The 144,179-nt window shown below is 38.5% G+C and overlaps 4 long non-coding RNA genes across 7 annotated transcripts; 2 read left to right on the plus strand and 2 right to left on the minus strand.

Annotated features, from left to right (window-relative positions):
* Positions 1–22,694: 22,694 nt before the first annotated feature.
* On the plus strand, positions 22,695–31,504 carry LOC131919530 (uncharacterized). Of its 2 annotated transcripts, XR_009381277.1 has the most exons (5): positions 22,695–23,363; positions 24,176–24,266; positions 29,112–29,242; positions 29,897–29,931; positions 31,468–31,504. It is a non-coding gene; the product is annotated as an uncharacterized LOC131919530 (long non-coding RNA). The 2 variants fall into 2 exon arrangements; XR_009381278.1 differs by lacking the exon at positions 29,897–29,931.
* LOC131919523 (uncharacterized) lies at positions 26,244–114,713 on the minus strand. The gene is made up of 6 exons (XR_009381275.1): positions 114,507–114,713; positions 88,895–89,047; positions 45,341–45,431; positions 39,278–39,666; positions 38,789–38,892; positions 26,244–26,433 (listed from the first exon to the last, which is right to left on the minus strand). It is a non-coding gene; the product is annotated as an uncharacterized LOC131919523 (long non-coding RNA).
* LOC131919551 (uncharacterized) lies at positions 103,904–110,951 on the minus strand. Its single transcript, XR_009381286.1, has 3 exons — positions 110,575–110,951; positions 110,328–110,384; positions 103,904–104,550 (listed from the first exon to the last, which is right to left on the minus strand). It is a non-coding gene; the product is annotated as an uncharacterized LOC131919551 (long non-coding RNA).
* Positions 114,692–119,379, plus strand: LOC131919543 (uncharacterized). 3 transcript variants are annotated; one of them, XR_009381284.1, is made up of 4 exons: positions 114,692–114,785; positions 114,982–115,057; positions 115,375–115,442; positions 119,075–119,379. It is a non-coding gene; the product is annotated as an uncharacterized LOC131919543 (long non-coding RNA). The 3 variants fall into 3 exon arrangements; XR_009381285.1 differs by lacking the exon at positions 114,982–115,057 and having other exon boundaries at positions 114,704–114,785; XR_009381283.1 differs by having other exon boundaries at positions 114,750–115,057.
* The last annotated feature ends 24,800 nt before the right edge of the window (positions 119,380–144,179 follow it).

The raw sequence follows: 144,179 nt of genomic DNA on the forward strand, positions 1-144,179 counted from the left end.
TACATTGGAAGAAAATTGGGCTTTGTTTGCAATTTTAGACAGTCTGACAATGGAACAGCTATATGAGAAGATTAATGTTGATTGAATTATGCATTTTATTACTATGTTTATCCTCATTTTACTATTTAAAAAGATAGTCAATTTAAGTGCCAGGGTGACAGCTTTAGAAAAACCTATTAAACATGTAAAAACTCAGACAGAAGAAACTAACAGTGAAGTTGCTTCAAGATTGGATCATAGGGTTACAGAAAGAAAGCCTGTTTTCACACAGTCACCCTTAGTTTGTCCAGTAACTGTACAGCAGTTGCCTGATCAAATGACTACACAAAATATTTGGGCTCCAATTGAAATGTTAGATTTACGAAGGTTTAAGGAGGCAATAGTATCTTATGGCATGCATTCCCCATATGTAAAGCAAATGTTAAACTCTTGGTCAACATATAATAGGATTGTACCACAGGACTGGCAGGAGCTGGCACAAGCTGTTCTTGAACACAGTCAAAGGCTTCAGTGGCTAACTTGGTTCAAGGATGAAGCTAAAAACATAGAAAAGCAGTGAAGGGATAAAGGAATACAAGTCTGCCAGGATCAGCTTATTGGAGAAGGTCAATATGCTTCAGCACAAACACAATGTTTATATGATGTCCAAACCCTAATTTTATGTCGAACAGCAGCCTTGAATGCATGGGACAGAGTTGAGGAACCAGGAAAAAAAACTGAGTCATTTACAAAGGTTGTACAAGGCCCAAAAGAATCTTTCACAGATTTTTTACAAAGACTGGCTTCAGCAGTAAAGAGAATGGTCCCGGATTCAGAAGCTAGTAAGATAATAATTGAATCTTTGGCCTTTGAGAATGCGAATGCAGCATGCAAAACAATAATCAGGCCGTTAAAGGCAAGATCTGCACCTTTGGAAGATTGGATTAGAGACACGATTAATGTTGAAGCTCATGAGCATGATGATACGTGGGTAGGAGAAGCAATTTCAAAAGGTTTGAGGAATGTTAGATGTTTTGGATGTGGAAAGCAAGGACATTTGAAAAGGGACTGTAAACAGGTCATTCCTAGAAACAATGTTTCTTCAAGGAACAATGGCAACAGAATGCCCCTTCCTTCTGGAGTATGCAGAAGGTGTGGTAAGGGAAAACACTGGACCAACGAATGTAGATCAACAAGGGACAGACAGGGTAATCCTTTGCCTCAGTCTTCAGGAAACTCCTAGAGGGGCCTCATGCAGGCCCCAATAGCAAATCCAGTTCAAACCTTTCCTGCAGTCGTAGAGGAAACCCCTACCCAGAGCAATTAAATAACCAAATGCCTATTAGAATAAGTCATGCTGGTCAGGATGATGAAACAGAGAGAATAGAAAATTCAGGAGCAAATATAAAGAAAATTTTTTTGCAAACTTCTATTAATGAACAAAGACCAAAATTATCGATAAAAATAAATGGTGTTTTGTTGTCTGGTCTGGTAGACACAGGTGCGGACATTACCATAATTGCACCAGAATTTTGGCATCCAACTTGGCCTCTTCAGGAGGTAAACGTTCAACTGTTAGGAATTGGGACATTATCTCAGGTGAAACAGAGTGCAAGATGGCTTGAATGTATAGGTCCAGAAGAACAGAGAGGAAAATTGAAACCATATGTAGGTAACATAGCTATGAACTTGTGGGGTCGAGACTTGTTGCAACAATGGAATACTCAGATTAACATCCCTCCAATCTCAGAAACAAATCATAAATTAGCACATGTTTCTGAGAGAAATATTAGAAGGCATTATTCTGAGTGGTCACCAGCCATCCATATTATACAAGAACAGGGCACAACAACTGATGATCTTCCAAAGACACCAACAGCTCTACCTTTAAAATAGTTAACAGACAAGCCTGTATGGGTCCAGCAATGGCCTTTAACAACAGAGAAACTCCAGGCTTTAGAAGAGCTGGTAGAAGAACAGTTAAATGCTCAGCATATTGAGGAATCAACCAGCCCTTGGAATTCTCCTGTATTTGTTATTAAAAAGAAATCTGGTAAATGGAGAATGGTAACAGACCTTAGAGCAATTAACAAAGTAATTCAGCCAATGGGCTCTCTACAATCTGGAATTCCTTTGCCTACTCTGTTACCAAAAGGATGGCCTCTCATAGTTACTGATTTAAAAGACTGTTTCTTTTCAATACCATTACAAGAAAAAGACAGAGAAAGATTTGCTTTCACAGTGCCTACTTATAATAATTCTCAACCAGTTAAAAGATTTCAATGGAGGGTCCTCCCACAAGGAATGTTGAATAGCCCAACTCTGTGCCAATATTTTGTACAACAGCCATTGGAAGTGATACGTAAAAAATTTCCTAAATCTATAATTTATCATTATATGGATGATATTTTACTAGCTGATTCAAATGCAGATACTTTAGAAAGAATGTTTGAAAAAGTAAAGAAAATTTTGCCTTGCTGGGGATTACAAATTGCTCCTGAAAAGATACAAAGAGGAGATTCTATTAATTATTTAGGATATAAAATAGAGCTACAAAAAATTAGACCCCAAAAGGTGCAAATTAGGAGAGATAGACTACAGACTCTTAATGACTTTCAAAGATTATTTGGAGATATTTCTCATCTATGAACTATTGTTGGGGTAAAAAATGATGAACTGCATAATTTGTTCAAAACCTTAGAAGGTGACAAGGACTTAAATAGTCCAAGAGAATTATCACCTGAAGCTGAGAAAGAATTGGCCTTGGTAGAAAAGAAAGTACATGAAGGGCACATGGATCGTATTGATCCAAAGCTGGATTGCATTTTGGTTATTTTACCTTCTAGGCATTCTCCTACAGGAATATTAATGCAGAGGGAAGATATTATATTAGAATGGATATTTTTACCAAATAAACCAAATAAAAAATTAAAAACTTATGTGGAAAAAATCTCTGACTTGATTTGGAAAGGAAAATTGAGACTTCGTCAATTAGCAGGAATAGACCCAGCAGAAATTGTCGTACCTTTAACTAAGGAGGACATTGAAAAATTATGGACAGAAAGTGAACCTTGGCAAAGAGCTTGCAGTAATTTTTTGGGAGAAATTAACAGCAAATATCCCAAAAGCGATAGAATTGATCTTATAAAGAGAGCTGATTGGATCTTGCCTCGAATTGTACGGGAAAAGCCCATATCTGGAGTTCGTACAGTTTATACAGATGCCAAAAACAAGGAAAGGCAGGTTACAAATCAGAAAATTTAAGTAAAGTGGTTCAAAGTCCTTATAATTCAGTTCAAAAATCAGAATTATATGCTATTCTGTTGGTATTAATGGATTTTTCAGAACCTCTCAACATAGTAACTGACTCTCAGTATGCTGAAAGAGTAGTATTACATATTGAGACTGCAGAATTTATCCCTGATGCTTCAGAATTAACTTCACTATTTATTCAATTACAAGATACAATCAGGAAAAGGAGTCATCCTTCATATATAACTCACATTCGATCCCATACTGGTCTGCCAGGCCCTCTAGCACAAGGCAATGATGAGATTGATGTTATTAATAGGAAATGTGCTGGAGGCCTCAGAATGTCATAAAAAACATCATGTCAATAGTAAAGGTTTAAAAAAGGATTTTTCCATAACCTGGCAACAAGCCAAAGAAATAGTAAAGAAATGTCCTACTTGTTCCTTCTACAATCAAACGCCATTACCAGCAGGATGTAACCCAAAGGGTACTCAAAGGAATGAAATCTGGCAGATGGACGTGTTTCCCTTTGCAGAATTTGAAAAACTGAAATATGTACACCACACTATCGATACTTATTCAGGATTTCAGTGGGCAACTGCTTTGAGTTCTGAAAAAGCTGATTCTGTAATCACTCATTTGCTAGAAGTTATGGCCATCATGGGTATACCTGCCCAAATCAAAACTGACAATGCTCCGTCATATGTCTCTGTTAAAATGAAACAGTTTTTTGCTTATTACAATATAAAGCATTTTACAGGCATACCACATAATCCTACAGGTCAAGCAGTTATAGAAAGATCAAACAGAACTCTAAAGGATATGCTAAATAAACAGAAAGGGGTAACAAAAACCCCCAGAAATAGACTGCATAATGCTCTATTAACTTTGAATTTTCTTAATGCCAATGAGAAAGGAACAACAGCTGCAGAGAGACATTGGATAATAGAAAAAACTACAGAATTAAATCAGCCTATATACTTTAAGGATGTGCTGACCTCAGAATGGAAACCAGGGTATGTGTTACATTGGGGACGAGGTTTTGCTTTTGTTTCTACAGGAGAAGATAAGTTGTGGGTACCATCAAAATTGATAAAGGTTTGATTTGAACAAGAGAAACCTCTTAATTAGAGGAGGTGATAGCTCATCAACCAACATGGACATCCAATTTAAACTAACTTATACCAGTAACACATGTCTTTTCATTTAATCAGATAATAACTTGCCAAAAAGGAACATCCCCAAAATTAGTCTTGGGGAAAGGTTTTTGTTTTTGTCTTTTAGGAGAATGAAGGTTAAGGAATCTGAAGAACACTGGACAAATAAGACAACTGAAGAAAAGGGACAAATCATCTATCCCAGGAAGCAGAGTGAAATGGCGTATGGGTATATATTATCTGAAAAAAATTTATGTCTTCCTAAATGTTTGTTTCTGCTTTTCTCTAAAGATTTAACACTATTGGTCTTCTAATAGTCCCAGTTCAATTAAAATTTAAAGCTGACTTTGGAGTTGGAGAATGGCTCTCTCCTTCTTTAAACTCAAGCATGTTGTTAAAAGGAAAATGCAAACTCCCTGTATCATGCCAGAATAAAAGAGCCATCTTCTGCTATGAGACAGGAGAAAAGCCAAATTAATTAAGGGACTATTCTATTACTAATCTCAACTCTTTGATTCTATTCTGATTCTTTAAACTTTTCTTAAAGTATAAATTTTATATCAAAACCTACAAGATTAATATATATAGATATACAGATATATATATACATTTTAAACTTTGCTAAGATATGAATGGTCATATAGAGTACTAATTAATTCTAGAAAAAAGGCTTCAATTAGCTGCATATATATGTCTTTGTGTTCGAGTCTCTTATCAGTTTTCTGCAGGAATTCACGGCCAGGCCTAAAATCAACTGAAGTCTCCAGGAAGAAGTTGGGGCCCCACAACAACAACAATTCCACGTGGACAATAATAACATCACTAAGCTGACAAACATCATCTACAGATCAGCTTTGAACTACAAGGTGCTCAGAGCAATTTTGAGATGACTAGATGAGATGATCCAGTCTCAAAGACTACTTGAATAAGGACTTGAGATAAACCCTGAACTTTGGCATTATACACAGAATGGATAATGAAGGATATAGTTACCTTTCCTAGAATTTGACAACTAACCTAAAATTTTTCTTTCAGGATAAAGATAACTTCGCCCATACCCAGCAGGAAGCAATTTTAAGAATACGACGCCCACATTCCCAAAGAGGTGGTGTGGGGTGGGTGGTTTTTTGGTCTTTTTAATGGGTTTTGGGTCTGGGATAATTTTCATTGTTTAGGGGGGTTGGTTACAAGTTGTTGTCAAGGGTTAAGAAAAAGACTAAGCAGATTAGATTTAAGGTTCTTATTTTTTTTAAAAAAAAAAAGAAGAGAGAAAGAAGAAGAAAAAGACAATTACTAGTTTTAAATACTTTACATTGGATTGGATTGTCTTATATTGTATACAAATTATATATATTGAAATTGATTTTGTTAGAAAATGCTATATGTATATTTCTAATTGTACTTATATCGTTCATTTAACAATGCAATTTTCTGATCCTTGAATGTTATTATTACCAACTATTAGGATATAAAGAAATGATAGTTAGTAGTTAGACATTACAATAGAACTTGTAGTCATATTAGATATGTTTTAAAAATTGAGCAGATATATTTTAGATAGGTCATATTCAAACCCTTCAGAGAACTACAGAATATGGCATTTAAAATGTTTTAATAACTTAGAAAATTTTTCTTTTTTGTTATGACTATGAGACATGTCGGCGCCTGGCAGTACCAATCTACTACAGAGAAAATATGGGCATTGAAGAAACTGCGTATGGAGTTAGCTTTCATTGTGGCAAAAGTTAGCCACTGGACAACAAAGTATCCTCAAATCAACTGCTGACAAAATGGACAGACAGGACATGAAACAAAGGACTACTGATTCTTGCCTAAACAAGCGTGGTTATGGCTTTATCAAAAGGCATCTTCTGAAGCCAGGACAATATGGCACCATCCCTGACATGGCCTTCACAACTCGGAAAAGGTACAGTGCCCTTTTCTTCAAAGGCAGCTGAACAGGCAATGGGCCGATGGCTTCTGATGTGCAATGGAACAGCAGCTGAAACAGTTATTCTTGAAGAGTAACTAAGCTCACGCCTCTCAATAGTAAACTGGCATTTGATAGAGGGATGTAGAGAAGATCGGGATGCTGGGATGAAGCCATATGTACACAGCCAAGAAGAATGGACAGCTGAATTAAAAAACCATCAACAATTTCCAGAATTTAAAATCCTGAATCATGACATGACACTAGTGGAATTCAGGTGTTTCTGGTACATGGACTGCTCTCACTCAATGTGAGGTTGAACTGTTGACCTTGTGTACATCCTACTTCACAAATGAGTCTGTCAGATATGCTAAGCCTATAGACTGAAGATGATGCCCCAGCATTGCGGAGAAACCTCAGGTGACTGTCCAGGCAGCTGGCTGTTTCTGTCAACTCACAATTTTTTTGGAAGTTGCTTGCATGCACTTTCTGTTTTTATTTTTGTTAGCTAATATTATTTCCTTCTTGGGTCTCTGAGGGAGTTGAAGATTAGTTAGTTATAGTTGAAGGTTAGTTAGTTATAGTTGAAGATTAATTAGGATAGAAAGTGAATTAGATACATTTTGGACTTAACAAAATAGGATAATGAAATTATTATCTCTGAATTTGTCAAATACAAATGGACTAGACATTGTTTAGACATTTATTATTTGTATATAATGTATATAGTTATTGTACTTTTGTATATAGTTTTTCTTTTGTTAGTTATAACCTTTTTCTTTTTTTTCCTTTTTATTAAAATAGAAAAGGGGAAATGTGTTGGTATTTTACTTGTACTGAAATGTGATTTTAATTGTATGTTAATAAATAAAGTTGCCTGGGGGTCAGAGCTATTAGAGCCATAGCAAGTGCATGGCGGTGGTGGCGCACGCCTTTAAGGACCTGGAGGGTGGTACATACAGGCAGTGACAAGGCAGTCACGTGTTTAAGTTTACAACCAATGAGAAGGCAGAACAGCTAGACTATAAAAAGACATACACACAGGAAGTAGGCCCCTTTTTTTTGGAGAGCTCTCTTGGCTGAAGCAGGATAGCTGAAGCAGGAAGGGTAAGGCTCTTAGTTCTGACCTCTTGGCTTTCTTCTCTGAATCGGCTCTGTGTTTCTTATTTAATAAGACGGTTGGTTACATCTACACCAGACTATGATGTCAAACATCTCAAATTGTATCATTCATCTTTAAACTAATCTGTCCCAAACCACCAAGGTTCAGGATGTCAAATGACCTCCAAGCTGTTTGGATTCCCACCTGCATTCTGAACCCCCAGCAAGGTGTGTGCTTTGCAGGTCTGAGTCACCATGTTCAGTTTACTTAGCCTGTGGAGAATAGCCAAGCATGTATGTTCATTAAATCACATCACACCTAAAGGACATTTCAAGGGCGTATTTTCTTTGTTGTAGAAAAAATAGTAATTCTTGTGTCATTACAGAAATTTGTGGTACTATCTTCTCACAAAACAATGAGCTTCAGTTAAAAAAATAACCAATACTTTCAAATCAGTTTCTGTGTCATTAAAAATGAAATTGAGATGTCAGCAATTTCAAAACCTAATGAATTCACGTGTCATTATTTAACTTGTTTTGCATTAGAATCTCCTAAATTAACCAATGCTATGTAACTCCATTTCTCCCTGAGTGCACTTTGATGAGTTTAATATGAGCTTGGGCTCCTTCACTCTTCTGACATTACTTCCACTCCCTGCAGATAACTACCTAAGACTTTCAGCACTTCTCTGATGATGCATGCATTTATTTAGGTACCTAGAAACATTTTTCTCTTGTTGTATAAGAACTACATTGTACAAAAAGGTAATAGCCAAATTCATGATATTTAATGCAAATTCGGCTCTACAAAAATTTTCTTCAACTATGTCAAGTGTGCAAATCATTTATGTTTCTTTTGGAAAGACACCTTCTACAACCAATCATCTTTACCTATCTGTATTTTAAACAGTTTCCTTGTCCATATAGTCCACCTCCTCCCTGAAGCATAAAGCTCTGTGTGCCTAATTTTCTGCTATGTGTCTTGAACCTAAAAAGGGATTTTTTTTCAGAGCAGGTACTCAATAAAAATTTTAGTAAATGTGATAAGGAAAGTGCATTCTTGGTTTCTTTTCTTTAAATTTTCAGGGTGTGTGTTTTTGTGTGTGTGTGTGTGTGTGTGTGTGTGTGTGTGTGTGTGTGTGTGTGTTTTAATGTGTATGTACAGGTACTTGAGGAGGCCACAGGAACAGGATTCCCTGGGAGCTGAAGTTATAAACAGTTAGGAGCTGACACACATTGATCAAGGGTAGGATTTGTTTTTAAATACAGTCACCTCTCTGGCCTACTATTGTTTAGCTTTCTCAGAGAGTTGAAAGAAACAGGAGTTTGTTACCATGTTTTGTCAATAAAATGCAATATTTAAAACATCATATGATTATTTGAAAAAAATTTAAATTTTATCCTGTAAAGTAGGACAATATAATTGATTATATTATTAAACTCACATGAAATAATGTTTATCAATATCATCATCTTCAAAATGTATATAAACATACATTTTAAGTACAGCTATTATCAGGACAAGATACTAAAATGCTTCAGTGCTCAAGGCTCCTAATAAATCAGGTCCCTGCAGCTGACACAGACTGACACTAGCTCCAACCTTAAGCTTGTACAGGACTGACAGTATTCTAATGTGTGGGGAAGCTCTAAAGCAGTAGAAGAGAGCCTAAAAGAAAATTGTTTTGAGCCATACAAAGGAAGTCAAGGAGACAGGGCCGGCCAGGGTGATGAGTGACCAAAGGGACAGTTTTGAGCACTTTTGAGACCAACACATCTTAAGGATGTGCTGTGCAGTAGATCACTCTTCTCAGTTTGATGAAGCCTAATGATTCTTCTCAGAGAAAAAAGCAACATAAAATACAAAATCAAAACTTTTAAGATGAGCTCATCATTAAACAGTTTAAATAAGATATAAACCAGGTATATTAACTATTGTTATTTCAAGTTGCTAACATGTAAAATATCTTTAGAGAAATCTTCAAAAACATCACATTTTAAGTGAAAATTTCTCTGATTTATATTGAGGACTTGTAGTGGGTAGCCCGTCCAGATCTCAGGTCTCCAGGTGCCTCCCTTGGCCCCGCCTTGTAGGCGTGACAGTTGCCGAAGTCTCAATGGGGGTTGGAACATCCAGATCAAAGCTGGAATGGCTACCCACTACAAGGACTAAATCCCAAGAACTGCATTTGCTATATGCATCTTGGTGGAAAAAAACTAAATATTTAGGTTACTGAAATAAAGAATTTATATACAAATTTACAGGTCTCCTGATATTTACACAGGACTCTGACTTAGGAATCCCTGATGTGGAGCATTCCTGTATGCTGAAGATCACTTATTAACATTCTGTTCAGACTTCCTAAATTTAATTGAAATAATTCTCACTGTAACCTCAGTTATCTGGGAATCATTCACTTAGCCAAGAGGCTATTTTAGGCAGTACTTGTTTCACACTCTCCAGTGAAACATCTAGAACCTTCAGGGTATGTTAATAACCTTCACTTTTCTACAGAATAAATATTATTTATGGTTTTCTAAAGAGACAAGAAATTGTATCTTTTAAGTATAGATCTGAATTGAAAATCATATGTCTAAGAAAAACCTACAGCTCGTCCATCAGAGATATAAATACGGTTCTAGCTGGTTTATATTCCTTATTGTTATATTAGAATGTTCAATATTCTTCTATAGGATTATAAATAGGGAATTATTTATCTTAGATAACACTCACATCATTTAAAAATACACTATATATTTCTGTCATTCACTAAAACAAGGAATTCATAGCCTCATAAGAGGAAATATATGAGCTCTATGACAGCACACATTTTAATAATGAACCCATGTTTGGATATATTATAAAAATAAAATTGACTTCAGTCTTCTTAAATTTTTTGAATGGCATGTCAGGAAAAAGTTGATACTGGAAAATACTAAAAATACAACATTCTTTGTCATCTTAATCCTTCTGGACCAGTACTGAATATTAAATCTTCGAAATTTTCCACTTGAATGATTTGGCCTCATTGTCAAGTGACTGTCAATTTGGAGAGAAATCTTCTAAATGCTGAGGTGTGAAGATAGGTGAAACTTCACTGAGATGCTGTAACACCAGCTGTGGTTTTGACATGATCTTGTCTTTGATCTGTGGGATGCCTTCAACTGTCTGCAGACAGATGCTAGTGTGGGATATAGCCCAATATAGCTGAGCTGCATAGTCACATGCAGGTAACTTTGTGCCCTGTCCCTGTTACATGTCCTTGTCAGTACAGCAGGAGGTTATGATTCAGTTTCTTTTTTCCTGAAGCATCATCACATGTACACAGACCACTGAACTCTGTGGCAGATGGCCAGACTTGGTCCATGGACCCTAAGGATTGTATGCTTACATATCTCAACAGTGCTTCCACAAGGAGACATAACATAAATTAATTTAGACAAAAGAAAGACTTCCATGATGTCTTAGTGCAGGGATTCCAAATTTCTGTATGTTTTGAAGCATTTGAAGTGAGAAGCTTACAAAATCCTTTTAAACGACATTAAAATTTACCTTTCTTTTGTTGTGTGAGGAAATGATTTACACAAAATTATAAAGCAAAGATGCAAAGTATGAACTAGAAGTTTCAGAAAAAGAAGCCACACCCACACTAAACTTTCCACAATGCTGATCAGCTCAATGATTGTGGAGAGTTGGACTACTTCAGGTCCAGAACCAAATTATCATGGACTGTTTTAGTCCCCCCTAAATAGTTATTAATGGACTACCTCTGTGAATGACCTAAAATCCTTGCACTTCAAAGACACTCTTCCAGAGTTACAAACTCTCTGCTACCTCCCTGCAACCCAAAAGCTAAGAATATAATCAGATACCAGCTAAGACTGATAGCAGAAATTTTCCCTTTGCTGTAAACTGGTTACCTGATGGTTCCACCAATATATCTGGAATGTGTCTTGGTTTATGATTGCCTTTGCCCTGTTTTTATAAAAAGCTTCATGAGGCTTTTACCATATCACAGCATGGTATTGGAGTGACATGAATCTGTGTTGTCAGGCCACAGTCACGTATGTCCTATCTACTATTCTCTCTGACATGGAAGCTGTATTTCTAGTGTCAATAATAGCATGGGACCAGGCTTTGATTCTCCATCCACCCAGCAAGAAAAAAAATAAATCACTAATAACCAGGACACTCGTAAAATGACATATTTTCCCTTTTTTGTACTCTACACAGAAATTATGACTTTAGTGTATTTTCCACAACTGAAATATAGACTATGACAACTGAGACAATATGAAGAAACAAACACAAAGAAGTTCTCAAAGAAAAACATAGAATTAATAACCAGTCAAAGCTTGTATAGAACACAAATTAAGAATCATAAAAAATAAGAAAACCCCAAATAATTACAAAATAAAAGGAAAATGCAACCCTGTATGGTATTACTGTTGACAGCTTGAATGAGACAAAATGCCATCCTGCCTGTGAGAAAAAATAGTTTTACTTAATGGGGTAATTTGAGACAATACAAATTACTAATGAAATTTGTTTTAAAAATACCTAAGCTGAATAACGAAATCAGCTCAGTTACCAAAAAAATAAATAAGGTAGATGATTCAATCTGAAGTACCAGAGAAAGAAGTTATATATTATGAAGAGGAGAACTGAAGTAAAAAAAAAATTTTAATATGTACAATTTTAATATGTACACATTTTAATATGTACAATTCTGTATAGTTTTAGTAAAGATTACTCACAGATGATTTAATGAAATTGTGGATCTCTATGTGCATAAAACATTAGCTGTAAAAGTGCCATCCACCTCAAATTAGATATCCTTTTCACTCTGGTTGTTGGTTGAACTACTATATATATATATATATATATATATATATATATATATATAAAGTTTTTCGTATTGTAGCAGTTGAATGTTCAACTGCATTTGATCATTTTTAGTGCTGTTTGTTCCTGTTGGTTCTCTGAGAACAGTCCCGGTGTCTAGTCTCATTTGTCACCTTTGGCTTCACTATCACCCAGGGTTGCTCAGGGGAAATAGTCAACTCCCACAAGACACTGACTTACTAAATTTAGCAGTACATAGAATCTTTTCTTGTGTATCCCAGATTCCCTGTGTAAGTTTGGAATTCACTCTGATTGAACCTTATTACAGTGTAGTTGTACTGAAGACATCAGAGCAGAGTGAAATGGATAGATGGAGGACTGACTGCCAAACTCATATCAAATGCAAAGGAGGAGCTGGATAAATAGTAAAGAAACAAGAGGATTGGACTTTGGAGACAGAAAAGAAGCATGTTGTTCCTCTGTGTGTTTCATTACCTTAGACACTTTGTGGATGATCTTTTTTCTTTTTTCTTTAATTAATTAATTAATTAATTAATTTTCCCCAGCCTGATTACAGATTCCCCCCCTCCTTCCTTTCCTCTTTCAGTTCCTTTCTTCTTTGGAGAAATAATACAGACAATAATAGCAAAGTAAAAGAAGACTCACGGTAAGCCATTGTGTACCAGGGAGTATGTAGATTCCATATTGTCACTGGACCATTAAGTTAACTTCACTTCTAAACATTTTCAAAAATGTTGTCCAGACACTTGATATAGGAATTAGTGTTAAAAGTCCGAGTCCTAGTGCTAAGGACAATGAACCTCTCTTACGGGGATGCCACAATCATCAGGGTGCACACCCAGAGCTCGGGACCCAAGCTCTTTGCACATCCCAGTGATCACATTGTAACCTCTAACAACAGAACCTAAGATTTCTGCCTTTAAATTGTGGAGCTATTTGCTACTTCAGAAAGGGTAGAAAGAGAATATTTTAAAAAGTAAAATGAATGTTTCTTATAATGGATGAACTAGAAAAGATCATCCTGAGTGAGGTAACTCAGATCGAGAAAGACAAACATGGTATGTACTTAGTCATAAGTGGATATTAGCTGTAAAATAAAGGATAAATATGCCACAATCTACAGACACAGAGACTAGGTAACAAGGAGGGTTCAAGGGGCGACACCTGCATCTCTCTGGGATTTTGTAAGCAGACTGCAGGTGGGTGGAAATGAGAATATGAGTGATCAGGTGGTGGGCAGAGAGGAAGGGGAAGAGTACTGAAAGAGACTACTGGAAATGGGGGGCATTTCAGGGTCAGGATAAAAACCTGACACAGAGGAATCTCCCAGGAATCTACAAGGATGGCCCCAACCATGACTCCTAGAAATAGCAGATAGCCTGAACTGGCCATCTCCTGTGACCAGGCAAGACTACAAGTGAAGGAAGTGGGAAACCAACCCAGTCACATAACCTTCAACCTACAGTCTATCCTGCCTGTGGATGTGCTGAGGTAAGGGTGGCCTAGAAATTGATGGAGTGGCCAACCAATGTCTGGTCTATCCTTAAACCCATGCCTGGAGAGTAGGCCCACCCTGAGACCACCTGGAACATCGGAACTCAGAGGCTGGATGACCCAGAGACCTAGAATAGAAGCAAACATGATTGAAGGGAAAAAATGTCAATGTAATGATGCCTAATGATATTCCACTATACTCATAGATTGGTGCCTAGCACAATTGTCATCAGAGAGGCTTCATTGAACAGCTGACGGAAACAGATACAGACCCACAGCTAAACATTAGCTAAAGCTCAGGGAATGCTGCATAAGAGGGGAAGAAAGGACTGTAGGAGCCAAAAGGTTCAAGGACACCATAAGAAAACTCACAGAATCAACTAACCTGGGCTCATAGGGGCTCACAGAGACTGAACTGACAACCAGGTAGCCTGCACAGGTCTGACCTAGGCACATCGCACATATTAACATTATATACATTGGTCCTCTTATGGGACTCCTAACAATGGAAGCAGCGGCTATCACTGACTCTTTTACTGGCTTTTGAGACCTTACTACTCATACTGCTCAGTCTTAATACAAGGGGAGGTGTTTAGTCTTACTGCAACTTGATATGCCATATATTATTGATACTCATGGGAGGCCTACCCTTCCCTAAACAGAAATGGAGGAGAGGTGGATTGGGGATGGGAGCAGAGAGGCTGGGGGAGGGACTAGGAGGAGAGGAGGGAGGAGAAACTGCAGCCAGAATGTAAAATAAATAAATAAATTCATAAATAAATAAAAAGTAAAATGTGTTTATTTTCCTTTCCTTGACCATAGACTCTCTGATATGAAAATATTAGTGTCTACTTAGTATTACTTAAGCACACTTTTCTGTAACTTTCAATCGTATCTGAGAAAAAGAGATTGTGCCTGGAACTTCTTTTTTCCTTTTCTTTCCTTCCTTCCTTCCTTCCTCCTTTCCTGCCTTCTTGCCTTCCTTCCTTCCTTCCTTCCTTCCTGCCTGCCTTCCTTCCTTCTTTCCTGCCTTCCTTCATTCTTCCTTCCTTCTCTCATTCTTCCTTTCTTTCTTTTTCTTTCTTTCTTTCTTTCTTTCTTTCTTTCTTTCTTTCTTTCTTTCTTTCTTTTTCTTTTTTGTCTGTTAGTTTTGAGACAAGTTCTCACAGTATACCAAGGTTGACACCCCATACACTATGGTGGCCAGGAATGTTCAATGAAGTACTTCCTCTGCCTCCATATGCTGGGAGTGGAGGAGCTTGTCACTACAACTACCCAACAATAAGCTTACATCCTCAGACAATAATCTCATAGTCACTGTCTATTAAATCTCAGCCTTGGTGCATAAATGTAGGGTTCTGTGCCAACTTGTTTTTCTTCTATGATAATATTGTACACTTTGTATAAAAGCTTTCTCTCCCAATCCCTATTATATTCTAGGAACTATCCCACTGGCTGTAGATGCTTGTCAGATGTGTCTCATTGCTAACTGATGATTTGTATGCATCCTAAATGAATATAGCAAGATACAAGCTTTATATCCAAGAGCACCAACATAACTCATAAGTCAATGTAACTAAGTTACATGGGAAACGGTGCTTTCTTTAAACCATATGGTGTATAATAATGTTTTAGAATGTTTTACATTAGTATATATGTTTTTCAGACACAGTAGGTTTTGTATAAAAGTAGGTATGAAAAATTCCATTAATAAAGATGTGAAGACTGGGAGGTAGGGGAGTAGCTCAGTAAATAAAGCTCTTATATCATGCAAGGACTGGAGCCTGGATGCTAGAATCAACTTAAAGTCAAAGGACAAAAAGCCCTCTTAAAATTCCAGTGTGAAGGTCACGTGACACAGGAGACCAACAGAGCGGGATGGCTACGTTAAGGAGCCCATTTCTGTGAGCTCTGGCTTCAGGGAGACCATGCCTCAGTGAATGAGGTGGAAAATGACTGAGGAAGACTGCTGACATCAAACCTAGGCTTCCATAAGCATTTGCACCCATACACTTGCACAGACACATATGTGCCACACACATGCCAACAAACATACACATCTGCACACTCACACACAAACACATGCAGAAAATGTATGTATAGAAATAGAAAATAGTTCTATTTAATTGACCACCACATAGGTGAGCAAACATCATAGCCTCTAATATAATAATTATCAGAATTATAATATAAAATATTGCATTGACTGTGTGCAAGCAATGTGTTAGGCATCTGAAAGGCAAAACACTATGATTCTTAACTTCATAAAGCTTACTTTGTAGACTCTCTTTTGCTTAATTTAATTTTTTAATCGTTCTTTCACAACAAACATATTTTGTTTTTAGGATTTTAAAACCTGGTATTTTGTTTTCCCTTGCTATCTCCTTCGGCTGTCGAGGATGCAGTGACATTCAATATTGCCCACTGCAGAATGAGCTGTGTCCATGGAGCAAATACCCTTCCATATTTCCCAAAGCTCCAAGGCATGTAACAGTGGAAGATTATATTACTGACAGCAATCGTTTTAGTGTATGGCTGCATCGTTTTAGTGCCCAGCTGTGTCTTCTTAATGAGTGGATATGCTCTACCTTTCCTTTTGTTTCAGGGTTCATCATATAACACATAACAAACTTTTCTTACAGATTGAGTGAAAAGTAAAAATCCCTCTAATAGTTTAAATTGGCCATTAGATATGCACTCTTCATTTTGAAACCTTGATGTACCAGGGTAATTGTGGCATAGAACTAGTGGGAGTGACCAACCAATGACTGCTCCAGCTTGAGGACCATGCCATGAGAGAGAGCCCATGCCTCTCTCACATCACCTGGGTGGTCAGGAACCAGAACCAAACACAACTGCCTGCCCACCTCACCCCCCAGAAAAAAGAAAAGTCAATGAGGTGATTGACTGCTATGCTCACAGATCCAGTGCCTAGCCCAATCATCATCAGAGAGGCTTCATTCAGCAACTGATGGGAGCAGATGCAGAGACCCACAGCCAAACATTAGGCAGAGCTTGAGGAGCCCCTCAGAAGAGGGGGAAGACGGATTATAGGAGCCAGAGGGGTCAAGGACAGCAGATCATGGCAGGCAGAATCAACTAGCAGGGCTTCTAGGTGTTCACAGAGACTAAAGTGGTAATCACTGAGCCTGTATAGGTCTGAGCTAGGTCCTCTGCATATATGTTACAGTTGTATAGCTTGGTGTTCTTGTGGGACTCCTAACAATGGGAGTGGGAGTGTCTGTGACTCATTTACCTGCTCTTGGAACCCTTTTCCTCCTACTGGGTTGCCTTTTCCAGCCTTGATATGAGGGTTTGTGCTTAATCTTATTGTAACTTGTTATGCTGTGTTCAGTTGATATCCCTGAGTAGCCTGCTCTTTTCTGAAGGGAAACAGAGGAGGGGTGGGTATGGGGGAGAAGGGAAGTGGGTGGGAGAAACTGCATTCAAGATGTAATGTGTGAGAGAAGAATAAATTTTTAAAAATATTTTATAAGGAAAAAAAGAAGGGGTCTTGAAAGTTCTCAAATCAAGCTTGATGGCATTGTAAACTACTTGCACTAAATTTGAGCAGAAGGAATTATGGGGCATTAAAGAGAGGTAGCTCCAATAGTTGTTGCATAGGTTGTTATTTTGGTTAATTTTAATGTCAATTTAACAGAACTAAGAGTCACTTAGAATCTCACTTTTAGATGAAATCATATAGATAGTAAATGGCTACTGAGAGAATAATTAGTCTGTCTACCTCAGGCATGAGCACCCTAATTGATTATCTAACACAAATATATATATATAATATATATATATATATATATATATTGTATCTGTGTCTGTATCTGTGTACACACATATTCATGACAGAAACATAAAGTATATATATATATATATATATATATATATATATATATATATATATATTTTGTATCTGTGTCTGTATCTGTGTACATACATATTCATGACAGAAACATTAAGTGGACCCAGCAGGGTATATTTATATACTCATTTGTGTGTGTGTGTGTGTGTGTGTGTGTGTGTGTGTGTGTGTGTGTGTGTGTAGGAAAAAGAGGCAGTGCATTTGAGATTGAGCACAGGATTGGGGTAGAAGATGACATGAGAGTGTTAGAAGAAAGAGATGAAGGTGTAAATTATGTAAATGCAGTACACATTTACAAAATTAAAAATAAATTTAATTTAAAAGACCGGTACAAGACCATGAATATAACCTGGTGTGATGATGGAGCTGTGACTAAATATATTCACACATTGTACCTCTATCTGGGCCCTACAACTACTTCTTCCTAAGATGTGCAGGCCAACTGAGAAGATAGCATTATTCTGTCTTTAACTCTCCTGTGTGCCAAGCCTGCTCAAACAAACTGACATTCGTTCAGGTGGAGGTAGGAGGACCAGGAGTTCAAACTCAGCTTTGGCTGCATAGATAGTGAGTTGGAGGCCAGCCTGGACTACAGGAAAGCTGGTCGGTCTCTAAAACAGAAAAAGAGGTGGGGGAGAGGGGAAAAGAGAGAGGAGAGGGGAGAAGGGAGGGAAGGAGGAGGGGAGGGAGGGAAGGGAAGAGAAGAGATGGGGGAGTGGAGTGGAAGGGAGGGGAGTAGAGTGGAAGAGAGGGGAGTAGAGGGGAAGGGAGGAGAGGGGAGGAGAGGGGAGGGAGGGGAGTAGAAGGGAGGGGAGAGGGGTGGAGGGGAGGGGAGGGAAATAGAGTAAAGGGGAGTGGAGGGGAGTAGAGTGGAGGGGAGGAGAGAGGAGTGGAGGGGAAAGAAGTGGAGTAGAGGGGAGGGGAATGTCAATAACAAACAAAGACAAATAAGAAAAGAACATAGTGCTTAGAAAAGATCAACAACAGATAAAATTTATTCTTGGTTTTACTGTAAATCCTTACAATTTTTAGGCACAGCAGATAATGATGACTTTAAATAAGTGATATAGAATCTGCAAGTGTGAGTTTGAGGGAGGGATGGGGGGCACAGAGAGAAGTAGACAGATAGATGATAGATAGATGGAAGGACAGATAGAAAGGCAGAGAGACTGAGTCCATAGGTGGATTGCCTCAGAATCAACCTGATGAAGGGAGACATCAAAGCTCTATTTTTACTTAGATGTTCTGCATTTGAACTGAAAATAGCTACTATTAAATTTTGATGTATTATCATTTAAATTATTCAAATTATTGTAAGAAGTCTTTTTTTAATTTTTATTTTGCAATACAATTCAGTTCTACATATCAGCCACAGATTCCCTTGTTCTCCCCCCTCCCGCCCCCCTCACCTTCCCCCCAGCCCGCCCCCCATTCCAATCTCCTCCAGGGCAAAGCCTTCCCCACAGACTGAGATCAACCTGGTGGACTCAGTCCAGGTAGGTCCAGTCCCCTCCTGTCAGAATGGCTAAGATCAAAAACACTGAAGACACCTTATGCTGGAGAGGATGTGGAGCTAGGGGAACTCTCCTCCACTGCTGGTGGGAATGCAAGCTTGTACAACCACTTTGGAAATGTAAGAAGTCTTTTTTAAATCCATTTTCAAGGGCTACAATTTGTTATGTGGAGCAAACTAATACAGCTTTTGCATAAATGCACAGAAGAGAGTTTATTGGTTTTGTGGCATTTATCTATCTATTAAGAATATTATGTGCATGCTGACAAAGATTGGTCAGGCTAATGGCTCTGACTGTAGAGAAGGTGGTTCACTGCTGCTGACTAAGACAAGTCACAAGGTTGTTTTTAAAAGCCAAACAACACATTTGAGTAATAACTCATGTCACACAATAAATCACCCTGAAATATAACGGTTTAAGGAACCATCATGCATTTCTCTGAGCGTGTAACCCTGCTCTCAGTGTTTCACATCCAGCTGCAGCTGTAGTTTCTAAGAGTATGGTGATGGAACACCCAGAGTGGTCTCACTCTCATGTAGGTGCTGTCTAACAGAGATTCCTTGTCTCAGCAAGTCAATCCTGCATGGATTTCTTATATTCCAGACACTTTCCAAGGGAATAAACCCCAAACTGAAAGCACTATGCAAGCTCTGTTTCAATTTTGTTGCTGGGGTTCCACAGGGCACAGTCATGTGATTAAACATCACACCATGCTATAGACAGAGGTGGAATGTGTAATGGGAGACCATCACTGCAGCTTGTCAACCCAACAGTACACATATATACATATACATACACACACATATGCTCTCAGCATCATTTATCACCTGCAGTTTATAAAACCAATAGTACGTGTATACATATGTTCTCACCACCATTTATGAACATGGAATATAGAAAAGTCAGAATTCTTTACCCTCTAATTAAAAAAAAAACATTTTTTCAGAGTGCAGACCCATAGCCACCTCTTTAACATTTCAAAAAATAGAATAATTTCCTGTATGAATGAGTGCATCTGAAAGCTTCTGATTACATTATTTTAGAAGAGTATATAATTACATGTGCTTGGAGTGTTGAAGTGGGTTCTTACTGTCTAAGGCACAAGTTTTACTTCTCAACAGTGGGATACATGTGGGAGCACGCACATGAGTTTCAGTCTAGAGGATGGAGTTGTGGGATACATGTGGGGAGCATACGAACTTCAGTCAGGTGGACAGAGTTGACACTAATAGTCTCCTAACTCTAATTTCTGTTTTTGTTGGGGGATGATATGAGTTAATATATATGTACATTGTGAATGTGCTGTGCAGGTTTTGTGGCCCTCAGTCATTTTTTTCCTTTTCTAAACAGATGCTCATAATCAATGCCCTTGAAAGAGGACTTTTCTGTTAATATCCACCAAGCACGGTTGGAGACTCTGACCCCAGGAATGCCGCAGGCAAAACAGCAATGGGCTGCAAACTGCTTCCACCACGGGCATTCCCTGTCCAGCTTCAAACACTGGTGTTGCATTGGCCGTTTATTTCTTCTTTTATGGAGCTCTGAAGACAGCAGTTGGATGTGAGTCAGGTTCGCAAGGCATAAGTCAAGTGTTTTATATCTTGCTTGGTGAAAGGGAAGCCTGGGGTGATGGTTTTTAAAAAGATTTTTAAAGCATCTGACATCTTTGCCTCCTTACCAAGTGTAGCACAGCTGCACGGGAAGCTAGGACAGCTTTAGAGTGTGAGTTTAATGAGGCAAGTTCCTTCTCCGACATGGGCTTTCAATGACTCTTCACCCTGTGCACGCCCAGGGCGTGATTATCTCGTCCCTCTTCTTTGTCTGCCCCCTTTTTTTCCTTTATGTCTGTTTCCTTGCTTCGAGTTAACTAAGCACAAAGATTACCTACTTTTGGTGATGCTCAATGGGACCCGGACACAGAAGTCATGACACTAGAGTGGACCCTGCCTTAGCTCTGTCGGGTCCATCTGTATGTCTTTTTGAAGCACCACTGATTTTTTTTTCTAAAATAAGAGTAAAAAATCATCTGTAATATTCAATTTCTGATCTTGTTTTCTTTCACTTCATATTACTTCAATTTGGTTAATTCAAATGTCACTTCACATCTCATTCTCATTCTCTGTCTTAACTCTGCCTGCTTCCTTCTCTTTCTCTCTCTCTCTCTCTCTCTCTCTCTCTCTCTCTCTCTCTCTCTCTCTCTCTCTCTCTCTCTCTGTCTCTGTCTCTCTGTGTGTGTCTCTGTCTCTCTCTTTCTTTCACCTATGAGAAAAATAGCTAAAAATATTTCAAAACCTTTATCTTAACCTTAACCACTGTTCCCCCCAATTTTTAGACTATTATTCTAATCTAATATTTTTTAGGATCAATAGCCATAGAGATAACTGTTGTCTTCTGTGGGTTTTATTATTTAGTTTAATCTTTTATGGAGCAGACTTTAAAAGTGCTGGATCCTTGGAATAAAAAAAAATATTTTTATAAAAGTTAGGGAAATTTACAATAGCGCTATAATTTATCTGACATTGTACAGTTTTGTAGGATGTCTCTGTCTTACTGAAAGTTATCAGGTGGAGCATAAAGTGTTATGTGACTGGTCTCCAGCATTTGTCATGGTTACTCACTCAACTGCTTAGTGCTGTCTGTGGGCCTTGTCCTTGAAAATGAAGCAAAGCCTCACTTTTACATCAGCATTCTGTTAATTACACAGCACATGTCACGTGCACACACACACACACACACACACACACACACACACACAGGGACACACAAAATAATAGAAAAGGAAGAGGAGAAAAAAGGAAAAAAGAAAATCATGATGCGTACACCTCACTCTCAGGGAACTTTATAAGGTATTTTTTGATATGGAGACATTATTTCACTTTTTATTTTACAGTACATAATTCTTATTTAACATGGGAAATAGTAAAATATTGTTCTGATATATGACAAATAATAAGTATTTTCTCATAAAAATAAAATTAAATAATATCATTGTAGTGAGCATAGTAAAAAAAAATGCCTTTTAGACAAGTAAAAATAGCTTAGTCAGGAACTCTAGTATACCCAAGTCTGCACCTGATAACCAGAACCCAGTAACATCACTCATTCAAGACAACCAGACACAGGCCCAGAACACCATGATGCCCTGGAAAATGTATAAGCAACATACAATGCTCTGCTCTGCACATCTGGAGAAATCCCACCTTGATCTGCCCTGCAGCTGTAGAGTCTCCCCCAGGATCCTGACCCTCAAAGACACTGTTAGAGGCTGGACCTGACCTTCAACTAAGATACGTCACACAGGGGAGGCAGGCTCAGGACACTAGTTAGGAATTTATGTGATGACCTTCAGCATAATAAAATATACCTTTTGTTATACTAACTGCAAATATCTACCCTCTTGTTCACAAGAATCACATACTTAAGTCTAAAAATTCTCTTCAATTAAATTAAGTGAATTTCCATCTGTTTATTCTTTATAAAATGAGTATTTTTCACCCCCCAAAACTTTTTAAGATATTTTGACATCAGAAATGCTCCTTTGTGGCCACTGATGGTTACTGTTACTGTGTTTTACAGATACATTGTTTTAAAACTATCAATTATAATTCAAAATTCAGAAAGTATGATTGAGAAAGGTATCAAATTTAAATAATATTTTATTTATTACTGTTCTGTGTGGATGATGTGCGTGGGGGTGGCACATGTGTGGAAACTGGTGGACAACTTGGTGGGGTCTCTTCTTCCACCTTGAGTTCTGAGGATCAAGCAAAGATCATCAGGCTTGTGTGTCAAGAAGCTCTTCCTGCTGAGCTTTGTCACTCGGCCAATGTCAGATTTTAAAAGAGAAGGCTAGCCACAGCAGGAGTTAGCACACATCCACCAGTGTGCGTTTTTTAATTTTTTTTGAGAATTTTTATACATGAGGCCAATGAATTTTCTCATCTCTTCCTTGCAACTCTTCCTGTGTCCCCACAATGTCCCCTTCTCAAAACATTCCATTTTCAAATTCACTTCTTCTTCCTCGATAAGTAATTTTACACCATATATTCTACAGAGTCCAAGATATACCTGGGCTCTCAGAGCCTCAGTGTGTGTTGTGTTACAGATACCCCATTTGAAGACAGACACCCACAGTCACGTGTTCTCTGAACTCTGACAACAATCTTGTGTTGCAGAAGAAACCCCTTGATGACAGGTGAGACTTGCAATTACAAAAGGACTCAGGGGCAACTCTTGGCTCCACACTGTGATCTTTTCAGCTCTAATTCTCACAAGTTATCACTGTTCATTCATGCAGGAAACATTAGGTTCTGTATATTTTTCTGGGTTTAGAGAAGGAGTCAATAATTCTAAAATTGTGTATCTGTTCTAAAGTGCCCTCTTATCTCTTAACCTGTGAGATGAGTATCTCATAGGATGCAACAAATGAAACAGGAAACATAAGCTGAAGACCAACAGAAAAAGAAATTATTTCTTTCACTTTATCATCAATAACAGATCTCCAAATGTGTCTCTTTGGGATTAAGATTTGTTTTATTTGTTAAAACAATTTTAAAATTTGAATTTTAAAATTAATAAAGGCATTTGCAGGACATATGAATTCTAGAATGAGGTAGAGTTCTGACTCTTTTACTGGCTTTTGGAACCCTACTCCTCATACTGGGTAGTCTCTCCCAGCCTTAATACATGTTTAGTCTTACTGCAACTTGATGTGCCATATTTTGTTGATATTCGTGAGAGACCTGCCCTTTTCTGAACAGAAACAGGGGAGAAGTGAATTGGGGGGCGGGAGTAGAGGGCTAGGGGGAAGGACTGGAAGGAGAGGAGAGAGGGTAAACTGCAGCCAGGATGTAAAGTAAGTAATTTATTTTTAATGGGGAGAATTCTCAATAGCTAAATCTCAATTGGCTGAGAAACACCAACTGTTTCTAATGAAATGTTCTACATTCTTAGCCACCAGTGAAATGGTAATCAAAACTACTTTGTGATTTCATCTTAACCTGTCAGATTAACCTGTCAGAATGGCTAAGATCAACAGAAGAAGTGACAGCTCATGCTGGGGAGGATATGAAGCAAGAGGAGCACTCCTCATTTGCTGGTAAGAGTATACAAGCCTTACAGCCACAATGGATATCAATGTGGCTGTTCAAGTTAATTGCTGCTCTAGTCATAATAGCCAGAAATTGGAAACAACGTAGATTTCCCTCAACAGAAGAATAGATAAAGAAAATGTGGTGCATTTAGAGGATGGAATATTACTCAGCTGTTTAAAAAATGAAATAATGAAATTCATAGGTAAGCAGGTGGAACTAGAAAAAGAAATGATTGTAAGTGAGGTAATTCAGACTTGGAAATACAAGTATGGTTTTATTCACTTCTATGTAGATATTTTCTGTTAAGTCACTGATAACCAAGCTACAATCTGAGATTAAGTGTAGAGTAAGGGACTGTGTGCATGTGTGGTTTTTTTTAGGGGGGGGGGGGGTTTACAGAGAGATCATGTTGGGAAATGAAAATAGAATATATAGATATAGATGGATGGGATGCTAGAACAGGAAGATAAAGTCTGGAGCGGGAGGAGAGAGAGTAACTGAGGAGGGAATACAGGGAGACACAGCTAAAATTAAGGACAAGTTGAGGGGTGGTATGGAAACCTAATACAGTATAAGCTTATATATAAACACACACACAACACACACACACATATACATACATACATATATATATATACATATATATGTATATGAAGGTTAGATAAATGAAATCACTAAATAATGGGGAGTATAGAAACCCTACAGCCTTTTCTTCTTACCAAATAAATCTTCCAGTACCAAAATTGAGTTGCATCTAATTGAGTTGTTGGCCCAAGGTGTCCCATGGAAGGCCTCAAACAACCCAAGCTGTTGCCAAGACAATAGGTTTCGCTCCACAAACTACAGCAAAGCCTTATTGCTGAAGACAACACATATATCTCTCATTGAATATAGAGAAATCAAGCTGATGTATGGTGATGTATTGTGTCCCCCAATATACTGTGTCTCCCAATAAAATAAAACTTGCCTGGAGATCAGAGGAAAAAGTCAGCCACTATATAGCTGTCAGGCAATGGTAGCACACACCTTTAATCCTATCACTTGGCAGGCAGGAATCTATCTGTCTGGATCTCTGTGAGTTCAAGGCCACACTAGGGAACAGAGCCAGGTGTAGTGGTACACAACTTAAATTCCAACACTAGTTAACCATTGGGGTATGGAGGTCTATACAGACAGACAGGAAGTGACAAAGCTGGGCAGGAAGAGGAAGTGATGTAGTTGGACAGAGAGAGCAAATCAGACGGCAGAATAGCAAGAGATATAGGCGTGGATAGACAGGAAGTCTCACCTTTGGAAGCTGCAGAGTTGGTGAGGTGAGGTTAGCATGTGGCTGTTCCTATTCCTCTGATCTCTATCTCAGGTTTTCACTCCTATATCTGTCTCCATGTTTTTTTTTATTAATAAGACCATTTAGAAATTTGTCTAAGTCCCCTTATGTTTAAGGACTTCATAGGAGACAACTGGGATTGAAGACTTTAAAGCCAAAAGGTATAGTTCCTAATACGCTTTTGCTGACTCTCAGTTTTCTTTGCTTCTATCAAACAATGATTTGGCTTGATCCCCCAAGTTACCTAGTGGGTTGCTGTGGTCTGTAAGACTTGGCTAATGCTGGATGCCCTAGCAAAGCCTTCAGCATTTGATCATTGTATTAAAACAGTTGTCTTTACTTTAAGTATATTTCAAATACTTGAGAAACCTATGTTATGGCATGTATTTATAGTTGCCAATAATATTGGCTTGAAGACATCACTAGTTCAGGAGCCAAACATCACTATCAGGTGCAATTATCAGAGAAGCTTTATAGAGGACAGTATGATCCTACAGAGACTTCCAGACTTCCACAGCTTCCTTTAGTCAAGAAGACTATTTTAAAAACCTAAAGATATATAATTAGTTCAATTCTTCCAATCTGTGCAGTGTTTTTTTCTGTCTGCAAAGACATCAGAAATTATTGCACCAGTGGTAACTATGGCAACATTGCAAGTGACTTACCCAAAGCTGTCACACTCTGCATGGGACTCTCTTGATAAATACTAACTGGAAACACAGGAAATAACCAGCACTTCAGTCCACTGTTTACCAATCTTCCATCTGCATTATATGTTTTCTGGTGTTTATGTTTTGCTCAAGGTCTCCTGTGTATTCTCTTTCCGTGGTATGTTTTGTCTGTAGCTACAAAAGTAAATGAAACTATTTTAAGTACACATGAAGAACATCTCACAGATCACAGATCCAATAACTTGGGTTTACAGCAGTTGGATTCGTTGAACCTGCCTCACATTGTTTCCCAAACTAGTCTTGAGCCCCTGTGTTTAAGTTATCTCACTGCCTCAGCTTCTCCAGAGTTTCTAAGAATAAAGCTTCACACTGCTGTGCCTGGCAGAGTCAATTAATTTTAATAAAAAAAGTATGGAAATGCATGATATGATTCTGGTAGAATTTTATTTATTATGAGAACTCCCTTCCTGGCTGGAATGCAATTACCTACTTCTAATTTTGCCTTTAAGTAGTGGAGGCAAAGAAAAACTCGATATTAGCCTCATGAGAACAAGGCTCCACGCTTCTGGCCTCAGTTTACCCTAACTAATTCCTGATTATCTTCTTACCAATGCAATTTCACTGGAGTCAGAGATCCATGGATTTGGGAAAGACACACTTCAATCTATGCAACTCATTTCTCTCTCCTTATGAGAAAAACCTGAAAACTCATTAAAAATGTATTTTAAAGTTTATCTGGGAGTACATTTAGCTCTGTGTGTACATGTGTTTCGTATCCATGAGACATGCCAATAATGAATTGAAAATATCTGAAATAAGAGAGTCTAAACATTTGCAGATTCTTTTTCTTGTTTTTATGCCCTAAGCAATACTGCATTTGCAAACGGGTTCATTGATTAGGTATCAATATCAACAGAAATGAATGAAAGCCTACAGGATGAAGTACATAAGACATATGCAAATTCTACATCATAAACAACTTTAGGTTGTGGTATTTGTAGGGGTTCAAATAAACACCAGATAAACAGAGAGTCAATCATATATTATATTGTTTATATTGTATTATTTATGAGAATAAAAATCAGCTCTGTGCAGTTTATTTTAGTTCATATGAAATATGACACTTTAAGTTCAAAATTGACAAAGATTTTCAGTAGGGCTTGGTGGGATGAGACATGTGGATCCTAAACAAAATGTCCCTGATGTGCAGCTGTGTGTCCTATCCAGTGTCCCTGGATAGCTCACAACTTTGTTGCTTTCACAAATACATGAAGGAAACAATTTAGATGGAGAAAGATTTATTTGGTGCACAGCTGCCTGGATCATTGTCCTTAGGCCTGCGGTGAAAGAGAATATCTCTCCTCATGGCAGCAGGAAGAAGATATGAGGTAATGGGCTCCTCCTCCTCCTCTTTTGGTCCATCTGAGCCCGAGGTGTTGAATGGCACTGACCACAGTCAGAGTACATCTGAATTTACCATTCATACTGAGAGCCCTCCCAAAAACACCCAGTGTACTTACCAATTTCTCAAGTGTTTCTCAACACAATCAAGTTGACAGGCAAATGGCCACTGTATTCTTCCCTTCTTAGTTTCATGGTCCTATACAAGCATACATTTCACTAGCATCACATACAGCCATGGCCTACTTATCACTCTAGGGTTCATGTATAAGTCTCTGTTTCAGGTGTTGACATAGATTTCCTGAGATGTTTTGTGGTTTCAAATTGCTACTGTACACATTATAGTAAGGTAGGAAAAGACAATGCTATGGGAAAAGACAATACTGTAGAGTTTTGCAAGGCCTACAGGATCGTTCTGTGAGCACAGATGGAAATCCAAATGGGAACCTTGCAGTGTTAGAATTACTGACTTTCATTTATACAAATCTTCTCATTTTACAAGCTTACTGTGGCTCAGAAATGCCACCCCATCAATCCTCATGGCTGCTCACGGGGACACTGATGGGCTATTAAAATGGTAAGTGGGTTGAGTTCTAGAAAATAGTTATCTCTGTTAACTTAGGGGCAAACAAAAATGATCTCAACGGAGAAACGGATTTGTATTACTTCCCAAGGTGGGAAGATTTGACAAGAGGATTTGACTCTGACATGCTTATTGCCTAGTAACGATGTAATTAAACCAGGCTGGACAAAGGCCAGGAAGGTACAGCAGCTAGTTAATCTAATGGTTCCTTCAAGGAGCTTGATTTGTTTGGAGAAGAAATGTTAACAAACTTTCCACAGTAATTCTGTCTTTTCCATCTCTGTGTTTTCTGCCAGCAGACATAAATATGTCTAAATCTGTACACAACAAACAGAAGTATGTAGGAGCTGTGTCTCTATGTTCCTGTCTCAGTACAGCTGTTACATGAACCTCTCTTCAAGAATGAAAGTGATTCAGATTAGGGGTGAACCTACTTGAGTGTTTAATTAGGATACAGGGATCCACAGACACACTGAGCCTTTGGAGACCACTTTGTTTGAATTTGTGTGGGTGCATTTTACCTTTGAGTAGACTACTCAAAAATGATATCATGCCCTATTTGATTTAAGGCCCACTTAATGAGATGGTACCCATACAGGATACGATTTGGATGACCAAAACCATAGACTCAGGAACCTAGGGTAAAACCAAGTAATACTGGTCTAAAAAAATAAACATAACAATAAAATGACTTATAATGATATTTTGCTATATGCATAGATATGTGGCTTATTCTGTCCTTATCAGAAAGCTTCCTTCTATGGCAGATGGAAACAAATACAGAAACCCATAGCCAGACATTACAGAGAGAGAGTCCTTGGAACCCATATGTCTAAATTGGATGTCTCCATGAAATCCTTCCCCTCAGAGCTCAGGGAACCCTGCAGAAGAGGAGGCAATGTATGCAAGAGCCAGAGGGGATGAAGGACACCAGGACAGCAAAACCAACTAAATCAACAGAGCAAGGCTCATATGAACTCACAGAGACTGAAGCAGCAGGTACAAGGCTGACACTGTACCAGGTCCTCTCTCTATATATTATGGGTTTTGTTTAGTATTTCTGTGGGACTCCTGGGTGTGTGAACTAGTTGGTTTCTGATTCTTGTGTCTTCTCTTGGGGCTCTTTTCCTTCTCTTGGTTTGCCTCTTCTAAACAAAGTGTGATGGCTTTTGTTTTATCTTGTTATATTTTATTTTGTTATGTTTGGTTGCTATCTCTTAGAATCCTGTTCTTTTCTAATGAGAAACAGAAAGAGAGTGGATCCAGAGAGGAGGGGAGGTAGAGAGGAAGTGGGAACAGTAGAAAGAGGGGGGACTGTAATCAGGAAATATTGTATGATAAAAGAATCTATTTTTAACAAAAGGGGAGGGGGAAAGGAACATGTAAAAGATGAGCTCTAGATGGAAGGAGCTGGCCTGGCCCCAGTTCCTATTCTTACCCTTTACTTCCTGTTTATGGATGAAATGTGATCACTCTGCTTCCTGATCACCAGACAGCCTCACATTCCTGCCACCATTCCTTCCCTGCCATGATCAACTGTATCCCTTCTAGAAATATAAGCTAAAATAAACCCTACTGTCCTTTTCTTTCTTTCTTTCTTTCTTTTCTTTCTTTCTTTCTTTCTTTCTTTCTTTCTTCCTTTCTTTCTTTCAGGCTTCAGATTTGAAAGATGTTGGAAAGTGGCAGAGGTAAGAAACCCTTGTTGGTAAGCAATAAAGCATGCAGGTAACACCGCTCTACACAAATTCATCTGATGCAATCTTGGCTCATCTCTACTTTTTTATAAGCATGCCATCTTCACTGCACCCTAATATATTTTAAAGCATGAATCAAAGTGTGACACATGTCAGTTCAAGTTCAATTCCTCTGTGTTTTGTGTCCGGAGTGTGTGATGTCTTCAGCAATAGGGTCTTAATGTCAAGTTCTGGGAGGTAATAAAAAACTGCAGTAATGGTTGGTGTTTTGTGAGTCTCTTTGACACCATTAGTTCACAACTCAAAGGTAGATTTCCAGTGCTTAGCCCTGGGATTTAGGGCAGAACTACTCTCTGTGTAGGCCCCTGAATACATTCCAGAGGGAAATGCAGCCCTGTGCAGCTCAGCTCATTGTTCCATGCTTCCTTTTGTCCTGGAATGTGACTTGAACTTGACCCTAGTGCAATCACATGGCTTGTGAGGATGATTAGTTTGTTAATGTGATAAAGATTCCATTCAGCACATAGTATGTGCTTGGTAAATGGTACTCATCATTATGACAAATTACAATCACTTAAAATAACACTGGAAACATGTTATTGTCACATCATTTGGAAGCCATAAACTGGCATGGATGGAAATCATGAAGCTACATCCCTTCCTGCATCATGTGACATTGCTGTTGACTTGAGAAAACCCTGAAGCATCAATAACTCTGATTATGGGCTGACTGCTGCTAGGCAGTGTAAGTGTCTGTCAGGAAGGGTGAACCAGCCAGCTTTTCTCAAATGAGGCAGGTGTGAGCCTCCTAGAGACTGACACATGATTTCTAAAGGTGAGAATGAGGAATTATAACAGAAGCTCATTATAGATAAGTTGGAAGGCATTTGTTAATCAGGACTGCTGCTGATGGAAGATGCAGCATGTTAATGCTAGGAAAAAAATGACTTCCACACAGAAACATCTCTTTTATTACATGGCTGAAATGTGCTCTGAGGCTTACAAAGGCTTATTATAAAACAAGATATGTTTTGTACACCTGACTTAGTTTAGAACATCAGAATAATGATTAAAAAGCATTATGGAATAAAGTATGATTTATGCTGAAAAAAGTAATCATTAACTTTTATGACAGACATTTTTTTAAATGGTAAGTTTCACATGAAAAACAAATCAAAACTAATCTCGAAGGAAAAAAAATAAACCTGTAAGGTTGTCAAAGCTTTTCCCTTCTGTAAAACATTGAAGATGTGGGCACATCCTGGAGAAGTGCCTGAGGATGTCTGCCATCCTCCTTCATGTCCCCACCTTGCTGTTCATGAGACATGGGGGACGAGCTTAGCCTAAAGAAGCTTTCCTGTGATGACGGTCACTGGGAGATATCCTCAATTTGAACTAACATGTAAGGGATGTTCAATTCTCTTATAGTTGAAATAATCCTGAAAGCCTGTGTAAAAAAATTGTATGTTTTATAAAAGACAACTATTCCAGATTTTCTTCATATACTTATTACGGATTTCTTCTTAAAAGGCATGAAAGTAGAAAAGGCCATTTCTGGAAAGAGAAAGAAGATGAGGAAGATGAAGAAGAGGAAGAGGACAGACAGAAGTGTCTGGGGGATCAAGAGGTCAATAGGGGTCAATGTGAACATTCCGTAGATAGGTACACATCATAGTGAAAACATTGCTTTGTATAGTCAATATAATATATGCTAATAAAAAGAACAAAAGAAAAATGTACCAATAAATTTTGTTATAAGAGGAGAGAAAAAATAGTGAAATCCTTCCAGGAAGCAAGCTGTACCGGGACCTGGTGTTCTGCATACAGTCTTTGCATCTGATCACTTTAGAGTCCAATTACTCTAAATTCCCCTGAACCCAGTTCTTCATCTCCAAAATAGACTGAAGATTTTCACTTTTGCCCTCTTAGAAGGATTAAAGGGAACAACATCTGTGTGCATCCCTTAGTGCACACAGTAGGCTCTCATTAATAGTGTCATTTCTGCACCTAGTAGGAGCATTTTCCTCCATTGTTTGAACAACTAATTTTAGATGAATGAACCAGACTGAGTGTGTGGCGAGGTCAGAAAATGTCTCTGGACCACTGTGTCTCAGGAGACACATGTGATACAAACGGAGTGGCCAAGTCATACTGATGAGTAGAGAAAACACTGAACCAACCAAGGCACAGCTCAGGTTTTTATTAAGTCTCCCCGGAGCTGGAGGTGCACAGTCATGTGGGAGTTCATACTTCCTCCTTTTCTGAGAACTATTGGCACTGCCATTGGGAGAAATGAAAGTTGTCAACCAATACATGGATGACTCATGGAAGCCAGCATCCTGAAAATGTCAGAAATAAACCCACTAACTCAATAAAAAACAGAGCTGAAAAATGGCCATAAGATATTGCAGTTCACCAGGGATACAGATGGTGGCACATGCCTTTAATTCCAGCACTTGGGAGGCAGATGAAGGCAGAGCTCTGTGAGTTTGAGGCCAAGCTGGGCTACAAAGTGAGTTCCAGGAAAGGCACCAAAGCTATACAGAGAAACCCTGTCTCAAAAAAAAAAAAAAAAAAGATATTGCAACATTCTGACTATGAGTCTTAATTAGAATTCCATCCCCTCCCACAGGTACATGTGCCATTAGATTCTGACTGGACACAGTATATTGGGGATAAAACTATCTTCAGAAAGGAGAAACAGGAAATGAATTATAGACTATGGAGGACATTATGGTGCCAAGTGATATTCAAGTGACTGGAGCTAACTCATTGGACATCTACAGCAGGCAGTGAGATATGCACCTCAGAATATGCAGAACTTAGAAAAGATCCCCAGGGACAGAATCTGGAGTAAGGATTCATGACAGTCTAGAGGCAGGAACAGAGCAAGCCTTGGCAGATGGAGGTGGGCTTGATAGCAAAAATAAAATAAGAAGCAGAAGTTTGAAGTAACACTGAAGCCTTAAAAATCTTCATCAGTGATTACATGAGTGACCTCACTCTGGGTCCTTAAGCGTCATCAGTGTGTGACTGTCACAGAAAGGATAATGAGTGATGTCAACAGAATAAGATAAAGAGGACCAAGTGCTTAGAGGGAAAATGCATACCAGAAAGTTTGCTACATTTAAAAATGTGCTATTGTCAAGTCAGGGGTAACACTGAAAGTTTATTTTTCTATCTAGTTTTCTCCACTTTACTCCTTTTAAAAAATGTGGGATTTAGTTTTAATAATATGTAAGAGTTAAATTTTCTTAGAAGACTACTCAAAAGATCTGTGTGGAAATGTTATCAAAAAAGATGAAACAGCACAATATTTTAAAACTTTTAGTAAATTTGTTTTTTTTTTCTCTAGGAAACAAACAAAAAAAAATGTGAGTTGTTCTCTTTCCAGAACTATCTAAATGCACAGATGAGCCTAGGAGGGCGTGGTGAGAGGTCCATGAGCCAGGTTCTCAGCCTGCATCTGCCAGGCATGGCTTGTCACCGAGGTTTTGGTTAACTGGAAGACAGGATAAACCCACTTTTGATTTTAATTTCATAATTAGGTAACTATACTCTGAAATATCAGGCATTCACATATGGAAAAAGTCAGCACACAAGAAGTCACAAAATAATGTTTTTATCCATGAAATATTTTCTAGACAGTTGTCCATTTTTCTTCCTGTATTTACTTTTATACTGAGGTTAAACCAAAGTTTTCATACTTCAAAGTGAATCAATTATAGATAGCTTCACATAGTTTAGCTTATGGATGAAATACATGAAAGTCTTTCTATGAGCTTATAAGATGATGGGAGTTTTCCATGAAGATAAGTTGCTAAATTCTGATTTAAATTGAAATTGAAATTTTTGATAATTCTACTAATCATAAAAGCAGTTTACCTTCACTCACTTAATGATCCCTCAACCTATATTGAATACTCTTTCTGATGAATAGAGCAGTACAAAGGGACATGATACAGGGAGGAGATAGACAAAGAATGAAGCAAATTAAATTTATGTACATTGTGTCAAATAGTAATAATTTCACAGAAGATGAATAAAGCCAAGGAGGAAGGTAGGTTTGTAGGAATGTGAAAAACAGATTGAAAAGGCACTTTCCAAAGACAGGAAAATACACATGTGCTGAGGAAATAACTATTGTGACTGTCTCTTGAAAACCATGGAAGACAGAACAGAAAGCAGATGTCAAAACAGCCTTTGCCTGATGGGGGAAGGGAGCTAGTGTAGACAAAAGAGAGTGTGCCCAGGAGAGTCAGTAGGGAGTAAGGAGCTCACCTAGGACACTGGGTGATCATGGGGAACTGAGGACAAGTTGGAATGGCATCTGTACTCTGAGAAGTATAGGTCAACAATTAACCATCAAAATATAACAAAATCAGATGACTAGATTCTAAAGACAAGGTATAAACTATTCTTTGATGAGGCTTTGGGATATATTAGCACTCAAAGGTTCTTGTTGCCAAACCTGATGACTTCCATTGATCCCTGGATCCCCCACTGTGGAAGGAGAAAGCTAACTCTCGTCATTTTCCTTCTGCCACCACACTCGTGCCATGATATGTATATGGAAACATGCACACACATCAACATACAAAAACGCATAGACTTACAAGCAAACTAATAAATACAGGGGAAAATAATTAGAATACTTTGGGAAAAGATGAAGTTATCTTTTGACAAAGATGAAGTGATCTCCCCACGAAGGATTCCTTCACTTGGAATAAATTTTTTGGTTTTTATGCACAACTCACAGAAGCAGGATCAAAGACTCAAAAGTCAATTCCTTTTGAACAAAGCAGACACTGCTGGGCTTTATGAAACCATCACAAATTACCTCTAACTTGTTCACTCCATTTTCACAGACTGGCCTGTTATAGCATGTATAATGCCTATTATAAATCATGCTAAACACAAGAAACACTTCTATACATGCCTGTGTGGATAATCCCCTGAAACTGAAAGTTGAAAGTCAGTTTTAGTTTCTTGTTACAGAATCATGTCTCAAAGGAAAGCACATGTTGTACACCTTGCATAAACTATCTTCAGTGCCCTTCATCTCTGAATTCTTAGTTTACAATAAATGATGTCTCTGAAAATTCATGTCTGGCAAAATTTCAATATCCTTTAGCTCACTGTCTTTCTGGAAGACATTTGGCTGATGCTCTTATACACAGAACCTGTTGTGGATGCTGAACCTCTGCTTTTAGTTCCATAAATATGTCATTTAACCTCCTTACCTTTTAAAGATAGAAATAAATTGTTCCCTGGACTTTTTCACCTACTGAAACATCTATTGGTGAGATAATGTCTACAAAACAGAGTGACTGTCTCACCAAAAAGCAGTTTGCTCCATTTTGACCCTGAAGCTGAAAATGAAACAGATAAAAACAGAGATGGGGGATGAAGGCAAGTGTCTGTGATTTCCCAGAGATGAGGAATGGGTGCAGAGGGCTATGACTTCACACAGATGAGGATGGGAACAGAGGTCTATGATTTAACAGAGATGGGGAATGGAAGCAGATGTCTGTGATTTCATAGAGGTGGTAATGGAAGAAGTCTATGACTTCACAGAGATGTGATTTGGAAGCAAAAGTCAATGATTTCACAGAGATAGGGGACTGTAGCAGAAATCTATGACTTCAGAGAAATATGGGAATGGAAGCAGAAGTTTATGATATCACAGAGATGGGAGAATCAAAGCTGAGATCTATATCTTCATAGAGATGGGGATAGAAGAAAAGTCTATGACTTCACAGAGATGACAATAGGGAGTAGATGTCTGTAACTTTGCAGAGGTAGGGATGGAAGAAGTCTCTGACTTCACAGAGATGGGGGATTGCATGCAGATGTTTGTGACTTCACTGAGATGGAGATGAAGTTTGATTTCACAGAGGTAGGGAATGTAAGCATGTTGGAGATTTGCTTCAGCAGGGGTTTTCAGGCTTATTCTTTTCTCATTATACTGTACCATTCTGTATTTATAAACTGAACTTTTGCCTTTAATGGCCTCAGGCTCTGGATCTGAACTCTAGGCATTTCATCCTTGGGATCATGTGTGTCTAGTAAATCTCTAACATTCCTGTTCTTGGTGTAATTAGGAAGGCACAACGGAATTCTTAGTTTTGCTGTGGCAAGAATTTTTTCTGAAGAATTATTTAATTTAGAGAAGCTAACATTGTACACATTTTTATCCTTTACAAAAGTCCCCACAAAATTTCTTAAAAGGAAAGGCATTAATAGTGAAAATCATTAAAAATACAAGTAAAAAGATGCTGGAAAAGTGTGGTCTGCAATATCGAAATGGTAACTTTGTTAATCAACAATGTTCGCCATGCTGTCCACGCCATCTCCCCCTTTTTACTCTTTAATTTAGATGTCTGGGAATCCCATTGAAGAGATCTAATAGAGCTTGTCAGTCTTTGGAGGATGACTGGGGGGAGGAAGAGAAAAATGAGCACAAGGGCTAGGATAATGCCCAGATTGATAATGACCAGAAGGTTTCTCCTGTCATAAAGGAATTTAAGGAATTTATAAATCTTTCTACCACAGGAGAAGCTGAGAGAGACTGTAATTTAGCCTGGCTAATTGCAGTCATTTGACAACATGCGGGCTGTAAATCCATGGAGAAATCAGAATTATTCCGTACACCCCAAAGACGAGTCTGGACTTGAAGCCATGTAATTCCTGAGGAGTTACAGGGGAGAGGAGTGACACAAGTCTATTTAAAATATAAATGGCAAGAGGTGGGATGTCTAACCTTGATGTTTTGAATTTGATTTCCTGTGAACAAGACTGCTTCCTTTAGAGAATTAACCCTATCTTCAAGCTTTTTATCTATCTGTCCCTGTGTAACTAAGTCCAAAGTGTTAGAATTCCAAGCCATTCCCCCAGCTACATGACCGCACATGTTCTGTCCAGTAACCAAGCAAGATGCTTAGTCATCCTAGGACATTCTAACCTATGCAATCCATGCACTGCGTGATCATGTAATCTATGCACATGCATGGCATAGCTATGTAAGCCCATATGTACACGTGCAGGGGTGGGGGAACCTACAAAATCGGCTTCCAGCTATTCCTTCCCTCTCTTCCTGCATGGTCATTCCATAGGCCTATGCATACCCTTTCTATTCCCTTCCCTTAATAAGCTCTTATAGTGGTTTTTTGTTTTGTTTTGTTTTGTTTTGTTTTGTTTTTGTTTTTGTTTTTTTGTGCCTCATGGCTTCTCTTGCACAGTAAACAGCACCACTTAATAAATAACACAAAGATATTTTTAGATAGTTGATTAACATGGTCAGTGCTATGTACCTATTGTATTAAAGCAGTTGTAGATGCAGTAACAGTTCCTGTAATACTAATGACTGCAGTGATGCCCAAAATTAAAGCAGCAATAAATCATTTAGGCCTACTAAGAGCATTAGTGAGTTCTTCTATGCCATGAACACCAAGATCATTATTAGCTAAGATTAACTGGCAAAAGTACATATGAAGGCTGTCTGACTACAATACAAGTATTGGGATCATAAGAAGAATTTATACTGGGAGGATGACAGGGTTGCAGCCATCTTAGAGAAGGGTCAGACAGGGGGCAGCAGGCCTTTGGACAAATTATTCTAAAAAACCCACCAGAGGATGTGCTGACCCTCTGCCCCTAGACCCAGACAATTAGGAGCTACACAAAAATGAGTTCCAGACATTTCCTGCCATAACCTAAAGGATATGATATAGCATAACTGCCATACTAAACAAAACACCAGGTATGTCCCATGGGATGTTTTCTGCTCTTATAGATTGTATACCATAACTGTCAGAGGGAATGAGTTTCCTGCAGATAAAAATGGGATGTGTAACTATCAGAGGAAATGGGTCTACTGGTGATATAGATGCAAGGACATAAACTACTAGAGGATATAGCAATTTTCTTGCAGCTGCAACTCTCCAATCAGTTCAAACCAAGCGTCTCTAACCTGAAGTAAGCACCAGTCCTGAGCTTGTAACTATATAGAGTTGGAATTCTCCTAGACCCCAGACCCTAACCACTGTAAAAATCCTATCCTGTTACTGCTCGGGGTCCCTCTCACTCCACTGCTCTGATGGATGGACAAGGGGCCTGAGTTTAAACTCTCGAATTAAAGACTCTACTTTCGCATTCGGATCGGTCTCTTAGTGGTCTTTGGGGACATCAGACTTTTGGATGCAACAATGCAATTTGTAATAATGCATTTTTCACAAGAAACAATAGGAACACCCTCAGGTGCAAAAGTGATATTAATCCTACCAAAGGGCCCACTTTCAGAAGAGCAAAAGGAATAAGAACACAGGCATGTATACCATAAACCTCTGGATCTTTATAAGTAGGACTCTTTAAGCAAACAAAGTTAGTTGCTGCCAGTAATCAATGAAGATCAGGCTGTAGAACGTTAGTTCCTGCAGTGAGGAATACAGGAGCAGGCCAGCCAGATGAATATCATTTATCAATGACTGTAGATTTAGGTATAAAAGAATCATTTCAACCAGGCAGCCGTGGCGCACTCCTTTAATCCCAGCACTCAGGAGGCTGAGGCAGGCAGATCTCTGCGAGTTCGAGACCAGCCTGGTGTACAGAGTGATATCCAGGAAAGGCACAAAAACTACACAGAGAAACCCTGTCTCAAAAAACCAAAGAGAGAGAGAGAGAGAGAGAGAAAGAGAGAGAGAGAGAGAGAGAGAGAGAGAGAGAGAATCATTCCAATTAAAAATACTTTTGTTATGCTTCAAATAGGATCTATAATTATAATTATAAACTGGACTGGAAATCGACTATTCAAATATTTTTAAATTTGTATTTTGTGGTGAGAAATAAATACCCTTTTTTGGAAATCCACAGAAGAACCGGGGAGGAACCCAGAGGTCCTGCTTACATGATCCCACGTGGTTTCTAATATTTTTTAATCTTTACAGGGTGGTGAATCTGTAGGAGGTGAAGAGATCGTGGTTACTAGATCTGAACTATTTCCCACAGAGTTAAAGTTTAGAATCCAAAGATCACGCCCCTTAGGGGGAAGTAGGGAGTCAGCCACCAGAGCTCGTGGTGACAGTGAAAGGCAACCTGGGGTGGGGGGTAATCATTCTTTGTTGAAAAGCATAAAGGGACTATATCAGCATATCTGTAATAAGAAATACTATGAAAGGTTTTTTGCCAAATAAAGATGCTGCCTTCTCCTCTCATAAGCTTAATATCATTAGTAACAACTTTTATCTTTTGAAAGTCCCATGTAGTTGGATGAAAAAAAGGAGGGTCAGGAGCATAATGCTCAATAAGGATCGGCAGCCGGACGTTAGAGGAAAAACAGTACCTGAGCAGCGATGATTGCAAGCACAGCAACGAAAAGGCTGTCTGCTGAGGAAGTACTTGTTGTCGTACCATACCCCGAGCACGGTCAGCGACATTTTTTGGTTGGCCCCAGGTTGGAGGGGGCTGATTCTTGTTGACCACGCGAGTGACGGTTCCTAGGAATTCGACCTCTCAGACTGAGACGTTGGAGCTATGGAGCAAGCTGTGATACAGAGGGATCATGCTGGCTGGGCAGCTGAGTAGCTGTGAGCAGTGGACTATTTTGTAGAGAGGCTTCTTCATAAGTGAGCCTCAGAAGCCGGAACCGGGAAGGTTGAAATGTTGGCTAGGGGAAGTTTATACCATGAGGTCGAATTAGGTGGTCTGTATCCAAATGGGTGAATCAGCATCCTGTGGGAAAACACAAGCATATCCTCTTCCCGTCAATAGATCTTCCCACTTAACCTATGTTTTTGTTGTTGTCGTTTGTTTCATTTTCCAAGCCCCAGTGACAAAGCATCAGAGTTTGACCTTTAACATCAATATTTAAGTGATTAATCACGAACATGGCATGTTGCAAAAGATGATGGGAAGAGCTGTATTTGAATTTCCCTTCTTGTAATTTTATAATTTGAATTTGTAATGTTTGATGGGACCTTTCTACAATGGCCTGACCCTGGGGGTTATAAGGAATGCCTGTGGTGTGGGAGATGTGAGAAGTATTGCAAAAAGATTTGAAGGTTTTTGATGGATAAGCAGGAGCATTTTCTGTCTTTAATGCTCTTGGCATGGCAGGGTATGAAAAGCTAAAAAACAAATGTTGTATAATGTCTTTAGAGGCCTCTCTCCCATACGGGCAGAAGCAACAATGATATGAGAAAAGTGTCAACACACACGTACAGAAGACAACTTTTCAAATGAAGGAGAATGGGTGACATCCATTTGCCAAAAGTCATTGTGGCATAGCCCCCTAGGATTTACCCCCAGAGGGAGGCTATTAAGATGAGCAGGACAAGTACCACAATCTCTAATTGCAGATAAATTAAATTGACCAAGTCATTTTGATGGTATAGATTATGGCTTGCCTTAGCAGTTTCTACAGCCCTAAGAACAAGTTACTTGGTGTGAAGATCAGCGAGATGATTGCCATCATGAATAGGTCCTGGCAAGGTGGGATGGACTCTGACATAACTCACAAAGAAAGGGGGATTTCTTTTACAAATTTGGTTCTGTAATTTATGTAGTAAAGTAAAAATAGTAGTACCTCTAGCTGGTAAGGGTGCAGTTTCAATATGAAAGAACAACCTAACCACATGTTGAGAGTCTGTGTAAAGATTAAAAGAGGATTCCTTTTAACTGAGTAAAAACAAAAATAATAGCTATAAGTTTAACCTTTTGTGCAGAGGACTCAGTGGGCCATTGTCCATTTTGCACTAACCATAAAACTTCCCCATATGGAGAAAAATATTTTAGGCAAACCTGGAGTATGGTGTCCTGTCATGCATAAAACTTTTGAGGTGTGCAGCATTAAAAATGGAGGCTACTGACAGAAGCCCTAGAATTGCAGAGAGAATTATCCTCTGAATTCTTTATTTTTAAAGCACAAAGCGTTCATCTTCTTGTATCATATTGTTGATCAATAATGGCACCTATACACTTATTTATGTATCAAGAGTTTGTGGTTATTCCTGTTACTTTTAATGAATCCATAAGTGATTGCACATGATTTTAAAGAAGGGACTACTCTAACACACGTTCTGCAAGATCTTCTGCCCATGAATCTGGCAATGTTCAAGAATGGCTCTAAACTGTTAGACCCTTTCATATTACACAAGGTACCCAGGAATGAACCCATGACCTTGCACATGGTAGGTGAACTTTTTTATATTGCTCCCTAACCCACCCTCATCTTCCTTCTTAAAGTCAAAGCATCCATAGTATTACTAATGTACCTCTTCACAAATGACTTCATCATTCTTTTCTGGTCATTGACAGAGTTCATAGAGTTTTGATATTTTATGACTGTATAATATTTGAGCATTTAAAAACCATCATATACATCAGTAAACAAGAACATGAGACCTACAATTTCTCTCTGGGTTATTTCTAGTGTACAACACAGTATAATATTATATAACTGATTTCCTTTTTTGTGAAAGGATAAAAGTATATGCATAATAATTTCTTTAGATTGTATTGGCCTCTTTTGGTTTCGTAGCCCTAAGGCCATAAAAGTTCTTATAGCTGTTAGTATGTGTTATAAAATTGTTCCCCAAAGGGACCATAACTATTTCCTATTCCTAACAGTAATTATAGTCTGTGCCTCTCTAATTCCCAAAGTCCTGTCAATTGCTAATCTTTAGGGCTGTTAAATAGCCCCTGCTAACTAATTTAATACACAGTGATACTTCACAAGTAATGTTGTGTAAATATTTTATATTGTGCATGTTGAGTTGCTAAGGGTACCTATAAAACGAGAAAGCCTGTGATAGTGTGGAAATCTGTATGCAAATATTTTCAAATGCTTCCCGGGGGTACAGCAGATACCTCAAAACAGTGGTAAAGCATGTAATGCAGTGCTTTTGTGACATAAACAAGTTCACTCCAATATTAATAATGTTGGCCAAATGAAAGATGAGTTGTGAAAGAGGTTACCAAATTATTATTCTTCTAATTTCAAATCCATCATAGTTTTTGTTGTGGTTTTTTTTTTTTTTTTTTTGGATAAGGGAATAGAGCTTTTTTATTATTGGAATAACAAGAACCATAAAAATAAAGAATGGATAAAACTATAGTTGATCATGAAAGTATGAAAGTATGAATCCCTAAGTGAAGCTCCATGACTTCAGAGTGGCCATTCCAACCCTAAGGAATTTGACTGATATGTGTAGAGTTTGGAAGTGGGTAAGTGTTTGACTGGCTTCCTTAAAACGTGTTATGGTTTTTGTATGTGTGAATTCATTATAATTAAGTGATTTTATTAGAATAAATATATAGCTTCACTTAGATATGTATGTTATCTAGATTATTTCAGTTTTATACTAAGAGAGACAATGTTAAATGTGTAAGGAAAACAATTTATTTCTTCAAAATTAATGCATGCAATGGGATAAACTGAAAAAAAGATGTATAACAATTTTCATGAAATTGGGGGAACACTTTCTATTTTCAGTTATAAATTTCATAGAAGCTATTAGCATTTTTTGTTTGTTTAAAGATATTAATTATATATTGAGAAAAATATGTTTTTTCTTATTTTCTGGATTTTTTTATTATAGATGTGTGATCAATTTGTTAATCTTCTGAATGTATTTCAATGATTGTTTTGTTTTCTACTGTGTTCTTATAGCTGATACAATACCCAGAATAGTCACGTGTCTTAACACAACAAAATTTTATTTTCCTATAGATCTGGAAGCCAGAGATCTGAAGTCAATGTGTTATCAGAGCACTTTCCTGGAGTCCGGAGTTCTGGAGTCAGTGTATTTAGGGGGATATATCCTTCTAGTCATTTGGGGGGAGACTCTTTCTAGCTCCTGGTGTCACCAGACTTATAGAAGCCATCCTGTCTGCACCCCTTTTTCAAGTGCAGAACACTTCTGTGTGAACTGTTTTGTAAAGTGTATGAAGTGTGGACACAACTGATACTGTTCCACGTACATCTCTGTGTTTAAGTCGCTTTTGTCTTCTCTTCTCTTCTCTTCTCTTCTCTTCTCTTCTCTTCATTTCTCTTCTCTTCTCTTCTCTAGTAACACCAGTCACTGAACACAGGCTCATCCTAAATCCAGGAAAGCTACATTTTTAGATCCTTTGCTCATTTAATAGTCAGTCATTGTTCCTAAATTATGTACAATACTGGTGTCTAGATGAGCATGCATACATGAGGAAGAGCTTGTTTACACTCGTAGTGAAATGCTGATTTTTAGCAGTTAAATCAACCTTGGGTTTTTTGTTTGTTTTTTTGTGTTTTTTTTTCTTGGTTTTTTGAGACAGGGTTTCTCTGTGTAGCTTTGTGCCTTTCCTGGAACTCACTCTGTAGTCCAGGCTGGCCTTGAACTCACAGAGATCCACCTGCCTCTGCCTCCCGAGTGCTGGGATTAAAGGCGTGCACCACCACCGCCCAGCTCTCAACCTTGTTTTCTCTGAATAAAATGTCCCTAGTCATGATGTACTATTATGAGTCTCCTTCCTTGGGATCATTGGCCATGGATCCATGAGGGTAGAGGGAGAAGCAGGAAACAAGATTTAGACAGTTGTGATAGCTTTCCTGAAGATGACTTCAGTGAGACAACATAACTTTATTCCAGAGTATAAGAAATATATAATATTGAGAAGCCTGGGAACAAACGTCAATTTGCATTAAGTGGCATGATCCTATCTATCATAATGCTGGGTTAGTGGCTGCACAACCCTGTAAAAGTAGTTAGAGCATGTTACTTAATTACCATGTGGTCAGCAGGGGGAAAATGTTTGCAGAGAACTATGTCAAGGGTCATCCATGAGATTAATCAGGCATCCGGGTCTACAGATATCCTCCAGATAAGGGTAGGTAAAGAGCAGGCAGCCTTTGCTGGAGAGGTAGTCAGTCCTTCATGTGGCTGATCTTGGAGAAAACTGCCAGGCCATGGTAGACTGCAACCTCTGACCAGCAGGAACTCCCAACACACCATTGAATTTAAATATAACTGGATTCCCTTAGAAAGAGTATTTGCATCTAAGTTTATATAGAATATTGGTTGACAGCCTTGTGTTAGAGTGATATCTTTCTCTGGTTTGGGCATCAAGGGAAACCTGATATCATAATAAATCAGGATAGGTTCTGTCACCTGTGATTTCTAAATTGGTTTAGAGACTGCCCCAGTCCTTTCTATATTTCCCTCAATACTTCTGTTTCTTTAAAAGCTTGAAGCTGAGCAGTGCATGCCATCACTAGAGATGCCTTTATAAACTAGTCTTACCACTAAAATCCAAAGCTGTCTTTCTGTTCTTAATTTTCTACATTTTGTGGGTCTGTTGTTGATGTTGGTTTTTAATAAAGTTTCTGAGAGCTAAGCACTGCCTGGCACATGGCACAGTCAGGTCATAGGCATTGCTTTCCTAGATGGGGGATTTCCAGGCTGTGAATTCACACCTCCATGGGCCTGTTATCACTTGGCAGCTCAGGATGGCCATGCTTAGTTATCTGAAGCTCCTTCTCTGTGAAGTCTCCTACCATGTGCTCTGCTGTGGAAACTCCACCCTATACCAGCTACCAGGGACTCTCATTGGTCTCCTCATCAGAGGAAAGGTACTGCTCAAAACTTGATTGGTCAGATGAGGATCTACTAAATAATTTAAGAACACAATCCAGTGATGACTTGGCTTTCATCTACCAGACCTCAGGAATCTGAGACTTCTTACAGTGCCTAGGAAATAAATGATTTTTAGAACATGAATGTGGACTTATGAAGCAAATGTTGGCTTTGGGCCAGAAAACTTGTCTCCTCTGTACATGTAGCAGAAGGGCAATTTGTGTTCTCTTGTCTGGAATCTGGGCATCTTGAACACAGCCCACTGGCTTCCCCTCTGTTTCCAAAGCACCTACTGTTTTTATTATATTTATTTTACCTATCACATTCTGTAATTTTTGGATGCTAGTTTTACTCCCTGAATAATTTGCTGCTTGAGATATTTTATTTGCTTTGACACTTAGCTCAGTGATTCACAGCGTAAATAATAATAAAATAAATAATGAACAAACAAATCATTCTTTGTTGCCAAGACGTAGACTCTGCCCATCAAGGAAAAGCAAAGAGAAAACAAACAAACAAGCAAACCAAGAAAACATCTACAGAAACACTGGAGAATCCCTCAGTGATAGACACTGGTGTCCTTCAGCACAAGTGTAGATAAATTCCATCTCAATTGAATGATAATCCCTACAAACCACATGATAAAGTAATAGCACACTAGAGTCAGTATTGGGAAGCTGATGCCCTGTAAACCTGCACTTTAAAATATAAATCTAAATGATTTTGGTTGATGTGTGGTGATTTTATCTCCTAGAGATCATCTAAGATGAGATATATGAAAGGAACAGCGTTACCTTCAACAGCATGTGGTTCAGGACCTCAGTTCTCACAACTTTGTCTGTTCATACATTGTAGCAGGACAGGTAGATTCAGGCAGCAGCTTAACTGACACAGAAAATAAAACTAAATAAATAAATGTATTAGCACTATTAACTTTATTTTTCTCCTAAAATTACTGGCTTATGGCTGAAATACAGATGATATGTTTATGGGAATTTCAACTTATGTATGTTTTCAGTGTAAACACAACATAGAAAAATGAATCCTCCTGAATAATGACTGTTCTTATGTATCTAAGAAAAATGGAAATTAATGTATTCTAAATGTTAAAAAAAACATGGGATAAATGAATCAGATAAACATAAATTAGAATGATAGCTGTTGTGATTAAATCATTGGAACTTAATTGAACAGGATGATACACATATCTTTAATCCTAGCACTCGGGAGACAGAGACAGGCTTGTAATTTCCAGCAAGCTCATTGGTTTACCACAGTGTAGTTCAAGCCAGTTCTTGGTTCTGTTGTTTTCCTTTTCTTGTTAGAGTGCACAGAAACAAAGGACAAGCAGGGAAGAATAGGATCATGTTTCTTTGGTCTAGAGGATGCTATTAAAAGTAAGGTCTATAAGAAATTTCAAAACTCTGCCATAAAACATCTAGGACTGATCCTCACTTTCAGCTAAGTGGCTGAATATAAAATCAACATACAAAAATCAGTAGCTCTTCAATATACCAAAAACAAACATGGGATAAATGAAATCAGAGTAATATTCCCATTCACAATAGTCTTAAACCAACCAAAACACTAGAACAAACTAAATAAAGTAAATGTAGACTTCTACAATGAAAACTTTAATTCTCTGAAGAAAGAAATGGAGGAATACTGAAAATTGAAAGAATTCCCCATGCTAATAGATTGGTAGAGTGAAATACTGTGAAATTGGCCACCCGATCAAAAGAAACTTATAGGTGTAGTGCAATCCATGTCAATATCCTTAGACATTAGGAATGAAAATATTTTGGGATTTCATTTACACTCATCAGAATAGCTAAGATTAAGAAAACAAATGATAACAAATCCTGACAAGGATGTGGGAAATAAAACCTTCATGTACTGTTTGTGGGACTCTATTCTACTGCAGAGATACCTACTCATCTGTGGTAATATATTGTGTACCCTAATAAATTTGCCTAAAAATCAGAGAACAGAACAAGCCACTAGATAAAAAACAGAGGCTAGGCAGTGATGGCACATGCCTTTAATCCTAGCACTCAGGAGGCAGAGATCTGTCTGGATCTCTGTGAATTCAAATCCACCCTGGACTACATGAGATTGACTCAGCCTAAGAGGGAAACAGAGCCAGGCAGTGGTGGCACACACTGCTAATCCCAATATTTGAGGAGCATACCCACCATTAATCCCAGCACTAGAAAAAGTGATGGCTTAGCAGGGAAAGGTATATAAGGGGTGAGAGACAGGAACTGAAGGCTTTTCAGGCTGAGGAGTCCTAGAGGTAAGATGTTACAGTGGCCTGTTTCTTTGTCTCTCTGATCTTTCAGCCTTTACCCCAATATCTTGTTTGGGGTTCTTTATTAAAAGACCATTTTAAAATTCATGCAACACTCATCCATGTTCATTGCTGCCCTATAAACAATATGTAGGAAATGGAGGTAGCCTAAATGCCCATTATCTGGTGAATGCGTAATAAAACCATAATTCATATACACAACAGAATTTTATTTAGCTATAAGGGAAAATTAAAATGAAAAATTTGCAGGTAAATGGATGGAGCTGCAAACAATCATTGAGTGAGGTAACACAAACATAGAAAGACAAATACTACATCTTCCTTTCTCTCATCTGTAGATCCAACGTTTGCATTTAAACGTCAAGTTTTGCCCACGTACTGTTGGTAGTGCTTTGGACTTAGCTAAGTAAGATGTTCCCAAAGGTAGAATTTTGTATTTAATGAGAGACCTCAAATCATTGAACACTAATGAAATAATGTGCTGGAAAGTATGTTGTTTCCTAATATCAAGTCAATTGTGACCAGAGTGCTGTGTTGAGTCAAATTTTTAAGTGATACATATGCCAATTTCTCTCCCTGGTATAGCTCTTAGCAACGTTCATGGGTAAAAGTTTTAAATGCAAAATCATAGTAATTTTACAAGTGTTTCTAGTTTAAAACTTTTTATAATTGCTTGTGCTGGATGACCTAGAATAGGGTGTAAGTGGACTCTGTTCACTGTATGAAGCACCAGGTTTTAATAGCACCAGGGTCTCTTGACTAAAGAAATTATTTTTATTCTATAAAAGGGGTTAAAGAATCTAGGGTGATAGAGAAGAACATTTCTGGTAAGTATGAGGCCCTGAGTTCAGTCAACCAAAGCCTACATTAAAAAAGCTATAGCCAGGCATGGAGGTAAAGGATTTTAAACTCAGCACTGGGTAGACGGAGACAGACAGATCACAGTGTCTCATTCAGGAGACCATTCTAGCCAATTTAGTGAACTCCAGCTATTTAGAGACCCTCACTGAAATACTATTTGCTTTTGCAGTTCCTGAAGAACAATAGCTGAGGTTGGTCTCCTGCCTCTGGTCAAGCATGTCCACAGTACACTCATGGGCACAGAAACACGCACATACACCCATAAAGTAGATGAGAATTAATGTGTCAGTGACTGAACTCTGTCCCCAAAGGTACAAGTTCTTCCTGTATTTATTCCCTAGATCTTCAATATGCCATTTTTAATCAACCCAATGGTTGCAGGATGACAGCTGACCTCCCACAGCTCAGGAGAATTTGCATCAGTATGCTTTCTGTAACATGTGAGGGCCATTTTGTATGCCAAATGATGAACAGTTAAACAAAAATGTGCATGTTTCTGTGAAGGTGTTTTCTTGATGTTATTAATGTCTACAATCAATTAACTTTATTGAGTATAAATTGGATTGTCTGAGTGGCTGCACCATTACTGAAGGGTCTCAAGAACAGTTAGGGGATGCCCTGAAGAGAAGTAAATTATACCTGTGGAGAGTGGATTCATCTCCTGACACAGGGGCTCCAATTGCCTGTCCTGAGTATCTTTCCCATAGACATTTAACTTTCCTAGAAAACTCAAATTGTATAATCCAAACATTTGCAACACATCTTTACTTGTGTGTTTTTATGGTTCTGCCATCTTTCTTTTGTTAAACTTGATTTGATCCATTGTATTTATCTTCCCATCAGGAATAAAAACTTTACCAAATGCATCCACACAAAATGTCTTTTCTTTCTAGCCTGGGTAGAATTAACCATGTGTTTCTTCCCGTGGTAACTTTTATTAAAAATAAAGGAGTTTCCATTTATTGACAGGATTACACAGAGTGGAGGAGAACAGAAAAAGAATAAATGTAGAGTTTTAAATAGTTAATTAAAAAGGAAAGAATGCCACAAACATAAACATTCCTCCCTCACACTCAGGGGTGTAAAATTATGCAATGCAAAGTTTATTAATCCATGAACAGGATTGGATAGGGATCCACAATCTCTCTCAGCATACTAATAAGATTTTGGATGAGGTTCATAGCTCATTGGACCTTCAGCTGCATCAGCATTAAAAATAAAGAATCTGAAAAAAGTGATCTCAGCTTGATCTAGCCTGTTCTGGGATATAAGCTTAATTGTGTCCTCTGTAAACTCATTGAAATTAAACCCTTTCTTATACCCAGCTCATAGTCTTCCCTCTATATTACAGACCCTTTCCTGCTCTAGAGATTAAACCACACTTCAACATTTCTAAGCCCACAGCATCATACTTACATTGTTACCATTTTTGTCTTTAAATGACATATCTTCTTATCCCTACTAGACCATCCTTTTGAGTAGATAACAATATCATAGTCAATGGGATATGTGCAAGACTCAAGTTAGTGTCTATAATAGAGTGAGCTTCTAGTGAGCTTTTTTTAAAGATTTATTTATTTATTATGTATACAGTATTCTACCTGCATGTATGCTTCCACACTAAAAGAGGACACAAGATACCATTGTAGATGGTTGTGAGCCATCATGTGGTTGCTGGAGATCGAACTTAGGATCTCTGGAAGAGCAGCCAGTGCTCTTAACCTCGGAGCCTTCTCTCCAGCCCACCTGGTAGCTTCTTAATCTTAGTTAAATTTCTTCAACTATATTCTCATTTTATTGTTTGTGAGTTGTTTATTGAAAAATTGGTAATAAATCAATCTTTTCATTCTGGGATAGAACTTCAGTAAAATACTGAAAAGGTTCAGGAACTAATTGGCATGCTCAGCTCAATGGGAGTGCTTGTTAAGCACCACTGAATAACAATCTCTAAAAACTGACCTGGTGTTAAAATTGGAAAACTGCTTGCATGATATAGTGTTTTCCCATTCTGGAATCTAGTATATTCATGGAGCAACATTACTCAGAATTGATGTGATGTTGAAATAGATATGAACTTGAGGATAAATGTTGTGTTGAAGATTATACTAAAAAGAGGCATGTCAAATTCACACCAGGTTTCTAACATCATCCATATCCAGGTTTCCTAACATTTCTTCTGGTCCTTTAGGAGCTAGTTACCATACACAGCATTGTTTCAGTAATGGGGATGCAGACAGCCTGTTCATATCCATCAAGGAAGACCTCCCACTGTAAGAATTGTACACTGCATTAATCTTAGTTCCATTTACATCTTTTTTTCTTAAACTGAATCCCTGTTGTGTCTCAGATATTTCCATCGCATATCATATGTGATAAAATGCAAAACTTTTATAGTCGTTTATTATACATGAAGTCTAATCACCATTTCAGGACAAATGTAGATTCCACGGATCTCCCCTTTCCACACCTGTTATACTAACAATTCCATCCTACAGAAAATGATACGCAGACCATGTGAAGCCAACTGCCAGGGTTTTGTTATTGTGGTTAAGAATCCTCTTTTAAAATAATCTATTTTTATTTGTGTGTATGTGTATGCAATGTGTATGCAGATGCCCATGGATGACAGAAGAGGGTGTTGGATTCCCTGGAACTGGTGCTCATGAGCTGCCTTACATGGGTACTGGGCCCTGAACTTGAGTCCTCTAGAAGAACAACTAGTGGTGATCATGAAATCTGTGTGGTTTATTTTACTGGTGGAGAGGAATGTTAAACATCCCTGCAACTAATAAAAAATGGGTTAGATGCCACATTTAGATAACTCTTCATATTTTTTTCTATAGGAGATCCATATTGTGGAATGCAAGCTTTATGAAAGCAGGGCTCAAATTGTCCTTAACAAGAGATATACATGAATAACCTTGCATGCTACTGCAACTGTCCTTCAGAAGGATTAAAGAATGATAATTAAAATAGAAGAAAATCACATGTACCCAGTGTTCAAGTGAAGGAATTTGCTGTAGATGGTAGCATTTTATTTTCACCTTTATATGGTTAGGTAGGTGCACAGGCAGAACTTTCTGTGGGAAGTGACAATTTATCTAAATAGTTCAGAAAAAAATAATCTCATATTCTACATGTTGGCCTTACATTTATGTGCACATTCTTCAAGGATCAGGTCAAGTACCATTTCTTCCTTTCTATTCTCAGGGTGTTCAGCACAAAGCTCCTCAGTTGAAAGCAATGGTTATAACCTGTTTACTTTGTTCTGTTTTGAACTTGGCTTTTGTTTGCATTTATCCCATTATAAATTCATATGTACATTTGGAGAAAAGCCTTCTCTGGATCCAGCCATGTTCAGCAACAGCATCTATGTGATCTGTTACTTTATTTACATCGAGTAGTCATCTCCCACAGTATTGAAGTAAAATACAGTGGCATTCCCTTGTCCTGTAGGTTGTGGGTAGGCCTTTGGCTGAAGGCACTGGAAACAACATGAGACTCAAAGTCCACCTCTGAAGGACAAGTGATGGTGGGCTGGGAGACTACACCTCCCTATAAATAGCACAGCTTGTGTACTTCCATGATGTCCTTCCCACTGTGACCATTTCTGGAGTGTCCCAGTTCACTAGACTCAGATGGTGGATGAATAAAGCCTGGAATGCAGATAGTCATGGCCACCACATCAGACTACAAGATCCAGAATCCTCCACTGTGGATAACAGGCTTACTTCCCACCACCTGCAGCTGACCTCCAGGCCCTCCTTATGGGAGGTGAACTTCATGCCTGCCAATCAGACATGGACTGGCCCTGAGTCACATTGACCCTGACAGGAGGTCGGTGATGAGAGAAGGAAACAAGTGGCTCCTCTGGAGATGATGTAGCCTGTTTACTTCTGTGTTTACAACTCTTTATTGCACTTAAAATATAGCTAGGGCATTTCTTGTACTGTATGGTGGGTTTTCTGTATAAAAAATGATGAAAATGGCAAGATTATCATTTTATTTTATGCTCTTGCTTTATCTTTTCTGTTGTTTTGCTTTGTTTGTTTGTTTATTCAAGACAGGGTTTCTCTGTGTAGTCCTACCTGTCCTGTAACTCTCTCTATAGTCCAGACTGGCCTCAAATTCACAGAGATATGCCTGTCTTTACCTCCCTAGCACTGAGATTAAAGGTATGTGTCACTATTGTATATCTAATTTGTATATTTGTGTGGGTTTAGATTTTTGTTAATATATGGTTCATGCAAGAATAGAGTACAAGAGCTAAAGAAATTAGAAAAAAATCAACCACTCATTGTCAAACTTATAGCAACTTTATGAAGACATCCATATCAAGGTCAACGAGCATCAGAACACCTTTGCTCTACAGCACTGTTTTATGAGTAAAGGCAATGGATCATTTTCTTCATAGTTTGCAGAATTACCAGCATGAAAGTGTGCATGGTACCAAAACTTAAAGGAAAACATTTCCTCCGCTGTCAAACCATGATAGTTTTTCACTGTGAGAAAATTTAGACAAAGACAGCACTCATGAATCCCTAGTACCCTGTTACTGCTTAGATTTAAAATTCTGCTCTTCAAATTTGACAAAAACTGGTGCTGTTTACTGGCAGCAGGTCGCTTCTTGGTGACAGAACAATTTAGGAGGAGATGGAATCTGACATGAGAGAGACAGATAATAAGACTGTATTTAATAATTATGTTGGTAGTAAGTATATTGAACTTGTTAGTTTACTATTAATTAATTAAATGACCCCAATAAATATCCAAATAATTCTAGTATTAATTTTATTTGTACCTAGAATGAGGAGTTTGGACTTGATGTCCTTTGAAGACAGCATGTTCAAGGGTTTATTCACTGATTTCAAAAACTAAACACAGACTCACAAGGGTGAGCTTTTCATGCCTGGGTGAAGCTATTATCTGATTTCAAAGCTGAGACCCTAAGCTTTGAATGAATGGTGAAATAAATGAATATTCAGTATCCTTGGTCTTTCAAACATGGGTGCAGAATGACTCCATATGAGGCCTATTGCAGTTGTATTGTCTATTTCAGAAGTACAGACAGCAAAGCTAAATTGAACATGAAGACCAAGGTATGGGGTCATCATACCCAACATCAATATAGTTTTCCAGACTCTTCCAAATCTTTTCCGTCATGAAACCATGAGGTTTATTGTAAATTTAGTGACAATGGTTGGCACGAAATTCATTTCAAGGCAGTTAGAATAGATAATATATGCCACAATTCCAATTCTACTTTCAGTCTAATCCTCTGTAACTGTGAGCAGTTTGAGAAAGCAATTGTAGAGGGAATATTTGAAAATTGTAAAACTATATAATAAGACATTGATTAATATATCTTACCCTGAATTTATTTCATCTTTTATCTACAGCATTGTAAAACTATCTAGCTGAATACCTATAGCTACTTGACTGAATGTAAGTCCATATAAGTATATACTCGGAGACCTGCCCTATTGAGATGAATCCTGTTTGATCAGCCATGCACTGTCATCTTTCATGATTTTCAGAAGTAATTAGATTTTCCAGAAAATGCTGAGTTTAAAACTTTATGAAAAATAGTGAAAACCTGATTGTCAAGTCACATTTTCTTCAGTAAGTCTCATCACTCATATTTCAGCATTTTATGCAAGGTTCTAGCATTCATCCTTTAGCAAATCTTAACTGCATGGGAACTAGCAGGCTATGAGTTTTACCTCTGAAAAACCTTTGAACATGAACTGATTTCCAGAAAATAACTCCAAGACTGTGAATAGAAACTCAGCAGAATAAGGGCATAGCTTCATTAGTAAGTTTTAAATACTTAGAAGTAGATAGATATGTAGATATATAGATGTGTAGATAGATAGATAGATAGATAGATAGATAGATAGATAGATAGATAGATAGATAGATAGATAGATGATAGATAGAAGACAGACAGACAAATATGTACGTAAACACATACATACATACAAACATACATACATACATACATACACACACACACATATACATATATACATAGATAATTTCCCCCTTGGACTACAAATATTCATGACTGGCCTCTTGGTATTGTTTGGCCTATAAAAATACAGAATTATGACAAGACAAAAAAGTAAATGAAAATTGTTAATTATTTTCTTTCCCACTGGTAGTACTATTTTCAGAGAGCTCTAAAGGAATTATTTGAGCTCTAAAGGAATAATCATCTAATGGAGATGTAATGACTGAGCCATCATGAGAAGTCAGTAGAAAATGTTATGAACATGACTAACATAATCATTCTGCCATATGAAGATTCTGAAATTCAATTTTAGAATTGAATTACGAGATTGGAATGAATTCAAGAATTACAAATTGGAATGTCAGTTCTCTTGCTCACCTAAGAAGGACACATTCTTGTGGTGTGAATGTGAAATCCCCCTACAGGCTGAATTGTTTGAATACTTTAGTCCCAAGCTGGTGGTGCTGTTTGGAAAGATTCTGTAACTACTGGAAAATAGAGCCTTGATGAAGGACATCACTGGGTTGTGCTTTGTGGTTTTATAACCTGTCACTTCTTATTCTGTCTCTTGGTTCCTATGTATGGATTAAATGTGATCAGTGTGTTTTCTGATTGCTAGGCATGCTCAGAACTCCAGCTGCCAGGCCTTCCCTACTTGGTGGACAGTGTCCCCCTTGAAATTGTAAGCCAGAATACACTGTTTCTTCCCTAAGCTGCTTTTTTCATGGTATTTTATTACAAGAAAGAAAAGTAATTAATATAGGCACTAAAACCTAACACAGATTTTTCAGTGTGTAGAGTGTTAACCAGTGTTTCAGGCCATTCGTACACAGTTTGTGTCAAACACTGGGTCATGGCCTGACACGAAACAATAAACAGAGACATATTGGGAGCTACTTCAGATGCTGTAACTGTTAGATAAGCTTTTTAAATAATTATGGTTAGTTTTTGAAAATATCAAGTGAAAAGTGTTTTTCTGAAAAAGAAGGATGAGATTGAAGAAGGAAAGAAAATTAGAGAGCAGTGGATTTTCAAAATTATTAAATTGATTGAAGGGATGAGAAAGTAATAGAAATTGCAGAACTAAAGAAGTGGAAAAAAAGAAAATACTGAAAAACTACCAGTAAATGCAGTGCACAAACATCAGAACAAAACTCTAGAGCGATATCCAGTCCCCTGATGGGCATGGAACTGCAGCAGTTCTGTGAGAAAAGAGAGGAGAACCTGTTTAAGGTGTCCCTAGAGAAAACTTCCAAATGTCAAATGTGACCAAAGCAAAGATGGAAAGTTTCAAACAATACATGCAACATAAACGCTCTTGCCACTCTGAATCTGGGGGTGTTTGTCTCCAGAACAGCAAACCCTGTGCACACTCAAATCTCCGTACAGGATGACACTGCCCTTACATGTGCATGTCCCCTTGTGTGCCTCAGTCACATGTAGATCACCCTTTCACAACACAGATGCTTTTACTGTACTGCATTCTGCAGTTAAGAGTGGTGAGAAAAACTCCTTGCTCTCATTCAGTGCAAATTAACATTTCACATACGTTGAATCCAGGTAGTTGAATCTGAGGATGCCAAACCAGTGGATGCAGAGCCCAAAATACTCCACACAGTAATCTGATATTCTCTTCAGTGCTTGGATTAGTTTTTCTTTCTTCTTGTTTAATCTGTGCTTTTTTCTTTGTATTTGATTACTTTCTGTCTCCCAGGGATTCTTTTCATAGCTGTTTCAACTCTACGCTAATATAGTTAACATATTCTGTACAGAGATCCCTGCATAAAGACAAACTTAGACATAGATAAAGCTATTCAGATAAAACAGTGAATGATGAAAGAGATATAGGAAGTTAAAGCTACTGAGAGTGGGAGAATCAGTTTTCTTCAGGGACTGTCTCCTTACTAAATTATCCAATCCTATGTGTCTGCTTTAATCTCATATACATGGGCACAACAGTCAATGAACTCAGGAGATTGTATATACATACATACATAGATGTGTGTGCATGGCTGTATGTGTTATTATGTGTGTATAGGGGTGTGTGTGTGTGTGTGTGTGTGTGTGTGTATGTGTGTGTGAGTGTGTATGTGTGAAAAAAGGAGTCATGAATTTGTAAGGGAGAGGAGAGGCCCAAAGGAGGAGTTGGGGACAAGTGCAGATGGGATTGATTAAGATTCAGTGTTCATAATGAAGTGCTCAAAAAGAGAGAAAGAACAGAAAATGAAAGTGTGTATTTGTCTATTTTACCATAAAATAGTTAACTAGAAAGTATTGAAATGATGAGGTATATAACAGAAATTAATGTCAATTAAAAATATCATATCAAGAAGAGATATATTGTACAAATGAAAGAAAGATAAGAACTTTCATAAAAAAAAAAGACCAAATAAATCAAGATGAAAGTTCAAGGTGTCCATATACATCCTGGAAATTCCAGCACTGTATAGAGGCAGGAAGATAGGGAGTTCTAGGCTGGTTTCAGCCATGGGATTTTGAGGCCATCCTGGGCTTGAGCTATGTGAGATTCTGCTTCAAAGGGTAAATTAATTAATTTATTGAGTAACTAAATATAAGCAAAGATCATGGATTCTTAGAATGCATAGTATAAAAGAGATTCCAGGAAAAGGACTGATGATATGAGATAATTAGATACACACAAATAAGTGTATTTTTCAGGAATGACCAACTTTAACATGTGTGCAGAGGTGCCTGATTATAAAACTGTCCTTCGGGCCGGGCGGTGGTGGAGCACGCCAGGCGGATCTCTGTGAGTTCGAGGCCAGCCTGGGCTACCAAGTGAGTTCCAGGAAAGGCACAAAGCTACACAAAGAAACCCTGTCTCGAAAAACCAAAAAAATAAATAAATAAATAAAAATAAAATAAAATAAATAAAAAATAAAACTGTCCTTCAGTATTTTTTGGTATTATACTCTAAAAGCAAGTTGCATTCAGTAAAAAGAGCCTTCAGATTAAATTTTGATTATTTTCTTTCCAAGTGCTATGGAAATAAGAAATACATGTGAGGAAACAGTGAGGTGTATATTCAGAGTCTGGAGTTGAGGCAGTGAAAAATACTTGGATGTGTGTGTGGAGCAGTGAGTGTCACTCTGGGATTCTGGGTGGACAATGAGGAGCAGTCAGGTTTGGAGAAGGAAGTGGGGATTACTTCTGGATTCTGGCCAGGGCAGTCTGGATATTCTGCTCTGTGTTCTGGATCCCAGCATGTCCCCAAATGCCAGTGTCTGTGTATCTGTGAACTATTTTTCTGTGTTCCACTTGGACCCATTTTTGGATGCTGTAAATGCTACTACATATAGCAAATATGAGTAAGGTTAGGCTCAGCTCTGACTTGATAGGAAAGAAAAGCATTTTCAGTTTGGGATGCTTTTCATTTTACAATATATAATTAGCACATAACTCCACTATAATTTGAGCAGCATCTGTGTAATATATTTTACACTTTCAATTATTTTAAAAAAGATAATTGACTCCCAAGAGCCAAATGAATAATGAAAACCATAAAACAAAACAATGCAAAAGTAAGAGGCTACATTCTCAGGTACTTCATTAGAAGTTTTCAGACTTACATAAAGTGAAATAGTTGTTCCTGATCAGAGATTATTGCAAACTGAAAAACATGTTTTAATACAATAGCAGAAACTAAAGCTAAAACTCATAGAATTAATAAGCATTTGTGTAAATACGGTGAAACCATACTTATTTGTTTTTAAGAATTTACAGCAGCATTTTTATATTATAAGAAGGGTTAAATGAGGCTGGTTGAATATAGTGGAAATTAGTCAACATGGAAACATAAAACTTTGATATATCATTATTAAAATAAGAAAGCAATCCAATTACGAAATACTAAACTGAGTGGTTTATATACATATTTAGTAAAAGAAGTTTCATGGATAGCAAAAAAGAAAAGCATGTTGAAATGGTGTTGAAACTATCAGTCATCAACTTAATGTAAATTCAAGCCATGACAATATATTTCTACACAATTATTACAATGGATAAAGATAAAATATGTCATCACATCTGGCTTTGTCAAGGGCATGCAACTATGATAATTCCAAGATTCATGAGGGTACACAAAATCTTAGGAACACTTTGAGAAACAATTAGTCGGGTCCATGAAAGTCATGTTCTATCGTATGGCAGAGACAATGCACTTTGAAGCATATTTAAACAAATGAAATATAGTGTGCACATTTCTATGCATGCACACAATATTCTCAACATCATTGTTGTGTGAAACTGTCAAAATGAACTAACTGTGTGTTTTAGAGGAAGTCGATGGACAAATTGTACGACTATCATGTGATACAATACTAAGGATTGTTGCAATGAAAACACTGATGTTGAATACATATGCCAGACACACATATGCATATATACATACATATATAACAACATGGACAATTAAAAAGTAATTCCTTTGAAAGGAAGATGCTGGACTTCCAACAATAATAATAGTGATAATAATAATAGGATAATTTTATTATGCAAATTCTTAATATAAATCTTCTTTGTAAAGACAGAATGCAGATGGGTATTGCTTCCAGATGCCATGAGACAGAAGGAAGCAGGAAAATATTTAAAGTTCCATTCAGATTCTTACTCTCAACTGTGCAATGCATTAATGCATATATACACATTTCAAGCATAATTATTTCTAAATTGTATGAAATTTGTTAAATGTCAAAAGTTTAATACATTATATATCAATGTTTTTATAACTCTGGTAATCAAGTATATATATTGAGGCATTCCCTTTTAACAGAACTACTACTCAGTGAAATGGGCTACACACAATAATATACAAAGTACACCTAAAGAGTTATTTATTGTTTTAGTGAAAGAAAGAAGATCCAAGAGCTACACAATGTGATATCATGTGCAGCACATTCTAGAAAATGCTGAGGCACTGAAATTAAAAAAAAAAAAAAAAAGAACAGACCAATGACTTTTAGGAAAAAAAGAGGGATTACCTTGATTTAAAATGAACAAAAGTTAACTCTTTATGGTATGTGAGGGGAGATAATTTTACATCTTTTGTGTGGGAGGATTTATCTAGCTGCATGTGACAAAAACCATAGACCTGTCCCTAGAAGATTCTGTCTGTGTAAATTTTACCACAGTAAAACCTGCCTTGGAGAATTATTCTAAGCCTGTGTTAATACTGGCCTTTGGGATGGAGTAATGGCTCAGTGTTTAAGAGCACTGGCTGCTCTTGTAGAAACAGCACCCACATGGCCACCCATAACTGCCTACAACTCCAGTTCCAGATGAACTGACACCCTCTTCTTACATGCTCCAGCTTCTATGTGCACCTGGTGTAAATACATAAACCCATAAACTCAGGAAAACACACACACACACACACACACACACACACACACACACACACCACACACATATGTATATATATAATTTTAAACACACAACAACAGCAACAATGACTTTTCATATCCTTTCCAATGCTACCAAGTTCACGTTGCATGTTGTGTAGCTTCAGTAAACAAGAATTTTAAAAATACTTTATCTTCTTTCTTCATAGCATTATACTGCACTGAACTTGTCTAAGAGGCTCTGTGGAGACTTCTGATGAATTTAAAGTGTTCCAGGGTAAGTTTCCCTCATGTATGAAGAGAGGAAAAATGAAATCAACTGAGGAAAATTTCCATGAAATGACTTATTTATTATTTGATGAAGCACTCATATTCTGTAAAGAAATAATTCTAATTTTTAACCCTTAATTTTTAATGCATAAAGCTGTGTACTCATATTTTTATTTTAATAAAAAGGGTCCATTTTAAGTAGACAAGATATAAAATAACATCCTAAAATCACAATACCTAATGTTAGCAACAATTTAGAGGTAAAGTCAGAAGTGTCAGAAGTTCAAATCATCTTTAGCTTCCTAGAGAGTTTGAGGCTAGCCTGGAGAAAAAGGCCCAACATCTCTAGTGTAATGCCAGGTCATTAGGTCATTACTTCAAGCAGCCACCCTGGCCCTGGTTTCATGTCCATGATACCCTGCTTCATCCCAGCTTTGCACACATGCTCCTTTAGTAATAAATCTCATAGTCACTTTGAAAGGACAAATGAAGGATGAACTTTCAGCATTCTATGCTACCCCCATTGGCATTTCTTGATATAATCATTACAGTCATTACAGTAGAACTCTAAACTATGGAGACCCCACAAACTCAGGCATCAAACATCATTCTCCCTTCTCTCCTTCCTTCAAGAACAGTAGCACTATGCCAGTTGCTTTAACCTGATCCACTGAGCCTTGATAGAATCTACTCTCAAAATGCATCCTGGGAAAACTGTCCAGCCTATTTCCATTTGCAAAAAATAGCTCTCTAAAACTGTAATTGTGCAATCCTGCCTTGAGTAAATGAGCATTATCAATCATGGAGGGCTGACTCTAAATCTCCCAAAAATATCCAGTTCTTTCAGAAATTGACACGTTACTAATATGGAGAAATAACTCTGCAGCTGTTTCTAAGATTTTAAAATCTGCTGTTAACTACATACTTAATTGAGGACAATCGGGCAATATAATTGTCTTCATGTATAATTAATCTTTATTATTGTCTAAGTCACTGTTCTATTCCTGTGATGAGACTCCATGACCAAGGCACCTCTTACCGTGGAAAGCATTTAATTGGGGACTTGCTTACAATTTCAGAGGGTGAGTCCAGAAAGCATGGTGGCAGTCAGTCAGGTGCTGGAGCAGTAGCTGAAAGATGCATACTGATACTCAGGTGGAGAGAGAGAGAGAGAGATATCCTGGGCCTGCATGGGTTTTTGAAACCTCAAAGCCCACCTCCAGGGATATGCTTCCTCCTACAGGGCTACATCTCCTAATCCTTCTAATCCTTTCAAATAATGCCACTCTTTGGTGACTAAATATTCAAATATATCAGCCTATAGGGTCATTGCTATTCAAACCATTGCAATCATTTTAATGTAGTTCTTTTGTGGTTTCAGGAACTTCATAAATAGTTCTCCCTTTTTTTTTTCTTTTCCATTTTCTTTTTTTTTAATTTTTATTTTGCAATACAATTAAGTTCTACATATCAGCCACAGATTCCCTTGTTCTCCCCCCTCCCGCCCCCCTCACCTTCCCCCCAGCCCGCCCCCCATTCCAATCTCCTCCAGGGCAAAGCCTTCCCCACAGACTGAGATCAACCTGGTGGACTCAGTCCAGGTAGGTCCAGTCCCCTCCTCCCAGGCCGAGCCAAGGGACCCTGCATAGGCCCCAGGTTTCAAACAGCCAACTCATGCAATGAGCACAGGACCCGGTGCCACTGCCTGGATGCCTCCCAAACAGATCAGGCCAATCAACTGTCTCATCCACTCAGAGGGCCTGATCCAGTTGGTGACCCCTCAGCCATTGGTTCATATTTCATGTGTTTTCGTTTGTTTGGCTACTTGTCTCTGTGCTTTATCCGACCTTGGTCTCAACAATTCTCTCTCATATAAACCCTCCTCATTCTTAGAAAATTGGGAATCCATCTCCCCCAAGATCCAGCTATACCACTCTTGGGTATATACCCAAGGAATGCTCAACCACACCACAAGAGCACTTGTTCAGCTATGTTCATATCAGCATTGTTTGTAATAGCCAGAACATGGAAACAACCTAGATGCCCTTCAACTGAAGAATGGATAAACAAAATGTGGTACATATACACAATGGAATACTACTCAGCAGAGAAAAACAATGACATCATGAGGTTTGCAGACAAATGGATGGATCTAGAAAAAAATCATCCTGAGTGAGGTATCCCAGACTCAGAAAGACAAACATGGTATGTACTCACTCATAACAGGATACTAGATGTGGAACAAGGATGACTGGACTGCTACTCACAACACCAGGCAGGCTACCTGGAAAACAGGACCCCAAGAAAGACACAGGGATCGCCCAATGACAGAGAAATGGAATGAGATCTACATGAACAGCCTGGACATGAGTGGGGGTAGTGAAGGGCGAGGGTCTAGGGAAAGAGAGCTTGGGTGAGTGGGAGATCCCAGCTGGATCAACAACAGAGAGGGAGAACAAGGAATAGGACCCAATGGTAAATGAAGACCACATGAGAATAGGAAGAAACAAAGTTCTAGAGAGGCCCACAGAAATCCACAAAGATACCCCCACAACAGACTGCTGGCAATGGTCGAGAGACAGTCCGAACTGACCTACTCTGGTGATGGGATGGCCAAACACCCTAATTGTCGTGCTAGAAACCTCATCCAACTACTGAGGGATCTGGATGTAGTTCTCCCTTTTAAGACTTGTATTGACCATCTTCTCTGCACACTGCTCTTATAAACAGCAATGAGAATACTTGTAGAATACATTGTGTAGCTGTTTCTTCCCACTTGACACATTCCATCATGGAAAGTGGTAAGAGGCTCATAAGACTCCAGATGCTATTGATACTTAAAGTCTCAGAAAGTACATAAAATTACAAGATTCTCAAAGCCCATCTATGGTTGTAAAGGAGTAAGATCCAGAGATGTAGTTTTCTGAGTGGCCACCAATGCTGGGTGGACTTTCTAGGGACACAGCTGCTTTGGGGTCATGCAGAAAGCCACCTATAAGCAATCTCTCACCCACATAAATGGTTCACTGCATATTTGTGATATTGCTTACTAAGTTGGAGTTCTGTCAAATTATTTCTCTGGTCTGTGACTGGTGCTGTATCTTGGGTGGATAGGCATTTGTTCATGTCTCCCAAGATAAAGTCACACAATATCATACAGAAATTTTGATGTAAGACCTTGGAATGGCTTTAGTACTAGCTTTCAATTCCCTTTGTCTTTGCAGTTAAGATATTTGGCAAGGTTTCAGTCATCTAAAGGCCTGGATTGGTCTTGCATATCATATCAAGATGGACATTCACAGGATATAGATGGTGGGACACAGATGGTCACAGCATCGCCTCTTCCTAGGGATCATTGATGTGTCTGATGACAGCTGGCTTATCTCAGAGAGTGAATCAGAGTGAGCAAAGACCAGAAAGACCTTGATGACCCTTAAAACCTGCTTTCAAGTGTCATGTGTCACTTGGATTTCTGATTTACCAGAAGAATCCAACATTGGTCCATACTAAAGAGCACACCAAAGACACATTTCATGACATGTGTGGGGATTATTATAAGCTTTAACTCTTCTGTATTATGGAATTTCTCTTATTATGGGAATATCATTTATGAAATCTATTCATACTTGAAATTTTACACAGATCTACATTGACAATGAACCCTCTTGCCTTCTGTTGAGGCAGAACATGAGTATACACTGAAGCACCTCTGAGGATAAGGTTGAGTCCAAGAATCTACTTGTCTATTTATTTATTTATTTATAAATTTGTACCTGAGTACTATATTTACATAGTTTCTACCCAACTCCACCTTCAATTTCTACCACATGTCACCACTTTCAAATTCATGACTTTTTCTTCTTTAATAATTATTGTTGCATATACGTGTGAGTGTATACATATATGTGTATATGTAACACAAATTGCTACATGGTCTTATTAATAAAAAACCCAGAGCCAGATATTGGGGTTAAAACTGAGAGATCAGAGGAATAAGACAAGCCATAGCCAACCTCACCTCACCAACTCCTCAGCTTCCAAAGAGAGCTACTTCCTGTATACCCATGTCTATTTGCCTTTCTGTTCTGCCATTTCACTTCATCTCTCCGCCCAGCTACACCACTTCCTGTCTGTCAGTACAGACTTCTAGACCTCTGTGGTTAGTGCTGGGATTAAAGGCGTATGTCATCATGCCTGGGTCTGTTCCCCGGTGTGGCCTTGAACTCACAGAGATCCAGATGGATCTCTGCTTCCTGAATGCTAGAATTATAGGTGTATGCTACCATTGCCTGACTTCTATGTTTAATGTAGCAGCTGACTTTTTCCTCTGATCCTTAGATAAGCTTTATTAGGGTGTACAATATATTAGGGGACACAATATATTACCACATACACACACACACACACATACACACACACACATACACACACACACACATATATGTGTATATATATATACATGTATATGTCCAAAATCCTTTGAGTTCATTTAATTTTTCTCATGTGTATCTGTGTCTAGGGATGACCATCTGAAATTGATGACCTATTAGGGAGCTCAGCATTGGAGAAAACTGATTCTACCTCTTTCAGAAGCAATCAATTGCTTCATTTAAAAGTGAACCTTGTGAAATTTCCCACATCCACATTGGTGTAACAACTGGTGTTGTCATTAGTTAGGTCTTGTTTATGAGTCAGGTTACTGACATTTTATGTGTATAGCTATGTTTAGAAGACACTATGTAGCATCACATCCTGGTCCTCTGGCTCTTAAAATCTTTCTGTCCTGTCCTCTGGGATTTTTTTTCCTGCTCTTTGGCTGCAGGGGTTGTATTGCAGATGCATCAATTGGAGCTATGCAGATTGGAAAATGGGGACAAGACTTTAACAAAGGACAGGAGAGGAAGAGTAATACAGAATTAGAGAGAGAAGAGGTAAATATTATTAAGGCTGTTAGAAAAAGACACAGGAAATTACACTGTTTTATGAACTTACTTAAAACACAAATAAAACAGTATTTTATTACATATAATATATTATATATATGAAATATATACATTCTTTTTTTTAGATAAACCACACAGCATGCTGATAATGTATCCCCCAAGAGGCATAGACTATCTAACAAATATCCACAATGTCAAGCCTGGGAAACTCCTTTGATTTGTGGGTCAGAGGAGTTTATGAACCTCCCAAAGCAATACAGGTTATTGCCATTGTACTTTGCTGTCTACTAGAAATTGAAGGTAAGACCCTATTCCAAAGACACCACACTCAGAACTTGATGAAATTGAGATGGAACTGACCTAGAATCTTCCTAACTGAGTACTATCTTTCATAGTATCAAAGCATGCTATGCAAACTTCCAAGAGAGAAAAGCAATCAATAGTCCTACATAGCTAGAATGTCTATGTAGCAAAACAATGTCCAGTCCAGCAAGATATGACCAAGGATAAAATAGTGGTACTCATAGTTTGTGAGAAGCAAATGGTTGTCTAATTGTATTTAATACCCATTTAATTGAAGGGGAATCATTCCTGTTATTGTAAACCCAACCAACTCTACATAACTACAGAGATCTTAAAACTAAGATGAAGAACATGCTACTTCCACTTCCCTAATACAATATAATTCCTAATTGCCTTCTAAATACTTTTCCTTATACACACAGAAAACTGTAGCTTCTATCCTTCATCAAAGAAACTTCATTTTGCAATAGATGGAGACTAGCAAAGAGATCCACAACTGTTCAAAATGAAGAAAATTTTACCTTGACGTTTTATCTATTCTAGCCTGTGAGTATTTTTTTCTCAATATACCTTATCAATCACATTAAAATTAATTTTCACTTCAGTAATTTTCACAGAGCAAAAATTAAAATAACCTCCCTACTTCTGCCTACACATACAAAGGCTCTCCAATATTTCTATTTTCCATAAGACTTAGGACCTTCCACTATACAATAAATTTCACTCACTCACTTACTAATTATTGTTTATTTCCAAGGTAGATCAACTTGACAACTATATTCACTATGGCCTTGGATAGACTCCAATCCTTGACTGATGTTAGAGCTTTAGACCTTAAACATTTAGCAACTTATTGTAGTGGGTAGCCATTCCAACCTTGATCTGGAAGTTCCAACCCCCATTGAGGCTTTGGTAACTGTCACGCCTACAACGTGAGGCCAAGAGAGGACCCTGAAGACCTGAGATCCAGATGCACCATCTCTCTTGGTTCCCAGACCTTGGACACTGGAGGTAGACCGAGCAGAGTTCTCCAGAGAACAACGCTGGTCTGCACTACGTCTTTCCCAGACCCTGCGACCTACCTATCCCTTCATTTGTAAGTTATGCCACTAAATAAACCTCCCTTTTAACTATGTGGAGTGGCATTAATAATTTCACCAATAACTTACGAACAAGTAGAGTATTAAAAAGAAGGAAAAGAATAAATAACTTTGACCTGACTTTTATGTTTCCATTTTCACTCACTGTAATGGCTACTATAACTAATATTGTATTACGCTTAACATGTGTTTCAAATATAACTATAATTTACACTAAAATAGCAAGGTGTCCTTTGCCTTACAGAAGCATTTCAGTTTCATGAGGTCCCATTTATTAATTGTTCATCTTAGCACCTGTACTGTTGGTGTTCTGTTCAGGAAGTTGTCTCCTGTAACAGGGCATTCAAGGCTATTCCCACTTTCTGTTCTGTTGAGTTCAGCATATCTGGTTTTATGTTGAAGTGAAGTGGTTGTTCAACTTGGACTTCACTTTTGTGCAGGGTGATAATTATGGATATATTTGCATTCTTCTACATGCTGACGTTCAGTTTGACCAGGATCATTTGTTGTTGATGGTGTCTTTCTTCCAGTGTGTATTTCTGGCTTCTTTATCAAAGTTCAGGTGTCCATAGATGTATTGATTTGTCTTGGTTTTCAATTCTATTCCCTTGATGAGTGTGTCTATTTTATGCCAATGTCATGTGGTTAGTACTTCTATGGCTCAGTAGTACAACTTGAAATCAGGGATGGTGATACCTCAGGAAGTTCTTTTATAATATAGTATTGTGTTCACTATCATGGATTTCTTCTTTTTTCCATATAAAGTTGAGAATTGTCCTTTCAAGGTATGTAAAAAATCATATTGGAATTTTTATAGGAATTGTATTGAATCTGTAGATTGCTTGTGGTGGGATGGCCGTATTTACTGTGCTAATCCTACTGATCCATGAGCATCAGAGATTTTTCCATCTTCTGATATCTTCACCAGTTTCTTTTTTCAAATGCTTGAAGTTTTTTATCATACAAGTCTTTCACTTGAGTGGTTAGATTTACCCCAAGATATTTTATTTTATTGACTATTGTGAACAATGTCATTTCCCTGATTTATTTCTCAACCAAACTGTCATTCCTATATAGGAGGGATATTGAGTTTTTGAGGTAATCTTATATCCAGATACTTTATAGAAGGTGTTTATCAGGTGTAGGAATTCCCTGGTAGAATTTTTGGGATTGCTTATATATAATATTATATCATCTACAAATAATGATACTTTGACATCTTCCTTTCCAATTTATATCCCTTTATTTCTTTCGGTTGTCTTATTGTTCAAGCTAAAATTTCAAGTACTATATTGAATAGATATGAAAAGAGTAGAGAGCCTGTCTTGTTCCTGATTTTAGTGGAATTGCTTTGAACTTCTTTCCATTTAATTTGATGTTGGCTATGGGTTTGCCACAAATTGCTTTTATTATTTTTAAGTATGTCCATTATATCCCTAATCTCTCCAAGTCTTTTATCATGAAGGGATATTGGATTTTTGTCAAAGACATTTTTCAGCACCTAAGTAGATGATCATGTGTCTCTTTTTCTGTTTGTATATATGGTGGATTATAGTAACTGATTTATGTATGTTGAACCATCCCTAAATATCTGGGATGAAGCTTACTTGATCATGGTGGGTGATCTTTTTGATATATTCTTGAATTCAGCTTGCCAGTATTTTATTGAGTATTTTTGCATCCATGTTCACAAGGGAAATTAGCACTTCCCAGATTTATGAAGATTCTTTTCCCAAAACCATTACTTTGGTTAGTTCTTGTTTTAAAAATGTATATATTTAGGTGTACTTCTCTGTGTGTATATTTGCCTATAAGTGTAGGTGCCTATTGAGGTCAAAAGAAGACATCAGATCCCACAGAGCTGAAGTTACAGGCTTTTGAGAGTTATATGACATGGGTCTAGGAAATGAACTCAGGTCCTCTACAAGATCAACAAGTGCTTAACTATGGAGCCATATCTACAACCCTCAGATTTAATGAGTTCTTAGAAAAAGTGTTCTCTTTTGTCCTCTGCAGCTCACATCTTCTTCCCACTTCAACTTGCTAAGCTGGGCTATATTTTCCTCTCTTCTAATATCATTCTCATTGGCTTAATGTGTATCAAAGATACATCAATAGTTTGGAGCTCCTGTAGACAATCTATGCAATAGTCAATAACTGAAGACTTAATTAATTAGCTGTCCCTAATTCTAAGATAGCACAGACTTGTTCTCTAGAGAGAGATGTTATACTTGGGATCCTGTAATTTAACTTTTCATTTTTTGCCTTTTTTCTATCTTCTAACTCTACATTTTATAATTTCTTATCTAAAATATGTTAACCATCATTCTTTCTTACCCTTAGATTATTAGATATACCTGCCCAGCTTTCATTCATAAACTGCACATTCAAAAAGAAGCTTTGAAACATGTAGAGCTATTATGGAGTGAATATCAGAACACAGACAGTCTGGAGATGGGAAGGAGTTATTCTACTGTGATTGATATGGCATATAAATTAATGACTGGATTTTATGGGTTCAATTCTTAGAAAGAATCAAAATTCACCAAACTGAACACTCAAGTTTTAAACATTTTTAGCTGAAGAGAGTACGTGCTGATTTTCCAGAGGAGCAATGTTAGGGTTCCAAGTCTTCTGACCTCAACAGGTGTGCACACACTCACACACACCCATACATACACACATATACATACAAACATACACAAATACATATACACACATATACACATGTGTAGATGTAACCAACCATCTTATTAAATAAGAAACACAGAGCCGATTCAGAGATGAAAGCCAAGAGATCAGAGCGATAGCTAAGAGCTGAGATTAAAAACCTTACCCTTCCTGAGGCTGCTGTCTTACCTCTCCTCAAGAGACCTCTCCGAAAAGAGAGCTACTTCCTGTCTGTTTGTCTTTATATAGACTTCCTGTTCTGCATTCTTATTGGTTGTAAACCCAACCACATGACTGCCTCGTCACTGCCTGTCTGTACAGACCTCCAGGTCTTCTATGGTTGGTATTGAGATTAAAGGCATGTGTCTCCAATGCTGGCTGTATCCTTGAACACACAGAGATCTACCTAGTTCTGTCTACCAAGTGCTGGGATTAAAGTTTTGTGCCACGAATGCCCAGCTCTGCTATGGCTTGCTATTAGCTCTGACCCCCAGGCAACTTTATTTATTAACATACAAATAAAATCACATTTCAGTACAAATAAAATATCACCATACACATGTATAAACACATGCACAGAAACACAGAAACTCAAACACACACACACACACACACACACACACACACACACACAGCTGCAGCTACTAGGAGATCAGTACAATATGTAATGTGTCACTGTCAGATAATCTAGGCAAGAAACTCTTTCAGGATCAGGACTGTATGTTCAGACCAGCTACATACATCTACCTAGCACTACCTTGGAGCATGAGAATCCCCAGCTTTTGCAAGTGCTGTTGTCCAAGCAGCTTCAAACATGCACAAGCATAAGACTTTCTTGCAATTATCTAGATTCTTGGGCTCCCCCAACACTTCACCAATGTGCTCAAACTGCTCTGATGCAAAACACTTCCTTCTGTATTCAACAGCATTCCTTCAGAGACAATGAGGAATATTTTAATGTATTTATTGTATTTTCAAAAGTAGGAAGATAATTCTGTGTGTTTTTAAGTCTGGTTCACGTTTTCATTGTCAGACTACCATGTTGGCACCTGAATTACCATGTCAATGAATCATTCTCAAGTGAATTGATTTTTGATAATGTGGATTCATTAACTTGAAGTTCACATTTCTGTAAACATAGTACATTATTATCAGAACTTAATCCTTTCATCTCACTTCACCCTGGGGACTCTTGTTCCCACAGTTACTGTTGGGTTCCTCATGAGCTTGCAAGAGGTGCTCCCATCTGTTACACTTTCCCTGTGGCTGCTCTCCACCCCTCCCATGGTCCCAGCTCCTCCTGTCCACCCCCCTGCTGAAGGCCTGGAACATGAGTCTTTACTCTGACTTGATATCTTGTTACCCTTTGTTGCTCTGTCCCAAATGTCATCACCGAATTTGGCTCTGTTCCAATGTCCCTAGTAGAGACTGTTTATTTCTTAGAGACCAAGACTAAATAGGGAAGGGGGTTTAATCTTGTCAGGAAAAAACACACTAAGAATCTCAAGAATATGGTCTTGTCTGTGTCCTCCTTACAAAGAAGAGTATTTTCAAACAAACCAACAGACATAAAGACTGACTGAAACATCCACCATGCCCTGCTGAGGACACCCAGCAATCCAGATTCTCAAACATTATCAGAAGAATGGTACAGCAACATGGAGAACAAGCCTCAGTTTTCAACCTGCAGCACAACCTCACCTTAATGTGCAGTGCTGCTATGTAATTGTCACAGTCCTAGTGGATTAAAACAATTCCAAAGTATTACACATGATACCAGGATTATTCGGTTTTCTAAGATCAAAGTCAAAGTGGTAGCTGGGGTGAAACCCTTCACTGTCTCTGAAATAGAACATGCTTCCAGCCTCATTCAGTGTGTATTGGGGAGCTGAGAGAACAACTGAGTTTCATAAAGTTTATGTAACTAAGGCACTGATTATGATTCAAGGTAGTCTCCATTATTCTACAATGGCTCCTTTCTTTTAATCAACTATTTATAATGAAGTCTCATTCACAATTCAAATGCCTCTTCTTTTCATACTCACCAGAGAAAATGTTATTATTTTTAAAGGTTTTATAAAACAAAGCATGGAGCTACATGCTTTAAGTTCCCCAAGCCCCCATGGCGCAGGAATCCTGTTAGTACTGGGCATGGTCTAGCCCATCTGTGGTAGGCACATTGCAATGATGAAGAGGATGGATGGAAAACACAGCAATGGTGATGAGTACAGGGTCAAATGTGGGTGGAAGTAAATGAGTGGGAAGGAAGACATGAGAATGACATCCTGTGCCCAAGGTTCTGTTCTGTCTAACGTACAACTGACCGTTTTATCCTGAGCTTTAGGGTTTTAGCTCATTTCACGAATTTCAGCTGAGCCTTTATGCCACACTTTACCATCTGGTCCCTTCCTGCCTGGCTATATTGTGTCCCTGCCAATATGACAGCTGATACATCTCCCCAAAAGATTGATTCCCTCCCCTATATTTGTCACTTTTCTTTTCTTTTCTTTCTTTCTTTTCTTTCTTTTTTTTTTGTTTGTTTTTTTTCAAGATAGGGTTTCTCTGTGTAGTTTTGATGCCTGTTCTGGATCTCGCTCTGTAGACCAGGCTAGCCTCCAATGCACAGAGATCTGCCTGGCTCTGCCTCCCGAGTGCTGGGATTAAAGGCAAGCCCGGCATCACTTTTCTTTTATGTGGGAAAATACCACAAAAATAAACAATGTATAAAAGAAAGCATTTATTTTGACTTAAGGTTCCAGAGGGCAAGTCCACCTTTGCCAGGAGGTATGGCAGCAAGCAGCAGGCATTGTAGCAAGAACAGGAAGCTGAAATCTCACATCTTGGACTGCAAACATATAGTGAACTGGGAGGGATGCTAGGTTTCTAATCTCAAAGACCATTTCCACTGACATTCTTCCTCCAGCAACCCTACACCACCTAAACCTCCAACAGCTGTGCCACCAACTGAGGACTAAGTGTCCATGTGTCTGAGGCTACAGATGATGTTTCTTATTCAAACTACCACACATTCCCCATAACAGCAGTACTTAGAAACTTTCCTTACAAGTGAGTCAGGCTTTCAGCTTACTTTTAGACATTGTGCTCTGACATATTTACTTAGCAGATGCTCTTCACAGCTGCCCTGATGAATGCACATCTGTAAGCCTTAAGCAATGAATAACACAAGTCTGAGGCAAAATGAAACAAATGTGGCTTTGTCTAATTAATCAATCCTAATAACTTTTATCTCTGTATACACTTCCTGATATTTATAATCAATTAATTTTTCTATGACCTTCTTTGAATTATGCATTGATTAACGTGGTCTTTACTAAAGAGAAAATCATTACTAAACCTTTGTATTCCAGGGACTCAAGATAAAATGTAACTCCACCAGTGTTTAACTTTGGCCTAATTTCTCTCCTGAAAATAGGTGTTAGAACCCTTTTGATTATTATGGTAGGTAGAGCACCATGGGAGCATGATGACAGGGTCTTTGAAATCATTCTGGGAGTACTTTTACCAGAATGGATGGGAGTTTCACCCTGCCATTTCCAGGTCTCTCTAATGTTGGCTAAAGAGCTGCTAATATGGAACAAGCCATGCAAACAACAAAGGAGGAAGAATATTAAAAACTCATTACAGCTGTGAAGGCCTCTTAGCTGCTCAGACAGCCAGAGCTCTTATTGTGCACACATTGCTACTTCAATTTCTTCAAATTTCCTGTGAACACATAGGGGAAAGTTTCCTGCTTCATTTTAAGTGGGCCATTTGCATGAGTGTCCTTGGTCTAGAGAGATGCAGAGCCCTTGAGTCCCTCGAGGCAAGAGTTCTCAATAATGGCAAAAATTCAAAGTCTTGACATTTGTCACCTGCAGAATTAAGGCTGCCTGTTCATTTTCCAGGGTTAATGTGCCATCTCTTCAGTTCAATTACCCAAATGCACTTTAGGAGTCTTCAGATTCCTGCAGCATGGTTTTATATTGCCAGACCTGGACTTTGTCCTCTGCTCTGCTATCTACCACCCTTGTGGACAAGTGGGCTACTTTACCCCTTTATGTCTGTCTCCTTTAAAGCCACTTAACAGCCATACTTCCTAACATTTTGGTTTGTTATAAAATGCTACAAAGACAGGATCATTTCAAAGTGAATGTTAGACATATAAAGACAAGTAACTATGAGGAATTTTGTGATTCTTGGAAGAATTCAGTGGGAAATTTGATGGATGACAATGTGAGAGGGGTGGAGGCAGATAGAGATCAAAATGTTTGCTGCTGTAATCGCACTACAGAAACGGCAGGACTGAGGGACAAAATAAACTTTTGACAGCTTGCCCAGTCACACCCAAGGCAGGGGAGATTTCTGGATTTCCTGTACAGAATCCTGGTTGTACTATTCACACACCACAGGAGAGTGACTAGCAGGATGAAGGCAAAAGATGGATCCTAAGAGGCTCTAGAACCATGTCCCCTGAGCCAGCAAATACCAGCTCAGCTGAGGGGAAGAGGTAAAGACAGACATTCTCTCTCAGTACCTCCAAGACAAGAGATGCTTCCATCTTCTTGATCAAGGCACAGGCACATGAGAGGATGAAATTCCAAGCCCCAACTAGGATTGAAATTTTATGATTTTTAACTATAAGTGTAGCGACACTGGAATACACGAATGTTACTACAGAAAAAAATCAAATTAGTGCATCTATTACTAATATGAATAAATTTCTTTAAGGAAAAAAATTCCAAGCCTGAGTGAAAACATGAAAATGGAAGCTACAAAAGAAAATTTAAAATTGGAAGAGATAATTTCTCTCTGAGCTTAGATTGTCTCATGAATTCAAACATGTCTAAATGTGTTTTAATTTTAATATAAAAAGGAACTATAAATCATTGAAACACCCTGGAAGAACAGGAGGTGTGGTCATTGATTTACTTGGTAATCCACTGTGCATTTCTTCTTTTTTCTTTTTAAAAATATATATTTTATTAATTCTCTGTATATTTCATATATATACATAATATATTTTGGTCATATTCATATATTTCTCCTCTAACGTCTTCCACATCTACTTGCTACATTCTTACACTTCCCTCTACACCCAATTTTAGGGTCTCTTTTCTTTGTTTTAAATCCACAGAGTCCAGTCAGTGCTGCTCATATACTAGATGGAGTATCTCTCCAAAAGTAGCACGTATTATGATGATTTCCAATTGGTTCCACCAGTTTGCAGCAATAAGTTGAAAGATGAATGGTAAGTGGGAATGGAAGGGTGGTAGGAGTCAGAGGTCAGGGATGTCCAAGGTAAAACAGTATTTTCTGGACATGACAAGATCACTTCTTACCTGGACATAGGGCAGCTGCTGTTCTTCTCATAATTCCTGTGCAAGATCAAGCCAGTCAACATGGCAGCATGGAAGAGGAAAAGGCTCACAAGTCTAAACCCCTTCCTGAGAAACCACTGACAGCTGATGACTGCTGAGAAAGGACCATTCACTTTTTCGTATGGTATGGCCCTTGCTAAGTATATGGGCATTTCTTCTTAAATGAATCTTATTTTAATTGACACACAGTACAAATATTTATGAAATGCAGTATGAGGCTCACATATATGTATAAGCCGTATAAAGAGAAAAATCAGATTATTTATTATATCTTTCACCTCAATTTATCATTTCTTTGTTCTCAAATGTTCACAACCCACTGTGTAGAGCTTGAGGATGGATCAATGGCGCTCTTCCAGGTGACCTGGTTCCCCAAATCCACATTGGGTAGCTCAGGGCTGCCTGAAACTCCAGTTCCACAGGATTTAATATCCTCTTCTGAACTCTGAGGATACCTGCACTCACATACATATATACCTACACCTATACACACAATTAAAACTAAAAAATATCTTTAAAAGAACCACTGTCCAGATATGTTGAAGTGCACAGTTCCATCTTGATGGCTCAGCTACAACACTCTACACTCAAAGAACAAACTTAATCCTTCTAGCTGTAACTTTGTGCTCACTGAAGAAAACTTCTTCCATCTGCTCCCTCTACTCCCCATCTACTGCAAAAAAATTTAGAGAAAATGATTCATATTTGTATGAAAAGGAAGATTTTTAATAAAAAACTAGAAATCCTAGGCAAGAAAGGCAAAATTTGATAAATATGATTATAATTAAGTAAAAACATTTGTATAGCTCAGGGGACAGTAATATGCACAGGAGACAGCCTACAAAACAAATAAAAGTATTTGAAATTTACAGATCTGATGAGTTAATATGAGGTAATTTTAAAAACTGAAGTAGTAAATTAACAAAAATGTGGACAAATTTCTAAATGGTCTTATTAAGTAAAAAAACACGGAGCCAGAAATTGGGGTTAAAGGCTGAGAGAGATCAGAGGAATAGGAAGAGCCACCAGCCAACCTCACCTCACCAACTCCGCAGCTTCCAAAAAGCTACTTCCTGTCTAGCCACACCTATATGCCTTCTGTTCTGCCATCTGATTTACTCTCTCTGTCCAGCTACATCACTTCCTCTTCCTGGCCAGCTCTGTCACTTCCTGTCTGTCTGGCGTGTGCCACCATGCCTGGCTCTGTTCCCAGTGTGGCCTTGAACTCACATAGATCCAGACAGATCCCTTCCTCCCAAGTGATAAGATTAAAGGCATGTGTTACCATTACTTGACCTATATGTCTAATATAGTGGCTGGCTTTCCTCTGATCTCAAGGCAAGCTTCATTTATTAAAGCACAAATAAAATATCACCACAGAAAAATTCTTTAAAATCCATTTAGAAAACAAATGACTTGCATAATTATTTTTATACAGGAAACTCATGATACCAAAATTTCCATATTCATTCTCCTTAACCAAAAGAGAAATGTAAATAAAACCCACAATAAATAACACCATGTTCCAAGAATGACTAGCACTAATTCAATCAAAAATTTTTAAAAAAAGCAAACTTTTTTGGCTGAAAATTCTTGAAAAGCATTGTAAACTGTTGGTGCCAATGTTAATTAGTATAAAATAATGTAGAGTTTCCACAAAAATTGTTACTCATACCTTTTTTTAGCAATTATCTTTTAACGAATCATTTACATATTTATTTATGTGTATGTCCGTGTGAGTGTGTGTTCATATGTTTTCTATGCCTGTGTGTGCAGGTGAAAGCCAGAAGCAGGCTTCTGGTATTTTCTTCTACCACACTCCACTTGCTTCTCCCAAGCAGGGTCTCTCCCTGAATCTAGAGCTGTGTTTACTTGGCTAGTGGAAAGTGACCAAGCCTCAGATGTTCTCATCTCATTGTCCCTTAGAGTAAAACTGTTTGCTTATTTCCCAGGTGCTAGGATCTAAACTCTGGTCTTCATGATGGTAAATTAAACACTCAACCACTAGGTGATATCTCCAGCCCCATTTTTCTAGAAATTCTTGTACTGAAAGCATTCAAAGGAAGGAAATAAAGGTATCAAAATGATACCTGTCCCCTCTATTAACAACAGACAAGACATGCAAACTATTGAAAATGCTCCTGAAATTCTAATTATCTATAACAAAGTGAAAAGTAAGTTACTAAGATAACTGATAATTGAAAATGTGACATATCTTTAGTTTTTAAAAGAATTTATCTTGTGTTCATGTCAACATTTCTGAATAACCTGTAAACTCTAATAGTATAGTGCAATCATGAAAAATAGGTCTAATATAGTGTATGAAAAGAACACCACCTCATAATGACCTGTACCACCTTAGATTTATACAGGTGCCACACATGGAAAGGACTCCATCTGAAGCTCATAAATACTATATCTTGTTATCTTCTCTCTTAAATGTTACGACTGAGAACTTCAAGAAAGACATCTTGAATTACCTTGATCAAATACTCGGATTTGTGAATGTGTGTTTTACTGAGTGGAGAAAACCATGTTGTTGGGAGCCATGCAGCATAGTTTCAGACCAGTATATGAATGCTTGTCCAGTGGGTCTCCAGATGAGGCAAAGCCCATAGGGACAGTCTTACTAGGCAACAACCAGTGGACTTTGGGACAGCACAGAATGTTGCTGGGACTGCAAGGGCCTACACCGTCTTTTTCTTGTAATGTTGACTATTCTTTTGGTGGTTTTTAGTATTACTTTGTCAATCACACATGGGACAGATGTGATCAGTACTGGAAACCCATTTTTTTCTCGAATATGTTCCCCTAAAATACTTTGGGAGCTGATGCTTCTCAGGTTTCTTCTTTGGGGATGCCAGCTGTTATTCCAGACCCTGGGAACTCTTCTGATTCAGTGTTGACAGGATCGGAGGCAATTCACCTCTATTTTTCTAAACATGCTTTCATAAATTTTGAACAATATTATTATTCTTGAAAGTATATGCCTATGTTTACCACCTTTTAGTTTTGTAAAGACAAGATGTACCTAGCTTGATATTTGGCCAAGCTAGCAAAATGATGTGTTGTTTGGGGTTTAAAGATATTTTTGATGTGAAAATTGGAAGAAGACATATTTGACATATTTGTTTTTGTCAGAGGTTAACATTGGAGGATGGGAAAAACATGCTTGTATTGATGTGTAAATAAAGACAGCTGGAGCTATGCGAGGCTGGCCACTTGTGTGAAACTCATCTGGTGGTCAGACAATTCATTTCTTCATGCCAATGCCACTTCCCAGTCTCAGAACCTGAACCTAGGCTTTGGCGGGACTGTGGCACCATGAGATTTATGAAACCCAGATTTTTATGAGATTGTATTTGTGCTGTATGGTAAAACAAGACAGATACTGGCCAAGTCCAACATTTTTAAAAGGTCTTCGATTCCAAGATTAATATTGGCAGAAGCAGCTTCACCTTTGGAAACTCATTCTTCATAGAAACTAGACAACTGTGTAGGACAAAAAACATGGAATCCTGAAAATGAAGACAAGAGCCTTCAGAAACCTTCACCAGCAGTGAGACTGAAGTCTAATTAAGGAATTCCAAATGCTTTACTTTGAAAAGCAAAACAAATCTGTGACTTCTGGAACTGCCAATTGTCCAGTAGTTTAAGAACATGTTCTGCAGATTCTCAGTCTGTCCCCACCATTGTATGTCGGAGGGACATACACAAGGTATGAAGGATGACTGTCTCCTTGGCTCATTCTTTAAATTCCTTAGCTGACCTGAAGACTTTCCCGGACAAGTCTTATCTACAGATATTTTCTATAGCTGCTGGCCTCAAGTCTGATTCTTATATAAAGTGCTGTGAGGTCCTTCACTTTGTTTAGCTTGCATAGGGAGACATGGTTTAACTAGTAGGATAAATTGTGTTATATCATACTTTTCAAAAATCACCATGGAGATATATACATTACTGGGCTGTCTCCCTTTCATTCTGCAATAAATCTAATGATTATACTTCTCTTTATAAAATAGGATGGATCTTTTTTACCGGACATGAATAAAATAAAACATAAAGAGCAGGTAATAATCAAGTCTAGATCATAAATGTCATGGTGATTTGGACAGGATTTTCTCTTGGGATACATTCATAGAATCTGAGACAGAAATGGCAGGATCCCTTGGTTTCCCACTGACCACAGTACCTCCTGAGCACCTAGTGAATCTGACTTATAGACAAGAACTGGGAGGCAGAGGACTGAAATTCTGCATTAACTCAGTAAAGATGGTGAACACAGGCTGTGCTCATTTTGCCAATAACTGAATGAGGTGGGAAGAGACAGCACAGAAGGCCTGTAACCTGCACACATGCACAAGGAGGTGCTAGGGAAATGTCACATGTAAGTCACAGGTGTGTCATGGTTGTGAGCAACATTCCTTAGAGGGGATCAGGGTTTCCCTGCACATTTTAAATCTACTCAGTTCTGCCCTGGAAATGAAAATCAAATTTCCTGAATGGGATGAAATACACACACACACACACACACACACACACACACACACACACACACACATACACACACACAAACACACACACAAGCAAACGTGCACACACACTTGTACAATGTCTGGGCATTATGCATGATAATTTAAAATTTTACTATGGGTCAAGTTAAAATGTCTAATGAAAGATATAAGTGGACTGTGGGAACAAATTAAGCTAAAGTGGTAAGGCACTGTGCATGAATAGAATTGGAACAATTGCTGTGAAGAAGGGGAAAGGAGGCCTCCAGGTGTTGAGAAATAATAAGGTCATCAATAGACAATAAAGTGATACTTTCTCATAACACCTATAAAAGAGGTAAGTTTACTATATTAGACATTAAGAACTGCAGGATAAATGGTACCATAAGGTAAATAAAGAGTTCCTGGTAGAAAGTTTATGTAACAGAATAATGGATGGCATCTTATGTTCCCATGCAATTTAGGTAGGAAGGTCATTAAAGTGTAACGAATATGTAATACATTTTTATGGGTGCTGCTATATAGGTTCTTTGTATTTATTTTTATCAGTCTTCATCTCTGTAGTAATTGTTATTGAAATCTCAATAATTAACAGTGTTAGTGATGTCTTAGTCCAAATTCCTAGAGAACAGGGGATTTATGAAGCCCAGAAATTTATTTGATATATTTCTGAACCTGTGAATTCAAGCACATTGTGCCAATACTTGTCAACCTGAAGTGAGGGCCTTGCTGTGTCATTAGATGATGTAGAGTGTGTCAGGGTGAGGTGGAGCACACAAGCTAGCTTGGTTCTTCCTCCTGTGTGAATACCCTGATGCTATCCATGGAGTTCCATTTTAAGACCTCACCTAGTTCAAAATAAATCCCTAAAATTATACATCTTAAGTCTATCAATGTGTAAAACTACTGTTTAGTTTTCCTAGGTATTGATCGTGGATGCTCAATTATACCATAGTCAGAGATAAAAACTGAAGGGTATAGTTAAATGAAACCTGAAGCTGAGAAGTGCTCTTCCAAGTCTTTATACTAAGTCTGGTCTCATGATTCACACACAATCCATGGTGGACTCCTGACTTTCCAAAGTACATATCGTCATGACTTAGACAAAAATATTCCAGTGATTGTAGAATATGATGTCTTGAAGAGAAAAGATTTAGAAAAGTTTCTGAGAGACATACACTTCATTTCAATGTGGACAAGGTTTGCATGAAACATACCTTCATGGGGGTTACACTAATCAATAGATTATTATATAGAGAGAGATAGTTAATATTACATATTAACTATCAAATGCCAGTAATAACATTATGCTTAATAAATAATATCTCATGCCAAGAGACAGAAAATGATTTTAAAATTAAAATGGCAACTGGTAATTTTAAAACAATCCTCGGAAAAAGAAACTTAAAATTAGCAAATACTAATTTTGTTAGGACTTTCATATTTATGATTACATTTCTTAAGTATCATTTTAGAACTTACAAAAGAAATATCAAATTATAGCAAAAGGCTGATTCAGCTTTAGAATATTCCCCAAGGAAAATGAGTAAATGGTCCACCAGAAATGGTTGTCTGTCTATACATATGAAATGAATTTCAAATATGAAATGTGCAAACAAAAAACATGGGAAAATATTAACTTGTAAATTATACATCTTCACATACCATTGCTCTGAAATGACTTAATTTTATCCATCCAAGGTTTAGATCAGCTTTGGAAATACAACTATTGATTGACATAAGTTCATAGGAGACATATCCATAAACAGAGTGTTTATTAATAGGAATTGATTTTACAAACCCACCAGGATTCAATTAAAATAATTGCAGTGGATTTGCATGATTTAACACATGAAAATTATCTAAAAGACATCTAACTAAAACCTTTTCTCACAGCTATATATATATGCCTAAAATAAAATGAATACATGTGAGGATGTATGTGCAAGTTAGAGATAGGTTTACAAGAATTTTGACTCTCTCATTCAAGTGGCTACAATGTTGAAATGGCATGGGTGACATTCCAAATGTTTACAATGTTAAAATGGATTGTTTTATAATCAACACATACTTTTGACAGAAAACAGTATGTCATGCCATCACAGTGGTAAGTTAAAACACGTAATTACCTGAATTTTTGTTCACTATAAATCAATCTGAAACATCCCTAGCAGCAACATTTTTAACTCACTTCAGACTGCCATCCAAATGCTAGGTCAGTTATGACCTGACAAATATTCTTCCCTTGGGCCAGCAATGTTCACAGGAAAATGTTAACTCGTGTCTGCTTTACTCCAGAAGCAGGCTATACCAGGCTGACTGTGATTCCTGAGTTCAATTCTAAGCAGTTTTCTCATGGAAGAGACAACATTCCCCAAAGCTTCTGGAAATAAAAGGACAATAACAGTTCATCACAGTGAAAAACCTTTAGATAATTTTTCAGGAAAACCAATTTGCCAATGTACTAATACAGTATCTTCTCTAGTAAGATAGATCAGTAATAGTATCTTTAAATAAATAGAATATGTTCGGGTAAGGGTTGGGAAATTTTTCTACTGTTCTAATGAAAATTTTACAGTATGATCCTAAGCTCAGTAGATCTTAGTGAAATAAGTCCTATAAGATTTGACACAACATCCAATGACATCTCAACTCAGTACTCAGATTCTATCATCCTTAAAACTGCAACTCAGAGAAAGTTGAGTGCAGCTCCATGTGATTTCTTAAAAGCTTGATGTCACTCAGGCAACAAAGAGAACACTAAAATTTTTCTGAGAAAACTAACCCTTTACTCACGAATTTATAAATTTCCACCTTTCAACACATCTCTAAATTATTGTGCTTTGAGACTAGATCGGCCATAGATCTAGGGGAAAACGAAATATCGTTTTCTACTAAAAGAGTGCAGCAATAAAATGACTCCTAATGACATTCTGCTCTACTCAGACCACTGTCATCCTCAGTCATCATTAGAGAAGCTCCCTCTGCAGAAGATGGGAATAAATACAGTGATCCACAGTTGAACAATGTGCAGACAGTAAGAGACTTCAGAACACTCAGTTCTAAATGTGATGTCTCCATCAAGTCTCTTTCTTTGGGACTCAATAAACTGAGGAAGAAGAGGTGGGAAGATTGTAAGAGCCAATGGGAATGGAGGACACTAAGGAAATAAGACCTTGTAGACACAACAGGACTGATGCACACATAAACTCAACGAGTCTGTGATAGCATACACAGGTCCTGAACACGTCTAACCCAGATGGGGTCCCAGCACTATGAGAGGAAATGGCACAATGACCCCAACCCCAACCCAGAAGATGATAATTACTCAAAAAGAAAAATTAGTTTTCTCCAAGGGAGTCTCACTGGGTAAACAAACTACAGTTAGGAGTAGGTCCCATCACCTTGCCCAGCCTTGGAGCAGTAGGGAGGGGCTCGGCTCACTCCCCATGGGACCCTTGATTTGGAGGATGTGGGGCTCTGGGTGGCTTGGGAGTGAGGGCTGGAGGGTGAGAGGAGGGAGGAGGGGGGATCTGTGAGTGGTATGTAGAGTAAGTAGAAAATTTCTTAATAAAAAAAATGAAGAAAAAAAAAGAGTATGTCCCATGCCCAGAAGTAGATGGCCAACACAAAATGAACTCAGTGGTATTTTGGAGGGTTTTTTATTTTATTTTTTGTCTCATAATGTTTTGTATGGGTGTTTTTTCTGTTTTAGTTTATAGTTTCTGGTTTTTTGTTTGTATGGGATGTCTGTGTGTGCAAATAGGTGTATTTCTGAATGTATATGTGTTTCTTGTGCTTTTCCTTTGGCTTTTTCCTGTTCATTTGTTTATTTTGTTTTCTTCTTCTCCTCCTCCTCCTCCTCCTCCTCCTCCTCCTCCTCCTTCTTCTTCTTCCCTTCTTCTTCTTCTTCCTCCTCCTCCTCTTCCTCCTCCTCCTCCTCCTCCTCCTCCTCCTCCTCCTCCTCCTTCTTCTTCTTCTTCTTCTTCTCTCTCTCTCTCTCTCTCTCTCTCTCTCTCTCTCTCTCTCTCTCTCTCCTCTCTCTCTCTCTCTCTCTCTCTCTCTCTCTCTCTCTCTCTCTCTCTCTCCTAAATGCCTCTGTTTGTTTCCTAATAAGAGATAGCAAGAAAAGGTGTGGATTTGGGTGGTTGGAGAAGTGGGGAGAAGCTAGAAGAAGTTGGGGAGGGAAACCATAGTCAGAATATATTATATTTTAAAAAAAAAAATCTTTTTTCAATAAAGAAGAAAAACAAATAATGGCGCCTCAACAAAAATACTCTAAAGTGAAATAAATACCTAAATACTGTTAGTTTTGACACAAAATTTTAAAGCAAAAAAAAATGAATTGATGTTCATTTACTAATCTTATTCATCCCTAGTTATTTATCTGTATGTGACATCTGCAGTGCCCATTGTCAGGTTTAACAAGGGCAGGTGAGCAAATGCAGACACAGTCTCTATTTTAATAACTCCTCCTGTACATAAACGCGTGCCCAGCACTTGGGAGCTAGCAAGCTCCATGTAGTTGGATCCTCATGAGATCAAAGCATCAAAGCACATCTTCCTGGTCACTTTGAGAAATACACTGACTCCAAAGCTTCCATCTACAGTATCATCAGCTCAATTTAGTTATTAGTTTATAGCATATTAATTGTCAGGGAATATGCAAACCAAAAATACCCACTGAATTTATTACATTAAAACTAAAATACTCAGTAACACAGTTAAAGCAAAAATGAGAACTGTTACTTAAGCAAGTCTGATTATCCAGTTTTAGAAAGACAGACGACTGGTGGAGACCCAAGCTGATTCCCCCTTGTGCAGCTTTAATTATCATCAAATTTTACTGACATTCTTAATGAGGCTTCTGCCTCTGTTTTTCAGTCAACTAAAGGTAGATAATGATTTGAAAACTCATTCCTGAACTCTCTGGCTTCCTATGAGCTCTAGGCATTGGCTCCTCTATCCCTTTATACAGCTGCTCTGTGGCTCTTTTTTTTTTGCCCATGGAGTATTTTTGTTTCTACAGGATGTCCAAGAAGACCCCAAGATAATATCCAGAATGGTTGCATGGCTATATCCTCCACAAGAAGATTCAAAGGACTGAGGAAAAGACAGGGAACTTCTCCATCAACATACGAAGAAACTGGAACCAAGATTAGAAATAATAAAAAATGTTTTAGGCTGAGTAACCAATTTGGAGCCACACTCGTGATTAGCACCCCTGGAAAAGGACAAAGCTGAATGGGTAAAAATGTTCTTTAAAGACTAGCTAACTCTATGCAGCACTACCATTTCAGGCAGGCCTCAGCATTCAGGGCTCATTACCACATATTGCAAAGCCAGCAGTCATAGTCATGGCTAATTTGACAGGATCTAGAATCAGCTAGGGGAAGAACCACTGGGCACATCTATGGGGTTTTCCTAGATTGGGCTTCTTGAGGTGACAAGACTCACATTAACTGTTGGTAGAGCATCCTGTTGTCAGAAGGACAGAAATGAATGAAAAAGACAAAGAAAACTGAGTGCCAGGATTCATCTCTCCCACATTCTCTAGATGCATTGTGACTAACTAGCTTCTTCCTGTTCCTGTCAAGACTTTCCTACCATGATGGACTGCACCCTCATTGTACTTATAAGACAAAATAAATGCTTCCTTTCTTAAGTCTCTTTGGTCAGATTTTGTTAGAGTAAGGACAGTAACATACACATCTTGATAAGGGACCAGCATGGGCAAATATTTGCTTGTTAATTTTTCAGTCTGTGATTCAATCTCCATGTTTCTCTGCATTCATCAAGGAAGACATTGAGAATGAGGCTACAGTGGGAAATTGGATGTCACTCCAAGAGGTAAGGGTTAGGGTGTTCTGGGTTCTAGCTGATACACAGACTAGAAACATTAGTTCCACACAGATGATCCCTCTGCAGGCTGACCAGCCTCTGGTCCTAACTCACATGTCATTATGAGTCAAGATTCTGTTCATGCCTTTGCACAAGTATTTTGAGCAAAAGTGTTCCCTGAGGAAAACAAAGTTTAGAGTGATTATTGGGAAAAAAAAGACATAAGTCAACTTTATTCCTCAGCAGATTTGCATTATAGGTTCTCTATATGCTGAGTTTTGTAATAGCAGGGAAATGTGAATGTCCGTGGAGTCTGTAGATGCTAATACACATTTCGAGAATATCTAAATTTTGTCATTTTGCAAATCCTGACTGCATGATATATTTCAGGCTGACAATTATGACCTAAACATTGTAACAGAAAAGACTATAATGAATCCAATCTATTTAACTGATATATTTCACCTCCCTGTGTGATAAGGAACTATATTTAGACAAAGAACCTGATTGGAAAACATGGGACTAAATGCTGTTTTGAGTATAAAAACACAGAAGAATATTCTATAGAGGCAAAATACTTTTCTCTTCTCTCCATGTGCAATTTACAATCTGGTTTAAACAAATAATCACATACAAATAAAATTAGAATTGTAGCTCTTTCAAAGTGCAGATGTATATATAATGTCTCCATAATCACAAAAAAAATTTTCTCCCTGGAAATACAGGAAACAAATTAGCAGGGGTATAATCCTTGGCTGGAAAAAAAGCACATTATTGGTAAGAGTTAAAGATGAGGAAGATTAGAGTGAGTAAAGCTGAGCCTAAGAAAACACCGTCAACAGAAATACAATGGAGGGACCACAGGAAACACGGATTCTAAAGTCCTTCTACCACACAGTGAGTGGGGTCAGTTCTTTCAAGAATAATGGTACATGATATCAATCTAACCTTCTGAGTTCTAAGTTTCTGAGGTTCATTTTGTGGTCTTGGCAGCTCCCATACATTTATTATTTTTCTTAATTTTTATAGCAGAAGTGTGCATTCAAACACAAGACATAGAATATAATATTAACACTATTATCACATGTGAACTTTTTAGAACCATAAAACAATAGATTCTCCCCAATACTAAGTTTTGAAGCTATTTTCCTCTTTAAAGTAGAGAGTAAATATATTTCTCTTTTAGGTTTGTAAAGTTGTGAAAAGGACATAATCTAGCAAGGTGTCACTTTCAGTTCAGAACCAATCCCATGTTGATCTGCACAGAGAGGTGGAAAGCCCAGTGGGTGGTCTTTCTTACCATCTCTACTGACATCGTCACTCTTGGCATCTTTTCCATACCTAAACCAAGTTAGTCAACTGGCCAAGCTTCATGTTGTATTTCCCCATAACTGCTTTGTGTTTTAACATTAACAGTGCAAAGATGACTTCATGAGCCAAAGATTGCTTTATTTTTTTTTTTACACCATGTCCTCAACCTCGAGAGTAAAGCTGGGGATGTGAAATCAAATGAGAAGTCATTGGTATATTGCTTTCCTGGCATACAAGCCAAACACACCAAATAATTGAGGTCCATGTTGTTAGCTTTCCTTCCAAACATGTTAAAGTGTTGCATTCCACTTTTGACTTGGGGACCAGAAAATCTAGGAGGAAAACTATGAGATCTGTCTCTTACCATCATGATGATTGTCTCACATTTTGAGGTTAACACAATTTCTGCTGTGTTTGAGATTATATATGACTTTCTTTGCTATGTTCCTATTGTCTCAGTAAGTTTTAGTTAATGTGATCACCATTACAAAGGGTAATACAATCACACATTGAAGTTATATATAAAAAAAAGAGTCACTGAATGCCCATCCTTCACACTATCACACAGAAGGACAGAAATGAATGAAAAAGACAAAGAAAACTGAGTGCCAGGATTCATCTCTCCCACATTCTCACTCTAGATGAACGCCCATCCTTCACACTATCACATGATTTTCCCTAAAGCTCTTACCTCTTCTCCCACTTTCTCCAGTAGAAACTGGCCTTGAAATGTTTTTCCTTAATCCAAATGACTGACTCATTTTTATGTGCTAATATTAAACCCTTAAAGTCAGGGCAATTCTCTCTTAAAATATGTGTTATTTCTTTCTAGCTGAAGGGTGGATCATATGGCTGAGAAATTTATTCCTCATACAATTTTCAGATTTCTACCTGGGCACAGCTAAAGTTCTGAGTTACAAAATAAACAAATTAATAGCAAGCATTTTCTCTAGCTATGGCAACCCAATAGAACATTGTATTTTAAATACATAGAAAATGTCAGGGACAAACCTTTGTGGACTATCAATTTCAAATATAAAGAATGAGATCCAGAAATAAGAAACTAATATCTGGCTTTGTACCTAATTATTTTAAAAGACAAAAAGAGAGCCCCAGTATCCAGTTGTTTAAGGATCTTGATCTCTAGGGAGACATAAGCAAGCCACTGCTCATAGGGCTCCAGCAACAAACCCAAGTATAATTCTAGCAAAGTCCAACCTGGGGAGACAATGAGTTGATTGGTTTACTTACAGATAATGGGCAAGGGATTATGTACAGGAACATGGTAACACCAAAGCAGCAATAACAATAAAAAGTCTTACCCCCAGCATAGAAGATGACTTCCCCATAGCTGCATAGATGGAGACCCCCGGTAACTCTTCCAGTCTTTATAGTGTAGCACCTCCCAAGATCATGAGGCACATGCAATCAGGACAGAATGACAAATGACCAGGAGGTGCAGAAGGAAGAATATCAGGGGGAGGGCCTAATGACCTCGGCCAACTCTTGCCCTATAAGGGAACTTCCACAGTCAACAAGCCCAACCACAGGGGTATCTTGAAGTAATCATGGCTGTTCTGGTGACAACAGAGGTTCTTATGCTCAGAGGATGGTTCATTACACCTGTATAGATGCTTTTGCGACTTTTCAGTCTTCTCTGGAAACATTCTGAAAACTCATACTATCCTTCAAAATGAAGTACACATTTGGGACAAGAAATGAGAGTATAGAAGAAATATTCAACAAGGAATGATAAGAAAGGCAAGCAGTATGTGTAGATATGAGGAAAATAAAAATAATATTGCATCTCCACATTTAATATTTTCTCACTGGGACAAGTAAACTTACATTGTTCCAACTACAAATATCAGTATTAGAAGCTGTCCCTCAGAGTTCTGTTGTCATAATTATTAGCATGTGTGATTCATAAAACCATGACAACTGTGAAATAGAATAGAGGACATAATAGATTTTATTTATTTATTTAATATTTTAGGAGAACTGGTAATATTAATTTTCACTATTAGATTTAAATAGGATTTGAATTATTTCACTCAGATGTAGTCAGTGAAACATTTGACAACGAGAATTCCTTAAAACAATAAAAGGAAATGAAAAATTTGGCATCGTATTATTTTTTTTGTTGTTGTTTGTTTGTTTTTCGAGACAGGGTTTCTCTGTGTAGCTTTGCGCCTTTCCTGGAACTCGCTTTGGAGACCAGGCTGGCCTCGAACTCACAGAGATCCGCCTGGCTCTGCCTCCCGAGTGCTGGGATTAAAGGCGTGCGCCACCACCGCCCGGCTGGCATCGTATTATTTAAATGAACAGAGAATCATTTATTTAATAATAATAAACATATTGTATTGAGTAGATGCAATTTTTATTTTCCAAGTTACCATGGGCTCTAGTCATAGCCTTGGATCTCTTTAATCTGACACAAAGTAAATTTTCCTTTTGAGCTTACAAAAACTTTAGCAATTTTCTTTACTCTCCATTATTATGTCTTGAGTTTTTCTAAGAAGCTTATTGAGTTTAAATATGAAGGTTATCTAATAGGCTCATGAGTAGAACAGGTAGCTGGAGTTGCAACTTTAGAAGTTGTGTCTAGTTGGAGGAAGTGGGTCACTGGGGATTTGTCCTGCAGGTGTACATCTTGTTCTCTCTCTCTCTCTCTCTCTCTCTCCCTCCCTCCCTCCCTCCCTGTCTCTCTCCCTCTCTCTCTCTCCCTCCCTCCCTCCCTCCCTCTCTCCCTCTCTCTCTCTCTCTCTCTCTCTCTCTCTCTCTCTCTCTCTCTCTCTCTCTCTCTCTCTCCTCTCTTGTCTTTCTGACTGACATGAGATGAGTAGCTTATCCTACTACATAGCTCTGCCACAATGCATCACATAATGTAGTGTCTCAAACACAGAACCATGCCTCAAATTGACATTCCCCAAATGGTAAACTAAAAGTAAAGTCACCACCTCTTTAAGATTTTCCTATTAGTTTCCTATCATAGTAAATAAATGTGTGACTATATAAAGGAAAAACTAACTCTTGTGAGACACATTTAGTTGTGGTAGGGAAAAGGGTGTTCATATGAAGAATACAGCTACTACCCCCTCATAAAGCACAGACATTAATTCTACCAATGTTTTCAGCATCCAAAATAACATCTTACAGAGGAAAAAAATTATATATTATTATCTGCTAGCTATTTGATATGTGTGTGTGTGTGTGTGTGTGTGTGTGTGTGTGTTTATAGTTAGATGGTTGAGTGGAAGTAGAGGTGTTGTTAATGTGAACCAATAGACTTACACAGTATATTTGAGAGTTTTGAATACACTCATACACACACACACACACACACACACACACACACACACACACACACATTGCTCTACATCTGTACCTTGTAGGAGCAAGTGTTTGTCTTTAACTTAGAGAAAAATGAAAATACAAGTTCATATCCCAATCTAATTCTTTTACACAACATTTACCTTCAAAACACAAATTAACGCATATAGCCATCGACTGCTCACTTCTCACTGAGACTTTCAGGAGCATCATCTTCTGTCTGATTCAGTTTCACAACCTGGTCCACACAGGAGGATGCTGTGCCTTGAGGAAGGCAGCTCTAAGTGTGAAACTTCCTGAAAGGAAAAATGAACATGCATGTCACAAAGGCAGAGAACAGAATTACACCTACAAGTTTCATAAAGAAGGTGTGATATTTTCTGTTTCCCATCTGTTTGGAAAGCCTGCAGCCACAGCCAAAAGTTGTCTAAGTATACTCAAGTTAAGGGAGAGGCTAAGGCTGATCTTTTTATTTAATTTGTAAGTCTGACCGCTGTTAATAATAAGCAGCCAGCAAGGTGGTACACCTGTTTAATCAAGAGCACATACGGAGATTCAAGAGTTCAAGGCCAGCCTCCCCTACTTGAGACCCTGTCCTGAAAACCCACTCAATGAGTGAAAACAAAACAAAATGCTCTTAATTTTGAGCAAATTAGTTAATCTCCTTGCTTCTATAGTGGCAATGCTGAGGAAATACAGTTCCTCATAGATCAGGGTAATTGTGAGGTCAAACTAAAATTATGTAGGTAAATCCTTTACTTCATAGCCTAGAAAGAGATTTTCCAATTAACACAGAAATGATTATTTTAATTAATGGCACTTATTTTCCCACATGGTACAATTTTATTTGCTCTATACAATGTAACAAAAATTTACAGTTAATTGAAAAAGTTACCTAATGTCTGGCCACAAGCCACACTGCTGTGATATCCTAATTAACAACTGAATGACTGGCAGAGTGGAGTCTTTTATGGGAAAACAGAACAAGATAAACAACAGCAAAATAATTTTATTTGCTTTAATACTATAAAATTTACTTTGAATATGTATGTAAATTTTCATAAACACCTGTTAAATATTTAAGTGTGCTCTGATTTTAACGAGATACATTTCCATATAGAATGAATATTTTTCATCAAGATAATACTTCTAGCTTTTGATGTCCTGGAACATCAAACCCTGCATGGTTATGGGCAATGAGAAATTTCTAGTCATCACCTGCTCTTTTCAAGGTTCAGAGTTCGAACTCAATAGTCTAATTCACTAGACACAATAACAAACCATGAAAAAAGGCTATTAAGTCAATTGTCCCAGTTTTCTGAGGCAACTAGGTGAGTGAAATACATTTTTTTTCACTTATTGTAATGGATTGGGGCTAGAAATAACTCATTAAGAAGACCAGGTGTAGGTCAGAAAAATAATTTAGTGTCAAATGTATAGATGCATACAGTTGTGATTTATAAGTTTATATAGAAACACAAATGTGTATATGTAAACATAAAACTTTAACTTTTACACTGGTTCAAGGTGAATACTTATTGGGTGAGTTCAACCATTCAGTGTAGTAAGAATTGACTAAATTATATAGTCATTATGTTTGGACATCAGGCTCACTGGCCCAAAGCTTCAGGGGAGTCTCCTGTCTCTGACTCCCATCATGCACTGCCTTTCTGTGGATCCTAGGGATTTAAACTCAGGTCCTCATGAGGCATGGCAAGCATTTTATCCACTGAGCCATCTCCTCAGACACAGTCTTCACTATAAATACTACTTTCTTTTCAGTCAGAAACTTCCAGACACAATAATACATTGAATGACAAGAGAAAAGGTGGTAGAAACCTAGTCACAGATGAACCAGTCTCTGCGGTTTTCAGAAATGAACATTAAAATATGAATGGTAAAATGTGAAGAAAATAAATGGTAGAACTTAGATCTTCCTAAAGAGAATAGAAGTCATTTCTTAATAAGTAAACTCACACTTAAAAAAATATACTGAGTATGTTAAGTGAAAAAAGAAACCAGAATGAATCTTTAAACAGAATATTTATAAAAGAGTAGGACAGTGCACTGTAAAATAAGTCAGAGGATCACAAATAGTTAACAAATGAGGAGGTGAAATATGCAAGAAACCATTAAAGGACTATAGTCTGACGGCAGAGGTCTTCTCAAGGCATTGGGTTGCCCTAACAGAAAGCAAAGGAATGGTCGGGGCGGGGTGGGGGGGGCAGGGAGCTAGTTGAGGAGGTACATAGATTTTTCAAAAATAGAAAAAATAAGTCAAGTCAGGAATTCACGAAGTTATAACAAGTACAAGCCAAAGGAACTCAAGAAATCATCATCCATCCATTATAATAAAAACTCTAAAACTAAAACCAGAGATGGAATTAACAAAACAATTGCTCATAAAGACACATTAACATCAAAGAAGTCCTGAGGTCCTAAGGAACTGCTCTGGAGAAATGATGGAAATGAGATGGCATTGAACATAAGCTTTAGAAAATAACTTAAAATTGCCACCTTAAATTTTTTAAATGTTACTGATACCTTAGTTTAGTTTTAATTGTATAGAATAAAAAGAATGGCTATTTTATTGACAGTGTAGCTCTGGATGGTCACATGGTAACACCATAAACTCTTATGTTATTAAAAACCTAACCATCAAGCCATTGCATTATCATCTCTACCCCTTTAATGTCTATCATTTGAGTTGGAAATGTCTACACAGGGTGTGTTCCCAACCCACTTTCAAGTCTTATTGTTTCTGCTTAGTGACCCACTAGTGAACCAGCACACCTCACGTGGACATAGTTGGAATGGTAACCACTGGAGCCTATAATCACTTATGTTCATGATTATTTTATGTAGAGTACAAGATTATGTGTTTTATCCCATGCACATAAAACCTTACACTTTGCTATGACTCACCCCATCCAACCCTAAAAGTTCCCTCGTGACATCTAAGTAGTGCCAATATTTACTTTCACTTTCAAAATCTGTTAATTTTGTTCTACATTTATTTTCATAAGAAGTATTAATGAAGATAAAAAGCACAAAATAATCTCAGCAAATGGAAATACGCATAGACAAAATTCCTCAATATGAAAACACGTCAGAGTATTTAACATCCAGGAAATATTTAAAATTTCAAAGATATGACATTAGATTCCTCAAGAAAGTCCCCAAATTCAAAATTAATTGCACCAACAGAAAGACAGCTAGTACTAACATGTGATGCGAGAAGGTTGCTCAGTTGGAACATCCTCATGACCAGAGGCAGTCTAAGAGGCTTTAATCAGAACTCACACTCTAGGGGAAGATACCACTTTTCCTACAAGCTTTTAGATACCTATGGGGGTAGCAAACATATACATGATCACTAATGTTGTTTACTCATAGATCAAACTATAACCTAATACAATAAATAAATGTACAACAGTGGTTCAGAGGGAAAGGCACAGGTCCTGATTTTTTCAGTAGATGTTGGAGTTCCTATACACATACATGATATAGGATTCTCTTATATCCTGAACCAACATTTTCTTTTCTCTCCTCTCTTCTCTTCTTTCCTTCTCTCAATTTTTCTCTCTTTCTCTGTCTCTCTCTGTCTATCTCTCTCTTCCTCTCTCTCTCTCTTTCTCCTTTTCCTCACCTCCTTCCTTTCACATCAATAAGCAATAGTGAATTGGTATTGATAAAGGGTAAATATAATTGTATCCCATATTTCTGATCAGAGAATATTACTTGAAGGCTAAGATTTTGCACAAGTTCAAGTTAGTAAGTAAAGGTGACAGTTTCCCACTTGGTTTCCTTTACTGTTTAGCAGCTGTTATGTGTCATGCAAAGTCTTTTCACTTATCTCATTAAAAGCAATGACATGAAATAGCAAATTATAGTTGTTCATGTGTTTAGTGTCTATACTGCTGGTATCACTTAATAACAGGTGTATGAAAAACATATACTGTAGTTGGAATAATAACAAAACATCAATCTCCTTTAACACAAACTGCCAGATATATGAAAATGAAGTGAAATTTATGTTGATTTTGACCATCTTCTGTGCATGTAAGAAATCTTCAGTAATCCACATATATTTCTAGGTAATTGTTTACGTATTCTTTTCTTCATTACAATAAATAACACCAAAATGTAATGTGTTTTTCCAGTCAACAAAACCATGTGTTTTGTGAGTCATTTGTTATTTTTTTTAATAGATTTGATTCCAAGGTTCCCTCATGCTTTTAAACAAGTAAGTCCCCAGGTAGGTGTTTATTTCAAATACTTAGCAATATATAAAGTTGTATGTTTGCTAGCTAGTCTCTTTTCTTCACTGAAAATAAAAGTATTCTCCTCTTATTAATGAATCTATTTCTTTCATTCAGAACAACACACACCACCTAAGATGTGAAATATGTGCAGATGAATAAGGCCAAGGACTCCCCTTTCCCAGCCTACCCTTGGGTTCATGTATCTCCTCAGGTACTGGTGAGCACAGCAGCAGTGGGAGCTCCTCCCGGCTCTGCTACAGACAGAATTCTGAGTGGCTTCTATGACACCTGCCCTGTTGATAAACACCTTTGACATTTCCTCCTTTGGATGACAACCTGGACCCACCGAAACAATGGGACATTATTGCTCTCATGTTTTATGTTGTTTGACAAAAGTGAAGACATCTGAAAACTCTTAGCAGGGTCACAAACCTGATGACTCAGATTAATCGGGAAGGATATTGTCCTGAGAAGTTGTAATGACATGAAAGTCTTTCAACAGAGATTGAGCCCTTCCCCAGAGAAGCAGAGAACTGAGCTCCTGATGGACACATTGAAATAGTGAGCTGCCCTGTTGTGAGGGCCAGTGGATGCTCTCTTCTGAGTTTCTTCCCTCTACCATGCTATGTTGATCTAATTTTTTAAAGTGTTTCTGTGACTCAATACAATTCAAATCTTTTTTAAAATAAAAGAATTCCTAGTATATTTCTAGCAACTTGATCTACCACATAATATTCAGATGATTTTGAGAACACATGTCTCTAGAATAAAAATTTCAATCTCTTGTACTTAAATACAAAATAATTTTCCAGAAGGGCAAATGAAAAAAGAAGATATTTCACAGGAAAATCACATTTTCCAGAGCCCCAAGAAGTTGTGTATTACTAATCGATTTTTAATTTATTAAAAATTCAATTTAAACCTTTGCAAGTTTTCTGTGGGAAATGTTTTTTTTTTTTTATTGCTTTGGAAGGTCTGACACATAGAATCAGAGCCATTCTTACAGAACTACGCTGTTATTTCATGTCCTTTCTTTAAAGTAATGGCTCTGTGAATGTTTTCCTAGGGAGTCTATTCTATTATTCACAGGAGGAAGGGATAATGGCAGGCCTAAGACACCATCTTATCCAAGCCAAGCTGGATGAGCCAATGTACTTACTGAGGATACGGCAGGAGCTTGGTGACCTGGATAGCAGCATCAGGGAAAGGCCACCTCGGTATGGTTGCAACTCATGGAATCTGTGTTACTACTGTCAGGTCCCAAAGAAACTCAGGACAAGTGGCTAACTGTGTGGCCAATTAACCTATCAAAATGCACACTAGCAGCCTCTCTGAGCATCACAAGTACCTATTACAGAGTCCTGGCTCCTTTCAGCATTTCTCACCCTTGTCTTCTGTCCCTACTCTAAACCTCTCCAGCCCTGAACTTTGCTTCCCTTCCTCCAGCTTCTGGTTCCTACAAAAACCTCCCATTTCAGCCACACATTCTCTTTGTTCTCTTGGTTCTTCTCTCTCTCTTGGCCCTCCATTTTGGCTCCTGGTCCCCTTTCTTTGCTCCCTTGCTCTTCTCTTCCTCTCTCACTCTCCCAGTCTCCCTCTCCTCTCATGACCATGTTCAGTCTATTACTTTCTCTCCCTGCTCTAGACTCTTCCAGATGCCTCTGGCTGTACTCTCCCTCATATCTACAATAAAAACCTTCTCAACCACACCTTGGAGCAGTCACATCCTCATTTCCTTCAACTGCACTCTCCTGTTCAGCATGCAGACAACTCCACTGAAGAGTTTTCCTCCCTTTAGGAGTATTTTAACATTTGTAAAAACCACAGGCAGGCTCCTCACAAGCCTTTTGCATTATGTGAGTCTCCCATAAGTCCCCTGAGCCTCAGAGAGAGGGAAACACTTACACAGCAATGACATTCTCTCATGATATAAAGGACACATGTCCCACTCTCATAGCCTAAGGTCATCCCAGGGTTCTCTGTCTTTGTTATGACAATGAGATTTTCAAAATCAGTTGCATAGGTCCTTAGAAATCACAGAGACACCTCACATTTCAGGTCAGGAACAGGGAAGTGGGTCATAACACAACATTTTGAGAAAGGAAGCTCCAACCTCACTTCAAATTAACCCAGGCCTTTCATTTGGTTTACACATCTTAGTCTTCCTAGGTATGGTGTCATTTAATTCGCAGACTTCAGAGCTTTGAAGTTGGTAAAAATAAAGATGAAGAAGTATGGGATATTAAACAGGAACATAGTACAATCCTATTTGAGTTTTAGCAAAATTCCTCAGTGACCTTGTGAAATACTGATCAGAAGTAGATTACATGACTATCAGATAAAGCAGTTCACACAGGATAATCCCATCCAGACATGAACTGGAGAAAGGCAATGGGAAGTGGAGCTCACTGATGAAAGAAAATGGGACAAATATCAGAATCTAAGAAATGATGGGCTAAATACCCATTAACACAGTGCTTAAGACAGTGTATGACTTCATGGATCAGCACACTGCTTACAGGAGGAATCAGTCAAAGATGGAGCACAGGCCACGTAGCTAGTAATATGTAATGCATATGTGTGTATCTGTAATGTATACACGTACAATGTATATAATATGTACATGTAGGATTGTGAACAAAAATCATATTAGGATAGGTAGCTTGTGTCAACATCAGCAATAGTCATTGCTACTCATATCTAGCGCCCGTCATAGATACCAAGCAAAGGATATGACACACTGTTCTAGTTTCATTTCTGTTGTGATTAAACACTGGACAAGACCAACTTTAGAGGTAAAAGGGGTTCCAGGTTCTCGTCTGTCACTTCAGGTAAGGCCCAGCAGAAACTCAGGCAGCCAGTGTCGGCACACCCACAATCAAGAGCACTGGAAACACAGGCACCCGTGCTGCCTGCTTGCTTGTTCTCAGTTGTTTTCTTCACTCTTAGTTCAGGGCCCGTTGTAGAGAACGGTGAAATACAGAGTCAGATCAACTAATAATCAAGATAATCCCCATTGACGGGTCCACAGGCTAATCTGCTCTAGACAATTTCTCAGTACGCTTTCACAAGCTGACTTTTAAAACTATCACACTCACATTTACTGTTGTAAATGCTGTTGTTTGAGACAGGGCTTTACCATGTAGACCAGCCTGTCCTCAAGTGTTGGATTTTATATATATATGAGCCATCCCAACTGGCTCTATTATTAATATTGTCATTGTTATTATTATTAAATTACTTGAGTGCTGATATAAAATACGATTAAATGAGTTCTACCTACCTTTCCAGTTTTTACTTCAACTACCCTGTCCACAGCTACTCTGAAAGTCAGAGGGGGTTTTGATCATCTCCTACAACTTCCCTTTCCAGCACCCTCAGAATCTTAGTGTAGTCATGGTGGAAAAAGCCACCTCAGATTTTACTTTCACTAGGAACTCATGCTTGCTGCTGACGGTGCCCTTACTGCCATCTAAACTCCATTTGCCTGTGTGGATGCAAAATTCCCAGGAACCATTGCCACACAAGTTCCTTTGGTGAGTGTTCAGGTCAGTTCATTGCATATGAATTGAACAATTCAGTATATCACTTTTCCATATTCACAGAAAGTCCTTATTGAGTCGGACCAGGCTAGTGAACTGCAATGATGCCCACATTTCACACTGGAAGCCTGTCAGCACATGTTCCTGAAGGCAGAATCTTATATGAGGAACTTTCAGTTCAGCAGCAGGTGTTTTTAATTGCCCTACAACATGATTCCTACTGGTTTACCAGACTTCATACTAAGACAGTACAACCAGGAGCTCTAATTTGTGTCAGAAAAGGTTAAAATGTTACCTTTTCCCAGGTGTACTTAACAGTGGGAGATCTGAGTGGTTACCATGGTAACAGCGGTGACAGAAGCTAAAGGAGCTGACAGCCTCCACTGAAGACTGTAGAGGGCTAGCTCTCCTAACAGAGGTGAAGAGCAACAGTCCCCAAGCTCAAGTTCACTCTCCTTACCTTTGGACTCAAGGCTCTGACATCAGCAACTATTCGGATCTTCTGTGAAAAACACAAATTCCTGCCCTAGCAGAACCAGTCCATGCTGACTTTCTCTGTGGAAGATGTTATTTCTTCTTGGGATGTCCCTCTCCCCACCAGGAAATGAGGCGGGGTTTCAGTCCCTCACACCTTACACTGCAGGGGCCGTAGACTTTTCTCGCCCAACATACAGGCTCCCAGTCCAACTGTGGTGGTGTACACCTATCATCTAGGCACCCAGGATGTGGAGTCAAGAGGATCAAAGCTCTAGTTCACCCTTGGCTACACAGCTAGCTTGAGAATAACGGGCTAATTAGACCCTGTCTCAAAACTCAATCAAGCAGTTAATCAATGAATTAATAAAAATAATAAAAATAAAAACCCTTACCCCGAATCAATGCCTGTCTCACTCACTGCTGCTCTTGGAGGTCAGAATCTCTCACATTCACAAGCAGTTTAAAATAAAAGGGGACAAAATTTGGATCTAATGTTTCACAGGAATTTGGCATAAGGAATTCAGATGTGTGTGGTAAGTATTTTTGGATCCCTGAAAGTGGTTTCCTCCATTGATGAAACAAGCCAGCCAGATCAAGCCGAATTAAAAGTCCAGGGCTTTCTGAGAAGGGTTTTGCAAGAATATCTCTGCTGTTGTGGAGAAAGGAAGATAGAAATGGACTCCTCAGAAATGAATGAAGGAAAAGTAATGAGATACAGAACCTACTGAGCCCCGTCACTGCACAAGTGCACATTAATGTTCCTCTGTCTTCGTAAAATTTAGTACAAAAGCACTCTTTTCCCGCATTCCTGTCTGCAGTCTGTTGACTAAACTATGTGCACACCATCCCCTTAAGTGTGTGGGCATAGTATCATTATTTATTTATTGATCTCACTTTTATGATGATTCTATCTTATACATTGATCTATAAGATTGCATTTGAGGATTTTACATTTTCCGATGTAGGATATTTCAATATATAATTTTTCTTGGATTACTTTTGGTGAATATTTGTCCTGTATTGATAGCTAATTCATCCAGGTTCCTCAGAAGAGAATCCTTTCTTCACTGCACAAAAACATCCCATATTAATAGAGAGTGACATTATTTCTGGTATTTTAAATTTCTCACTCATTGTGTCAAGGGCATGGATATACTACACTTACAGTGATCTTCACAACTGTCAGGGACCAACACAGTGTTTAGCTTTGGTATATTATCTACATGTTGCCCTTTGATATGTATAAATGTCTCAGTCTTCAATAACCATGAAATCTGATCTCTGAGATTGTAAGTTATGTAAAGTTCAACTGAGGGCTATTGGCCTCATTTTAAAATTCATTTTTCCATTCTGTAAGTGGTTCACCCCTCCATTCATGGACCTCTTCTTCTTCTTCTTCTTCTTCTTCTTCTTCTTCTTCTTCTTCTTCTTCTTCTTCTTCTTCTTCTTCTTCTTCTTCTCCTCCTCCTCCTCCTCCTCCTCCTCCTCCTCCTCCTCCTCCTCCTCCTTCTTGTACTTTTTTTTTTGGTTTTTTTTTTTGAGACAGGGTTTCTTTGTGTAGTTTTGGAGCTTGCCCTGGATCTCACTTTGTAGACCAGGCTAGCCTCGAACTCACAGAGATCCGCCTGAGTCTGCCTCCCGAGTCCTGGGATTAAGGGCATGTGCCACCACTGCCCGGCTCTGTTCACTATTCTTTTTCTCATTTTTCTCTTTTCAGTGTAGCCGCTCTATTTTCTACACATTTCTCAAGTACATGAAAATAAATGAACCAATTTGTGATTATACTTTGCATACATATTGTTTTGCTCATATCAAATAAATTTATTCTGAAGAGATCTTGTAAACCATCTTGCTAATTTTTTATTGTTTTGTTTTTGAAGCAGCTTCACCATCCATAACTTTAATTTCTGGCATTCTCCCCCTTTTCTCTGCTTCCAGAGTAGACCTGGTGCTGAGGGGCATTCACACTTCACATTGCTTCTTACCTATGTGCAGTTTACAATGGGCCAGAGTCTCTGTGACTTCAGTCAGGTGTGTTGGGTTCTTTTGTTTCACTCTGATAGGGGGTTTTTGTTCATGAATTTGCTTGAAAGAGGGATATTTCCCTTAAGTTCAACTCTACTGAGAGTGTATCGTAAGAAAGTTTAGTTTACTCACTAGCTCTGCAAAAACTTGCTGAAATGATCATGTTTCCTTAAAGCAACAGTCTAAATTGAATGAGTTAATGTGAGGACAAGCTGTGTTTCTGTCTTTGAAAGAAAATTTTTCTAATTATGTTGATTTATTCTTTATATCAGTATGTTTCACTTTTCAAATTTTTATAAAGGAATTTATAGTTATATTCATATTTGAGAGTATTTATTTCCAAATTTCACTTCTCCAAGTATTGGGGTCAAATGTCCTATATCATGAGATTTTGGAAATTTTCCACAATTAATATTTTGTGAAATATTTATATTAATTTTTATTAAAATGTTTTAGAATGATTCCATTACATCATCTGGTTTTCTTTGAGAGTAGATTTTATGCAATTACCTTTAAATAACATAAAAAGACTCAGATTTTTTACTTTATCTGATACCTTTTTGTAAATTTCTACATATAGAAAAATGCATTTAAATGAACAGAATGATTTCTGTTCCATTTATTTATTATCTTATTTCATTTTATTTAATGATTCTGTATTATTTCTGGCCTCTGTTACTGTTGAAATATACACATCCACTGGTAGTTCCTTGTTTGTGTGGTTATTTTTCTTTTCTGTATACTCTCAAGGTTTTTATTGTCTTTCTGCTTTTGCACTTGTACTATTACATGGAAATGTTTTGTCTGTAGGCCAGCTGCATTTGCTTATCTTTCTGAATCTCTGCATTAGGGCCCTCTATTAATTGTAGAAAACTGGATGATTCAGATTTATATTTAGCATTTCTCCTTTATTTGTCTTTTTCCTCTGAAATCTCAATTGCATATGTATTAACATGTTGGAATAACTCAACTATCTCTTGGAATATTGTATTCTGAACTTCAATATAAACTTGCCACACATGCCATATTATATTCTCCACTTTCCCTTTAAAATTAGTAATCTTTTGCTTCTTGTATCTTTTTTAATTTTTCAGAAAATTAGTCTGCATCTAATTATTGACTGATTTATCACAGAATCTTTATAAACTTGGATATTTTTTTCCTTCTCCCTAGCCCTATAATAACAGGCATCTCTTATTTGAAGAGTTCAAAATCAGCTGTTCAGTTTCCCAAAGTATTTGTAAAGACTCTTGATTCATGACTGAGGCTGAATGGTCGACCTGTGTTTCTACATTTCCTCTTGCCATGAGAGAATGATAATTAATTCTTCTATTAATCAATTGTAGCGATTTTCTCAGTGTTGTGAGCAAGTCAGGTTTAAATTGATATAGAATCTGAGGCTATAGAAATGCACATGTCTCCACCTTCCTATGTTGTTAAACACATTGCTAGGTTTTCTTTCTCTCCTCAGAGGACTGTTTGGAGAAGCCTATTCCTCTCCATACAGAATCAGTGGTAGTCAGGTGATGGGCAGGCACTGTTGTTCACCGTCAATGCACCTCAAACAAGTTATTCTTCTGTGTTGACACATCTTAGCTTTATGGCTTTTGGAGTACTTCGGTTGCTTTGAGAAAAGACTTTAGAACTGATCCTACTTTTTTAGTTGTTCATGGATACTTTCTCCTGCTACGTAATATTCATGTTTCTGCTTATGGTTTGTAGTAAACTGTAGATTAAAAAAACTAGATCTGGCTTCTTCAGGCCTTTATAGACACACGATAATTGTGATTCTTTTTTCTGTCAAGAACCAGGTTAGGAGTGTTTTCTATTAATGTAGCTTCATATTAATAGATATTGATATACATATGTTATACATAATAATGGCAGTGGTATATTTCCATTACTTTCACTTCTTGTGTGGATTATTTTAGGCTCTAATAGAAAACCTTGACCATTTATTGCTAATCCTTTTTAAAATATCAGGAATGCAACTCCAAGTTTTATTATATCTCCAGAGAGTAATGAAAGAACATGTTTTTTTCTCTGATTTAGCTTAAGATTTCTACTTAGCTTCTCAGACTCTCATGAACCACTTTTTTTTCCTTAGTTGGAAGAATAGTTAAGTAGGGAAAGTGTTTCCACACCTGAGCATTTTGAGTGGCTTCAAGTCTGCCTGGAAACAACAGCCAAATTAATCTTTGTATCCTCTTATGTCCTCAAACATAATTTTTACTTCTTTCAAGCATGAACAGCTGTTCTTAGTGTGTGGATTGTTATGTTGATTCCAAGTCTATTATCATGCACCTATAAATAACCTTGGTTCAATCTAATTCTGTGGATACATAATTACTGCAACTTAATGGCCTGCTGATTCTAAAAGACTTGAACACATTTCATTTTAATGACCATGTATTTCTGGTATCAAAATTTATATAACAATTAGCAAAGGATGGGCAGTTATTGATAATAATATTTGACCTGTTAATGTGAAACTAAAAGAACAAGCGTAACAAACGTTGCTTAAGAGAGAATAATAAATATCTCTGATTAAAACCTTCCTGAGTGAACTGTGTGCAATAGCCCATGTCTGTATTTCCAGCCACTAGCCAGGCTACAAATACAGTATCACAACCACAAGGCCAGCCTGGGTAGCACAACAAGACTGCCTGTCTAAACCATTAACATACAAGAAAACCAAGGATATAGCTCAGTGGTTCAGTGCCTGCACCACATATATAAGAACTTGGAGATGATCCTCATCCACAAGCAACTGGTCATATAATTGATTCCCACTCAACAGTAGAACACTCATGCACTGGAGAGACACACACTCAGAGCATTGAAAGAATAAGTCTAAGGCAGAGGATGAGACACCAGGGTTGCCAAACTACCTCAATCTGAGAGAGGACTAGGGAGGGTGGAATCATGGGTGGATGCTAGAAGACAGAGCCAAGAAAGACTAAGAGACAGTGATCTGGGAATGAGATGACACCTCAGCTGTGTGTATAAGGGACTAACAATAGAAGGACTGATAATGTGCAATGTTATGTCTGTCATGAAACATTTCATTGATTTAATTACAGTTAATACATACTGAGTAGTAACTGTCAATCTACAAAGTAATCAAAGAACATTTCTTACATTGCACTAGAAATGTAAGAAATGTTAAACATTGAAATAAGTATAGTCAAATGATATCTTGTAAAAACTACACAGGAATGAAATATGCCATAGCATTCCAGTCATGATTATTGAATTATTGTATTTATCTTTACTAGAGTGTATGGGCTTTGCCTGATGTTTCTAAGCAACTCTGATTTGTACTTCACACCTACCTCACTACAGCCTCAGAAATCATAAAATGGTCTCCTACTGCTGACCAACAGAAGGCTTTCGTGATTATAACATTCTGGTGCATAGTATAGATATAATAAAGATATTTTCTCAATAGATCATATTTGCTGATTTCACAACTTATTTCTCCCTGGTTCTTTACTAGATGCTTTCCAAAGACTCACCCACCCAATGCATCCATCAGCTGACCAGCTCTTTTTTGTTTGTTTGTTTGTTTGTTGTTTTTTTTGAGACAAGGTTTCTCTGTGTAGTTTGGGTGCCTGTCCTGGATCTCGCTCTGTAGACCAGGCTGGCCTTGAACTTACAGAGATCCTCCTGACTCTGCCTCCTGAGTGCTGGGATTAAAGACATGTGCCACCACTGCCCGGCAAAACATGTGTTTTCTATAGTCTACCTATAACACCATTTTCAGCGAACCATGTAGTTGGCTTGGCCTAGCTACCTTGAGAGGCATCCATCATAGGTTTCTCAGGTTAGAGTCCATGGCTCTTGGGGCACAATGTGACTTCCAGATCCTGTGGGACTGATGCATTCCCTCAGGCAGTGAAGCATTCAGGTCATTTGGTGTTTCTCTGTATGTCACCGTAGTGGTCAAGGAAGCCCTAAGGCTTCACGGGACAATTGGTCTTAGACATTAATCTTCTATACTCTATATGGCTTGCAAATTTCACTGTATCCTGGCAACCACAATTGTATTGATCCTGGCAATTGCCATTATATTCTGTTTCTGATAAAGGTATAAAAAGTCTGGTTTCTCTCAAAAAATTGTCACAGCCTCTGCTTTACTGTGATCTCTCCAACCTGGCCTGATTTCATTCCTTGAGGCTATATCAAGGTGATCTTGGCTCAGTAAGCAAGCGTAGGCTCTTACACTCATTATGTTTTATTTAAAATATATTTAATCTCACTAAAAATATATTTATATTTATATAAAATAAAATGCAGAGATGGCTCAATCATCAAGATCATTTACTACTCTTGCAGAGCACTGAGTTTTGCTTCCTAGCATTCTTTTTGAGTGCTAGAAAGATACATTACTCTAATCCCAAGGGAACTGATATTTCTAAAGTAGGTTATCTAAAGTTGGTTAGTCTCTACCATGCTTGGGAGGAGTTGTCTAAAGTAAGTTAGTCTCTAGCATGCTTGGGAGGCGTTGTCTAAAGTAAGCTAGTCTCTAACGTGTTTGGGAGGACTTATCTTGATTAGCTTAACAAAGGTGGGAAGACCCACCTGTAATGTGGGCAGCACCATTCATGGGATGATGTCCTTGGGCAGCACCATTCATGGATCTTTGGAAAATAAAACATGGACACGGAGCTGAACAATTCATCTCTTTCTACTTCCTGATTGTGGAGAAACATGACCAACTTCTACCTCCTGTCACCATGACTTCCCTGCTGGAATCTTCCTCTGGGAGCCAAAATAATCTCTACTTTCTTTAATTTACTTTTAGTTGGGTATTTTCTCACAGTGATGAGGAATGCAACTATTACATATCTATTTTCTAAGTGTAATTCACTGACAGTAAAATGATCTTATCAAGAGTTATCATCATCATTTCCCTTCAAAACTCTGTATATCATAAAGGATAACATTGGAATTCCACAAAGATTACATTTCAGTTCCTCAATTCCCTATCCACCATGCCTGGGTGAATAACATTATATTTTCTATCTAAATAAATGAGGCTCTGAATAAATGAGGCTCTGTTCACTTCACCTCTATGCATTCTGTATTTATGACTGACTGATTTTAAGGCCCTGAAGTTTCATTCATATTATCCTTTGCAAGAACTGCTTCCCTTGTAAGGATTGGGTCTTGCCTCTTTGCATGCAGCAACCAAATCTGTTCATGAGGGTATCTGCTAAAATCCTCTTGCATTAGTTTTGCTTCATTTTGGTCAGTTTTTTGATATGGTAATTCACACTCTTATTGGCCTTAAAACCCCTGCAGAACTCATTAGACACCAGCACTACTGCTTCATGGGCATCTTCAATCCATCTACATTATTTCTAGAACTTAGAATGTCCTTCAGTCCATCTGTAGAAGCTTTCCTTTCTCATAGCCTCCTTAAATGTATCCTTTGATCTTTGCTCTGCAACAGCCTCAATTTCTCCTCTTCTGTCTTTGTTTGAGCTGTTAAAGAAATGGAAAGCTGGGGGCTAAACACAGCTTTTGTCTTACTTAGAAAAACCCTTCCAAATCATGTCCTTCTAGTAGGCTTCTATTTATCCATCTATTAGTTCCCATATCTGTGTTCCATAGATTATAAGAGAATTTATACTTTAACCTCACCAGTACCCAAACAAACAAGACTTACTTTTAAATACATACTAAGTACATAGCATTAACTATAGATATACAGGTTTTTAATAGTTTTCCTCATAGAACTTGATATTATACAATGTTATGAAATGAAATTACATTCTCTCAAAAACATATGCTAAAGAGTTTTATTGTGGAACCCTTTCCTTCAGGCATGCCATGCTTATTGGAATCTTGAAATCACAACAGTTGAGCTAACCCACATGACACCACCAAAGACCAGACCTATTAGCAAGGAATATGCCATGAATTTCCAGCCTCTCCCTTTCTCCACCGCATTTTCATGTATCCTACTATATGAAAGTGGTCATGAGAGAGACACTAGAATATGGAGAAGGTTGACAGTTGACTGGAGACTCATTCCATTGATGCAGCTGCCAAGTACTCTAGTGGGATTTCTGGGGAGGCACCCATTTTTCAACCATTTTTTTCCTGTAAAGAACACCTCACCCAGAAAGATTCTAGGAACTAGGGAAGTTGGGGACACCAACCCAGAGTCATCTGAGCAGAATTCTTAGGGGTTGACAGAGATCGATGTGACAATCACCAATCACAAACCTTGTATGGGTCTGAGCTAGGTCCTTTGCATATACATTATTGTTTTATAGCTTGGTATTCTTGTGGTGCCCCTAACAGTGAAAGTGGGGAGCTTATCTCTGATGTTTTTTTCTGCTCTTGGGACCCTTTTTCTCCTGCTGGGTCACCTCAACCAGCCTTGATATGTATGAGTGTTTGTGCCTAGCCTTATTGTAATTTGTTATGCCATGTTCAGTTGCTGTCCCTGAGAATCCTGTTTTTCTTTCTTTTTTTCTTTCTTTTTTTTGAGGAAAATAGAAGAGGAGTGGATCTGGGCAGAGGGAGGTAAAGGAGCTTGGAGAAGTGAAAAAAAAGGGAAACTGAGGTCAGGATATAACATATGTAAAAAATAAAAATAAAAAATAGAATATTGCCTCATCCATGCTCTGTAAGAAACCCCTCAGCCATTCTCTGTAAATAATGCCTCTGTAAAGCACCCCCACAGACTCACTGCTTCACCAAGTTGAACTTGCCTAGAATTGTTTCTTAAATGTATCCTTGATGCTTTATTTTGGAAGAAAACATTTTTGTTCACGTCTCCCTGATAAATACAAATAAAATCCTCTTTCACAGTACTCAAATACTAGAAAGTGGGGCTTTTGTTGAGATAATCTGGTCATGAGGCTAGAGCCCTCATGAGAAGGTCATACCCCAATAAGAAAACATCGTAATCCCTCCCACGCCCCTGTTTCTGAGAAGGCATAAGAAACCTGCATAGCAGGAAGCAGAGCTCACCAGGCTCTATATCTGTGGGTAACTTGATCTTACACTTCAAAACCCTCCAGAACCTGGAGAAATAAGTGTTTGCTCTCAAGTCACCCAGGCTATGGGTTTTTCTCACCGCAGCCTGAGCATGCTAAGCAGTGGAGGTGAACACTGCTGAGGGCAGCGGGCAGAATAAAAACAGCATCAAAGATAGGGATACAAATCAGACCTTCTGCATGTGTAACGGTCATCAGCTAGACCAGTGTGCACTTCTACCTGTTCTGGGTTTAAGTTTATTTCATGTTCTGCATTGACGTTGTCTGTAGGGTTTCCATACTACTGAGTTCATTTTTTCTAATTTTCTTTCTTCTCAGCTTATAATTATCATCATCTGTCCTTTGTTTCAGCATTTCCAAATTGGAGAAATATTACGTAATGCATATTCTCTCGGATATATTTTTTATATTTATAAACTTAATTTTTTGTTTTGTTCCTAAATGCTTAATAATCCCTGGTTTGGTAATTTGATGATGCTTAATTGACATTTTCAGTTTTAGATTTATATTCTCATTTTGTGGCACATTATATATAACTTCTACTTATGACAAGTTATATATGAATTTGTTATCATTTTCTGTTAGTATATGAAAACTTTCCCATTAAAACTTACGTTAAGATTATTATTTTGAATACATATATTCATCTCTCCTTTATTCTTTACATTTTCTTATTTTTTTTAAAACTTCCAATGTCTGTCTTGTGAGTTAAGAGAAAATTCAAAGTCTTGCCCTTTACAGCAAACTGTATACCAAAGTGTTCATTTATTTAATTAGTCTTTCTTTAATTGCCTGTTGAGTTAAAGGAGTGAGCTGGGCTAATTGAGGTTGTAGTTTCCTCAACTCAACTCACAATAAATCAGACTTATTGGAAAGTAATCAGCTTAAAAAAAAAAAACCATAGGCTTCATGGAGGGTTTTATGTTTGACAGACCAAAGCTGCTTTTATTTTCTTGTGAGGTTTTGGGCTAAGATCAGTATGAGAGCCCATGTTCACTGATCAGTTCCTCCCCCTGGAATACTTTGTTTCCAGTTGGGAGAGGTCATTCTGTTAAATCAACAGCATGACAGCAGAGCTATTGTGGAATGACCATAGAGAGTCTTGTTTTTCAGAACATTTTATCCTTGTTTGGTATTTATTTGAGACAGGAAGTTGTGGTAAGGATGGACTAGAATCAGACATGCTTTGTCTAGAGTAATCTAAACAAACATTAGTGTTGCTTGAGAAAGTGTTCATAGGAGCAAACTCTGTATGTCAGTTACTCTAAACTTCTGTTCAAAACCAATCCACACTCTCACCAAAAAGGCATTCATTTCATGCTTATTCAACCATGTTTACATGGTTACAGTAGGACAGAGATAGAACATTAAACTAGAGACTGTGCAATCTCAAAACCAGTACCAGGGCATAGTGATGTGCACCTTTAACCCCAGCAGTCCAAAGGCAGAGTCAAGAGGATCTCAGTAGCTAGACGCCCACTTGGTCTACACAGTCATCTCCAGGAAAGACAGAAATGCAGAGACATTGTCTCTAGTACCTCAACATCCCTTGAAAGTACTCATTTTGATATGCTTCAAGGGGAAGGCTTTGCTCTCCCTTGCTTGATCATTGCTCATCTATTAGAAACTACAGCTCTTCAGTGGTCAGAACACCTTTAAAGTACAATGTATTAGCTCTAAATTGTAAAATTCTGATAGACACCTGGTATGTCTGAAAAGTAAAACTCACAAACACCAACTGTCTATGTACAAACTTTCATAGACAACATAGATCCCTGAGAAGGTAATGAGATTTAAAATAAATTCTTTTATTATTCTTATTTATTTTTATAGGTTTTATCCCTGTTGGGGAATATTATTTTAAGGTGTGTTACTTTTGTTTATGTTGCACTTGTTTAACTCTGTGAAGCTGTGTTACTTTGACTAGATAAAACACCTGATGATCTGATAAAAGAACTGAACAGCCAATGGCAAGGCAGGAGAAAGGATAGGTGGGGATAGCAGGCAGAGAGAATATATAGGAGAAATCTGGGAAGGAGGGAAAAGAAGCAGCCAGAGAAGGAGGAGGATTCCAGCGGCCAGCTACCCATCTACACAGCAAACCATGGAGTAAGAGTAAGATTTACAGAAGTAAGAGAATGGGAAAAGTCCAGAGGCAAAAGGTAGATAGGATAAGTTAAGGAAAGCTGGCAAGAAACAAGCTAAGCTAAAGCTAGAAGTTTATAAGTAATAATAAGCCTCTGTGTGTAATTTATTTGAGAGCTGGGTGGCAGGTCCCCCCAAAACAGCCAAAAAAACAAAAAACGAAGCATCCCTTTTCTTCTCCTCCCTCAAACTCATCCAGTGTTTGCTGTGGGATGGTCTGTATGTCAAGTGTGTTACTGATTGGTTAGTAAATAAATCACTGATTGGCCATTGGCTAGGCAGGAAGTATAGGCGGGACAAGGAAAAGAATGCTGGGAAGTGGAAGGCTGAGAGAGAGAGACTGCCAGCCACCGCCATGACAAGCCGCATGGGAAGATCCCGGTAAGCCACGAGCCATGTGGCAAGGTATAGATTAATGAAAATGGATTAATTTAAGCTGTAAGAACAGTTAGCAAGAAGCCTGCCACGGCCATACAGTTTGTAAGCAATATAAGTCTCTGTGTTTACTTGGTCGGGTCTGAGCGGCTGCGGGACCGGCGGGTGAGAGAGATTTGTCCTGACTGTGGGCCAGGCAGGAAAACTCTAGCTACATATGGCGCCCAACGTGTTGGCAAGAGTTTTCACCTAAAACCTGAGTAAAAAGATTCTAAAACGGAGCTAAAAACAGCTCCTAGTTGTCTCTTTTAAGCTAGCGGCAGCCTGCATGTTTGAGCTACTATGGCGGGTTCCTAGCGTGCGCGACCTGCAGTTTGGCGGGAATGAGGCCTCTGCAAGTGGCACATTAAGCTGTGTGGTGGATTTAGCCTTTGCTAGTACAAAACAAAACAAAACAAAACAAAAAAGGTTTCTGGGCTACACGCTGCTTTGATAGAAGCATAGACCCACTATTTCTGAGAGTTGATGGCTCCCAGAGCTGGCAGAAAACGTACTGCCGCCATGTTGGGAAGCTGAAGTGGGCGGAGCCAGCAGCCATAGCGCCAGCGCCGGTTCAGGCTTAGAAGGCTGCAGTTTAAAGCAATAGGCTCAACCAATATAAAAAAATAAGCCACGTAAAGATGGCTACCACACAGAGAATCTGGATTATGTTCTCTTTGATATTCGTAACTGAAGAAAAACATTTGATTACAAAAGCTGTTGAGTTATGCCAAAATGTATATTTTAAAGGTACCTTGACTTCAAAATTTGGATGTAAGGATATGTTGCTTTGGAAAGGAGGCTCTGATTTTGTTTCCACAGAAAGCCAGAGGCTATGGATTTGTTCAAGATTAAGATACATCAGGTTTGACCAGCCAAGACCCCCTGAAAGGTCTCCGATGACACCATGGCCCTGATGATCCAACATCCAGAATGGTTTCAAGGCAACTGGCTCAGACGACATACCCTCATGGACTATTTCATAATTCTAAAATTTTCTTTGTATCCCCATAAGATACAGCGCACCCCTCCAGCAGGAAGTAGTAAGAGAAACTACGCCCAAATTCCCAAATATACCAAGCTGACTTTGGAGATATGTAAAGGTTAAAACCTTCCTTTTTAAGAAAAGAAAAGGGGAAGTGCTGTGGGATGGTCTGTATGTCAAGTGTGTTACTGATTGGTTAGTAAATAAATCACTGATTGGCCATTGGCTAGGCAGGAAGTATAGGCGGGACAAGGAAAAGAATTCTGGGAAGTGGAAGGCTGAGAGAGAGAGACTGCCAGCCACCGCCATGACAAGCCGCATGGGAAGATCCCGGTAAGCCACGAGCCATGTGGCAAGGTATAGATTAATGAAAATGGATTAATTTAAGCTGTAAGAACAGTTAGCAAGAAGCCTGCCACGGCCATACAGTTTGTAAGCAATATAAGTCTCTGTGTTTACTTGGTCGGGTCTGAGCGGCTGCAGGACTGGCGGGTGAGAGAGATTTGTCCTGACTGTGGGCCAGGCAGGAAAACTCTAGCTACAAGTGTTTACTTACCTTGCTCCTACTCAAATTCATAACCACATTTTCTTTATATTCTTTTTAAAATTTATTGAGTTTTCCCTTTTATTATACACCAATTCTTTTCTCATGCAAAATAATCTGAATACAATTTCTCCTCCCTCTACCTGTTCCAGTTACTTCCCACCTTCTCTCTCATCCAGATCCATTCCCATTCTGTCTCTCTTTAGAAAAGAACAGGCTTCTAAGAGATATCAAAAAACATAACAAAATAAAATATAATAAGATAAAACAAAAAGGATCATACTGAAGTTTGATAATCCAAGCCAACAGAAAAATAAAAGAGAAGGCATAAGAATCAGAAACCCACTCATTTTCACATTCATGAATTCCATAAAATATGAAATGAAAGTTATAGTGTATATACAGAAGACCTGGTGCAGCTCCATGTAGGCCCTGTGCTTTCTTGCTTCAGATTCAGTGAGTTCATACAAGATTTTCTCAGTTGTTTTAGAGGGCCTTGTTTTCTTGGTGTTCTCCATGCCCTCTGTCACCCCTGCTCCTTCTGATTTTTCTCTTGTGGGGTTCCCTGAATTCTGAGGTGGGGAGATTTGATGGAGACATCTCATTTAGAGCTGTGTGTTCCAATCTCTCTCTCTCTCTCTCTCTCTCTCTCTCTCTCTCTCTCTCTCTCTCTCTCTCTCTGTGTGTGTGTGTGTGTGTGTGTGTGTGTGTGTGTGTGTGTGTGTGTGTAATGTCTGACTTTGGGTCTCTGCATCTGTTCCCATCTGCTTCTGTGATGATGACAGAATAAGGCACCAATCTAGGAGTATAGTAAAATACCATTAGAAGTCATTTTAGTCATTTTATTGTTACTTTTTTTAAAGCAATAACATTTGGTTCTTCCTTAGGACTCTTAGCTATCTAGTCTGTTTCTTGGTCACAAGCAATGTCTGGTATGGGTGCTCTCTCACAGAATGGGCTTTAAGTCAAATCAGACATCAGTTGGTTATTCTCACAGACTTTGCTCTACCATTGCCCTAGTATATTTTACCAGCATGTATATGTATATCTTCGTAGATCAAAAGTTTGGTGGTTAAGTTGTTTCCCTTTTGGTAGCCTGCAGAGTATGGGTCCATGTCAAAGACACTAGAACGTGGGGATGAGCAGATTCTGTGCAGCCACCAGCTCAACCTCTTATTGTCTTCAGCAATGGGACCTTGCTATCAGTTTGTGGAGGGCAACTTATTGCCTTGGCAACAGCCTGGGTTTAAAATAAGCTGTTTTAAAAAAATCAATGACTAGAGCTGAAGAGATGGATTCAAAATAAGATTCAAGAGATTCAAAGATGAATTCAAAATTTAAAATTACTCACTGCTCCTGAAGGTTATTTGTGTTTGATTCCCAGCACCCACATGAAAGGTAACAACTACATGTAACTCAAGTTGCCAGGGATTTAACAACCTCTTCTGGACTCAGAGACCACTATGCATGCTTGTGGTGCATAGATATACATGCAAGCAATCACTAATACACAGGAAATAACCCATAACTACCTGACATCGGGTTAATATAAAGTATTATAAAGAACAACATTTTCTAAGTATAGTAAATGCTTCCTGAGACAAGAGGCAACTTCAATGGCTAGCCTGCTGCTTGCTAATAATTTCCAATCTGAGTGTCTGGTGCCCTGTGTCATAAAGCAAAGCAATGTCTTCTTGGAGACAAGCTGTCCATGTGATTAACACATGCCATGAGAACAGAATGTCTCCCATGGGATCTCAACAAGTTTGGGCATATTTAGAAATGGTACCAGGAATACTTGAAATCTTGGCACAGTTATACAATCAAAAAGGAAATCAAGAAAATGAATGAAATGGTGAAAGAGATGGTGATTTGAACAGATTTGAACTCTCTTAAATTGAAGTTTTCCCTCAAACATATTTAGTTTAAGTAGAAAGATATTGTTCTAAAAACATACACAACATTCAGAAAGAAATAAAAATAAATGGAAATATAATCCAGTTGTATATGAAGTAAAGGCAGTAGAAACATGAATAGAGAAGGGTAAAAATAATTAAATAGGTAGAAATTCAGTCAAATGAAGTGTGAAGATTTGTGACTGGCACTTACGAGAATCTCACAATCATGATACTTATTGGGCAGGGAGTTATCTTGTTCAAGAGTTTATTTAATTTTAGATGTTTATAAGAAAACTACACTCCTGAAACAGTGATAAGAAGGCTCTACTTGAAGCCAGGTGTGATGGGCCACTCCTTTAATTCCAGCACTCAGGAGTCAGAGGCAGGTAGATCTCTGTGAGTGTGAAACTGGCCTGGTCTCCAGAAAAAGAAGAAAAGGAAGGAGGGGGAGGGGGAGGAGGAGGAGGAGGAGGAGGAGGAGGAGGAGGAGGAAGGTGGCTCTACCTGGCTGGATGTCTTGCCGGAATCAGGGCTCACAAGTTGAAATAAGTTCATAATTTAATAAGAATAATTGCTCACATAATAGAGCACAATGAATAGGAAAATTTCTGTGTAAGCATTATCAAAGTGACTTTGTTTCCAACTATAGGTTTGTAGCATTCCAAATTCCTGAAGAATCAGGTCTCGTGTTGCATTTTCTACACTACGTCATCAGTCTCAGCAGTGAATGCACAGGCTGTGATTCTGAAGCTGCAACTCATTTCATCTTGCTTTGAAAATATCATCCTGCACTTTTCCTCTCTTTTTTCTGTGGTCTACTGAAAGAGTTTGACATAGAGGGGTGATATATCGCTATGTCATCATTTTTTGTGGTGTTTTAGCAAAAGAAGTGGGCAGGAATATTAAGACAAAAAAAAAAAAGCAGAGAGTACCTTAGCCTCGGCTGATGTGCAGATTGTTTTCAACATTTTCTATGATAATTTTATCAATTCTGAAAATGTATCCATTTACTCCGTAGTATTACATGCCAGAAACTCTTTTATTTATATACTAAAAAAGACCTTAAATATAACAAAATAAAGAAATTCATATAAAATTTAAACCAAAATATATAGGATGAAATTGAGCAAAGGGAAAGAAGCTTTCCATATGTATTAGAGCCAGAGAACATATCTGGTAAGTCTTTGGTTAAGAAATAAATTTAATTCAACAACAGAAAAAAACATAAAGGAGCAGAAGAAAGATATTTCATGAAGTGGAAGAGGTGTGTGTTTTGATACAAAGGTAGGACGTCCTAGACTTGGTGAATTACATTCAATAAATAAAGATTATTGTAGGTGCCCTAGGAAGAGAAAATGCTGTCTGAATTTGAAGAATAGACAAGTCATAAAATTAATGATGATTTATGTACAGTCATAGTGCTGTGGGATGGTCTGTATGTCAAATTGCTCTGATTGGTCAATAAATAAAACACTGATTGGCCAGTGGCCAGGCAGGAAGTATAGGCGGGACTAACAGAGAGGAGAATTGAGAAAATAGGAAGGTGGAGGGAGTCACTGCCAGCTGCCACCATGACAAGCAGCATGTGAAGATGCCAGTAAGCCACGAGCCATGTGGCAAGGTATAGATTTATGGAAATGGATTAATTTAAGCTATAAGAACAGTTAGCAAGAAGCCTGCCACGGCTATACAGTTTGTAAGCAATATAAGTCTCTGTGTTTACTTGGTTGGGTCTGAGCGGCTGTGGGACTGGCTGGTGACAGAGATTTGTCCTGACTGTGGGCAAGGCAGGAAAACTCTAGTTACAGTCATAGTGAAGTTTGAAAAGGAAGTTCATGAGTTTGGGTTGTGAGTATCAAGCATTGCTCAAACATACAATGGTTAGCTGATGGGAGGGGGAAAGTCAGATTCCTTTAATGCTGTGGCTTCTGGTAAATCTATGGTGCTGCTCTGGAGTGCCTCATTACCAAGAGTACACAGGATCACTAATAGACCTAGATAAGTTATTACACAAAAAGAAGAAAGAATATGAAGTTGAGAGGGTAGGGAGGTTGAAGAAGCTCTTGAAGGACTTGAGGTAATAGACAGTGAATATGATCAAAATATTTTGTATTAAGTTTTCAAAAAATTAATAAATATGTTTTAAAGTACATGCACTGGATCTTAGCTTTGATTTCCACCATGAAAAATAAGTTAATAAATCAGGTCAAGTTTTGCTGTTCCAGACAAGTCTGTTGAAAGCTGTCTAGCCTTCCCTCTCAAGGTCCATTTCTGTATTCTTACATATCTAATTGCTACCCTTTGATCCTTTTCCAGTAATCACTGTTCTCAATTTTGTAACTCAGTCATGAAGCACTGGAGATCTTGGAGGATAGAGATATCTTCTTTAGTAAATCTCAAACACTCTCTTAATGAGATAAGAGAAAACAAAATGTCACACTTACTTTCTTAACACATTCACTGCTGACAGGGGCAGGTCTCCATGTGCTAGAAATTCCCCACTGGCAGAGCCCAGGGGTCCTCTAATTCAGTTCCACATGACACTTTACACCTGGAGTACAGAGTCAGTCCCATAAGCTCTCCCTCCACTCTGACACAGTCACAAGCAGTAGACTGTTAACTGCATTTCTAACTGGCAGGAGTGGGGGATGGGGTTGGATATATGCATGATCCTTTATGAATGATTCCCAAATTAGTGTCTTTACCAAGGTGATTCTCCTTAGGTATATATTTTTCCTCATTTCTGACTAGAATGTGTAAAGGGAAGAGGTACTTGGTTCACAATTTGGTGTGCACATATGTTACTGGTGGAATTACTGTTCACACATATTGGGCAATGTGTATTTCTGATGCTGGAATTTTAACACATTTTGTAGATTTACTTGTGTAAAATTGAAACTCTTTGACTCTGTTCTTCAGTGTGCTATGGGAAATGTAATATTCAAACATCTCTCTGAAATTATAATTTTGATGGAAAGTTGAAGATCTTCCTAAGGTAACACTTGATATGTAACTCCAGGCTTTTATCACATGAAAATTCCCTTTTAAATATCTCAATTAATTACACAGCAACTCCTTTCTTCTCACACCGTGCTTCTGTGAAAGATAATAAAGAAGATAAATGATGGGTTCCAACAGACTTTTGCATAGGTAGCAAGTCTCATTTCAACTTATAAAGGTTTTGTTTTTCATATCCCCTTAAGCCTTTAAATAAATAATTGCAAAGAACATCAAGTTAATGAATATATCTGTTTACTGTTCAGAGAACAGTCTGCACCCCCAAGAGCTGAAAATACTATGTATTTTCTCCAGATAGCCAAAGGCTGTGAAGACCCAGGAGTTCCCACGAAAGAGAAGAGGATGCGTCCACAATTGCCCAGGTGCTCAGCAAGTTCAAGCATATGCTGGGAGGCACCATTGCTGTGCTGATTCCTTTCCATGGACCTAATTACCACTTCACTTTACTCAGAATCCTCTCATCATCATGCAAATGAGCTGTGGCATCTGTTCTCTTTACTCCTAGAGAGGTTTAGTCTTAACAGTGTGTGAGTTAAAACTGAGCTGCAAAACATCCAGGCTTATCAGTAATGATAATCCCTCATGAGCATTTACACACATTCCATCAAACAGAAAGTAAAGAAACCTCACTTTAATAATTCTGTCATAGAGTGTATAAGGGATAAATCCTCCTTTCACGTGTGACTGGGCTGTGAGACCCTCTCGAAGACGGAATGGCATAAATACATAGTATTCATGTGGAGGAGGCCCTAAACACTAAAGATGACAGAACATATTCTGCTAGTCTCCAGCAAGATCATTACTGACCCAAAGAGCAGGAAACGGAGTGGTGACCATGAGATTTCACACAACCCAGAACCCATCTTCCTCTGAAATCATATGAAGATACCATTCCTGAAAACAGTATTTAAAAGGCTCACAGTTGAGTGAGGAGGGAAAATAAATTATTACAAAGATAAAGCATCAAAGTCAGTGAGGATAGGGTTATGGTCATCAGCCTGGCTTCAGCAACTAGTTCACTCTGTGGGCGCAGGTGTATACAAACATTTGCAAGTGTGCATGTGCATGTGCATGTGTGTGTATATGTGTATACCTGTGTATGTATGCATTGTGTACGTATGTGTTTTGTGTTTATAAACATGTATGTGTATTTAGGTATGCATTTATGTATGTGCATGTGTATGTGTTAATTGTATATATGTATGTATTTGTGTGTATTTATATTTATATGTGTGTGCATGTATATGTGTGTTAAGTGTGTATTTGTGTGTGTGCTTGTGTATGTGTGTAATTATACATATGAGTTTGTTCTATATGAGTTTTGTATAAGTTTATGCATGTGTGTTTATGTACATATTTGTGTATTATATATATATATGTGTGTATGCATGCATTCTTGTGTTGTACAGTATAGTGCTTTTGGATGTTCTGTATGGCAAATGTTTTGCTCTGATTAGTCAATAAATAAAACACTGATTGGCCATTGGCTAGGCAGGAAGTGTAGGTGGGACAAGCAGGAGAATAAAGCTGGGAAGTGGAAGGCTGAGTCAGAGAGACACTGCCAGCTGCCACGATGAGAAACACCATGTGAAGATGCCGGTAAGCCATGAGCCATGTGGCAAGGTGTAGGTTAATGGAAATGGATTAATTTAAGCTGTAAGAAAAGTTAGCAAGAACCTGCCATGGCCATACAGTTTGTAACCAATGTAAGTCTTTGTGTTTATTTGGTTGGGTCTGAGCGGCTGTGGGACTGGCAGGTGACAGAGATTTGCCCTGACCATGGGCCAGGCAGAAAAACTCTAGGTACAAATGGCGTCCAACGTGGTAGCAAGAGTTTCCACCTAAAACTTGAGAAAAGATTCTAAAACGGAGCCAAAAACAGTTCTTAATTGTCTCTCTCAAATGAGCGGCAGCTGCCGGTTTGAGCTACTGGTGGGTTTCTAGCATGCGCACTCAACCTGCAGTATGGCAGGAATGAGGCCTCTGCAAGTAGCACATTAAGCTGCATGGTGGATTTAGCCTTTACTAGTACAAAACAAAAAAAGAGGTTTCTGGCCTATACGCTGCTTGGATAAAAGCATAGACCCACAATAGCTCCCAGAGCTGGTGGTAAACGTACCCTACCGCCATGTTAGGAAGTTGAGGTGGGTGGAGCCAGCAGCCACAGCTGCTGCAGTCTAAAGCAATAGATTCACAACAAGACAGATTCAGATGTAATAGTTTAAAATGTGTGTAAAATATACGTAGGCTTGAAAGAGACAAAAAAGGAATATATACAGTTATATAAAGAAATAAATAGTTTTAAAAAATAAAGTCTTTAAAGAGACAGTAAAATTAATATAAAAAATCAGCCACATAAAGATGAATATTACACAGAGAATCTGGATTGTGTTGTCTTTGGGATTTTTAACTGCAGAAAAACATTTGATCGTAAAAGATGTTGAGTTAAACCAATATGTATATTTTAAAGATACTTTGACTTCAAAATTTGGATATAAAGATATGTTGCTTTGGAAAGGAGACTCTGCTTTTGTTCCCACAGAAAGCCAGAGTCTATGGATTTGTTCCAGATTAAGATACATCAGGTTTGACCAGCCAAGACCCCCTGAAAGGTCTCCGGTGACACTATGGCACAGATGATCCAACATCCAGAATGGTTTGAAGGCAACTGGCTCAGATGATACACCCTCACGGACTATTCCATAATTCTAAAATTTTCTTTGTGTCCCCATAAGATACAGTGCCCCCCTCCAGCAGGAAGTAGTAAGAGAAGCTACGCACAAATTCCCAAATTATATGTAATTTTACTTTGTTAAGGTTAAAATCTTCCTTTTAAAAAAAAGGGGGGGAAAGTGCTGTGGGATGTTCTGTATGGCAAATGTGTTGCTCTGATTAGTCAATAAATAAAACACTGATTGGCCATTGGCTAGGCAGGAAGTGTAGGTGGGACAAGCAGGAGAATAAAGCTGGGAAGTGGAAGGCTGAGTCAGAGAGACACTGCCAGCTGCCACGGCAGCTTCACCATGTGAAGATGCCAGTAAGCCATGAGCCATGTGGCAAGGTATAGATTAATGGAAATGGATTAATTTAAGCTGTAAGAAAAGTTAGCAAGAAGCCTGCCATGACCATACAGTTTGTAACCAATATAAGTCTCTGTGTTTATTTTGTTGGGTCTGAGCAGCTGTGGGACAGGCAGGTGAGAGAGATTTGCCCTGACCGTGGGCCAGGCAGAAAAACTCTAGGTACAGTATAGATCATGTATGTGTCTATTTTTGTGTGTATGTGTATATGTATTTGTGTGTAAGCATATGTATATGATTGCATTTTTGTGTACATACCAGTGAAGGCACCTGTGTTTGTGTATGTGAATATTTGACTGCCTGTTTTCCGAGTCGTGTACACATGTATGATTCTGTATGTGCATGCACACACATGTATATATGCATTGTTTGCACATTTATCTGTATATGTGTATATATATATATTTATGCATTAGTAATATGCTTATGTATTTATCTGTATGACTTCATGAGTATACAGTGTACGTGTGCATTTGTGTTTTTGTATATGTGTGCACATTGCACATTTCAATCTATGCAATTATAGACAAACAAAAACACTGAGGGCAAGCAAGTGAACAAGACAATTAGTAATGTAGGATGAAATGACATGATTATCGAAATGAATAAGGCAACATATAAAGAGAACAATGGCATTGTTTACAAGGTAGCTGTTTAAATCAAGAGTCTTTATGAACTTGACTTTGACCTGAGCAGTGTCAGACTGATATTACCACCTACAGTATGTGACTGAGTGGATGGTACTATGTGCCAGCTAGAACAAGAAAAATGAGTTCGCAAGTACATTTCTTATTGATCACTCATTAATTAATATTGTCTAAAAAATATACAAATATGATTTAGAGTTTGAACTATGTCAACTGACATTGTCAAGAACTAATAATTTTTCTTTCTCCATTACCTGTCCTCCCCAGGGCTGGATATGCTATCGGTCTTTCCAACCCATGGATGCATAAGACTTCAAGTAAACAACAGGCAGAGTTGGAGCTAAAGAATTCTTACATAATTATCTTCTCATTGGAAGAAACCATTCATACATAAAGTATTCCTATTTCCTTAGTAGTTTATTATTCCTTAGTATGAATTATATGATTTTCGATTATGTAAATTGTTCTACAAGAGGAGATATGTTTTAAACACAGTAAGCTATGAATACCTAAATTGTTATAGCCTTTCACCATAATAAAACAATTAAAATTTAAATTAAAGCACAATGAAATGAGAATACACTTTTATATACATAATGCAAACTAGCTAAGTGCAGCTATTTGTAAATAAGATGAGTGGGAAACATGACTGGGCTAATATGTGGAAAATTAAATTTAGAACGCTCTTTCTAATATATGAGTATAAAATGCAAAAAAAGAATTTCATGCTGAACAACTCACTGAAGTTTTCATAAACCATATAACTAATTTACAAAGGAAAGAGAACAATTACACATATGTCATGTGAGGATAAAATTAAGTAAATATAAATATTATAACTGTTGATCCTTTTTAAGGAGATGAAGATTATACTGTAAGGTTTCTTGTATGGAAATATTGTATTACTGGACATTTGCACACACCAACAAAATTAGTGTAGAAGATTATATATCTAGGTGATGGTAATTCATTTTGTTTTGCTATATTAGAGGTGGTATGGTAATGATGGATTTAAGACCAAATGGTAGATCAGTCAGATGGTGGTCTCTGAGAGGGTTCTATGTAGTACTCAAGGTAAAAGGGGACCTCAGTCATGTTCAAATCTTAACATTGAGTTTCTGCAGTTCAATGATAGGAATCTTTATTAAATATTTGAAATCCCATCATGTTTCTAGATGTACTATTACACCTTTTTGACATAGAGTATGTGGCCCTGTGTCTTCTCTCCTTTGATCTGCAATGTATATATCTGGAAATGATTCCTAACATCAGAAGTTAAAAAAAAAAGTTGTGCTTTGTACTTTTCTTTCTCAAGTAAAATGCATCCCTTTTTCATGGAAATTACCTCTATACAATCAGTATTAGCCAGCAAAAGTCATTAGTCAAAGGGTTTCTAGCTATAGGTCTCATCAGAAACTTAGGAGGCTGAAATGAAAAACAGAAAAGTACATTCATAAGTTAGAACTGTAATTCATGTGGAATACAATTTTTGATCAATTTTCTGTTCTCACTCAACCTAGCTACAACCTTTCACCTTAATATACAGTCAATGAATTACAATTGTCATAAATGAAAACACATTGAAGACTATGTTTCTTTTGCATTACTAGAGATTGAAGTAAGAGCTTTGTCCAGGCTGTTCTAAGCATTATATTTCACAATTTTGCATTATTCAAGAAAAATATTACTGACATGTCAGAAACACAGTAGCCTCATTTTACAACAATTTTTTGCAAATTTCCTGTAATCTCAGAACTAAACTCAGGATCTGTCCTTGAGAGGACTTGCTTTGATGTATCACAATCTTCTGTGTTTTTTGTTTTTTGGGTTTTTTTAATAATTTAATTTAATTTTACATATCAGCCATGGATTCCCCTGTCCTCCCCCCTCCCTACCCCCACCTTCCCCCCAGCCCACCCCCCATTCCCATCTCCTCCAGGGCAAAGACTCCCCTGGGGATTTAGGTCAACCTGGTAGATTCAGTCCAGGCAGGTCCAGTCCCCTCCTCCAAGGCTGAAGGAAGTGTGCCTGCATAAGCCCCAGGTTTCAAACAGCCAGCTCAAGCACTAAGGACAGGTCCCAGTCCCACTGCCTGGGTGCCTCCCAAACAGTTCAAGCTAATCAACTGTCTCACTTATCCAGAGGGCCTGATCCAGTTGGGGGCTCCTCAGCTGTTGGTTCATAGTTCATGTGTTTCCATTAGTTTGGCTATTTGTCCCTGTGCTTTTTCCAGTCTTGGTCTCAACAATTCTCGCTCATACAATCCCTCCTCTTTCTCGCCAATTGGACTAAAATCGACCACATACTTGGCCACAAAGCAAATCTCAGCAGTTACAAAACAATTGGAATAACCTCCTGTGTTCTATCAGACCACCATGGTTTAAAGTTCGATTTCAACAACAACAAAAATTACAGAAAACCTACAATCTCGTGGAAACTGAATAATGTTCTGTGTTTTATTAAAGCTTTTTCCTGTTAAAAACTACCATGAAAATTAAGCTAAATGGTTTATCTATCTATCTATCTATCTATCTATCTATCTATCTATATCTTATATCTATCTGTCATCTATAATTTACCATCTACTAATATCTATCTTCTTTTTTAATTTATTTATTTATTATTATGTACACAGTGTTCTGCCTGTATGCATGCCTGCACACCAGAAGCAGGCACCAGATCTCATTACAGATGGTTGTGAACCACACTGTGTGTTTGTTGGGAATTGAACCCAGGACTACTGGAAAGACAGCCAGTGCTCTTAACTGCTTAACCATCTGTCTAGCCTGGTATCTATCTTCTATACATGATCTATAGTCACCTACCTTTCATCTACAGCCTACCTATTATCTATGATCTATCTCTACCTTCTATCTGTAAATAACACTTCTAGCATATGTTATTCATTTTCTGTCATCCCTCTGTCTCAATGCCTGGCATGTGTCTATCTGTGTCACTTCCTTTGAGTCTTACTACAGTGTTCCCATTTGAATTTGCTTTTGGAATTTTATCAGTTGTCCTTTACTATAATTACTTTTCATATGCTAATTCTAGTCTCTCCTAGCATACTTGTTTACAATATAACTCTTTCCCATATTTCTGAAGCTCTTTAAGGCATACATACAAAATGTATTTCTGGTAATTAGGAACTCATGTTTTATTTCTATAGCAGCTATGTCTCTTGCTTCATGAAAACAAATTTATGAATGAACATACCGTTTTAGTCAGAAAAAGTGATTCTTTCAAAGAGTTCTACTGGCATGGCTCATTAAAAATAAACTATGAGTCCTGAACACACAAAGAACTGTAGGCAACTAAGAGATGTTGAGAGTGGGAGAAATAGTCTTTCCTGGGATAAGTATATGAATTGGTTATCTAATATCAAAAAGTTAGTGTGAAAATATACATACAGGTACTGTTACACAGACTGAACAAGTTGTATTTAGGAATCTATATGTATATACATATACATAAATACATGTAATAACAATTAATGAAAAACTAGGCCATGAATTTGAAAGAGAGCAAAGGGGAGTATATGAGAGAGTTTGGAGGGAGGAAAGGGAAGGAATAAATGCTACATTATCATTTTATAAAACAAATAATAAAAATGTATAAAAAGAAATGCAGATGGTTTCAATAAGCAACGTGTGTGTGTGTGTGTGTGTGTGTGTGTGTGTGTGCCACACCAACTCCAGTGTCGTCCCTGTGACATGAACAATTATGTTAATAATAGCGGATGGGAGATATGTGTCCCACGGGACTAAGCTCCCTAGAGGTCCCTGGCAAAGTGCCCACATTATGCTTCCTTCTCGAAGAATATGTGCTTCACAGATCATGAGCTCCCTGGGCTATGGGTTCTGTATAACTGCTTTTCTGATAATGTTCTAATTAATCTATGAAGCACAGCCAAAATTAATGAATGCTTGGGTTGTGAACTGTGGAAGAAAGGGAAAGCTGGACATGGATCTTAATCAGATATAGCAGAATGAGCTATTTCTTAAAAACCCCAAGCCACTAGATTAAAAAAGTATAAAGGTTCAGACACTTCTAGGGAATAAACACTCACCCACTAGGAATCCTTTGGGAATCCCAACTAAAATGATTTATGGCAGAAGGCGTTATCTCATAGGAGGCAGATGGTGGGCCCCTCTGTTGAGGAAGTTCAGCATGAGAAACTTAAGGACTACAGCAGAACCCCTTCCCCTTACAGGTGTAAAAGTACAAGAGTCTATATTCCAGCAGGTAAAAAGGTTTTATATTAGAAGAGATATGTGGTGGAAGAACTGAAGAAAGACTTAGAGAAGGTCTGCAGCATCCAAATTGGCTAAGTGGGTCATGAGAACCAGAAAAATAGAAATGTATAAGAAACTAGAAAACTGCTGAGATAAGATAAAGGACACAGCTGCAACCGCAAGAAGTCTACACAAGTCTAGGGACTGTACTAAGTTTAGAAATCACAGACTGCTCTTTGGGTCATAAAGTTCTTGTGGGTGAAGGAATATGTCTAGCACCGATTAATAATTGTGTGCTTGCTGTTTTTTACAAAGATGTAATTATTGCCGAGCTCTTGTTGCTCCCTGTATGAATTGATAGTTTTCTTTTCTGTATATAAACTACTGATTTGCAGAAGTAAAATTGCAGCAGATTCAAACCGCTTCTGAGTGTGTTGTCTGTCTGTCATTCGCCAAATCCTTGCCTTCCTGACTACCCAAGCCCTGGTTCTCCTACGGTTGTGGTACCCCCCAATAGGCCAATCCGTGGCATGTGTGTATTGTCAAAGGTTATGCAGGCATATTACCACCGCAGTACACACTGGTGTTAATTAGCTGATAATTGCTTTAATATATATGAGCCTGAAACTCCGAGGTGCACAAGCTTTACTGTCTTTCTGGGTTGCTATTTTTTGACAAATATGGATTTTAAACATGCTCTATGGAAATATCTTAAGCTGCCTCATTTCCTCAGAAGACATGTGTGCATGGCATCTCCAAGCATGTGAACTTTGAAATTTAACAGGATAATAGCTTTGTTTTCAGGAATATATTCTATGTTTAATAATGCAGTGTAAAGGTCATATTTTCAGATGCTAAGTCACAGAATGTTCTGTCTAAAATCTTGACAAGTCTGACCTTTCAGGAAAAATATACATCCATATGACCATGTGTGGGCTGTGGAAAAATATGTCTTCACTCATCTTCCAATTGTTTAATAATCCTTAAATTCTTAGTTTACTCTTATACAAAAAGTTCTAACACTTCATACTTTGAAGGTCAGTTTCCACACTTAATGTAAAGAGAAATTGTTGCTGATAGAATTGTTTTATTTTTCAGCCTTCCTTGCTTCCACAACTTGGTAATGCAATAATGTAAAATTGCATTAATTGGTTAGCCTAGAGCCAACACTCAAAGAGTTTCCACTATGTCCTCTTTCCATGATTGTGGGCTGGAGTAAGCCAGAACAGACTCAGAGAACATACACTCAAGGTAGAGGTATGGTCTGGCTGGATTTAATGTCAACTTTACACAAACTAGAGTCACTGGAGAAGATGGGACCTCAGTTGAGAAAGTCTTGGTATTAGAATGGGCTGTAAGCAAACCTGTAAAACATTTTCTTAATTAGTGATTAATGGTGAATGGCCCATCTCATTGTGGATGGTGCCACCCTATGCTGATGGTCCTGGGTTCTATAAGAAAGATAGCTGAGCAAGCCATAATAAAGAGCAAACCAGTAAGCAGCACCTCTCCATGGCCTCTATATTAGCTTCTATCTCTAGGTTCCTGCCCTGCTTGATTCCCTGTCCTGACTTCTTTTGATGATGAACAGCGATGCAGAAGTATAATCCACATAAGTCCTTTCCTACTCCATTTGATTTTGGCAATAGTGTTCCATCCTAACAACATTAACTCTAACTAAGACAAATAAAAAGTCTGTGATGAAGAGGTGAAGATGGGAATAAAGTCTTCCAAGTACAAAAAAACATAGTTTAAAAATTGTCTGGACCTGGTGTGATGGCTTGCTGAGTAAAGGTGCCTGCCACCAAGTCTGATTACCTGAATTCCATCCTCAAGACCCTCATGGTGCATGAAAAGAACCACATTTGTCCTGTGACTTGTACCCTCATATCATGGGATGAGACACATGCTTATGTGCACACACATATGAGTACAAAATAACCATACTGCTGTAGTTATGTTTAATATTGCAGTGATGAAATGCTATGACCAAAGCAACTAGGAGAGGAAAAGCTTTATTTGGCTTATGCTTCCACATCTCTGTTCATCACTGAAGGAAGTCAGGGCAGGAACACAAACAGGGCAGGAACCTGGAGGCAGGAGCTGATACAGAATCCAGGGAGGAACACTACTTACTGTCTAGCTCACACAGCTTGCTCAGCATGCTTTCTTAACCCAGGACCACCAGAACAAAGAAGGCACCACAAGCAATAGGCATCAATCACTAATTAGGAAAATGCTCTGAAGACTTGTCTACAGCCTGATCTTATGAAGGAAGTTTTCCAGTCAAGGTTTCCTCCTGTCAGATGACTGTAGCTTGTGTCAAATTGACATAAAAACCACCCAGCACATATAAATAATATAGTTCTAAATTTTTAAGAAGAAAATTCTAATGTCAGAAAGTTTGCAGATTGACATGAAAGTGAAGCAAAGGACCAATTCCTTCAAGAGGACACAGTTCAGAGCAAGTCCATAAGCATTGTCAGGACCAAAGAGCCAGACTAGTTACCACAGATCTCAGAAAGGCTTTCTGTAGCCTGTAGGTTCCCTGGTCAGCTCTCTTATATGAACCTCTGGCCACCAACGATTTCTCTCATCACTCAGCAGTACAAACTTCTTGGTAGAGGAAAGAAATCCTTTTGCTTTCTTCACAAACTCATTGTGGAAACTCTCAGGACTCTCTGAACTCTAGGGAGAAGTTCCCACACCTTTCCAGCTGCATGTGCCCCATCGCTGTCATCTCATGAATCAGGTCATCAACACCCTGGGCAGTTGCGCCTCCACCACAGCTCTCAATCCCTGCGTTAAAAAGAAAGTCCTAACAAGGTGCAGGAGGAGAGTGTGTCCTGCAAGGAAGCCCTGGCTGCAGGAGAGTCCTCAATAGGGACATTTTCTACTTCCTATGTGCCATTTCACTTAGATTATTAGTAAAATACAGAAGGAATGAGAAGAATCCAGAAAGAGGATGTGAGTAAAACCTATGCAGAAAATAAAAGAATAAAAATTTAAAAATTATATAAAATAACAAGATACTGCAACAAGGAAGGCATGGTAGTGAAAACAATAAAGGAATAAGACATGAAGTTGGTAGATTGGTGTTTTTCCAAACGACACAACATTTTCTAAAACTCTATACTTAAACAATGTCTGTGGAAATGACTGGATTAGTGATATATTTCATAGCAAAAAAAAAAGTGCAGCCTCAACTAAAGCATGTTGTCCCAAAGTGCTGAAATACATTTGAGATTTTAAACTAAAGAATTAATACACAAAACACCAAGGGAAGACAGGGCAAATGTCAAAGGCTGGAGTTATAGGCTATTGTGAGCAGCCAGACCTGGGTTGTAGTGGGTAGCTGTTCCAGCTTTGACCTGGAAGTACTACACCCATTGAGGCTTTGGTAACTGTCACGCATACAAGGCAGAGCCGAGACAGGAGCCCTTAAGACCTGAGATCCCGTTGTGCCACCTCTTGGTTTCTAGATCCTGGACGCTGGAGGTAGACTGATAAGAGTTTTCCAGAGAACACAGCTGGATGGCGCTACACCTTTTCCAGACACTGTAACCTATCCCTTTACTTGTAAGTTACCCCACAAAATAAACCTCCCTATTTACTACGTGGAGTTTCCTTAATACTACAACCAATAACGAGTGTTGGCTATCAAATGTGCATCTTCTGCAAAAAAAGAGTAAAGTCTTAATCCCCCCCAGTCATTCCTAGAGATCAATTTTAAAGAACTGAATGGGAATATTTTTATGAGGATTGCATTCACTGATTATATTCCACACTCTGAAATGGCAGAAATCTTTCTCTCACCCCACTGTCCAATACAAATTACATGGTATGTGATTATGTCATGTACACACATTTGCCTAAAATGATACATGATGTACATACAAGCGTTAATAAAAAGGTACCAACATATTCCCTAGGCATTAGGGAAATCCTAAATATTGTTAAATGTCATTAATTTTATAGTATTTTTTATTTAAAGTAACATAGATGAGCAATATACTTTACATAATTTGAGTTTATAAATATTCAGGGATTTTTTTTCTAGCAGGTATTAATTCATTATCTCTTAGTCATAAACCAACCATTTTTTTACTTGGTTTTCTGGCACAGTTGCTATGTCTTGCAAAATATATGCTTATAACTAACAAAATGTTAAAGTCTTGCAGGAATATTGAAAATTGGAAGGACATTAAAAGTGAATCCTCTTGACAGCCAGCAGCATCCATTTACCCCAAGACGGCACTGAACATGACACAACACAAAATTACAAACTTACAACATTATGATTTTTGTATTTGTGATTTTGCTTTGTAACTCAATTGTATGGTTTGCAAGTATGAGTGATAACATGGTGTTGCAAAGTCAAAAGACTAGACAGGACTGGGAGCCTTTCTTAGGCTTCTAGACTTGTGATTTTTCAAAATTTCCCAAGGTATGCAAACGCAGGCAGATTTTTCTGATGTTCATCCCTCCTGATGAATGCTGCTTATAATCAACAGGAGAGTAGATGAGATCCTGAGTAAATTTCTGTTGTTGGCATGAGCATGGGATGTCTAGGACATCAGAGTCTCAGACTCATGGAAATGGGAAAGCCTTCCCCAGGTCAGGCTAGGTAATATGGAATGACCTCCCAGTGATCCAAGTATAGCGGCTAATTGAATGTGCACAAAATACCAACTGTAGCTTCCTCTTCTTACGGACTGCTTCCTGAGACTGTTCCCATACAGAGATGAGATGACTCACCTCCTCGTTCAGCTGTATTTAATAAACCCACCATCTTTTTTTTTTTTTTTTTTTTGGTTTTTCGAGACAGGGTTTGTCTGTGTAGATTTGCAACTTTCCTGGAACTCACTCTGTAGCCCAGGCTGGCCTCAAACTCACAGAGATCCACCTGCCTCTGCCTCCTAAGTGCTGGGATTAAAGGTGTGTGCCACCACCACCCAGCTCCCACCTTTTCTTTTAACTTTATCTAATACACATGCTGAGTTCCCAGGCTATAGTTGCAAGTTTTCCTGGTCTTGCCCAGCATCAAGGTCCCACAGCCACTTATAAAATTCCTGTGTGCTGCGTGGTCCTGCAACTGCTCAGACCCAAGTAAATATATAGAGGCTTATATCAGTTACAAATCGCATGACCATGGCCTATAGCTCAAACTTCTTGCTTTTGCAAGGCCCATGGATAACAGACAACCTTGAGTCTTAGAGGAGAATGGAATTTTCATGATGGGTGATGTTGCTCTGTATGCTGTGAATGTGTTGCTCTGATTGGTTGATAAATAAAATGCTGATTGGCCAGTAGCCAGGCAGGAATTATAGGCAGGATAAGCAGACAAGGAGAATTCTGGGAAGAGGAAGGCTGATGGGGAGACGCCAGCCTGCTGTCCAGGGAGCAGCATGTAATGACACACAGGTAAAGCCAGGGAACACATGGCAACATATAGATTAACAAAAATGGGCTGAGTTAAGTGTAAGAGCTAGTCAATGGTAAGCCTGAGCTAATGGCCACGCAGTTTTAATTAATATAAGCCTCTGCATTTACTTGTGCCTGAGGGGCTGCGGACCAGGAGGACACAGGAAAACGTTCAGCTACATTTTCAAGTGTTGTTATCTGTAGGACTCCTTAGTTCCATTTGGATGCATTTTGTATTTTGCCATGGCCGTGATCATATAAAGGCCAGTAGTTAAATCATATGGATAAAAGAAATGAGTTTGGATGCCAAACTGGCAGGGTGTCAATGTTGACAGTTAATCTACTAGAGTAGGCTTGCTCTTTAGCAGTAGAACCAACTCTCAAATGGTTAGTCATATGGTAATCACTCTGTTCTACTTTAATTAACATGTGGAGATATCTGTCACACAGTCCACAGAGAGGAAGTATCTCTAGCTTAGCTTTTTAGCCTCTAGAGAAGTACAGTATTAACTTGAATTAGAAATAAGTCACTCTTGAGTGCTCAACATGAAACTCAAAGGACCCTTAAATAATAAGATTAGTTTTTCCTTTGTAATGGAGAAAGGCCTTTTCCTTATCCAAAGTTAGCATAGTGAAACAAAGATCAATTATTGGTAAACACCTCAGGGTAAAATCAAAGTTAAAGTGGACCATCTTCCAGGGCCTTCAATTCCAATGGAGATTAGATATTACTTTGTAGAAAGCACAGCAAATAGAAGAGGCTAAGTCAGTTAAATTCAGTGCTAAAATCTCTGGGATGCTGTGATAATCATTACATGTTCACAATCCATGACCCAGAACAAATTCCCTCTACTATTCATTATTCTTTATCATTGCTTTCATCATTAGATTTTTCATTAGTTTTCTCTTTAAACACCCTTTCCCACATGCTTTTCCAATATAGCCTCAGCCCTCTGCAAAACACCTGGAGGTGCTGTGTTCCTGACATATATAGAGACCAGGTCCTGGCATTGGGCATCACTAGGCTCCTTTAAATCTCACCTTTGTAATGTATCAGTTATGAGACGTGGCAGACACTGTAATCTCTAATGTCACTTATTATTTATTATTCAATAAACCAAGGCAAAAATTGGAGGGAAATATTTTATTTGTCAAAGGATCGTGATTAGATCTTTAAAAAATATTCTTTAAAAAGAAAAATTGCCGGGCGGTGGTGGTGCACGCCTTTAATCACAGCACTCGGGAGGCAGAGCCAGGCGGATCTCTGTGAGTTCGAGGCCATCCTGGGCTACCAAGTGAGTTCCAGGAAAAGGCGCAAAGCTACACAGAGAAACCCTGTCTCGAAAAAAAAAAAAAAAAAGAAAAATTATTGAAAAAAATTTATTTTTATATGAAAGTGTCATTAAACAAAGCCTATGAAATGTTGCTTAGTCTTATATTTTGCAATATCCACTAAATCCTACCAAAAACCATCTTTGACTGAAATGTTAAAAATAATACATAAAGAGAAATGGTCCCCAAAAGGACAAATAACTCTGGAGCTCAGCTAAATATATAATGGAGCATATATATACATATAGTTTTACTATAGCAAACAAGGAGAGTGGTATATTTCATCTGATATTTTCTTCAGAATCTTTTTAGCAAATATAAGGTCCATTTCTATATCCTTACCTCAGCAATGCTGTGGGTCATGAACTCTTTATTCACATGCACACCTTGACCATTTTCACTCAAAGATCTTTGCTGTAATAATGGATCTGATATGAAGATAAATGACTATAATTAGCTTTCTCATTAGTTTTAACTAAGATTATTTCTTTTGTCATGACTGATTTATCTATTTGAGTCTTTGGTGGTCCATGTAATTTCCTGCCAGGCACCAAAGGGAGGAAAATGAAGTTAAGTTCAACATCTACAGCAATTTGTTTTCTGTTCTCCAGAATGATCTTTCTAGGCAAATCTACAAGCCTTTGCACAGGCCTGTGTGGGAATGCCCTGTGTTTTGAAAGAGAGCCTTTATAAAACACAGAAATCAGTCTTTAATTCCTATAATAAAGAAAAAAGATCTCATAGGAGTGTATCTAGAAAACTCTTTAAAACCCCATATTAAATTTTCTTTCCCTCCCCCTTCTCTCTCTTTCATTTTGAAAGAGAATGGAGACAGACAGTATATGGATAGGTGCAATTGTTGAACAACTTAAAAGTTTATTGAAGATATGAAGTTCCTCTTAGGTGGCCATGGGAGTGAAATGAGAATAAATATGAAAAAGCACATTTCAGGACTGAGGAAATCTGTGGTCTACACCTACATCAGCAGAGGGGAGACATTCCTTTGTTTTCTTCTTCTTTCCTTTCTTGTCATCATCCTCCTATTTCCTCTCTTTCTTCTCTCCTCTCTCCAAACTGCCACTGCCTTACTCACCCAATCTTGTCCTCTCCTTTCCTTGATATATGAGCAAGCAGCTCTCTGTTTCCTAGGATGGCCTTAAACTTCTGGGCTCAAGAAGTTTGTCCTGAAAACTGGGACTACAGTGCATGTGTATTTCACCAACAATGTGTGAATTTGCTTTCTTCAGACCTCAAATCCTCTGTTCAACCTCCAATATTTTTCAAATCCCTGCAAGGATTCTGTTTGTTTGTTTCCTGATAAACTCTGTGATTCCATACCCAAGTGTGGTTTAGGGAGAAATGCTCAAGTCTTCTACCTCACACGTGCTTAGGTGACAGTCCTGTGAGATTGTTGTACTGAAATACTCTCCACCCTATGCTGTGGACTAGGAAACTGAATCAGAGAAGTTCCCTTTGGTAGCTGAGTAACACAGTGTCTGATAAAGTAAAAATTCAACACCTTTAGCAGTTCTTAGCAGAAGAAACATGAAAATATGGGTGTGGAAAGCATAAAAGTGGTTAAAGAGGAAAATTCTCTTCTTAAGAGTTAGCAATGGACAGCAGAAGTGAACATACAGACCTGGGATCCTCTGACATAGAATGGTTGGAAGAAGCAGACCTAAAATTGGCCCCTTCTCCATGTTGTTCTCTACTTTAGGAGACACTAAGAAAGAATGCTGCTGAGTTGAAGTGATGATGTCTACTGGAATGATGTCAATTCTGAGCCATTTCAGTAGAAAGAACTCCTAAAAGTACATATTTGAATTGCTGAGTTCAAGTGAGCTTTCTAATTCAATTTTAATACTAATAGATTTTAGCTTCAATTTATTTGGTTGGTTGGCTTTTTGTTTGTTTGTTTGTTTGTTTGTTTTTGAGACAGGGTTTCTTTGTGTAACAGTTGTGGCTGTCCCAGAACTCCTTTTGCAGACTAGCCTGGTCAAAACTCACAGAGATCCACCTGTCCCTGTCTCCCAAGTGCTGGGACTAAAGGTGCATGAGACCACCACCTGGTCGAGCTTTAATTTCTTTAACAAGGAGGATATCCTTTCTAGCAAAGGGAATGACTGACAGTGAAAATCACTGATAGCACTTCCTACTTGCTTTTATCTTCTATATAAAAATGACTCCAAAATAATGATGCTTATTACATACTTGATATAGTTGTGTAAATGCTACTTTCACCTTCCATTGTAGTAGACTTTTCTTCAAAAGAATTTCAAGTGCTCTCAGTAATAGTGTGTCAAAAAGAAATGAGAAATGAGAGAACAAACAAAAGGTAGACATGTGAGGAGTCTTTGAAAAACTTCAGCTCCTGATCTCTGTTTTCAGAGGACCTGCTGGTGCAGGGTGGGTGACCTCAAGGATTAAGGCAGATGTATCCAAACTGAGCACTGCACAGGTGGGCACCTTAAGTGTGTGTTACAGATGGAGACTCGGAACAGCAGAGTATTGAAGAAAAGCAAGTATTTGTGAAAGATATCAGAGTGGTTTCCCTGGATATCACCTTAGCCCTGAAGAGTGAGAAGAATCCACAAAATAAAATAATTGTGAAGACATTCTCAGATGGAAAGATGAATTTTAGAATCACACTACACTAAAGTAAGCAATCAGAAAGATGCATGAGATGGAACTGCATCCCTTTATCCTGGTGTTGAGAATGAATTAGATCAAATTGGCCTCATCTTCTCTGAACTGCGCATCCAGGTGGTGACTTTACCTAATGCCCGAAACCTGACATCACAACATGTATTTTGTTCAGAGAATACTTGGAAAAACAGTGTTTGATACTGGTGTGTGATTTTCTATTCATGTCACCATATTACCTTTATTAAACACTATCTCATGAATTATAAAATTAACACATAAACTTCTTAGAGCCTGTATCTTAAGACAGAAATCAAGGTGTGCCTGGAAACCATTGAATTATAGACAGGGATGAGTACATACAGGGTGTAAAGTTAAATTCCAAAATTATGAAGCAAGTCAATTGGTGAATAATGAAAAATAAAGTAAATCACTGGTTGCTAACTCTCAGGAAGTAATGCTCCACAGTAAGAATTATAATTTCATAAGACTCAATGGCATATAGAAAACAGGGAACTCAGTGTGTGTAATTTGCTCCTTCAAGAAACACAAGATACATAAATGTGGGTCACCATGAGATTATAAATTAAAATAGAAAGTATTAACTTCAACGCATACCATGATTTTTCAAACTCTAGTTTTTATCCTTTGATACATATGCAGCTACCACAAAAGGAAATGGGTGACTCTTTATGGGAAATGACAGTGTTTCAGTTTTCTTACTCAAGCAGCAACATCTCCAATTTATCCTAAATTGCCTATGAGAAGCAGGTGTTCATAGTTGCCGTATTGAATTGTAGTGTGAAGCTAGGCAGCACTGTAGTTTCTTTTCTGTGTATGAGTGATGATGATGCCAAGTACCTAGAGGATCACATCCACCATGAATTCCTTCTGCAACCACAGCTCTGTGCACAGAGGACCTGAGAGTGGAGTTACAGGCAGCTTCACCTGGTAAATCCTTGGGTCACTTTAGCTGGGCTGAGACAGAGATTCAGTCATTATTTTAGTCTGTTACATTCATTCCTTTAATCTCTGTCATTGTTAGTATCATGGATTATTCTTCTAAGTCATGTGTTCTCTCTGACTGCTAAGCCTCCCATATTCCCAACCCAAGAAAAGGAGTTGTACACACAGCAAATGGGAAGAAATATAATGAATATCACTGCCCTTTAAGGAAATCAGAATGGTCAGAATCTTCTAGAAACTGCAACTAGGCACCTACTATATGTGAATCTGAATGTTGATCACTCAAGTTGGATTAGGAATGAAAACCTCAACAGTACCTCCACTGGATATTCTTATTCACCTTGTTTACGCTCCCTTTTGCAGAAGTAAAACTTTTTTCTCTGCCAAAATACTTCAGAATGTATGGTCATTTTTCTGAACCCAGAGATCCATCTCTCACATCTGCTTCTACCATGAATGTTGTTAGGATACAACTCTGGTTATCAGGCTTTGGGGCAATCATCTTTGCCTATAGAGATAAATTTCTAGCCTCAAGATGGTGTTTTTTTTTTATTTCTTTTGTGTATTTGTTTTGGAGTGTCAAGGATAACTCTCAGGGCCTAGACACACACTTTACCACTAAGCTATATTCCTAGTTTATATTTTTCATGTGTTTTGTTCTCAATAATAGAAACAACATATTCACAAATACGTATGATGAATGAACTTCTAAAATATGATAAAGTGAGATCCTAAAAATTCAAAAGTTCTGGAATTTCATATCCATATTAAGAACAAAACCTAATCACAGACAAAGGGGAAATATTCCGAGGCATAGATCTGTTAGTGACTATACCTGTAATATAAAAGAAATCCAATTGCTTTTCTCATATTCATGTTTTCAGACATTGTAGTGGATCACTTTTGCAATTCTTCTTTTAGAAACAAGCAGTTGGTTTAGAACAACACAGAGAACTTGGGCAACTGAGAAACCCAAGTTAATTTAGTCACTTAACAAACTTCACAGAACCATTCTTCAAGATCTGACTCAATTAATTCACTGGGCCTGCTACTCCTCCGGCTCCATCAGCTCCACAGGGAAGGAATTCCCATGAGCAAAAAACTAGCCACTTTAGTTGTAGATGTACAGTTTAGCTACACACAGGCTTCCTTTACATCAGACTTAAAATTCTAGGTATTGGGTTTATATTTTGTGAGTCTTTGGCCTCACTAAGAACCTTTCTCTGTATGCTTTGTACAGTACACTTGTCAGCATATTGAATACAGCACTTTATGAAACATGGCTACCATGTTAGTCATATATGCACTACAACAACACTAGCCTGTGGGCTTTTACATACACAATTTCTAGGGCTGTCTGACTTTCTAACCCTATGTAAGTCTCAATTTGAAAGTCAAGCTAGAAATCCCTTCTAGTGAAGAATAGAGTTCTGTTTCAAATAGGTTTCATGGTTCTATCCATTGTTTTTCTTTCTTATAAAGTACTGCCTTGTGCTTTATTTTCTTATACGTAGAAGAAATGACTGTGTTGATCACTATGAAATACACCTGGCATATTCCTTCCTATTGACCTGTCGTGTTGAACACATAATAAAACCTATCCATGAGACAAGAGGTTTCAATGTAAATAGCAACAGTGACTCTGATTATATTCTACAGGTCAGATCTCTAGATGCTGCACATATGATGAGGAATTATGTGGTTGTTGACCAAAAATACAACCATACACATTTTTGGTGACTGAAAATATCAGAGAGAGTCTGGCTCAAAGAATTGGGTAAGAACAGAAATATAGTATTTGATAACTCAAAGAAGATAAAACTAATGGGGCAGATAGAGTATGAAAAACATAGTTATCCTTGGTTTGTTTTCCAAAAATAGAGAGCAGTCACCTAAAATTAAGAAAGGTTTCTTTTTGTATTCTGGTTCTACTTCACTGGTAATGGATGGGCTGTCTAGACATCCAAAATTTCATCTGTTACTCACAGATGCAAATTACAGGCAATCTTGTTAGAAAAAAACCTAACACTCTCTATTCTATGCTCTTCTTTAAGTTTGCACTGTTATCCTCCTGCACTTTGTCTTTTCTAGCCTCTGTTTCTCTTCATCCTCTTTTCCTTTTTGTATGCTCTTTCGTACATTTTTTTCTCTTCTGTACAACAGTGGGTTTGTCTATCTGTCATCTATTATCTGGCAATTATCTACTCATCATCAATCAACTTGTTTGTCTATTATTATATGCCATTGATCATCAACCTATATGTGAATCTGTGTATCAGTTCATCTGTTGGTCATCTTTCTTTCTATTACCTACAAATCTAAATGGAAAACTGCACTTGCAAATGCAAATGCACTGTTCACTTTGAGATATTTTGATCGTAGTAAATGGAAAGTTAGCTTAGAACCAATCCCTTAGGTGTAAATGAAACATGTCAGAAATTAATTGTTTCTATTTAATTTATTTTCTGCTTAAATATTGAAATTATTTTATGACAGTTAAGTAAAGAGAAGAGCTAGTGGTTTGTTCAAAACAGAAGCTAGAACTAGTTTTCATACTTTGCCTATTGAAAGGATAGAAGGACCCAGTGAAATACACACCAAGCTGAATTATATTTGCACTTGAGTTTACTAAATGGGCTCTTTAAAATTTTGATGTTGGAAAATAAGTGATTAAAATTACTTTATAATACTTTAAATACTAAATTTCCTTAAGTACAATACTGATAATGAGCTGACATAGTCTCTTTGAGGAAGAAAAGCATGGAGGATAGCTCAGCAATCTTGGATTCCACTTGACTTGGGCTATATACATACCCATCTTCTAATGATGCACTCGCCAATCTAGGACCCTTTACCTTCATGTACTTTGCACAAATACCACTCTTCTAACAGATCTCCCAGCAATCTGTTGACAGTCGAGGATGCCATCTTCATGGAACTTCATGTACACACCACCACTCTGAACAATGGAACAAAATTCTCCAACCACTGACAGTCATCAAACAGTTTCAATTGAACTCTAGTCTAGCTATGTCTGAGTAAAAGAGTAGAGAGGGAAATCTATCCTAAATTTGTTTTGGGTACATTTATATAAAGCAAACAGTGTGTTGTAATTGAACTTTTAAAGAGAATCAATTATTTACCACTATATGTCTATGCATAATTGGCTGTGCACAAGATTAAAAGGGAAAGCCATAACCACACTGAAAATATAAAAAGATTACACAATTTATATATGTCAGCCAAAATAGAGATCCACACAAGGTATGTCCTTATGAACCAAGCTCTTCTTTCTCTTGAGAGCTGTTAACAATATTCTGGGTGCTTGGGTATCTTTACTAATGGGACATTGTCATTCTTGATAGTATTCCATTCTGATCCCTACTACTGCTTTGCTTTTGAATAAAGTTTTCTTGCTTCTTTTCACATCTGTGTGAGCCTTTAGTTCCTTGAATAAAAAGCCAAGAACCTGGAACCAGCCACCTAAGATGAGAACCACCAGTCGCATATTTACCATGGCCCTCTTGGGTGTCCTGAGGAGATTTGGGATAAGATCTCCAGCAGAAATATTGCATAAATGCTGTGCTTTCACACACAATCATTGGCTTTATTTTATCACACTGTGTGTGTGTGTGTGTGTGTGTGTGTGTGTGTGTGTGTGTGTGTGTGCCTTCACTTGCCTAATACCAGGGACATACCCTGGCTAAATTATTATCTTCCAACTCTTGACATATCTGATTTCATGCTGTCAATAGAACTAATAATTTCTGAAAGAACAAATATTTTAGATGGAGGAGGGAGAAAGAGAAACAGAGAGACAATATGAAGAAGAGACAGACAGGGATGTCTCCACCAGCTCCCTCCCTCATTGCTCAGGGAACTCTGAAGAAGAGAAGGCAGAGTGTAAGTGCCAGAGGGGATGGAGGACACCAGAAGAATGAGGCCCTCTCAGTCAACTGAGGAAAGCTGATAGGAACTCACAGAGACTGAAGCAGCAAGCACAGAGCACACACAAGTCTGCAGCAGGTCCTCTGTGAACTTATTCTAGCTTTTAGTTTAGCATTTTTTATGGGACGCCTGAGTCTGTGAACAAGTGTGTCTCTGATTCTTGTGATTTCTCTTGGCCTCTTTTCCTTCTATGATTTGCTTCTCCAACTCACCTTCAATGTGATGACTTTTGTTTGGCAGCCTGCGTTTGATCTCAAATCCAATATAAAGATTGAAGGAGAGAACCTACTCCATGAAGTTGTCCTATGACCACCACATTTCACAGGTGTACTCCCCCATAACAAAAAACAATCACAAAACCTTTAAGTAACTTCCATGAGGGATGGAAAGATGGTTCAGTGATTAAGAGCATGTGTTGCTCTTGCATGTGACGTGAGTTCAGTTTCCAGCACCAGTATCAGTAGGCTCTCAACTGTTTGTAACTCCAGCTCCAAGGCCCTCTCTGAGCTCTACATTTGGGTGCACACATCCACATGACACACACATACACATAATTTAAAGTACTTTGTTTGCAGAAGACATAAGTTCAATTCCCAACACCCACATGACAGCTCACAACTGGCTATAGTTCCAGTTCCAGGGAGTCTGACCCCCTCCCCCTTTCTGACTCCTTGGGGACAAGGTACATACATGATGCACATACTTGTATGCAGGCAAAATGATCATTTACAATATAAGCAGATAATTTTTTAAAAAATTTTAATTAATAAGTAACTATAGCTTCCACAAGAGCCCCCACCCCTACCCTTTATTTGAGATCAGGGTGCACCATTCAGGGAAAAGGCCTCAGAGAACCTCTTTAGCATCTAAGTTGTACCTACAGATGTGAGGCCAAGGAGCAGCTCTGGTGCACTGTTTGTAATGCACCTGTCCTGTTGCTGAAGTCGGCAGAGCTCCCTCCCTTCTAACCCTGCTGAACCGACACCTTCTAGGAAGGTGAGCACGTGAGGCAACGACTCCCATGGCCCTTAACTTGCAGGTGGAGTGTAATTGGGCCAAATCTTGCTAAGACAAAGTCACCTAGGAAGGCACCCAGAGAATGCACAAGTGTTGGGTGTTGAGTAATCCCTATCATGGCACTGGAAACAAGGTGGCCCTGGACCCTCACCTACTCCTGCTCTTTGGCTTTGCCCATGCTCATGTGGTCCAGCATCAGATGCTAAGAGTCCCTTGTAGAGTAGCTCCCTGAGCTCAGAGCTTGATCCTACAGATTGTTGCCAGCCAGGGCAGGGACCCAGCTGTTCCTGCAGAAGATCATTCAGCACCACAGCTTTCTGGGAGGCCAGAAAGGGCTCTGAGGATGCAAGTGATATGGCCGTGGTGGCATGTAAAGGCCTCGGGCAAACCAAGGCCTTGCATCTGCTGTGTCCCAGGTTCCCCAAGCCTTGGAGGGCAGGACATGAAGAGGGTGTGAGGTGATGGTGGGGCTGGCACACAGAGACCCATGGCAAGGGTTTCTCCCGGCACACTTCACACCTGGATGTGAGAAGTGTGCCTTGGTTGAAGCAGAGCCTTTGATGGGAGGGGCTTGTAGAGGGCCTGGGCCTTAGGAAGAGCACAAGGTAGAGAGAGGAGTGGCAAGCTCAGGTTATGGTCAAGAGGTTTTACACTTGTCACATCTCCTTAAGCTACAGAAAGATGGCCAGGGTGGACCTTCAGCGACAAAGTAGATGAAGAAGAGACCCTTGAAAGACCGTGGTGAAGACGTATTGCACCCTGGTCCACAAGGCCCGATTGAAGGCAGGAAAGGGTGGAGCTGGCATGTGGAAGTCTGCAATCAAACAAAGGGCCTTATACACCTGAGTCTGGGAAGATGACTCCAAACTCCCTCCTTGGAGCCTACTTGGTAGTAGGAGAGAATTGACTCCAAAGCATTCTCTGCCCTCCACTCATGTGCTGTGGCACATGCACCCACACCCATAGGCAAAATAAACAAATGAAAGCAAAAGGCCTTGTACTCGCCATCCCTTGAGCTCTGGGTGAGTGTGTGGAAGAGCAAGGGTGACAGAGCACACGGAGGGCCATGATCTATGGGCTTATGCCTGGTTCACTCAGGAGCAGGGGGCAGGGCTCAGGGAAAAGAGGGTTCATGAGGAGGCACCTAGAGGACTGGGCCTGTAAAGGGTGCCCTGGGTGGATCCTGCAGAGATTTCTGGTCTCTAGGCCTTACACATGTGTGGAGGCAGGATGGGGCATCTGGTACCAGGTGAAGGGGTGTCACCATTCCTGCAGAGAGTGGTGAAGGACCATAACATTCCTCACTTGGGTTGAACAAGGGCCAGGCAAGGACATGATAGGTGGAGCACTCACACAGAACTCTACCATCTGAGATTCTTACCACTTTAATACCTGGGGCACTGGACTCCAGGACAGGGAGAGCAGAAGGGTGGGACCATGTTGGTCCTTCAAAGGGTTTTGATTGACAGGTCCTACATTTTCTTCCCCTCCTCCACAGGCAGGATGAAAGGGAAGGATTAGAGGGCTACAGGGAGGAACACAGTAGAAGATCCTTTTGCCTAGCTCACCTCACAACTCCTGCAAGACAGGAGATGGTAGAAATGAGTGGAAGCCGTGGTCAAGAGACATTAACATGGACCCATTTCCTGAAGGAGTAGGAGGAGAAATAACACCTCATCACCTACTGTGGACCTCACCAGAGGACAGCCTCTAATACTGGCCAAGTGCTGATTGTGAACACTGGATCACAGCACCAGATCCCAGATCTCAGATTGGAATCACTGGGGAGTCTGGTTTTCTTTAACACATGCATACTGAGGTGCTTGTGCTCAAGGTTCTGATTTCATGGGCCTGAGTTCCTGGATGTGTGCAAATATATAGACACACATTTGTACAAATACAAGTTTACATTCTATGTACACGTTTAAAAGGAAGCTGAAAAAAGGTAGCTCAGACATAGAATGCTTGGCCAGCACTGGTGAAGTCCTGGGTTTCATCCCGAGCCCAAACTACCAGGCTGCAGATAAAGTTGCCTGAACATTAGCAAATAGCCCTGAGCCCCAAGGAGAAATTCACCCTTTTCAGGCCACACACTTGATACTTTCTGAAACTTCTTTCTCTTCCTAACTTACCATCTTCACTATTTTCCCAAACTATTTTAACTATATGTCAAATTTTGTTTTCTTGCATTTATGACTTCTACCTGCACTGCCCAAAATAGGTCTGAATTTCTGGGCACAAGTCATCCTCCTGCCTGAGATTCCAGAATACTAGAGTCTCAGGCAGGTCAAGCCACACCTTATAGATAAAGAAATATAATGTAAGATAAAATTAAGGAAGGTATTTGTTCACTCAGAGGGAGTGAGAAGGAATGCAGTAAAGATCAACCTCTTCCTCTTCCTACATTTCCCCAGATGCAAGCTGGGGTAACTGTCTTGGCCACCAGCAGGCTTCACAGTGGTCAAAAGTGCTTGTCCAATCAAAACAGAGTAGTGGAGCAGAATGCAGAATCTAGGCTCCGTTTCTCCCTAGGGAAAATCCAAAGATCATTCCTCACAAGGACCCTCAGGACAAACCCTTCTTGTTCTCCACTTGGGCCTTCAGAGCCACTGTTCACAAGGCAATGCCAGCGCAGAGCCCTGTGTGTGCTTTGGACACAGAGAGGTTGCTACTACTCTGGGCATGACTGGAAGCCAGAGCAGACAGGGCCAGAGGAGTCTCGACGAAATTTTGTGTACATTCTGAAGTTCTGAAGCATTGTCTCTCTATCTGCTGAGGGCCAGCTTAGAGAGAAGTCTCCATGGAACAAGGAGGGAGTCAGAAATCCTGTCTTCACCTCAGTGGGCACTGCACACGAAGGTGATAGGATCTATGTGGAAAACACAGTGAGCACTGCACAGGTGGATGACAGGATTTATGAGTCAAACTTAATTCTAAATTCACCCTCTATAGTTACTTGACTACACAGGATCTCAGAAAGTCCAGACTGGTCTTTAACTTGCTACCGTGGAGGATGATTTTGAACTCCTGATCCTTGTGCCTCTACCTCCCAAGTGGGGAATCCCGTGCATATACCTCCAGGCCGAGTCTATGCAGTGGCTCCAATCCCCACATCAGCCCCAAGAGGGTCTTTTCTAGCTACTGCCATTTCACAGACACGGGAAGCTGGCCCCTCCAGCAGCAGAGCCTAAGGTGTGGCTGCACCCATCCACCTTGTCTGGCACAGCCCATGAGGTAAACTGGGGCTCTGATAGCATGGACAGTTCCTATACTAGAGAATATAGGAGCTCTGCTATTGTCTAGACAGATGGAGAGGGGCCAAAGTAAAGGTGGCCAGTGGAGGAGGCTTTCAGAACATGTGGAGGAATTGCTGGGAGTCATGACTCCATTCTGGTGACTTTTTCAGAGGTGTGATGAAAGGTGTATAAGGGCCAACCTGAGGAGATCCTAGACTCCCAGTCCTAGAATCTGTAAGGGATCTAAGGGAGAAGACTGTGAGAAAGGCAGGACTTTGGGGAGGCTCAGAAGGCTCTAGGGGTTTGGAGAGAAAGCTCAGTCAGTAAAGTGCTCAGCCTCAGGAGCTGGAAAACATGAGTTTGAATCTCAGGTGGCCATTGAGAGAACTTGTCTCAGAATGTGGAAGGTACCTGAAAAGCAGAATCCAAGTTTGTCTTTTGACCTCTACACCTAATGCTACACACACACACACACACACACACACACACACACACACACGCCGACAACAATGCACACCTCCAAAATAGTAATGGGGTCCAGCACCTTTAGGCATGCAGATGCAGTTGGAAGGTTTCGCCAGTCCCACCAAGCCCCTGCAGTCCAGCGGCCCACTTACAAAATAATCACTCGGAAGCTTATATTAATTATAACTGCTGAGCCATTAGCTCAGGCTTGTTACTGATTGGCTCTTACACTAAAATTAACCCATAATTCTTATCTATGTTTAGCCATGTGGCTTGGTACGTTTTCTCAGTTCTGCCTTGTCATCTTGCCTCCTCTGGCTACTTCTGACTCTGTCCTTCCTCCTCTCAGAATTCTTTTCATCTGCTCACCCCACCTATACTTCCTACCTGGCTACTGGCCAATTAGTGTTTTATTAAACCAGTGTACAAAAGCATTATCCCATAGCATGCAGAGGAGTGAGGTAAGAAGCAGTTGGGAAATAGACCCTGCAGCTCACAGCCTCGTCCTGCAGAAGGAATCCACAGAAGCATCCCTCTTCTAAAGCTCATGGGCCTTTCCACCTCCCGAGTGCACCCTGCACTCTTCTCTCCTCTCTCTGACATTCGTGCCTTTTGAGCTGTGGTTAGTTTCCCAGGGCAGCAGTAGAGCTATTGATAACTGGCTCTTGGGCAGACTCCATAGGAGTGTCCATCTATTGGGTGTGGTGAGGGTACAGGGGCGCAGACTAACGGTCCTGGAAATGAATACAAGAATTGGTAAAGAAATGTAGCACTGAATTAGAGTATCGAGGATTGATGAGAAGACTGGTCAGAGGACGGAATATTTTACACTTTCCTCTAATCAGCCAATCCTCCCCATCTCTACATTGGTGTTCAGGTCCAGGAAATTTATTAAGTATAGAGGCACTTGCTTTCCCAGCCTGAGGACATGAGATCAACTCCTGAGCCCATGTAAAGATGAATGAAGAGAACCAACTCCAATCATGTCCTCTGACCTGAAAAGAGGCACCTATAAGGCAAACACACACACACACACACACACACACACACACACACACACACACACATACACACTCCCAAGCCCATAGACATCCATACACAAAAGCACACATGAATGTGAACACGCAGACACACATGCCCAAGCACACATGAATAATGCTCACAACTTCAAGTACATCCTCACACTCATGAAGATACACATTTACATGTCACACACAAATGTAAAAACCACCCATGGGGGTGAAGATGCACGTAGATATACACACATTTAAACAGGCTTTTTTGTAATGGGTATGAGCTATTCCTCCACTGTGTTCTCTTTTGCCTGAGAAACTGCCCCTTGTCCCCAGGGAAAAAAAAAAAAAAAAAAACAGGCCCGGTTGTCACTTCATGAAAACTGTGGGATCTATGGCTTCTTCCTTGTTTCAGGCTCCCATCACAATGTGTGGGACCCCAACACTTATTCAGTCATGTTCTCACTCTCAGAAATTTCTTGATGAGACGGCTTAGGGGCCCTGGAATGCCAACAGCACAACCCCTGTGGTGGCCCGTGTTACAGCCTGCTACTGCTGCTTAGCTATCCATATCACAGATTGAGGCAGATGCATGAAGTTACTTCAGGGTAGATGGGGACCAGTCATTAAAGAATTAATGATAGGCATGTTACTTCTCCCAGCTACCTGAGGACCTCTGTCTCCTTAGGTGGGTCCAGTCAGTCATACCATTGTTCCCTCTAAGGCTCTGTCAACCATTAAAGGAGAAGTGGCCAGAGAGACAAGGGCACTGACCCTGGGTTGCAAGCTGCAATGAGTTGTTCACAGTCACCTGCACCTTCCCCCGATTTATCCAGTGTCTTTGGCTTTTGGTAGCCACAGTGATGTTTGTGGCTCCTTGCTACTCCAAAATGTCAGCAACCTAAATCTCTAGCTCTGACCTAAACAGATCATCAGTATCACTGCCATTCAAAGCTCAGGGAAGCTGAGACAGGAGAATCAGCAAATATCTGTGGCTAGACTACCTTATATAAAGATTCTACCTCAAAAAAATAAGCTTGACTAAGTGTCTATTTAGAAATATCAGTACCCTCTACCTCTCAGAGACTACTAA

This window comes from Peromyscus eremicus, chromosome 1 (assembly GCF_949786415.1).
Source record: "Peromyscus eremicus chromosome 1, PerEre_H2_v1, whole genome shotgun sequence".
Taxonomy (NCBI): domain Eukaryota; kingdom Metazoa; phylum Chordata; class Mammalia; order Rodentia; family Cricetidae; genus Peromyscus; species Peromyscus eremicus.